The following is a 121,828-nucleotide window of genomic DNA, read 5'->3' on the forward strand; positions in this document are numbered from 1 at the left end:
CCAGGGGAGGAACTCAGCTCCAGGCGGCCGTGGGGGGTCTATTTCATTCAAGCTGCCTGGGCAGGGGACAGAGAGCAGCCTGGAGTCCCCAGATGCTCACGGATTCCTGGCTCTGCCTCTCGCTGGCTGCTGGTTAGTGCCTCCACATCGCCATGCCTCAGTTTTTCCATCAGCAAATTGGAAACCACCATTCTACTGGTCCAGGGCTTTAGGAGGACTCCACACAGTCTTGAATGAATTTTTTAAAAAAAGATCCAGGGCCTGGCACCGAATAAGCATTGAATAAATAGTCATCATTGCATTATTTCATTTTATTTTTAGTTTCTGAGGAGGTAACACATGCTGTGCGACAAATTCAAATAATACAAAAGACACAGTGATAAAAAAGTGCCCCCAAAGCCGTAGGTTGACATTGATTATGGACTCAACTAAAGCAGCATTAAAGGATTTATTTGGAAAAAATGGAGGAAATTGAATATGGACTGGGCATTAGCTGATTCTGAGGAAACTGCCAATTTTAAGGAATTATCATTAATGCTGATGTGATTGATAATAGCATTGGAGTTGAGCTGGAAATTTTCCTCTTATACAGACATAAACTCGAGCATTGGGGTACAAGATCATGATGTCGGTAGCTTACTTCATCACTTTTAGCTTTTTATGAGGGAAAATTGCCAGCATAACCAAAAATAAAGAGTTAAAGAAACCCCCTTGTTCACAATTAGCAACACCCACCCTCCTCCCACCCTCCCCCCAATCCCCTCCCCCCACACCCCCCACCGTGGGCTTTCGTTTTCTTTGGCTGGAGTATTTGAAAGCAAACACCAGGCAGCGTATCATTTCACCCAAAAAGATTTCCATAGGCTGTAATTTACTTTAAATACTTCATTCCCCCCAAAGAAAACAAAGCTAAAGCAAATATGGCAAAAAGTCAACGTTTGTGATGTCTGGTCAACGGGCCGAAGGGTGCTAATTGTGGCGTCCTTTCAACTTTTCTGCACGTTTGCAACTTTTCACAATCAAACCTCAAAAAGTCAAAAAGCAAAGGAAGTTCTCCCTCTGACTACCCCCCAGCCCCGCCGGAGATTTGAGGGGCAGCTTTGTAGCCAGTTCCCCCCACCCAGGTCCCCAGGGGCAACATCGTAGCCAATTTCCCCAGATCCTTCTAGAGTCTCCTGACTGTTGTTGCTGCGTCTTATTAATAGCGGGTTGTAGTAGTGTGGAAATGAGTGGAGCAGGCGGCAGGGCTGTGAGTCACTCAGACCTGGCCCAGGTCCCGCCGACACCTCCTCCCGCTCCGACCTTCTGTACGGCGATCGGTCTCTGGGAACCTCAGTTTCCTGCTCTGTAAACTGGGGATAAATCTCCACCCTTTTTAGGTGGCTGGGAGGATCCAGTGGAAAGCCTTCCCCACCTCCTGAGCAAAGTCAGCTCACAGCAGTGCTGAATACATGAAAGAAGCCTTTTTCCCCAGCGCATCTCTCCGCCATTAGAGATCCTGGGTCTGATGGAGAAGGGCTGGGGGCCTGGACTCCTGCATCTGAGGGAGGAGGGGCTGGGGGCCTAGACGCCTGCGACTGAGGGAGGAGGGGCTGGGGGTCTGGACACTCAGTGTTAAGGAGCAGGGCTTTGGGAATGGTCTCCCTATTCCTGGAGGCCAGCACTCCCAGCCCAAGGAGGAAGGTGGAATGAGCAGAGCTGTGGGTCTGCCATCCCAGGTAAGGTGTGTGAAGGGTCTTGTGCCCCCTTTTCCCACTGCCCTCAGGCCCAGCCCTTGGGGGTTCACAATATGTTTTGTCCCCTCTGTCCTGGGACCAGAGCCCAGAGTCCAAGCTAGTCTAAGTTTGGAAGGGGGAGGGAGGGGGGCAGCGGGTCAGAGGGGGTGAGGGAGGGGTGTGGGGGGGACAGGATGTCTCTGAGCTGTCACACACACCCCTGTCCTGGGCCCAGAGAAAGGGAGGGACAAAAGGCTCTGAGAGAGAGTCAGGAACAAAGACAAGAGGAGGGAGACGGAGAGACACTGGGGAGAAAGGCCAGAGCGAGGTGGGGGGGGGGCGGACAGAGAAATAGAGAAAGGGGGGAGGGTGAAGCAGAGTGCGGGATATCCTCAATGACAGACGGGCGACAACAGCGGGAACAGCGTGGGGATAAGAGAGAGAGACTGGGGACCAACAGGGACAGGACAGGAAGACCCACCCCAGAGAACCGAGAGCTAGAACAAGGACAAGACAGAGACAGGGAGGGTGGTGGAGAGAGACAGAGAGAGACAGAGAGAAAGATAATCGTACAGAAGAGACTGAGAGAAGTTACAGAGGGGAAGAAGGGGTCAGAGGGAGCAAACGAAATCAACCGGATAATACAGAGAGGGACACGGAGACCCGGAGGGTGAAAGAGAGGGGAGAGGAGTCGGGTGGAGAAAGTCAGGGAAATCTTTCAATTCAGACACAGAGGGAGAGTGAGGTAGACCCTTTCAGACGCGCTCCTAGACCTTGGCTCTGCTCAGCGAGGCCCTGTGTGGGGTGCAGTGGGGCTCAGGTGGGCTGGTCACTTTTGGGGGACCCCAGAAAAGGGGTGTTTGCCCAAGGGCCAGCCGACACCAGGTGATCCTGAGATGGAGCTCAGGGAGCCCGAGAACCACGAGGATGGGGACCCAGAGGTGAGAGATGGGAGACAAGGGAGCAAGAGAGAGAGCAAGAGACAGACAGACACAGAGAGACAGAGATGCAGAAAACTAGAGTCAGAGATAGAGGTGGAGAGGGGCAGGGAGCAGACACAGGGAGAAATAGAAGAGACAGGCAAACAGAGAAGCATCAGAGACCCAGAGTAACACAAACCCGAGGAGACACAGCAAGACCAAGGCCCCCCAGAGAAATGGACTCAGACACACAGGGCGGGAAACACAGGGAGAGAGGAGGGCAGAGAGAGAGAGACGAGCAGAGTGGGGGGTTGTGTGGGCTGAAGACACAGCCCCAGTTGGAGCTGGAGGCTTCTGGGGGCTCCCACAGATGGTGGTGGGCGGGCTCTCTGAGACAATCACCCCAAACCCCGCCAGGACACAAAAACAGGTGGCCCGAGGCCGGGTGAGTCATTGTGACTCATCCTCCTCTCTGGGGAGAGTGACCCCGTCCTCTGGCCCCCCATCTCCGCCCTGGGCTGGGCCTCCAATCTCCTGCGCTGCTCTCAGTGGGCCCAGACTCACCCCCTCCCCACTTCTGTCCCTCTCCTACAGGAGGACACAGCCACAGCCCTCCAACGGCTCGTGGAGCTGACAGCCACCAGGGTGACCCCAGTGAGGAATCTGCGTGTCCAGTATCGCCTCATCCGAAAGCTCGGCTCTGGCTCCTATGGCCGCGTGCTCCTTGCCCGGCCTCGCCAAGGGGGTGAGTTCAGCTGCCAAAGGCAAACTCCAGGACTTCTCCATAATAGGGTTCTCGGAAGCCACTGAGACAAGAAGCATCCGCAGGAGGAGTTGATGGGGATCCTTTTTGAAGGAGAATCTCAGAAAGTTAAGAGCTCTGTGATCCTCCAAGAAACACAGCTCACCCAGAGAGTGTAAGAGACTTGCCTGAGCTCACACAGCAAGGCAGGAGCACAACTTGGATTGGAATGCAGGTCACCATATCCCCTACTTTATGTGAGAGGAAACTGAGGCCCAGAGGGGGTAAGGCAGGTGTGCAAGGCCACACAGCAGAGCAGGAAGAGTCCTCAGGGAAGGTCACCTCCAACCCCCACTTCACACAACAAGAAACTGGAAGCACAGAGAGGTCAGACACTATGCCCTGCCCCTCTTGTTTTACACATGAGAAATCTGAAGCTCAGAGAGGTTAAACGGCTTGCCTAAGGCCCCACAGCAAGATCAGAGCGCCCTGAGTTCCCTTCTGTTCCCATCTCCCTGACAGGTCCTGCTGTGGCTCTGAAGCTCCTACCTCGGGACTCAGTCCTGAGAACCACCTTCCTGAGAGAGTTCTGTGTGGGCCGCTGCGTCTCATCACATCCAGGCCTGCTCCAGACCCTGGCGGGACCCCTGCAGACCCCCCGACACTTTGTCTTTGCCCAGGAGTATGCACCGTTTGGGGATCTCAGCGGGATGCTGCAGGAACGGGTGAGGCAGGGGGTGACAAAGGTTGGGACTGCTTCTGCCATGTCCAGCTCTCTCCCTAACCCCCTTTCTGTCTCAAATCCTGACCCCCAAATCAGTCCCCAAACTGCCTCCACCCTAAGCCCCCAAATGATCTCATTTCTAGTTCTCAATGCAGTTCCATGCCTAACTCTAACCCTAACCCTAATCCATCCAACCATCCAAACACAAGCTTGCATGGGCAGGGAGCTGGGGTTGGGGCTGAGAATGGGTCAGGCCTGATGAAGGGAGTGGAGATGAGATTGGGGTCGGGATGGAGACAGAGTTGAGATTTTAATTAGCACTGGGATTGGGAGTGTGAGCATGGGTGGAGTTGGGTGGGTTGAGCTTAAGGTTGAATATGGATTGGTAAGGGGTGTGGAGAAGAGCATGGATGGGTTTGCAGAGTGAGGCAGAGATGGTTGTGGATATGTATATAGATTGGGTTGGAGATGGGCTGTAATGAGGTTCCCTCTAGAAAAGAGACCAGGTAAGGCAGGTAACTGCATTGGAGGACTGAATCCATGAGATTCTGGGGGTACTTGAGTTTGAAGATTAGTGTGGGGCCATCTTTAGGAATAGATTTTGGATTTGAGATATGGTTGAGTGTAAACAGAAGGAAAGAAGGAAGGGAGGGAGGAAGGAAAATGGATGGATGGATGGATGGATGGATGGATGGATGGATGGATGGATGGAAGGGAGGATGGGTGGGTGGATAGATGGTTGGAAGGAAGGGCAGGTGGATGGATGGATGAGTGAATGGTTGGATGGATGGATGGATGGATGGATGGATGGATGGATGGATGGAAAGATGAGTAGATGGATGGATAGATGGGTGGTTGGATGGATGGAAGGGTGAGTGGAGGAAAGATGGTTGGATGGATGGATGGATGGAAGGAAGGAAGCAAGGAGGGATGAATGCATGGATGTTAGGTATTAAATAATTGAATAAATTATGGATTGCTGACTGGCTGGTGGAAGGGATGTTGAGTGGAAACACTGCTGTATAGACTGTTGGATGGATGACTGGTATGGTGGATGAATAGATTTATCAATCAAGTGATGAAGTAAACTGCGGGACTTTAGAACAAGGTCTGAGTTAGAGATGGGATCTAAATTAGTATGAGACTAAGATTAGAATTAAGTATGGGATTTGGGTTCTCACTGGAGATCTGGGTGGTCAGTTTAGAGGAGATAAGAAATGTAAGGAGTGGATGTGAGTATTAGGGATAGGAGAAAGTTTGACGGAAGCTAGAAGAGCTTCCAGTTAGGTTAGGGGTCCCTAGGTGAGGAGACTAGCTGAGAGTTGGTCTACAGGAGTACAGATGTGGGTGCAAGCTGTGGTTGAGGATGATCTGGAGAAGGTGTTGGGGGGACACTAGAGGTAGCCATTGGTCTAGGGTTCTGGGCTCTTGAACCCCAAGAAGCAAAGTAAAGAAGGAACCAAGGCACCTTGACCTTCAGCCTCTCTGCTTGACCCCAGGGCCTCCCAGAGCTGCTGGTGAAGCGGGTGATGGCCCAGCTGGCCGGAGCCCTGGACTTCCTCCACGGCCGAGGGCTGGTCCACGCAGACGTCAAGCCAGACAACGTGCTGGTCTTTGACCCTGTCTGCAGCCGTGTGGCCCTCGGTGACCTGGGTCTGACCCGGCCCGAGGGCAGTCCAACCCCTGCCCCCCCGGGGCCACTGCCCTCTGCTCCACCGGAGCTCTGCCTCCTGCTGCCACCTGATACGCTGCCCCTGCGACCAGCAGTGGACTCCTGGGGCCTGGGGGTGCTTCTCTTCTGTGCTGCCACGGCCTGCTTCCCTTGGGAAGTGGCACTGGCCCCTGACCCCGAGTTCGAGGCCTTTGCTGGCTGGATGACCACCAGGCCCCAGCCACCTCAACCACCACCCCCTTGGGACCAGTTTGCGCCCCCAGCTCTGGCATTGCTCCAGGGGCTTCTGGATCTGGATCCTGAGACTAGGAGCCCCCCACTGGCTGTCCTGGACTTCCTGGGGGACGACTGGGGGTTGGAGAGGAACAAAGAGGGACCTGGGGGCTTGGGGAGTATGTCCAGTGAGGATGGGGAGGAGGAGGAGGAGGGGGCAGCAAGCCTGGAAGAGTGGACAGAGGAGGAGGAGGAGGAGGAGGATGACAAAGGTGGCAGGAGGATGGGGACAGATGGGGGAGCTCCCTGACCAGGTGACTGAGACAGGTGGCCAGAGCCTGGTCCAAAGGCCCCTCCCCCAGCCCCCACGGCCACCTGGATGGAGAGACAGCTGTGCCCAAGAGGACAGAAATGGAACACATTGCATCTCTCCCTACTGAAGGCTGGACTGGGATGCACAATTCCCCTCCCAACTGAGGACCCAGGAGTTCAGGCCCCCAGCCCCTCCTCCACCAGACCCAGGACTCCAGACCCCCAGCCCCTCCTCCCTCAGACCCAGGAGTCCAGGCCCCCAGCCCCTCAGACAGAAGAGTCCAGAACCCTAGCCCCTCCTCCCTCAGACCCAGGGGTCCAGGCCCCCAGCCCCTCCTCCCTCAGACAGAGGAGTCCAGACCCCCAGCCCCTCCTCCCTCAGACCCAGGAGTCCAGACCCCCAGCCCCTCCTCCTTCAGACCCAGGGGTCCAGGCCCCCAGCCCCTCCTCCCACAGACCCAGGGGTCCTAGCGCCCTCCTCTCCCAAGGACCCTTCCTCTTCCTTCTGTTCTGAATGTGTCTTTTTGAGGGAAGGTGCTGTTTCCCCTACAGATGCATCTCCACACTGCGGGGACATGTTGAATGCTTATCATGGAGTTCTGATGGGTCACTCCTCTCCTCTAAGACCTTGGGTGACTCCCACTGTCCATGGCACCAAATCTGGTCTTTCAGGATCCAACACCGTGGACACCTCGCCCTCCACCTCTCCCAGTTCCCTGGGCTCTGGGTGACTTTAGGGGAGTCACTCATCCTTTCTGGACCTAAATTTACACACAAACACATGCACACAGGCACATGGACTCTCCTGCCTGCAGACGTTTGCACATCCTATGTCCTCCCCTGAGAAAGCCTCCCTTACAGCTCTGTGCCTCCAGAAAGTGCCCCCACCCAGTACCCTCTCCCCTCATGTTAGGGGCACGTATCCGAGTGATCTGTGTCTCCATCTTTTTCGGTCTCCCCTCAGGCTGTCCAGGGTGGACTTGGTCTTTTTTATTTCTACATCCTTTCAGACTTTGCTCCCACACGGTGGGCGCCCTGTGCCTGCTCCCTGAGAGCACGGAGCACGTGGTGGGTGATTGTCCTAGCTCCATGGGCCCCTCAAACCTGTCTGTGCTATGGGCCTCGGCTGCTGTGGGTGGATCCCGTACCGCCCTATGCCACCGCCATCACAGCACGTGTGCCCTGGCTTGTGAGGCCGCCTGCCTGCAGGGCAGGGGCTGCGTGGATCCCACACAGGGTCAGAAAGGGGACTGTGCTTCCTCCACAGAGATCTGCCCTGCATGCTTTCCAGAGGTAAAAAAGAGAGTCCACTAAGTGCAACCTGGTCTCCCGGGTTGGACACTGGGACAGAAAACGGCTGTTGCTGGGAGCACTGGTGAATCAGAAGAGTCCAGTGTTGGATGGTTAATTTCTTAGTTTGGACAAATGTCCCACTGGCTGCGTGAGACAGTAACTGTGGGGAGCTGGGTGAGGGGGAAGCGGGAGCTCTCAGCACGACCCTTTGCAGCCATTCTATAAACCTCAAATTATTCTGAAATAAAAAGTTTGTTTAAAAAGAGTTAAGTGAATTCACATCGGTCATCTCCCTATAAACCTGAGGGGTAAGTGTGGCCCTCCGGGCCCCCAGCCCCCCTCACTCAGCCCCAGGGGTCCCTGCCTAGCACCCTCCACTTGAAGTCTGCAGACCCGGAACTTGGGCCTCCCCTCCCCTCCCCTCTTCCCTCAAGCCCCTCTTCCCAGTTGCTCCACCACCTGCTTCCCCTCCGCCCCAAGTCTGAGATCATCTCTCACTGCATCATTCTGGAATCTCATTGTCTCATCCTTTCCCCAAAACAGGACCCCAGTGTCTCATCCCCTGGACATCCCTTGCGGAACACTTGCGTCTGACCTGTCAATGGGGCATTGATGGGGCAGCTGGGTGGGGTCAATGCAGGGGCCAGCTAGAAAATGATTTCATCCTGTACAGGGTGTCTGGACTCCCGGGTCTGAGGGAGGAGGGGCCTGGGGGTCCGGGCTTCTGGGTCTGAGGGAGGAGGGGCCTGGGGGTCTGGGCTTCTGAGTCTGAGGGAGGAGGGGCTGGGGGCCTGGACTCCTGGGTCTGAGGGAGGAGGGGCTTGGGGGTTCGGGCTTCTGGGTCCGAGGGAGGGGGCTGGGGGTCTGGGCTTCTGAGTCTGAGGGAGGAGGGGCTGGGGGTCTGGGCTTCTGGGTCTGAGGGAGGAGGGGCTGGGGGTCCGGAGTCCCGGGTCTGAGGGAGGAGGGGCTGGGGGTCCCGGCTTCTGGGTCTGAGGGAGGGGGCTTGCGTCCAGACTCCTGGGTCTGAGGAATGAGGGCCCGGGGGCCTGGACTTCTGGGTCTAAGGGAGGAGGGACTGAGCTCCTGGGACTGAGACATTTGTCTGTCCACAGCCAGTTCCGGGAGTCAACACACGATGTCGCTCTGCCCCGAGTGGGGTAGAAGGGGCGGGGCCAAGGGCGGGGCTTGCGACCCCTAGGTGGGGGCGGGGTCTTGCTCCTGGGCAGGCCTCTGCTGGCATGGGCTCTAAGTGCCGGGCACTGACCACAGCGGGCAGTGAAGGGTCAGGCAAGCCTTGGAGAAGGTGAGGTCTGGAGGTCGAAGCCCGGGTCAGGAGGAGACAAGGGTTAAACGGCCGGAGGTGGGCAGCACCTGAGAGTGAAGCCGGGCAGGTGGTCAGAGTCCTCGGTCCCTAAGGGGAGCAGGGGCTGGACCTTGAGGCTGTAGAGTGGTTGAGTGTTAGGGACACAGATTCTGGAGGTCCCAAGATGTGTGAGTTGTTTAAGGCTGCAGGAGAGGGGTGGGCTGGGGGCCTGGACTCCTGGGTCTGAGGGAGGAGGGGCTGGGGGCCTGGACCCCTGGGTCTGAGGGATGAGGGGCTGGGGGTCCGGACTCCTGGGTCTGAGGGAGGAGGGGCTGGGGGTCCGGACTCCTGGGTCTGAGGGAGGAGGGGCTGGGGGTCCGGACTCCTGGGTCTGAGGGAGGAGGGGCTGGAGGTCCGGACTCCTGGGTCTGAGGGAGGAGGGGCTGGGGGCCTGGACTTGCAGGTCTGAGGGAGGAGGGCGCCAAGTCTGTAAGAGTTGGACTCCAGGCCTCTCAAGGGCTTGTGACTGCTCCCAAGGGCTTGGCCCCATCCTGGACCCAGGCGTCCCCTCAGGCCTGGTGTGTGCAGCCCCGCCCTCTCCAGCCTCTGGGGGCAGAGAACACCTGTTTGCTCTGAGGAGACAGAGGCTACTCACCCACCCCCAGGGCCCAAGTCTGTTTGCTTTGGAAACAAGTTGGGGGGTGTCTCAAGTTATCTGGTTCATCTTTCACCCTTGGGCCATCGGTTGGCCGAGGGATGTGGGGGCAGGGGCAAGGGACATCTGTGACTTCACCCTAACCAGCGACTGACTAGTCTCTTCGCTCCTCAGATGCCTCTAATGAAGAGGGAAACTGAGTCACAATGGCAAGTGCCACTGAGCCCCCAGCCCCTCCTCCCTCAGACCTGGGAGTCCAATCCCCCAGCCCCTCCTCCCATGGGCCCTGGTCTGGTGGGCCCTGGGCCCTGGGTCACCCTCTCCCCTCTGTCCTTGCAGAGATGCCCGGCAAACAGTCGGTTGAGGAACAGGTGGTGGTGGGGACTGCGGAGAACGGAGCTGAGGAGGACCTGGGGGGCCTCACGATGGAGGAGCTCCGGCAGGGCCAGGAGGCGGCCCTGGGGCTGGAGGACATGATGACGCTGAGCACCCAGACCCTGGTCCGAGCTGAGGTGGACGAGCTCTACCAGCAAGTGCGACCCCTGGGCCAGGGCCGCTTCGGCCGGGTCCTGCTGGTCACCCACCGTCAGAAAGGTACCCGGGCCTAGGGACAGAGGCAGGGGTGCAGGGGCTGGTGGCATGGGCCCAGGAGGAAGCTTGTCAAGGCTGGGGGGTCTGCTGCAAACCTGAATCAAGTCGTGCCTCTGCCCCATCTGGCTGTGTGTTCTTGGGAAATCCCCTACCCTCTCTGATCCTACTTTGAAAATGTGGGTGACAATTCCTTCTCTGAAAGCACTGTGATTCTCTGAGTGTATGTCAATGGCTCTGGTTGCTGGGGATGACGGGGAGCAAGACAGAGTCCCCCCCTCGTGGCCCTCACGTGTGGCGGTTTAGTGGTCACCATGGGGGTGATTCAGGGCCATGCTGTCTGCCAGGCCCTTAGCAAGGCCAGTGCACAGTGGGTGTGCAGGACATGCTCCCCCAGCCCCAGTCTGGTACCCTCTGTCAAGCATGCACACACCCTCCGGCCTTCCCACAAAGTGAGGATACTGCAGATGGAACTCAGAGTCCACATCAGTTCAGAACACTCCTTCCAAGGCCGCCTGGGGGCTCAGCCCTGGCCTGGGGGATGCTGGGGACCCAGAGATGACTCTGAGTCAGCCCTGCCTTCAAGGAGGAGCTCCCAGCCTGAATGTGGAGAAAGAGTGTGTTAATTCGCTATGGCTGCCGTGACAAAGCCCACAGATCGGGTAGCTCAAACAACAGAAATGTATTCCCTCACAGTCCTGGAGGCTGGAAGTCCGAGATCAAGGTGTCCGCAGGGCTGGTTTCTCCTGAGGCCTCTCTCCTTGGCGTGTAGGTGGCTGCCTTCTCCCTGTGTCCTTCCAGGGTCTTCCCCATGCACATGTCTACGTCCAGATTTCCTCTTTTTATAAGGACACCAGTCATATTGGACTAAGGACCTCGTTTTTTTTTTGTTGTTTTTTTTTTTTAAAGATTTTATTTATTTATTTTCCCCCCAAAGCCCCAGTAGATAGTTGTGTGTCATAGCTGCACATCCTTCTAGTTGCTGTGTGTGGGACGCGGCCTCAGCATGGCCGGACAAGCAGCGCATCGGTGCGCGCCCGGGATCCGAACCCGGGTCGCCAGCAGTGGAGCGCGCGCACTTAACCGCCAAGCCACGGGGCCGGCCCAGGACCTCGTTTTACCTCTTTCAAGACCCTGTCTCCTTGGGCCGGCCCCGTGGCTTAGCGGTTAAGTGCACACGCTCCGCTGCTGGCGGCCCGGGTTCGGATCCCGAGTGTGCACCTACGCACCGCTTCTCTGGCCGTGCTGAGGCCGCGTCCCACATACAGCAACTAGAAGGATGTGCAGCTATGACACACAACTATCTACTGGGGCTTTGGGGGGAAAATAAATAAATAAATAAAATCTTTAAAAAAAAAAAAAAAAAAAGACCCTGTCTCCAAATACAGGCTTATTCTGTGACAGTGGTGGGGAGGACTTCAGCATATGAATTTGGGGAGACACAGTCCAGCCCAGGACAGATGAGAGGTGCAAAAGAGATCCAGGCCCGGGTCATCACAGAACTCGGAGGCAGAGCGATACTGGGGAGCAGAGGCATTGTCCAGGGGGCCACGTCCACTTGTGCTTCACTCAGCATGCATCTTGGGGCCTCCTGGACGCCCACCTCAGGGCTGGGCGGTGCTGGGGGCCTAAAGCTGTAGCTGAGCTCCAGAGGCTCATGGCACGGTGGGGAGCACAGAGGGACAGTGATCATCAAAGCAGAGGTGGCATGGGGGCTGGCCCCATGGTCTGGTGGTTAGGTTAAACGCATTCCGCTTTGGCGGCCCAAGTTTGTGGGGTCGGTTCCTGGGCACAGACCGACACCGCTCATCAGCCATGCTGTGGCGGCATCCCACACATAAAGTGGAGGAAGATTGGCACAGATGTTAGCCCAGGGCCAATCTTCCTCAGCAAAAAAAAAACAAAAACCAAAACCAAAACAAAAACAGGTGGCATGTGACCTGATGGCCAGAATCCAGGGCATTGTAGACGCTTAGAAGCCCTGCTGCATCCCACTGGGGTGCAAGGGGAATGGTCAGCATTTCAGGGAAGGAGGTGACCTCCGTCTGTCACACACGGCCTCCTGATGGGCGAGGGTGGGCCCTGGCCGCCGGTGACTAAAAAAATTGAAGAAACCAGAGTTCCTGCCTTCAGGGGGCTTCATTGCCACGTGTGACAAAATTCGTAACAATTCCTTAATTGGATCTAATACCCAGTGCAGGGCATCTTTTCCCCAGTTGCCTGGAACATGGCTTTTTGGCCTGGGTTTGCTGGAACAACAGGCCAAACTGGGTCACTGGAGGTTCTGAGTTCAGTTTTCATGGTATCCCCTCACTGGCTCCAAGACAGCAGCTTGTAAGGGAGCAGAGTAGAAACTCACCAAATGCTAGTGTTATTATTAATAATTATTATTACCCCCGGTGGTGTTTTGGTGGCCCTGCTGTTTTCAGGGTGGGCTTGTAGGGAGGCAGGAATGGGAGGAGGCGGAGGTGGCATATGGAAGATTCTGGGTTGAGGGGCCACAAGGGCGACCCGTGGCCCTCGCACTCCTCCCACACCCGCCCCTGCTGCCCCCAGGCACGCGCATGGCGCTGAAGCAGCTCCCAAAGGCCTCTACTTCCCTCCGGGGCTTCCTGTATGAGTTCTGCGTGGGGCTCTCGCTGGGCAGGCATCCGGCCATCGTAGCAGCCTATGGCATTGGCATCGAGTCAGCCAACTCCTACAGCTTCCTGACGGAGCCCGTCCTGCACGGGGACCTCATCGCCTTCATCCAGCCCAAGGTGAGCAGGCGGGTCACGAGCGGGCCTCCGAGAGCCTCACGCGGTCTCCCAGAGACGCCCTTGAGCAGCCTGGGCCTCAGGAATCACATCCGCTGCACTGGGCCCCACTGGGACTCACTGGGCACATAGGTCCCACAGAATTGTTAGTCCTCTCTGGGGTTCGCGGACACCAAACTACACCCTACAAGATTCACCAGCCCTCATGGGGTGACACCAGGCCCCATGGGGCTCGCAGGCCTCATCGAGTCACACTAGTCCGCACTGCGCCTCACTGGGGCCATCTATCTGAGGTCGTCATGCTCCTGGGCCTCCCTGGGCCTGCTCCCTGGGACTGAGGAGACGCTGTATCGCCCCAGACCCCTTCCGGCTGGCTGCGGAGGGGCAGTGGACCCTGACGCCTCTCCCCCACAGGTGGGCCTCCCCCAGCCAGCAGCCCAGCGCTGCGCAGCCCAGCTGGCCTCAGCCCTGGAGCACATCCACTCCCACGGCCTCGTGTATCGGGACCTCAAGCCGGAGAACGTGCTGGTGTGCGACCCGGCCTGCCGGCGGGTCAAGCTGACCGACTTCGGCCACACGCGGCCCCGCGGGACCCTGCTCCGCCTGGCCGGGCCGCCCATCCCCTACACAGCCCCTGAGCTCTGCAGCCCCCCACCGCTCCCCGAGGGCCTGCCCATCCAGCCCGCCCTGGACGCGTGGGCTCTGGGCGTCCTGCTCTTCTGCCTTCTCACCGGCTACTTCCCCTGGGACCAGCCCCTGGCCGAGGCCGACCCCTTCTACGAGGACTTTGTCATCTGGCAGGCCTCGGGCCAGCCCCAGGACCGGCCCCAGCCCTGGTTCGGCCTGACGCCCGTGGCAGATGCTCTGCTGTGGGGGCTGCTGGACCCTCAGCCCCGGAAGAGGAGCCCCGTGAGCTCCGTGCGGGGCTACCTGGGGCGCCCCTGGAGGCAGCGGGAGGGGGAAGCGGAAGAGGTGGACATGGGGGACGAGGAGGACAGAGAGTGAGAAGGGCCTGGGCCGCCCGGGAGACTCGGAAAGGGAGCCAGGTGCCACATCCTGAGGTCTCCTCCGCGTTCACATGGTGGGTTTCGGCTTCTTTCTGCCTATTTTCATCTCTATCCCATTATTGTCCCCTTTCTGTCCTCTGTGTCTCCCACTCAACAGACCGTCTCCCTCCCTTGGGCTGTGGGGCCACTGGGAGCTGTGTGGCTACCCCGCTGTCCCCGCTTCCCCTTTGCCTGTGGTCTCTTGGCTCCTTCCTCACCTCCTGCAGACGCCCCTCCTCAGGCTGCCCTACTGGCACCCCAACCCCCCAGTCTCTGCTCTCCTCGGGTCACTTGCTCTCTTCTAGCTGTGCAATTTATTCATTGTGGTTATTTTGTGGGTCCTGCCGGAATGTGAACTCCTGGAGGGCGGGGTCTCGGCCTGTCCTGTTTGCTGACGTGTCCTCCAGAGCTGGAGCCATCCTGGCCCTTAGTAGGTGGTCAGTAAATGCTTGCTCAGTAAACGAGCCCATCTGGTTTTGCACCGCCCCCCTCCACGTCCCTCTTCTCTTCTCTCTTGCTGGGTTCCACTCACTCCCTCTGCCCTTTTTCTTCCTCCCGCATGCTGGGCTGCCCCCCTCTCAATAACGTGCTTTCTCTTCTCTCACCCTGGCCGCTCTCTGCAAATAAAGTCCACCTGGCACTTAGGTCCCCGTGATGCTGTTGGTCTGTCAGCTTGGGAAAGAGAAGGACGGTGTGTACGTGCAGGTGCACAGGAGAGTGTGTTGTGGAGGAGAGACAGAGAAGGAGAGGGAAGAAGGAGAGACAGAGAGACGGAGGGAGACAGAGAGAGAGAGAGAGAAAGAATGGCAGAAACACAGCACCCCTGTGTGATGGTGTAAGGTGCTGGCTCTGGGTCTGCATTTGTGGGTGCGCCTGGGAGCTTGTGTCAGGATTGTTAGCGCCTATTTACCGTGCGTGTGTGTGTGTGAGGAGAGGGATTAAACATCAGAGCTTGAGAGTGTCCGGATGTTCGTGGATAGGAACTTGAGCTGAATTGGAGCCTGTGTTTCTGTGTGTTTGTGTGTCCGTGAGCGTCTGAGCCCAGATGTGTGTACCAGTGAAGGTGTGTATGTGCGTTGGGGGGAGACACAGTGAGGGTCTGAATGCGTCTCCCCCACACGGCTGACATGATTGTGTGTGTGTTGTGTATCTGTGAGCGTCTGAGGCCATGTGTGCTTACATAACTGTGAATGTGTGTGCGAGGGGCAGTTTGAGTGCCTCTCAGTCTGTGGACATCGGATCCATGTTTGTGTGTCTACGAGAGCGTGGGTGTCCGTGTGTGTGCAGCAGGGGGAGAGGTGGTGCAGGCATCGCTGCCCGTCACCAGCGGCCCCTCTCTGCTTCACACCTCCCCCCTCCCAGCCGGCCCTTTCTTGGCAGCCGCCTGTTTGCAAACACTCTCTCTTCCTCTCTGTGCCCTCCTTGGCCGCCAGCCCAGAGCAAGGCCACAACTCAGAGCTGGATCATGTGTCACTCTCTCCCTGGCCCCCGCACCACCCCCCAGTGCCTCTGCTGTGGCCACCGAGGTGTTGCCTGAGGTGGGGGGGACAGCGTGTGTGGAGTGACCCCAAGGACACTTTGAATCTAGGTTCCATCTAGAGAACTGGAGACTTGGGCCCCTGTCTTAGGCAATCCAGGTGTGCTGCCTGGAGGAGGGGGTCGTTGGAGAGAATAAGATGGGGCAGTACAGAAGGGGAAGCATAATCAGGACCTCCTGCCACCTTATCCATGATTCTGAAAGAGCCCCAGCAATTAGGCCAAGAATGTGTCCCCAAAAAGCTGGGGCGATAGTGGCGCTGGGAGAGAGGGGGTGGAGATGAGCAGGGTTCAGCGGGGAGGCTGCACAGGGTGTTAATTGGTGGCAGAAGCTGAGGATTAACTTCGAGGTGATAATGACCCAGGGATGGGCCCAGGGGCAGGGGAGGAGGACGAAATTCCCAGGGAGGGCCTGAGGGGGCAGGGGCAGTACTAATTAAGTACTAGTAACTCAATTCAGTAATACTTCATACTTACCATATTATTTAACACTAATGCAGCGGCTTGCTCCCCCAGCAGCTCCCCTAGCAGGCAGCATCTGCTCGTCCCCTCAGACCCTCCCCATTCCACGGCGGCCACGGCGCCCAGAGCAGCCGAGGTGCGGCCTGAGCTCACAGCACAGGGCAAGGCGGAGCTGGGAGTTGAACCCAGGTTGTCTCCTGCCCGGGGTCCATGCTCTGAACCTGCAGGGCAACCTGCTGCACCCTCACGAGGGTGAAGGGGCCTCGTGAGCAGGACAGGGAGTGTGGGAGAGCGTGTGTGGCCATGAGTGTGTGAGAGTGTGTGACAGTGTGAGTGTGTGAGAGAGTATGAGTGTGAGAGTGTGAATATGAAGGAGTGTGAGAATGAGTGTGCGTGTGTGACAATGTGAGTGTGTGTATGAGTGAGTGTGAGTAAGAGTATGAGTGAGTGTGAGAGACTGAGTTTGAGTGTGTGTGAGTGCGAGAGAGTAAGAGTGAGCCTGAGTGCGAGTATGTGTGACCTTGAGTGTGAGAGGCTGAGTGTGAATGTGTGAGCATGAGTGTGAGAAGGTGTGACAGTGTGAGTCAATGTGAGAGTGTGAGAGAATATGTGTGAGTGTGAATATGGAGTGTGAGAATGAGTGAGCATGTGTGAGAGTGAGAGTGTGAGAGTAAGTGTATGAGTGTGACTATGAAGAAGTGTGAGTGTGTGAATGTGTGAGAGTTTGAGTGTGTGGGTGTGTGGGAGTGAATGTGAGGGAGTGAGTGTGAATGTGTGAGAGTTTGTGGGAGTGTGCATGGGAATGTGAACGTAAGGGAGTATGAGTGTGAGAGAATGAGTGAATGTGAGTGTGAGTGAATTGTGAGCGGAGTGTGTGAGTGGTTGTGAATGTGTGCATGTGGGAGTGTGAGTGTAAGGGAGTCTGCGTGTTAAGTTTGAGGAAGCGTGTGTGGGTACATGTGTGGGAGTGCGTGCGGGAGACTGTAAGCGGAGGTGGGAGAGTTGTGTGAGTGTGTGTTTGTGTGTTGGTGAGGTGTCACCCCTCCCTTGGAGAGACTGGAGTTGGGCCCCTAATGAAGACAGAAAAGGGGGGTCGCAAAACCCTTCAGACCCATGGAACGGCTGTAATCAAAGGACGGATCCTACCCACTAGTGAAGGTAAAATGGGGCAGCCACTGTGGAAGACAGTCTGGCGGTTTCTCAGAATGTTAAAGGGTTTCCATATAGCCCAGCAATTCCGCTCCTAGGTATATACCCACGAGAAAGAAAAACATGCACCCACACAAATATCCATGCAACATTATTCACAATTGCCAAAAAGTGGAAACAACCCAAATGTCCATCCGCTGACGAACAGATAAAGGAAATGTGCTCCATCCATTCAATGGAATATTATTCAGTCATAAAAAGGAAGGTGGCATTGACACCTGCTGCATCTCAGATGAACCTCGAAAACATCATGCAAAGGGAAAGAAGCCAGACACAGAAGACAATCTACTGTAGGACTCCGCTTATATGAAATGTCCAGAATAGGCAAATCCACAGAGAAAGAAAGATTAGTGGTTGCCAGGGGTGGGGCCGTTGGGGAGAGATGGGGAGTGGGGGGTGGCAATGGTGGTGGAAACGTTCTAAAATTAGATTGTGGTGAGAGTTGCACAATTCTCTGAATATATCAAAAACCACTGAATTGTACATGCAAAAAGGGTGAATGTTATGGCATGTAAATTTCATCTCAATGAGGCTGCTTTAAAAAAAAACCCAGGCGTTTCCAAGCTCTCGCTCTGTGATCTTGATCAGGTTTCTTCCCTTCTCCGAGCCTCTGAATTCCCATTAAAAAGAAAAGGAAACAGAGGGGCCGGCCGGGCAGCATAGTAGTAAAGTTCGGGCGCTGCTCTTCGGCAGCCTGGGGTTCACAGGTTCGGATCCCGGGCGCGGACCGACACACCGCTCATCAAGCCACACTGTGGCAGCACCCCATATAAAGTAGAAGATGATGGGCACAGATGTTAGCCCAGGGCCAATCTTCCTCAGCAAAAAGAGGAGGCTTAGCAGCAGATGTTAGCTCAGGGCTAGTCTTCCTCATCAGGAAAAAAAAAAAAAAGAAAAAAAGAAAAGGAAAGAGAAACACTCCTTCTAAAGTTTCTGAATTCAGGACCTATTCATCATGAACTAAGTTCTTATACACAGGACCCACTCATTACTCCTCTGTCCATTTCACAGAACAGACCATTGAGGCCCCGATATGGAACCTACTTTCCAAGACCCTAAAGCCAAAAGGTGGCAGTCTGGATCCAAACCCAGCTCTCGCCTGATTCCAAAGTCTTTGTTCTTCATCCCCCACTCAGCACGCCTAAACTGTACCTGGGCAGGTGATCTCCAAGAGAGTTCTGGCTTCCCCCCGCTGGGGAACCCCAAGCAGGACCAGTTACAAAATTCGTGGGCGTCCAATGCAAAATGAAAACATGGGGTTTCTTGTCAAAAAAAAAAAAAAAAGAAAGAAAAGAAGCTTTTTGCAGGAATCCGGCCACCTGAACCCACCCCAGGAAGCCAGAGTTGGCATTCGCCAAGGCCCCAAGGGCTCGGAGCGTGCTTCATTGTCCCATCCACTTCACTTATAAAACACAAAGTCGACAATCACAAAGGTCAGGATGGCTCCACAGAGCATTAACCCTGTGCAAGTGCACCCAACCCACACGCTGCTGGTGGGAGAGAGTTGACCCCGGATCCAGAGGGGGGCCAGCCTTGCAAGGCCTCTCTGCACCACATCTTTTGCAATAGTAAACAGACATGCAAATGACTTGAGCAGGGCCTCACAGACTTGAAGAGCCACGCACGGATCACCTGCCCATCTTGTCCAAATGCACATTCTGATCCAGGGGGTCTGGGGGGAGCACCTGAGACTCCGCATTGCTAACCAATCTGTGTCTTCCTTTCCACCCTTTAGCTGATTAAGGAAGTCCCCTCTGCTCCTACTTTCCTAAGAGTACGTGTGCGCGTGCGTGTTTGTAAACCATAAATAGGTGCTGAATTTTGTCAAATGTTTTTTCTGCGTCAGGCAAGCTTCCTAGGCCTCTGCAGCTACTGTTCTGGGCTTGTTGCAAGCTGGCGGACACCGGATCGGGCTCAGATGTCCTGTGGGAGACGTCCAGGTTCAGGGCCAGCAGTAGGCGGGGCTGGCCTTGGGCCCAGGGGCCAGATGTTGGGGTTTAGCTGCCTGGCCAAGCAGGGATCGAGTGGCCGGATAATTAAGCACCCATTTCTTCGGGGCTGGAAGAAGGTGGCAGGGGGTGGAGGGACCTTGGGCCAGAGTGCCCGACAGCCCCCCCAACCCTGGCTAGCAGAGAGGGGCCAGGAACCCGAACCCCTAGCGGGGCCCTCTGGGGGGACCTGGAGCTGGGGTTCACCTGCTCCCACCTGGAAATGGGAAACGAGACCTTTTGCTACCAAGTTGGGGTGCCCTCCTCTGAGCCTTCGACTACCCAGGACGGTAAGGGGACTTTGGGCAGAACCTCCCTCACCCTCCCCAGGTTGCCAGTCAGCAGTTATTTAAGTCTCGGGGCTTAATAAGACCTGGGGGACAGAATTCTCCACGTGCTCCTTTGCCTGTTGGCAGGGGAAGACAGTCCATCTTTCAGGACCCCCAGACTGTATCCCTCCCCCGCCAGCAAGTAACTGGACCCTGCTGGCCTTTGCAGGACGGCGGGGGCGCCAGCTCCATGACCTTCCAGGACCTCTGAGCCAGGCTCCAGTGAGAGGAGGAGGAGGGAACAGTTTCCTGCCTGAGGCTGCAGGAGCCGGAATCCGAGTCGGGGTCTTCCAAGCCAGCCCCAGTTTACAAGCTGAGGCCCAGAGAGAGGAGGGGCCCACCCAAGGTCACTCAGAGGGGCCATCACGGAAGTCTTAACCTGCAACCCCAGACAAAGGTCGAGGCAGAGGAATTTGCATCTCGTTATTCTGAGTCTCAGCTCTGCTGTGTAGTCGTAGGCAAGGGGCTTGCCCTCTCTGAGCCCTGGTGCCCTTTCTAAACAGTGATCAAGTTCCTCCCTCAAAGGGCAGTGAGGACGGGATGTAGCGTATTAAGAGTCCACATTGTATCAGGCACAGGGGAGCACAGTTAGGAGTGGTCACATCACTCTTGTTAACTGAGCACACTCTGTGCCGGGCTCTGTCCTTACCGGCACTAACCCATCGAATCCTCACGACAACCCCAGGAGGCAGGTACTAGTGCTATCCCCATCATACAGGGGAAGAACAGGCTCAGACAAAGGAAATAAAACGCCAGGGTCCTACAGCTAGGACATGGCCTCAAACCCAGCATAGCCTGACATGAGCACGTCATATCTTATGAGCAAGGGCCCTGGGTCAGACAGGCCTGGGCTCGTGATCCAACCTCTCTGTGCCTCCAGGCCCCGATCTGTGAAATGGGCATAAGCACAATAATAACTATCACACCATGAGCGCTTATCAAGAGCCAGGGCTCAGCACGCTCGCACACGTATTAATTTATCAGTTAATCACCACGGCAACCCCATGAGGTCTATACTATTATTACCCCCCTTTCATCGTTGGAGAAACTCTGACCAAGAAGTTAAGTAACTGGCTCAGGTTCACACCCCTAGGACTCAAACTGAGGCATGCAGCCTCCAAAGCTCACTCCCCCTCTGCTGAACTGTGGTAACAGTACCCTCCTCAGTGGGTGTTTGTGAAGATAAAATGACATCATGCACGCAAAGCTCTTAAAACAGAGCCTGAACCATAGGAAGTGCCCAACAAATATTAGTCATTATTATTATTGTTATTATGCACTCAGTCATTCAAAAGATATTTATGGAGTGTGCACTCTGTGTCAGGCTCTGCTCTAAGAGCTGGGCATACGTCTGTGAACAAGACAAAGATTTCTGCCCTCATGGGGCTTCATCATTGCTGTCATCACTGCCATCACGATCATCATCACCATCACACCAGTATCACCACCATGATCATCTTCATCGCCATCATCATCTCCATCATCGCCATCATCATCTCCATCATCGCCATCATCATCACCATCACCACCCTTATCACCACCATGATCATCTTCATCACCATCATATCAACAGCACCATGATCATCTTCATCACCATGACCATCCTTACGATCACCATCATCATCACCATCATGACCATCACCACCATGATCTTCTTCACCATCATCTGCATTATCATCACCATCATGATCACTATCACCATCATCTTCATCACCATCATCACCATCATGATCACCACCATGATCAGCTTCCTCACCATCATCTCCATTACCATCACCATCAGGATCATCATCACTGTGATCTTTATCACCATCATCACCATCATCATCATCCTCACCATCATCATCTTCACCATCATAATCACCATCACCATCATGCTTATCACCATTATCACCATCTTCCTCACCATCATCCTCATCACCTTGCACTGTTCCTGTGGGATTCACAAATAGATCAATCTTGTGATTCCATCTCTCCAGGGTTCCCCTAGTCCCCCAGAAACGTCATTCACATCTTGTTTTTAATTAGATACTTTGGTTTTCCTTTTCTGTTGGGAGTGTCTTAAGCCCCTCAAAACCCAGATAGGGTCACACGTCTCCCCTCAGAGGCCTCTCTTCCTCCTCTGGGGTGGTGGTGGTTGTTGCAGCTGTGCTTGGGGGCCAGACCACCTCTGCCAGTCTCTTCACAACCTCACCCAGCTGCCCCAGACCCCGGGCAGCCTCCAAGAGCTGGTTCAGCCCCAGTCCCAGGGCCTGGCGCTCCTGCTGGTCCTGCTCCAGGGCCTGGGTCAGCCTCTGCAGCTGGCCACTCACGTCCCTCACAGCAGCCACTAGCTCTACTAGGGCAGGCGGCTCACAAGCCATGACCCTTACAGGTGGCACTGGGGCCACACATGGGCCAAGGGGGCCTGGGCTCTGACTAGGGGTTGGCCTGAGGGTGACGGGGTCAGAAGGAGGTTGATCCAAGGGGTGGGCCACGGGGGACAGGGGGAGGTCAGGGGTCATAGTGGGGTCTGAGGCTGAGTGTGGGGTCTGGCTAGGTGGAGGGGTTAGTTTGGGGCTCTGGCTTCTGGGTGATTTGAAGTCCTCAGTGGATGGTGTATCCATGCCTGGAGCTGGAGAGGACCTGAAGAGGCTGGACTCTGAGGCTGGAGAGGACTCTAGGTTCAACATCTGGGATGTGGAGGGGTGAGGGGCCCCCATGGAGGTCAACTGGGGGTGCAGGCTGGGTACTGTTGGTGCTGGAGTAGGAAAGGGAAGTTCTGTTCCCAAGGAAGTTAGAAGGGACTTGGTAGTGATCATAGGGGTTGAGGTGAGGTCAGGAGCCATGGTGGGCTGAGTAGTGATGGTGGAGTGAGGGGTCATGGCAGGGTAAGGGGTTGTGATGGGGTGAGGGGTTGTGGTGGGTTGAGCAGTGGTCGTGCGCTGAGAGGTCATGGTGGAGTAAGGGGTTGTGGCTGGGTGAGGGCTCGTGGTGGGGTGAGAGGTCATGGTGGAGTGAGGGGTCGTGGGAGAGTAAGGGGTTGTGATAGGGTGAGGGGTGGTGATAGGGTGAGGGGTGGTGGTGGGGTGAGGGGTGGTGGTGGGGGGAGGGGTCGTGGTGGGGAGAGGGATCGTGGTGGGGGGAGGGGTCGTGGGGGGGTGAGGGGTTGAGGGAGAATAAGGAGTGGTTGTGGGCTGAGGAGAGGTGGTGGGGTGAAGGGGTGTGGTGGAATAAGGGGTCGTGATGGGGTGAGAAGTCGTAGTGGGGTAAGAGATTATGGTGGAGTGAGGGGTTGTGGTGGGGAAGGGTGGTAGTAGAGTGAGAGATCGTGGTGGGGTGAGAGGTCACGGTGGAGTGAGGGGTCGTGGTGGAGTGAGAAGTCACAGTGGAGTGAGGGGTCGTGGTGGGGTGAGAGGTCATGGTGGAGTGAGGGGTCATGGTGGCGTGAAGGGTGGTAGTGGGGTGAGGACTTGTGGAGGCGTCTGGGGATCTGGAATGTTCTGGGACCGTGATGGGGTATGGAGTTGTGTCCCAGCCTGGGGTTGTGTCAGATTCTGGGGTCAGCTCTGAGGTAGGGGAAAGGTGAGTCACCACTGCTGGTGCAGAGGGATCAGAGGTCAGTTCTTTAGGCAAGGTGGGTGGTGTGGTGGCTGAGAGCTCAGGGGTCAGTGATGGAACCACGGTGGCCTCAGGGGCAGACAAAGTAAGGCCAGAGGTTGTCCGGGTGAGGTCAGAGTTCATCCAGGAGGCCGGGTCTGGGCTGGGTGGCAAAGTGTCAGGAGGGTGAGAGGTCACCTCCGGCGTTAACGCTGTGTCGGGGATGAGCAGTGGCGCCGAGTCGGAGGTCTGCGGCGGGCCCGGAGTCCCCGGCAGGGCGCGGGGAGCGGGGGAAGCGGCGGGGGCCGCTGTCCTGGGCGCCGTGGGCCGCAGCAGCCGGCGCTGGGGCCACAGCTTCCTCGCGGAACCTGGTGGAGGAAAGAGGGGCGGCGGCGGTCAGCTTGCCCCGCCCACCCCGCGGCCCGCCCCGCCCCCAGGGATGGGCTGACCAATGAGAAGGCGCAGAGCCTCGTGACGTCATGGTCGCCGGCAGACTTCACCCAGCCCTAGTGGAACCACCTCCCCGCCTCCTCCGATGTCTCCAGGCGCCACCTGGCGTCCTCCGCCGCGGGGGGATGCGAGGATGAGTGAACCCGGGAGAAGCGGGGATGTGGAGGGGTACCGGGGATGCGGGAGGGGGCCGAAACGTGGGGGCATGCAGGATGGTGGGGGCGGGGGAGGGTTTAGAGGGTGTGGAAGCGTCCGAGAGGATGCGGGTATGCGCGGAGGGGGATGTGCGCGCGCGGGGAGACGCAGGGATGAGGTGGGGTACCGGGGATGCGGGAGGGGGCGGATGGAGAGGGATGGGGGCGGATGCCGGAAGGTGCAGAAGCTGAGGGGGATGCAATAGGATGCGGAAGTGTGCGGGGTAGAGGGGAAGAGGGGGCGTGCTGGCGACTGCTGGAGGAAGCCCGGGCGCAGCGTGAGGATGCGGGAGGGTTCAGAAGAGGTATCTCTGTAATCTAGATAAATATTCTTATGCCATATTTTTAAACAATCAAAATTAATGCAAGATCCAAGATGAACAAAAAGTCAACATTTTAACCCAAAGTAGGATGGGGCAGAGCAAGAATTAGGGTGAGTCCAGAGAGGTGGGTCAGATCCTGCTTTTAGTTTAAATTTTGATATTTAGTTCATCGTGGATTTTTTTTGCATTACTTTTGATTTTCAGACGATTGCATTAAGATTTATCTACTTGATTACTGAGTGTTTTGGCGCTCCCTGAACTTTCGCGCCTGCATAGAGTGAGATGCCTCACCCTCTTGCTGGCTGTGCTTCCAGGTAAATGCGAATTTTAACCCCTTTTTATAAATGAGGGAAATCAGGCCAAGAGGGTAACTTGCCTGAGGTCACACAGACACAGTTCACACGTTGCGGGGCCAAGATTTGAACCCAAGTCCTTTGCATCCAGAGTCTAGGCCATTAAGTATCACTTTCTCAGTGATGGAAATGTTCTGGGCTGTCTAGCATGGTAGCCACTGGTCACATGTGGCTACTAAGCACTTGAAGTGTGGCTAGTTCAACTAAGGAACTGAATGTTTCCTTTTTAAAATTTTTGATTCATTTAAATTGAAATAGCCACCTGTGTTGGCAGCTACCATTTTGAATGGCACAGCTCTAGAGAATTCCACTTGTTCCTGGAGGGTCTTTGAGGCACATCCTGAAGAGCAGTTAAGTAAAGGGCTCCAGGCTGCCTGGCTTTAAATGCCAGCTCTGTCGCTTCCTAGCTGGGTGACCGTGGGCAAGCTACTTAGCTGCTTTGAATCTCAGTTTTTTTCCCCATCTACAAAGCATGGATGAACCACGACCTCCCTTGTGGAGTCGTCGTGAGGACTGGGGAGATCTTGTGTGTGCAGAGCACTTAGCACAATGCCTAGCATGTAATAAGCACTCTCATGGTTATTAATATTGTCATAATTGTTAACATCTGCCTCAATTTCTCTCATCTGTGAAATGGGCATAATTATAGCCCCTACATCAAAGAGCTCATGTAGAGTAATACATATAAAGTGCTTAGAATAGTGCCTGACACAGTATATTACTTGGAAAAGGTTAACTCTTTTTAGTTATTATTTCAAGAATCTCAGCTTAGTTAGCTATTGTAGGGGCTCAGATACCTACAGTGGTATTGATTTTTAACTTTTCAGATCCAAGGTTCAGAGAGCTAAGCTAATCATATTCCTCTGTAGGTTGTCATCAACAGTTCCTGCAATGTCTCCTCTTGTTTTATTTTAATTTTTCTCCTCTTTATCCCCAATCTGAATCCCCCTCATCCTCTCCCACAGGTATCACCACTAATGTATTTGACTTATGTCTTTAAGTATATGTGTGCCCTCAGACAATGTAGAATGCATATATGTGTATATGTTAGTATATAAGTGTATGTGTATTTTTGTCTTTGTGCTTTTAATTTTTGCAAATAACATTCTACTGGAAATCTCATTCTGTTTTTGATTTTTTCCCTCAACGTTATGTTGTTAATACCTATCCATGTTGCTGTGTAAACAGCTAGTCATTGCTTTAGCTACTGGAGAAAATTCCATCATGTGCACCCACTGCATTTCTCTTATTTGTTACCCTACTGTAGGACACTTAACTTGCCTCCAACTCCCTGATATTACAAGGTTCCAAAGAACATCCTCATATATGTTCCTTTATAAGCCTGTGCAAGGATTTCTCTGGAATATAGATCTAGGAGCAGGATGGTTGGGTCATAATTTATAATCATATTTAACTGCACTAAATACTGCTAGATTGTTTTTATCAAATTGCTATATCCAGTGGGGATGCCTATCGCCCCACATCCTCACCCACATTTGGTATTAGGTACCTTTCAAAATTTTTTTCATGCTTGTCATTGCTTTAACTTGAATTTTCTGATTCCTTATGAGTGTGAGCATTTCTTGTTGGCCATTTGGGCTTCCCCTTCTGTGAATCACCTGTTCATAACTTTTACCCATTCTCTTATAGGGTCTCCTGTTATTTTTGTATTGATTTGTCACAGTGACTTGCATGGTATAGGTTAGGGTTTCTCAACCTGGGCACTGTTGACATTTGGGGCTGGATGATTCTTTGTTGTGGGGGAGATATCCTGTCACACTATAGGATGTGTAACAACATCCCTGGCCTCTACCCATTAGGTGCCAGTAGACTCCCTGCTCCCAATCCTGACAATCCAAAACATCTTCAGATATTGCCAGTAGCCCCCAGTTGATGACCACTGGTGAAGATAATAACCCCTTGTTTTAGGATATATTTCTGTTGGGTCTTTCTAGGGTGAAAGTTGGGTCACCACTGGGAAATTTGGAGTCCATCTCTCTACCCACCACACAAACATCTTAGTCCCCTCATCCCAGCCAGGTGCCTCACCTGTGTCCCCACGGAGCCTTGGAGCTGGAGAGGGATGGCCTGGGCTCCTGGTGGTGCCAGTGGTGAGAGTGGGTCCAGGTGTGCCTGCAGTGGGGGTCTCCCTGGCCAGGGCCCCTCCTGAAAGCATGTCCCACGTCCGGGAAGGCTCACGATCATCCTTGTCACCTTGAGAGATACGGGAAGAACCGAGTCTCACTTCCCGTTGAATCTGACCCTCTGCTCCCACTGGGCCCCAGCTCGGGCCTTATCCTGTCACAGCTGGAGCATCACCCCATCTCCTCCCCGACCTCGCAGCTGCCTTGCCGATACAGTTGGGATGTTCTCAGCCACCAATACCAGAAACTAGGACTACACTAACTTATAAAATAAGGACGGTTATTATTTCAATTTCCTGAGGTCCCTGCCCCTGCTCATCCTTTATTTTTCCCCGGAAAAAAAAAAACCTATAATATCTTTATTACCGAACTACCTGGAACATTTCTATACTATTATTTTTCCTATGTTTTTTGACTGAATACACTTGGATAATCTCTACATGACAACAATTTTATATAACATATAAATTTATAATATACAATATGTATATATCACTTTATCTAAGGAGAAGAGAAAGACAAAGTCTTCAAGCTTGGTTGATCAAAAAACTTATTTTAACAATAGCTTTGTTGAGATATAATTCACATACCTTAAATTCACCTACTTAAAGCGTACAGTTCAGTGGTTGTTAGTCTAGTCACAAGGTTGTGAGACCCTCACCACAATCAAAGTTGAGAAGGTTTTCATCACTGCAACAAGAAAGCCTGTACCCATTACCCTGTCATTCTTACTCACCGGAATCGTCTCCCCAACTTCCTCTGTGACTGTGTCCCCCACGCTGACCCTAGAGGCCTCTTTCTTACACAGAGACCTGCCCCTGCCCGTGCCTGCCCTCCACCTCTCCACGGGTCCCCACTGCCTGCAGCACAAAGTCCACGTCCCTCATCTTCCATCATAACCTGCCCCTGCCCGCCTCTCCAGCCCCACCTGACCACGTCTGCTTCCACATAACCCGCTGCTCCCGTCGGACCCCTCACCTTGAGGCGTTCCCATCCAGCCCCTGCACACCTTGGAGCCTTTGCCCATGCTGTTACCCCCGCTGGGAATTCCCTGCCCTTCCATTTGCCATGCACGTGAGCCCGCTAAGACATTTCCCCACTCCGCACACAAAACTAGGCAGAAGGACGGTGTCCCAGCCACCAGGCATGTTTGACACGGTCACTTTGAGCTCTGTAGCTAGCCGTCCCAACTGCAGAAATTCCTTGCCCCGTCACCTGCTAACATATTACCTGCTAAGTGAACAAGGCTCAGTTTTCGCCCTGACGCCTGGCACTGCGGACACCCCGGTGGGCGCCTTCATATACTAACCGTTCTTAATTTAATACCTTTCCCATGCCTGTTAAATCCCTTAACAGGATAACTATGAAATCTCACCCAATGGCCATATTCTTTAGGAATTTAAAAACCATTAGCAGCACTATTAATTAAAAAATAAAAAAAGGAAAAAAGCCTAGAGGAAAAAGCCCATTAGCGGTGAATCACTCAAGATTTCTTTCCCAGACGCCGGGTTTTAGGAGGACTCCGTCAAGAACCCAAATCGAAGCTGTCTTCCTGTTAAGATGCCAGCCCACCGACTGCGGGCACACTCCTGGGGTCTGTGTGTGCTCCAGATGGGCTCTGGGATATGGCCACATGCTCGTGGTCCAGTGGTGTGGGATCGATTCGATTTTTGCACTAAAATATACATTTTTTAAAAAGAGAAGCAGCAGCGCAGAGTTACAGCCCCTGTGAGGTCCAATCACATCCCTTCTCTTCGTCAGCGGGAGCGGCTGCCTGAAATTCAGCTTATCATTCCCAAGCGTGTTTCACACCTTAACTACACAGTAGGTAGGGCTCCCTGGCGCCATGCTGTATCCCCACGCGTGGCTCGCTACACCTAGTTTAAGACCGTGTGCGTGGACGTATACACCACATACATCCTTTCACAGCGTGCTCTTTGGCTGTCCCTTCCTAGCTGGGTGAGCAAGTCACGTTTAACTTCCCCATGACTCAGTTTCCTCACCTGTAAAATGGGTATCATGATGGCATCTACTCTATGGGGTCGCAGGGCCTGGCACATGATAAGCTACTCTTTGAATTAAAGACATACAACTCTAGTTCCTTCTTTTTGACCTCCGTATAATATTCTACCATTGGAATATACAACCGTTCATTTATCTATGCCCCTGTTGACAGGTGGTTAGCCTGTTGCCAATGTTTTGCTGTACAAATACGGCAGTAGTGAATTCCTTGTACCTGTGTCCTCAGGCTCCTGAGCAAGAATCACTCAACACCTAACGCGTGGAACTGCTGTGTGGAAGGCAGCCGCATCTCCCTAGATGTTGTCAAGCTGCCCTCCTAAGTGGGTGCAGAGTCTCACGCCCACGTTTATCCTTGGTGCTGTCAGGCAGTTTAATTTGTGGCATTCTCTTGGGGAGACAGTGGGTGGAGAAGCTGCACTTGCACTACAGAGGAATAAACTGAAGCCCAGAGAGGGCAAGGAGCTTTCCCAAGATCACACAGCTAAGGGGCAGCATTAGGCTTCAGACCCAGGCAGGTCTACCTGGTTCTAAATGGGTCCAGATCTCCCGAATCCGACCCCACTCCTTCCCTGGTGGGCCTTTAGGATTTGATTCAAAGGCCATTCCCATCTCCCCCTCAATGAGGTCATGCCCTGCTCTCTGCCTCCTGGGTTTTTCAGAGCTAACTCTGTCATATGCTCCTTCCCAGTCTCCGTGGCAGGAGTGGTTAAAAGTGTGAATCCTGGGCCGGCCCCGTGGCTTAGCGGTTAAGTGCACGCACTCCGCTGCTGGCAGCCTGGGTTCGGATCCCGGGCGCGCACGGACGCACCACTTCTCCAGCCATGCTGAGGCCGCGTCCCACATACAGCAACTAGAAGGATGTGAAACTATGATGTACAACTATCTACTGGGGCTTTGGGGGAAAATAAATAAATAAAATCATTGAAAAAAAAAAAAAGTGTGAATCCTGGAGTCTGAATCCAAGCTCTGCCCTTTGCCATCCTGACCTCTCTGTGCCTCGATTTCCTTATCTGTAAGATGGGGGTAAGGAGAGAGCTCATCTCATGAGATTCCGTGGGGAGAAGTGAGTTAAACCCTGCGACGCACTCAGACGGCGCCTGGCACACGGAGAGTCTTCAATGAATAGTAGCGATTATCATTGTCATTATTGTCATCCAACCTCTCGATTTAATTTTCCCTTTAATCTTGGATCCCCTCCCCCCCGCGTGACCTCATGCAGCCATCACAGACAGCGATATCCCAGCTCCATGAGTCATCCGCCTTCCCCGCGGGGGCAGGAACTCCATTAGACACGGCTATCTCTCTGCACAGCCTCAGCCATTCCCACAGCTTCCGATTCCACCCCGTCCATTTATAGCTCAGCCCGGGAGCCCCTTGGAGCTCCAGGATCGAATAGCTAATGTCTGCGCCTGGGTGTGTCAAACGCGGCACCAACGGAGCTGTTACTATTTCCCCTCTGAATCCTGTGCGCCCCCCCCCCGCAGTGTTCCCCGATCCAGTAAAAGGCAGGTCCCCATCCCCTACCTCCCTCTCCTCACCCCTCATCCAACCCATCCCTCGACCCCATCAGCTCAACCCCCAGAATATAGGTTGAAGACATCTACTTCTCTCAGTCTACACTGCCACCCTGGTGGAGGCCACTGTCACCTCTCCATGCACCTCCAGGTCTCCCTGCCTGCACTCTTGCTCCTATATTTGTACCCCATGCAACAGCCTGATGGACTGCTTTGAAAATGCACACGTAGGGGCCATCCCAGTGGCATAGTGGTTAAGTGCGCGTGCTCCACTGCGGCGGCCCGGGGTTTGGATCCCAGGCGCGCACCGACGCACCGCCTGTCAGGCCATGCTGTAGTGGTGTCCCATATAAAGTGGAGGAAGAAGGGCATAGATGTTAGCCAAGGGCCAGTCTTCCTCAGCAAAAAAAAAAAAAAAAAAAAGATGAGCATTGGTGACAGATGTTAGCTCAGGGCTGATCTTCCTCACACACACAAAAAAAATGCACATGTGAGCATGTCCTCCCTTGCTTAAAATGCTCCACCCAGAGCCTCTCACTGCATGTAGAATAAAACTCAAACTCTGGCTTCACCTCCCAGGACTCTCCCCTGCCTGGCTCACTCCACTGCAGCCCCACGGGTATCCCTGCCATTCTCCCAATGTCCCACCACAGGGCCTTTGCACGTGCTGCTGACCCTCTGCCTGGACTGCTCCTTTAGCTCCCTCCAGGCTCCCCATCACAGCAGACATCTTTACAACAGACCACAGATCTCAGCCCCTGCCACCATTCCCATCAACCACTCCACTTCAGCCCCACTCACCTCGCTGCTGTTTCTTGAACCAGCTAAGCACATTCCCATTTCAGGGCCTTTCCATAGGCTGTTCCCTCTGTATGGAACACTCTCCAACCAGACATTTGCATGGCTTTCTCCCTCTCTCCTCCTTGGGGTCATCACTTAAATGGCACTTTCTTAGGAAGGTGTCTCTTGACCATCCTGTTTTAAATTGCAACTCTCAGTCTCCTTTTCCCCCTCCCTTGCTCTGCTCATCACCGCTATGCTCCTGGGGGTTAGTACTCATGCCTGCCACACAGCAGGCATTTGACAAACAAATTAATGTCTGTGACTCCAAATTCTATCATCTGGGCAACCTCAAATGTTGCTTCAATGAACTGGAAAGTGAAAATGCAGACTTCAAAAGCCTCCAGCTTCATCTCCTTTACTCTCTCTCTAGACTTACTCTGGCCTCTCACTCATTCATTCATTCATTCATCCAACAAATGTGTAAAAAGTCTCTACTGAGCCTCAACAACACAGATCCTGTGGTAGACAGAATAATGCTACCCCAATGATGTCCATGCCCTAAACCCCAGAACCTGTAAATATGCTGCCTTATGTGGCAAAAGGGATTTTGCAGATGTGATTAAGCGTCCAGACTTTGAGGTGAAGCGATTATCCTGTATTAATCCAAGTGGGCCCAATCTAATCACACAAATCCTTAAAATTAGAGAACTTTTCCCAGCTGTAGTGACAGAGAAAGATGTGAAGACAGAAGAAAGGTCAGAGAGACGCAATGTTGCTGGCTTTGAAGATGGAGGAAGGGGCCATGAGCCAAGGAATGTGGGAGCCTCTAGGAGCTGGAAAAGGTAGGGGAACGGATTTTCCCCGAAAGCCTCCAGAAGGAACACAGCCCTGCAGACACCTTGATTTTAGCCCAGCGAGACCCCTGTCAGACTTCTGACCTACAGAACTGCAAAATAGTAAGTCTGTGTTGTTTAAGCCACTACTCACATGGCGATGTGTTACGGCAGCAATAGAGACTGATATAGCTAAACAAATGATAGAGCTAAAAGGCTAGCGGAGATGACAATGCCCTAGACTGGCAATGCAATTTTCTCAACTCCACCTCCGCTCCTGTGAGAATCCCCTTCCTCCTGTTGTCTGCTGGTGAAATAATACCGTCTCCTCTGTGAGTTTTTTCCTGATTGCTCTACTAGAAATAATCACTCCCTCCCTGGGATTCTGCAGCTGTTGTTCATTTACGGTAAATAACTCTAACAACCAATGTTTTGCGGTTTTAAACAATTTCACACATGTTTTCCTCAGTGGATTGGGACCTGAGGTCACCCAGCTAGTTCTAATCCCGGTGGAGCCACGACTGGAACCCAGCGAACTCGACGCCAGAACACACACTTGTAATTACTTCAGTAATTCAATCATCTTTCCCAATCCACTGAGCAAAACTGAGCTAAAGCTGAACTTCTCTGAGCCTCATTCTTCCCCCACCTGAAGCAAGGGCGTAACGATAGGACCCATGTCACCCAGTTGTTGGAATCCTGCGTGCCTAGCAGAGAGTGAGCTCACCTTGACTCATTCCGGGAACCCTGGAGCTCTGTTTTTTCCAGAGGAAGAAACTGAGGCTCAAAGAGGTGGAGTCATTTTTTCAAGGTCACCTAGCTAGTGAGGATAGGAAGTCACGTCTGTCATTCTCCCACTCCCCTCCCCGCCCCACCCCCGCCCGTCCTCCCAGTCCTCCCGTTATTGAGGTTGTATATGTGACTGTCCCGAGATTTCCCTCGCTCGGTTTGTAGCTGTGCGCTTATCTGTGCTCCTGTACTGCCTTGTCCCCTCACCAGGAAGGGACTCCCCGAGAGCGGGGCCCGGCTGCCCTCAGAGCTGCCCGTGCCCAGCATCTGACGGTCTCCGCCACGAGGGGGCGCTACGGGATAGGGAGGCAGCGCCGGGTTGCGAGAACAAAGGCTCTGGAATGCTGGCTACACTGCACCGAGCAGCATCACCTCTGCAAACTGGGTCGGATGAGCCCTAACTCACAGTTTGGGTCCCCCACCCCAGCCAAAATCGCGGCGCCTCCAGGGCCTCTCCCCACCCTCCCGTTCCCACGGCGGGAGTGCAAGCCCCGGGACAGGAAGCCGTGCGCGCTTCTCCCGGCTTTCATTGCTACGGGCGTGGGCCAGCCGGCCAATCAGGAGGCGCAGCGCGCTGTGACGTCACAAAGCGCGAGGCCGATTGACGCCTGCCCCTCCCGCCCCTCCATCCTCCACCCCGCCCCCTCCCCCGAGGCCGCGGAGTGCGCATGCGTGCTGAGCCTGAGCGCGCAAAAAAGGCGGGAAAGGGCGCGAGGGGCGGGCTGGTGCTGAGGGGGCACGGAGGGGGCGCGCCTCTCTGGAGGGGATGGGCACAGGGGCATGGGGTGACAGCACACCCCGGACATGCGGGGGGTAGAGGGAAACACGGAGACTGGAGGGAGAGGGCCGGGAGAGGCACAGCGGGTGCGACAGGCGGAGAGGGAGCAGAACTGGCGACGCCTGCGGGAGGGAGCGGGTGGGACGTGAGAGGAAGGGCCGGGGCCACCCTGCGAGACGGGGGCGGGGAAGGAGGGCGCGAGGGGGCCGGGAGAGCGCAGGGCGGGCTGGGGGCTCCGAGAAGGGCAGTGGCAGAGAGAAGGGGAGAGGGAGAGCGGCTGTGAGGGTGGCGTGGGGAGGAGAGAAGGGAGACGAGGAGTGAAGGAAACAGGAGGGGGCAGAGACAGGCCACGATGACAGACAGCGACCGTGGGAGAGCCGGCTCCAGGGGGAGAGGAAAACGAGAAGGACGGAGAGAAAGGCTGACCGTGCATCTACGGAGTGCCAGGGGTGGGGAGGGCGAGACAGCAACAGTGAGAGGAAAAAGAAAAAGACACTCAGAGGGGAAAGAGAGAGAGTGACCATGAAACGTCAACATGGAGTGAGGAATAGAGACCAGGAGGGTGGGCAAAGGGCAGTGACGGAGAGAAAGAGTGAGCCACGGCGTGAGGAAGAGGGCAGAGGAGGACGGAGAGACGTGAGCCTCGGTGCAGGAGGGGACGGGATGACACACAAACACACACACAGATAGACACACACACAGAGACACACAGACGCGCACACAGACACACATAGACTGACTCATAGATACACACAAAGAGGCACAGACACACACACACAGACACATAGACAGACACAGAGACACACACAGACTCATAGACACACACAGAGACAGACACACACATAGACACACACAGATACAGAGACATACACACACAGAGACACAAACACAGACACACACATAGACAGACTCATAGATACACCCAAAGACACACATAGACAGAGACACAGACACACACATAGACACACAGACACAGAGACACACACACAGACATAGACACACACATAGACACACACAGACTCATAGATACACACAGAGACAGACACACACATAGACACATACAGAGACACACACACTCAGACACACACAGAGACACAAACACAGACACACACACATAGACTCATAGATACACACAGAGACAGACACACACATAGACACACACATACAGAGACACACACACTCATAGACACACACAGAGAGAGACACAAACACAGACACACACACATAGACAGACTCATAGATACACACAGAGATAGACACACACATAGACACACACATACAGAGACACACACACTCATAGACACAGACAGAGACACAAACACAGACACACACACATAGACAGACTCATAGATACACCCAAAGACAGACACACATAGACAGAGAGACACACATAGACACACAGACACAGAGACACACACAGACACACACATAGACAGACACATAGACACACAGAGACACAGAGAACACACAGACACGCGGGCGCACAGGCACTTGAAGAAGGCAGGGCAGAGAAACTGGCAAGAGAACGCTCAGGCAGCAACAACATGGGGCTGAGGCGGGCAAGGCCCCGGGGGGGGCGGCAGAGATGGAAGGAGAGAGGTGACAGCAAGACAGGGGCCACGGAGCAGAGGGGGACAGAGCCGTGGGGCTGGAAGCTGCCCTGCTGGCCAGGGGAAGGGGGTCAGGCTGGGGACAGGCAGGAAACAGATGGGTTAGGGAGAGAACCCTCAATCCATGGGTCCCCACCCCACCTCTGAGCTGTAGCCCAACGCAGACCAGAGCATGCGCTGTGAAAACCGGTTTGAAGGAGCTCGGGTGGGGTGACCACATAGTGACAGGGTGGACCTCAGCCCGGGGGGTAGGGGGATTTCCTCTGGATCGAGGGGCACAGGCTCGTGTATCACGGCCGATTCCTGGAGGCCCCACTGGGTTTGTGGGAGGACCGTGGGCTCAGGCTTTGTGGAGCCTGGTCTGATTCTCAGAGATGCACAGGGGTCTCCTCTAGGATCTGGAGGAGAGTGTTGCAGTAGAGCCCAAGGAAGGAACGTTTTTAGGGTCTCTGGAGCCGAGGAAAACCTGTCCAGGTCTCTGAGACCCAGGCTGGCTCATTTAGGAGGGTCTTTCCGGAAGCCCTGCAGGGAACCCCTCCCCACCCTAGCCACACGCCTCACCTGTGCCCGGAAGGCACCTGGTTGCTGGGGAGGAGGCCCCTGGCCTCCCGGTGCTGCCCGAGGAGAGAGCGTGTCCAGGTGGCCCTGCAGCGGTGGTCCCCTTGGCCAGGTCCTCTCCCGAGGTGGGGTCCCAGGTCCAGGCGGGATAATCCTCCTCGTCTGCGTAGCCTTGGGAGAAGTTGGGGGAGGGTTGAGCCCCATGCCCCCGTTTCTGTCCCCTCTCAGAGGTCCTTGCTGCTACTCCCAGCTCCCCTTCCAGAACCTCTGGAGCGACTCTGGGTCCCCCCACCGCCCAACTCCATGCCCCTGCCCACCAGCCCCGGCTGTCCCAGGTACCAGTGCAGGTGAGCCCCACGTCCTCCTCGTGGTCACAGTTGTGCTGTCCCCATGCCTTGGCAGGGCAGTCACTCAGTGAGGTCTCGCTTCCCTTGCAGCCCACGTCATCCAGCCAGATGGGCCCGGTCCCGGGGCCGTAGTGGGTTTTGCCCACTCGGGGCCGGACCCTTCCACAGCCCAGCTCCCAGCAGGCCACGGTGCTGTCCCGCAGGTCCCAGTTGTCATCACACACTGTTCCCCAGCGTCCAGCATGCCACACCTCCAGCCGGCCGGCACACTGGTTGGGCCCATCGGCCAGACGAACCCGGAACGGGCCTGCAGCGGAAGGAAGGTCCCAGGTCAGGAGGGGTCAGCAGGGGTCGGCCTCGCCCCTTCACGTTCGGTCCACTCACCGGATCCCCCAGCCGTGCTCCCAGTGGGGGAGGGGGCTGGCTCTTTGGATGACTCTGGAGAACCTTCCGCTGGGATCTCGGCTGATGGCTCCATGGAGGCCTGAGGGATTCGCTTGATGACGGCCTCAGAGGTCGTTTCTCGGGGGCTTTGAGTGGTTGGCGTGGCCACGGTCTTAGAGGTCCGTTCTCGGGGGGTCCGGGGAGTCCGCGTGGCAGTAGTGTGTGAGGTCGGCCTGTGGGGGGCCTCAGTGGTGAGCCTTGTGGTGAACTCGGAGGGTGGTCTTCGGGAGGCCTCAGCGGTCAGGGTTGTGGTGGTCCGTGAGGTCTGGTCGGGGGGCATCTGGGTGCCCAGGGCCCTGGCGTATTTAGTGGTTGGCATCACAGGGGGCTGAGTGGTGGGTCTCTTTGCAGTTTTGGTCACCCACTTCTTCGTGCTCTTGGGCACTTTCCCAGGGGCCTTGGTGGCGGTCTTCTCGGGGACACTGGGGGTCAGCCTCGCGGAGGGCTTGGTGGCCAGCTCCCCTGGGGGCCAGGCATCCGGGTCTCTACCCAGGCCAGGGATCCAGCTCCAACTGAAGGGGTCTGAAATGGAGTCCAGGCCGGGGGTCCCTGGAAGGTGAGAGAGGAGGACAGGGAAGATGGCAGACACCGTGATGCCAGGCTCGTCCATCCAGGCCCCACCTCTCTCATGGCCCCTCCACAGTCAGTCATCAAGTTCCCATTCGTTCATTCGTCATTCATTCATTCATGTCACTAACATTTATGGAGCATCTCCTGTGAGCCAGGCGCTGTGGCAGACTCGGGATACTGTGGTCCACCCAACCAGACACTGTCCCCTGCCTTCTGGTCACTTACAATCGTGATGGGACCGACCCCCTTCGCCCCTGTCACACCCAACCTGTCCTCTCAGTCTCCCCCGCTGCGGCCTCGCTTCCTGTACCTTCTGACGGGTCTCCCTTCCTCCCCGTCCAGCTCTCACCCACCACCAGAGTGGTACGAGGTCACTCCCCAGCTTAAAACCCTTCTGTGGCTCCCATGGCCCTCGGAGGAGAGGGAAAGGGGGGAGGGCCTCAGCTTCAGGCAGAATGGACGACTCCATCCTTCACGCCACCACTGTCCAGCTCACAGCTGTCTGATGAGCACACGTGTGCAGGAAAGGGTTAACCTTGCCCAAAGAAAGGCTTGGCCCTTTGCCCCTGGCTCCTGGGGGTAACCTCGAAGCCCTTGGAATGTCCTGCTCGATAAGAGCGTTTTTTCCCTGGGGCCCCAGGGCCACCCAGGCAGTCTGTGCTCACGATGTGATTTATGGACAGCCACGAGGCAGGCAGCCACGTCTCATGACAGACCGAACTCCTATAAAATCTGGACACCAACGCTGGCAGGGCTTCCCTGGCTGGCAACACAGCCTGTGTGTCCTCACGTGTCGCGGCTGGCAGAATTAAGTGCCGTCTGCGCGACTCCCTGGGAGAGGACGGCTGGAAGCTCCAGGCGGGTCTCCTGGCCCTGCCCCTGTGCCTCTCCCCTGGGCCGATTGTAATCTGTGTCCTTTTGCTGCCATAAACCATAATCCTGAGTATGACAGCTTTTGTGATTTTTGTGAGGCCTTCTAGGACATTATGGAACCTGAGGGTGGTTGTGGGGACCTCCCAAATTATAAAGTGTCCCGCGGGCTTGCAACAATTTGTGGGTGCGTCCCTTTCCCTCGGAAGCTGTGGGCTTCCCAAAGGCCAGGGCCCGGTGCATTAAATTCTGAGGACCCAGCACCTAGCTCAGTGGCTGGTATTCGGTCAATGTTGGCAAATGAACGGCAAACGCAATGCCTGGGTTTTTTGCCGCTGGCCCTCACTTTGGCTTCTCTCCATCTCCCGGTGCCGCTACAGCTATTTCCTTTCATCTTGGGGAGGACCAAGCTCCTTTCTGTGTGGGAGACTTGCTTGATTCTTGGGAGGAGGGGGACGAGAAAGAATCCCAGCTCTGCCACGTAGTTGCTGTGTGACCTTGGGCAAGTTACCTAACCTCTCTGTGTCTCAGCGTCTCCATCCGTAAAAGAGGCATAACATCCACCAAACTGGACTTATTGTGAGGAGTGAATGTGGTCACATGTATGAAAACACACAGCCCAGGGCAGGGGCTGAGGAGGCGGGCACTCAGTAGACATTAGGGCAGACGTTAGCTCCCTCCAGGAAGCCCTCCCGGGGCCAGCGGGTGGTGAGGGCCTCCTTACCTGTGCAGGCAACTCCAACATCCTCATTGTGAGCGCAGTTGTGCTTCCCCCAGGGAGCGGCGGGGCACTGGAAGAGCGAAGCCTCGGTGCCCACACACCCCACGTCGTCCAGCCAGATGGGGCCGGCACCCCAGCCGAAGCGGCCAGCCGTGGGGTCTGGCTGCCGAGGTCCACCGCAGCCCAGCTCCCGGCAGACCACGGCCGAGTCCCGCAGGTCCCAGCTGTCGTCACACACCGTCCCCCAGCGCCCGCCATGCCACACCTCCAGCCGGCCTGAGCACCTGCTGGGCCCGGCCACCAGGCGCAGCTGGGGGGACCCTGCGGGTGGAGAGACCCAGAGAATTAGAGAGTCGAGGAGGCTGCTCTGAGACTTCCTCCACCTTCCCTCCTCCTCCTTCGACTCATTCACCCATTGGTCCATCTGGGCTGTCCCCATTCATCCATCCTTCCTTCCCAGCAGCATTCATTGAGGCCTGCACCGCACCATCGTGTGCCTGAGGCACAGGGATAAAGAGAATGAGCACATGATCCAGAAATTCCACTCCAGGGATATACCCCAAATAACGTGAAAACAAGTATCCAAACAGATACTTCACAGCAAACGTTCACAGCAGCACTATTCACAGTAGGCAAAGGGCAGAAACGGCCTGACTGTCCACCGACAGATGACAGGATAAGCAAAAGGTGGTGTGCACGTACAATGGAATATTATTCAGCCTTGAAAAAGGAAGGAGATTCTGACACATGCCACAACATGGATGAACCTGGAGGACGTTATGCTCAGTGAAATAAGCTAGACACAAAAAGACCAATACTGGATGATTCTACTTCTACGAGGCACTAGAGGAGTCAGATTCACAGAGACGGACAGCAGAAGGGCGGGTGCCAGGGGCTGGGGAGTGGGGGTGGGAGTGTTTAATGGGTCTGGGGATCTGTTTGGGACAATGAAAAAGTTTTGGAGAAGGATGGTGGTGACGGCTGCATAACAACGTGCATGTACTTAATACCACTGAACTGTACACTTAAAATGGTTAAAATGATCGACTTTATGTTATTATATTTTACCACAATAAAAAAAAAAATAATGTGGGCTCTGGAACAAATTGCCTTCGCTTGAGTCCTGGCTTTTCCATTTTGTGGCTGTGGGGCCTCATTTGTAACATGGAGCCCAGACAGCCCCTGTGGGTAAGCGGAGGGAGAGGTACCCAAAGAGGACATGTTTGGGGGCTTGGAACAGCACCGCTCACATGCGGCCAGTGAGTGCTGCGCAAATGGCAGTCGTTGCTGTTATTACTATTATTACGATTCAGGAAAAGGGGGAAAAGGCCTCAGGAACCGTGATCGAGCTCCTACTTTTTTCAGCTTTTTCCAACCTTGAGGAGCCAGCTGTCTTAATGACGCCTTTTTATTTTCCGTATTTCTGAGGCTTTGACATCTGGGGGCCCTGCTGACTCTGCAGGGACTGCCCCTCCCAGAGTTCGCTAATTCCTAGAGATGGGGACTCCTGGAGTGTGCCTTCCGTCTGCAAACCAGCCAATCCAGATCCCACTGAAATGATTCAAACTAGCCCATCCCAAACCAGCCGATCCCAAGCCTGCCCACCGGGCCTCGCCGGTTCCTCCCACAGAAGCCACAATCAAGGCTCCTGCCCACGCTTTCCCCTCACTCCCTCTGCCTCCTGATCGGCCCTGGTGCCTCCCCAAGTGGCCGTGCGTCGGGTGGCGTGCTGTGCCCCCTCCTCTCGGGGACTGCAAGAAACCAACTATCTTTCCAACGACAGTCGTCTCCTGATCTGCTGGTCTCACCACACCTGAACAATAATAAAGCCTGTATTTTAAAACAACAGCCATCATCCATCCAGTCCTTTCGGTATCTGACAAGAGGAGGCAGCCTTCAAAATTATTCTTCATTTCAAGACGGTGACAGCAGAGCATTAAACCAAGCACGGCCCTTCTGAGCTTGGGGCTCTGTGCTCATGTCTTCACCCTTCTCTGCCCCCGATGAGAAAGAGCACCTGGGAGCCGACTGGGGGGAGGAAACAGGAGCTAAGACCCCATTTTCTTGGGAGCAGAATGGACTCACCAGCTTCAGGCCCAGGCTCCTGAGGGGCAGTAGGGGAGACTGGGGGCGGTAAAATGCCTGCTGTCCATGGGGCCTGGCTCACTGTGGGAGGCGGAGGCCCAGATGCCACCTTCCTGGGCGTCGAGCTGTTGCTGTCCACTGCGGGGGCCGTGGGAGGGACGTATCCCAGAGGCATACCTGTGGCAGGGGAAGAGGTGATCACCACGCACCACCGGACTGCCGGGCGGCTCGTGAACCCTACATCCCAGGATCCCGATGAAGGAGGAGGCTTCACGGAGGAGGAGAAGACGGGGCAAGTGGGCAGTTGGGTTGGAGAGAGGGCGAGGCACGTGGGATATATGTCCGGAAAATACACAGCCTCCACTTCTTGTGACTCCCCTCCAGGCTCCCCTCCGCCCCTCCCCCTCCCCCGTGTCCCCCTCACCGTCACACACGGCCCCAGCGTCCTCTCGGTGATGGCAGTCGTGCTGGCCCCAGGGCCGCGAGGGGCAGAATCGCAAGGCCGTCTCGTTTCCCCGACACCGAAGATCGTCCAGGAGGATGGGTCCAGCCCCCTCCCCAAAGAAGGCGCCTCCGGGGGCAGCCAGCGCACCCCCGCAGCCCAGCTCCCTGCAGGCCACGGCGGCATCGCGCAGGTCCCAGGCGTCATCACACACAGACCCCCAGCGCCCGCCGTGCCACACCTCCAGGCGGCCAGCACACCCGTGGGGGCCATCGGCCAGGCGCAGCCGGGGGGCCGGGCCTGGACAGGGGGAGAGGAAGGAGGAGAGACAGACAGGAAACTGCGATGGATGAGCAGGTATAAGCCGTACGCACAGGAAACCATGACGGAGGAGCAGGTATAAGCTATATGTAGGGGCGTGCTTTACTCACAGATGATACCGGAAAGCAGATATTCCGTCTTCAGTTTGCAAACGAGGAAAAGGCTCTGAGCTGGGGAGCCGCTCACCAAGAGTCCAACAGGCTTATCCAGCCCACCATGTCCCTGCCTCCCAGGGGCGAGCCTGGGAACCCTGGCCCTGATCCCTCCATCCACCTGCCGGGCCTGGCTCCCCAGCTGGGCTTCCCACTCCAGCTGCCTTCTCCAGTCCTGCGAAGCAGGGCTTCTCAACCTCAGCACTGCTGGCATCTCGGGACACATGACTCTTTGCTGGGGGGACGGTCCTGTCACTGTACCATGTCCAGCAGGATCCCTGGGCTCCACCCCAGATGCCAGGGGCACCCACAGTTGTGACAACCCAAAATGTCTCAAGGCGTTGCCCAATGTCCCCTGGGGTCCGGGGGGTGGGAAAATCACCCCCCAGTGAGAACCACTAGTCTAGATATTTGGTTTTAGGGTACATTTCTGCTAGGTCTTTCTGGGGTAACAGTTGGTTCATCATTGTGGAGTCCATCTGTCTATCCCTCCAGTGTAGGGTGGGCAAGATCGCCCCCATCACTGCCCTGGAGAAATGATCAGACCAGAGAGGGGCCCACACCAGGCATCCTCAGACACCTCAATGGGGCTCACTTCTCCCCAAGACTTAACCCTCTCCAGAGCCTCGACTCACCTCCCATGAGCTGGGCTCCACCTGCTTCCACCCCACAGCACACGGAGGGGCCCCCTCACTGCCCCCGGTCCACCGCTCTGTGCCCCAACCTGCGTCCTGTTGGTCTCCATCCCCCCAGGCCCCATGCTTCAGAGGCCCAGGAGGCCCTGCAGATCTGTGTGTGCAGTGGACGGGCCCAGCAGGGCAGGTTCTGGATCTGAGCTGCTAGCCCAATGACCTCGGGTCATCTGCTTTACCTCTCTGGGCCTCGTCTCTGCTTTTGTGAAGAGAAGGGCCGAGATCACCACCCCACAAGGTCGTCCAGGCGAGCGTGAGGCTCATAGATCGCCCAGCCCGGGGGAAGCAGCCAGCACGCGGCTTAGCACAGAGTAGGGACACAGGTGGACACCGTCTTCCTCTCCCCGCTTCCCATCCACTGACTGAAGCATTTCCTGCCCCTGCCAGGAACCGGGGGTGGGAGGCCTCCTGTCTGCCTGCAGCTCCTGTACTCCCCCACCCACACCTGGGGGCCACCCCTGCAGCCGCCCTGGGCCGGCTGTGTCTGGCAGCACAGCAACAGGATGTTCACGAGACCGAGAACTGGGTCTCTCAGCGGTGTCCTGCCAGACAGGGATGGTGCTTAAGAAATGTTCGAATGTTCGTGAAAGGACGGAGGGAAACAGGGAAGGAGGAAAGGAGGGAAGTAAGGTAGGATGTAGGGGGGGAGGAAGGAAGGGAGGAAGGAGGAAGGAAGGAAGGAAGAAGGAGGGTGGAAGGAGGGAAGAAGGAGGGAGGAAGGAGGGAGGAAGGAAGGAGATGGGGAAGGAAGGAAGGAAGAAGGAGGGAAGAAGGAAGGAGGAAGGAGGGAGGAAGGAGGAAGGAAGGAGGGAAGAAGGAGGGTGGAAGGAAGGAAGAAGGAGGGAGGAAGAAGGGAGGAAGGAGGGAGGAAGGAGGGAGGAAGGAGGGAGGAAGGAGGGAAGAAGGAGGGTGGAAGGAGGCAGGAAGGAGGGAGGAAGGAGGGAGAGGGGGGAAGGGGGGAAAGAAGCAAGGAGGGAGGAAGGGGGACTAGAGAGCTCTGGGAAGCCGCGTGGTGACCAGCGAGTGGCGAGGGCAGACCTGGGCCGAGCCCTGCGCAGCTCCCGGGGGGGCGTCTGGGAAGGCAGGAGGACATACCGGTGCAGACCAGCCCTGCATCCTCGCTGTGGTCACAGTTGCTCCGGCCCCAGGGGCTTCGGGGACAGTCCCGCAGGGCCTGCTCTCCGCCTGCGCATCCTAAGTCATCCATCCACACGGGCCCGGAGCCTGGGCCGAATCTGGCCCCTCCAGGGGCAGCCAGCGCCCCGCCACAGCCCAGCTCCCGGCAGGCCACGGCGGCGTCGCGCAGGTCCCATCCGTCGTCGCACACGGTCCCCCAGCGCCCGCCGTGCCACACCTCCAGCCGGCCCGAGCACCCGTGGGGGCCGGAGACCACGCGCAGCCGCTCTGGGGGGACGGGCAGGGAGGGAGAGGGACAGCGAGAGGCCTGGTGACGGCAGCTGGGGATAAGTGGATGCAAATACCCCTCATTTGCCATCTGGGGAAACTGAGGCCTCGAGGGGGCAGTGGCCAGAGATCCGCCTGCCAGCCCGGTCGTTAACGGGAGAGGCTGGAACTGAGCAAGGCAGGGTGCCTGGGTCCCGGGAGAGGAGAACTGGGTCTCCTGACCTGGTGGGATGGGAAGAGAAGCCCGGGGGCCTGGGCCTGACTTTCTGACTCCCTGAGGAATTACATGCTCATTGAAGCCCTACCAGGGCCACAGGTTAAGAAGAGGGCACCCAGGGGGCCCCCCGGGTTGGGCCAGACTGGGCCTAGAGTCTCACCCTGTGCTGACGTGCAGAGACGAGGCCTGCAGGGGACTTACCCTGGCGGGGGGCTCCAGCAGTCAGCAAAGGGGCCCTGGTGGACTTGGCCTGCTTGGGCCGGGGGCTTTTCTTCCGGGAGCTGGTCTGGGGGCTCCCAGCTGGGCGAGGGGCTGGGAGAGGAGACAAAGGGGAGGGAGGTTGGGAGCCGCTCATCCTTCCTCCCACCGGGGCGGCCGGGCTGTGCTTCCCAAGGGAGCTGTGATGGGGACCCTCGGGGCTGCGGAGGAGAAGGAGCGTCTGTCTGTCCCCTGGGAGATCTCAGCGAAGACGGCCCCTCCCCCCACGGCTGAAACAAGGGAGAGGGCCCCGGGCAGGGTGGGCTCACCGTGGGTCACGGGGGGCTCCTCAGAGCTGGGGCTCAGCTCGCCAGCCAGCCCCAGCCAGGAGTCCCCATCCAGGATCGAAGGTGGATCGTCCCTGTCCCTCCAGGTGGCCACACGCTGACCTGGGGGAGAGTGCAGAGTGATGGAGGGGGCGGGCCCCAGGAGAGAGGCAGGGGCTGGGACCCCTGGCAACGGTAACTCAGGGGTCCTGGAAGGAGACGCCTGGCTTTCGGGGGTGTCAGGGATTGGGAGTACCAGGACCCTCAGAGATCCTGAGCTGAGGACGAGGGGTCCCTGGGCTGTCTCTGAAGGAGTGCCCCTCACCTGCGCAGACGACGCCGGCGTCCTCCTCATGGGAGCAGATGTGGGCCTTCCAGCCCCGGTGGGGGCAGAGACCCAGCTGCCCCTCGCTACCCCGGCAGGCCAGCTCACTCAGCCACACAGGCCCCGCGCCCTCCCCGAAGAAGGCGCCTCCGGGGGCAGCCAGCGCCCCCCCGCAGCCCAGCTCCCTGCAGGCCACGGCGGCGTCGCGCAGGTCCCATCCGTCGTCACACACGGTCCCCCAGCGCCCGCCGTGCCACACCTCCAGGCGGCCAGCGCACCCGTGGGGACCGTCGGCCAGACGCAGCCGCTCTAAGGGGATGGAGGAAAGGCTGTGACATCCCAGAGGCCGGGGGGGGGGGGTGGTGGCCAGGGGGAAGGCAGGGGTGGGGGGCTGTCCTGCACGGTACGACTGGGAGGCCAGCCGTCCTGGCCACTGGTGGGGACCTCAAGTTCTGGGTGCCCAGGAGAGCAGCGGTGAGAGACACTGGCCCCAGTAGGAAGCAGGAGATTGGCCGCCCAGTGGTTCTGGGAGGAGCAGCACCCGAGGTCATAGCCGGACAGGGGGTGGCCAGAGTCCCAGCAGAGGGCGAGGCCGGGCTTGGGATGGGCTTGGAGTGGGGCAAGGCCAAACAGAAGTAGTGTTCGGGGCCACTTACCAACAGCCTGGATCCCCATCAGAGCCGCTGGAAGGGAGGTTGGAGGGGTGGGACAGAGTGAGGGGCAGGCCCAAGGGGGTCCTTTCTCCAGGGCAGGCCCCTTGTCTTGAATACCCCGACACACACACACACACCACAGAATCCTCACATCTCTGAACCAGAAACCCCACCGCTGGGAAGCAGGACTCTGGGCCAAGGGCCAGGCAATATTCACGTCCTTGAGATGGTCAGATGCCCCAGGGCAGGACTGGGGGCTGGGCCCTTGGTGCCCAGGAGCCTGGCTAAAGGTCAAATGGTGGGTGACTCTCCACAGGTTCAGGGCTGGTGAGGGGGGCGGGGCGGGTCCTGGGGCTCTTAAAAGGGTGGGACTGGGCATGCAGAAGGCTGGCTCCCTGGGGAACCAGGCAGGCAGGGCCAGATGTCCCATATCCAAGCACCAGTGATGGGGCCCCGGAAGTCTGAGTCCCTGGAGTGGATGAGCTCAGGGGTCAGAGAGCAGGGCCCAGGCCCCTGAGTCCCCAAGAAGGGGTCACTCACCGAGGAGGCAGGCCAAGACCCTCATGTCTGCAGAGCCGGGGCAGGGATGGGGTGAAAGGGGACAGGAGCAGGAGAGGGGAGGAGGCAGCGGCCACCGGAGGAGGGAGGGAGGGTGGGAGGGAAGCGCCTTCCCGAGGCGCCCTGGACCCGGGGAGGAGCAGGCAGGGGCTGGATGCTTTGCCAGAAGGGAGAGAGGCTGCTGAGGAGGCAGCAGGGGACAGGAGGGGGCGGGGAGGGGGCTGGCCGGCGGCTGAGGCCTGGGGAGGAGGGGGGTGGCGGGCAGGAGGGAGGGTGTCCAACTGCAACCACCCACACGAGAGCCGGCCAGGCGCGCCGCTGCGCTTAAGAGATGCTCAGGGGACGGCAGGCTGCAGAGAAATGACCGGACACGGGTGCAAGTGAGGAGACAGCAAGGACCGGGTGCCCTCCCATCTGCTTCCTGTCTTGTCCAGGCAGGGAAGCGTGGTGGGACCAAGGTAGAGCGGATCCAGCATGGATTCAAATCAGCTGCTGGGGTTGGGGACCTGACACATCGGGCTAACGGTGCAGCAAGAGAGCTTGCAGCCAGACACCAGGAAGGACTTCCCAGATTGGGGCTTGAGACTGAGAAACCCCTCTCTCCATTCTCCCTAGTGGATTTGCATGCAGTCCCCAGACCCCCATCTGAGGGAGCAGTGGTTGAACTTACGTGTCCCCCCGGGAGGTGGGAGGACCAAGGATTGAGGCTTAGGTGGGGGAAGGGGGACTACACACACACACACACACACACACACACACACACACAGTCACTCTCTGCACCAGGCAGCTGTGAGGCGGAAAAAATTCGGTAATGGGGAGCGTGAGTCAGAGGGCTGGCAGGGAGCGGGGCGCCTGCCGTGAGCTCATCGCCTCCCTTCTCCCCGTCCAGCACCCCCACCGACAATTAATGTCAACTCGGGGAAACAAGGAGCCAGACAGAAGGGGGGTTCTGAGGTGGACTGGAAAAGGCATCAGAGAGAGTGAGACCAGTGCACAGCAGTTCCAGGCTTTATTAACAAACGAGTGTAAAAACCCAGATGGGCCTGGCCGGCCCTCTCGGCTCTCACGGCTCTCACCTTCCCCGGGAAGGGCCAGCGGGCCAGGCAGCCCTGAGCTCATCCCCTCCTCCCCGGGGGCTCTCCCTCGGCAGACAACCCTCCCCTGCAAAGGCTCAGCTAGCTCATCCCCTCCAAGCACAGGAATCAAACTCCAGCCCATTCCCAAGAGGCCTTGTCCCTATTCTCCGCGTCCCCACCCCAAGTCCTAACCCTTGGGGGGACAGCTGTGCTCAGCCTCCTCTCCACCCCACATCCCTCTCCCAGGCCCATAGCACAAACAGCGCAGACTTTGCAGACAGACAGACCGAGATTTCTCAGTGCAGACAGAATCTGAGGCAGGGGATTAGACAGATTGACCTCTCTGAAAAGTTCAAACACTACAGACAGCCATCAGGCTGCGGTGGGGTCCCTTGCCTTCTGCAGACCTGTTTCTGGGCCCTGGGTGGGCTGGGGATTCACGGAGGGAGGGCATGAATGCGCCTGCACACAGTAGGTACTGCCTAAGTGTTGGTGTTCCTCCCTCCCTGTCTGGGTCTGGAGTCACAGGTCTTTGCTGAACTCTCTCACCAGCGTGTAGCCCATGCAGCCCCAGCTCCCGTCGGCCTGGTACCCACAGCCCTCCAGCATCCCCGCCACGCCCCAAGCTGCCACGGCCACCGGAACCACGAGCCGGGCCCGGGGCTCCCCCATGCCCCCCGCCCAGGCTCGAGCCCGGGATTCGGCAAAGGCCAGCAGGCGCCTGCCCACGCCTCGGCGCCGGTGCCAACGGGAAACGGAGAGGCGGGTGACCCGGGCCCCATCCCCGGCGCTGCAGCCCGGGGCCAGGGCCAGGACCCCGCACACGTCCCCCGAGCCGCGCACTGCCACCCAGGGCCCCCCCAGACCGCCTGGTGGAGGCAACGAGCCCCACCGGGCCCGCAGGCCCAGCTTCACAGCCGCCACAGCCAGGAACACAGGCAGGAGGAGGGCCAGGGCGAAGGAGGCCAGGACGAAGCGCAGGCCACTGCTGGCCGCCGCCAGGAGGAGCAGGGCTGGCGGCCGCGTCAGGGCATGCAGGGCCACGCGGTTCTCGGTGTCCTTCACACCAGCCTGTGGGCAAGAGAGGTAGTCAGGGCGGGGAGGCTTGGCCCTCCGTCACGATAGGGCCCCCGTGGGCACCAGGGACTAGGAGAGAGAACGGGACCTGCCAGGGAGGGATCCAGGGTGGGGGCTCCCGAAGGAGAAGGGAAGGAGTTGATGCGTGGTCAGCTCCACAGCCCTCCAGCTGTTAACACCCCGCCTGACCCCCAGGCGTGAGAGAGGGCGCTAGAGAAAGGAGGAGTCTTGCCAGGACGTGGCTTAGGAGGAAATGATGGCTCCCCAGGGATCCCGGCTGGCTCAGGCACGTGACCGAAGCTACTCACACTGGGGTCCCCGCCCCCCCAGGCTCATGGTGCCCCCAGGTGCCCCCTCCCTGCCACCCCCAGGCTCATGGTGCCTCCAGGTGCCCCCTCCCCCCCCCCACAGGCTCATGGTGCCCCCAGGTGCCCCCTCCCCGCCCCCAGGCTCATGGTGTCCCCAGGTGCCCCCTCCCCGCCCCCCCAGGCTCATGATGCCCCTGCTGGCTCTCACCTTCAGCATCTCCAGCACCAGCGGTTTCTCATCTTCCCTCATCTCCCGCACAGACAGGTGGCTGGGGGCCATGGCAGCCCCCAGGCTCCCGCTCCCCCAAAAGGGAGCAGGCGTGCGCCTGGTGAAAGCAAGCAGTGAGCGTCAGGAGGGCACCTCTCGTCCCCAAAGCGCCCCAGGGGTGGGGACCAGCAGCAGCACGTCCCAGATCAGGACACTGCAGACGCTTGGGGTCCCCAAGCAAGGAACGAGACAGCATAGGCCTCCCTCCACCCAGCGACCTTTCTCAAGTCTCCAGGGGTCCCCCCTCCCGCCCGCCCCGTGGTGTTCAGCGATCTACCCCTAAACGCCCTGTGAACGCCAACACCTTGCAACCCGAGGCTCCCGCCCAGGATCCGGGGCTGCCCCGGGGAAGGGGGTGGTCAGCGAAACTCCCCCCACAGCCGGGGAATGGGCCGCGCTCCCCAACCCCGGCGCCCGGCGCCCCTTCCCCCCACAGTCGCAGAAGCAAGGACACGCAAGCACCTCTGCAGGTCGCTTCGATCCTTCGACAAGGTGTGGGGGCAGCAGGGTCGGGAAGGGGTCGCCGGCGGAAGTGACGTCACACCGCGCACGGAGGGGGGCGGGGCGGTGCCTGCACTCGGCCTTAGCAACTGTTGCCAAGCTCCCGGCGGGGGCTCGGGGGAGTCCGGGCGTGGACTGGGAGGGACCGGGCAGGGAGCGGCGCCCCTGCCGGGGGTGGGGCGGGGAGAAGGAGCCATGGAGAAGGGGGCCTCTGGGAAGACGGGAGCAGACGCTGGCGGGGGAGGGGCCGGCAGGGAGGGGATGGGGGCGGTGGGACCCGGCGGGGTGGGGCGGGGAGCGGTACTCACCCGGCTCGCGGAGGGTGAGCTCAAGCTCGCTGCCCGACGTTCCCTGGTTGCTAAGCAACCGGAGCGCTGAGAGGGGGCGGCGATGCGAGCAGATCAATTCTCATTGGCTCCGGGGCCTTCGTGGGAGGGGCCGTGCCAGCATCCCGAGCCCACTAGCTCCCAAACTCCCCCACCCCAGGAACCTCCACGCCAACCCACCTGGGCTCTCAGTGACCTTCAGATAAGCATTCCCATCCGCCTATCTTTCAGATGACAGGAGGGGTGGGGTGAGTTACAGCGAACAAGTGGCTGAATCCGGATTCTGGATTCCAACGCCTCCCCACTACAGTGACCACTGCATCCCTTTTTTAAGCATAAACCGAGCCCCACATAGAAGTGGCTGACCCCAAGACGCAAAGCAAGTCACCTGCGAGCCAGGAAGCAAGAGATAAGACTCCAAGCTCCCAAGCGGTGGTTATGGCCATGACATTTCCCTCCGCGCCCCTCCCCACCAAAACAAAACACAGAAGAGGAGGTTCTGGTCTTTATTAGCAAGCCCGGCCTGCAGCACCCCTGCCCACAACCCAACCCAGGCAGACAGAAAGTCGGGGTCTCCGTGTGGGGCGGGAAGAGGTACCAGTGGTTCTACTCAAAACGTGTGCACCAGCTGGACTGCGGGCAGAGTCTGGACAATCTGGATGGAGGGCAGGCCCTGTGGGGTCATGCCCCCAGGCACAGCTCCTGCGGGGACCACTTGTACCATCTGGGAAGTGGGCGCCGCAGGGATGCCCGCGGGGATAGAGGCTGGGCCAGGTGGCGGTGGGGCCAGCAGCTGCAGCGTGGCGGCGCCTCCCCCAATGCTGCTGTTCTCCAGCAGCTCGGTGGTCGGAGCGCTGCGGATGATAAGCAGTTTCTGTCCCGGGGGGCCGGGGGCAGGCGGCTCAGCCAGCCCCGGGGGGAGGGTCTCTACCTCCTGCACACACAGCTGAGTCTGCTCCCCATCGGCCCCGCTCAGCACCAGGACGCTCTGCAATCCCTCATCGGTCTGCAGCGTCTCAAAGAGCACGTCCTGGACCACGCCAGCGCTGGCCTCACCGTCACCCGGCTCCCCGGGGCTGGGGCCCGCCAGCAGTTCCTCTGCTGCTCCACTCTGAACCACCAGCAGATTGGGGGCCTCAGTGGTCACCGCTCCCGCACTAGGATTGGACAGCTGGCCCGCCACAGGCTGGAGCTGGACCGTGGTCACTTCCTGGGCTGGCTGGAGCTGGACCGTGGTCACCTCCTGTGCCGGCTGGAGCTGGACCGTGGTCACTTCCTGTGCCGGCTGGAGCTGGACAGTGGTCACTTCCGGGCCTGGCCGGAGGGGCTGCAGCTGGACCCCACTCATTTCCTGTGGCCCTGCCTCCCCAGCCCCGACATTCTGCAGAACGATGAGGCTCTGCCCTCCCCCGCTGGCCCCGGCGTTGCCCCCTCCCTGTACCCCCAGCCCCCCAGGGCCGGGCAGCCAGACTACTCCAGTCCCCGGTCCAGCTTTCCCCACTGCCCGGGGGCCCTGTCTTGCGCGGCTGCCCCCACCACCAGTACTGGAGGAAGGCAGCAGGATAAGCTTGGGGGGTGCGGGTGGGGGCGGGGGCGTAGGGGGCTGCACGCTGCTGGGGATGAGCTGCAGGCCTTGGGCGGTCTGCACCAGGAGGAACGTCTGGGAGTTGGGGGCTGCCGGGCCTGGGGGCGGGGCCTGGGCCGGGCCCCCTGCCACCTCGAGGGAGAGCGTGGCCTGGAGGTGGGGGAGGACATGGACATCTTGGGTGGCAGAAGGGGCTGGAGCGGCAGCCAGCGGGGCAGGGGGCTGGGGGCCGGCGGCGGCGGGGGCTGCGGGGCCGGCAGCCGCGCTGGCCGGGGCGTGCGTCCTCAGGTGCCGCTGCAGATACGCGGCCATGACGAAGCTGCGGCCGCAGATGGGGCAGGCAAAGGGGCGCTCGGCCGAGTGGGTGCGCTGGTGCAGCAGCAGGTTGGACGAGTGCGTGAAGGTCTTGGGGCAGAGCGGGCAGCGGAAGGGCCGCTCGCCCGTGTGCACGCGCTGGTGCTGCCGCAGGTTGGAGGTCTGCGCGAAGCTCTTGCCGCACACGCCGCAGGCGTGGGGCCGCTCGCCAGTGTGCACGTGCCGGTGGCGCCGCAGGCACGACGTGTTGCGGAAGGCCTTGCCGCACTCGCCGCAGGCGTAGGGCCGCTCGCCCGAGTGCAGCCGCAGGTGGTACTGGTAGTGCGAGGACCACTTGAAGGTGAGGCCGCACTGGCCGCAGGTGAAGGCCCGCAGGCCCGTGTGCACGCGCTGGTGGATGGCCAGCAGCGACGAGCGCTTGAAGGCCTTGCCGCACTCGCCGCACTGGTAGGGCCGCTCGCCCGTGTGGTCCCGCAGGTGGTAGCGCAGCCCCGACGAGCCCTTGAAGGCCTTGCCGCACTCGGCGCACTTGTAGGGCCGCTCCGCAGAGGCCGGGGCGGGCGCGGGCGGCGGCGGGGCGGGGGCGGCGGAGGCCAGCGGCTCCTGGGGACAGGTGACCTCGGCGGCCTCGGCCTGCGGGGGCGGGCGCCCGGCCGCCGCCTCCTCCACGTGGCACTGCTGGTGCGCCAGGAGGCTGGCCAGCTGCGGGAAGGCGCCGTCGCAGCTGCCGCAGCGGAAGGCCTGCCCGGCGGCCGCCCCGTGGCTGTGCTGGTGGCGCGAGAGGCCGGCCACCGTGCGGAAGGACTTCCCGCAGGGGAGGCAGGCGAAGCCCGGGGCGGCGGCGGCAGGAGGGGGCTGCGGCAGCGGGGACGGCGGGGACAGCGAGGGCGGCGGGGCCGGGGCAGCCTTGGGCGGCTCAGGGGGCCCGTCCTGGGGCGCGGGCGCCACCTCGGGCCCCGGGCAGGGCTGGTGCTCCAGGAGCAGCTCCTCGCTGCCGAAGCCCAGCTCGCAGCCGTCGCAGCGGTACACCAGCTCCACCGTGGTCTCGGCGGCAGCCAGGAAGAGCTCGGGCACCACGGGCGGGGGCGCGGGCGGCGGGGGCGCGGGCGGGCTGGGGGCCGGGAGGTGCCGCGGCAGGAAGGCGGCCGAGCCCAGGGCCTTGGCGCCCGGCTCGCGCGGCGCGGGGGCGGCGGGGGCGGCGGCGCCGTGGGTGCGCTGGTGCAGCAGCAGGTTGGACGAGTGCGTGAAGGTCTTGGGGCAGAGCGGGCAGCGGAAGGGCCGCTCGCCCGTGTGCACGCGCTGGTGCTGCCGCAGGTTGGTGCTCTGCGTGAAGCTCTTGCCGCACACGCCACAGGTGTAGGGCCGCTCGCCAGTGTGCACGTGCCGGTGGCGCCGCAGGCTGGACGAGTTCTTGAAGGCCTTGGGGCAGTCGGGGCAGGGGTAGGGCCGCTCGCCCGAGTGCTGCCGCAGGTGGTACTGGTAGTGCGAGGACCACTTGAAGGCCAGGCCGCACTGGCCGCAGGTGAAGGCCCGCAGGCCCGTGTGCACGCTGCGGTGGATCTGCAGCAGCGACGAGCGCTTGAAGGCCTTGGGGCAGTCGGGGCACTGGTAGGGCCGCTCCCCGGTGTGGCCCCGCTGGTGGTACAGCAGCGCAGACGAGCCCTTGAAGGCCTTGGGGCAGTCGGGGCACTTGTAGGGCCGCTCGCCCGTGTGCGTGCGCTGGTGGTGCAAGAGCCGCGACGACCACCGGAACGACTTGCCGCACTCCCCGCACTCGTACTGGGCCGCCGGCGCGGGGGCTGCGGGGCCCGGCTTCTCCGCGGTGCCCTCGGCGGTCGCGGCCGGCGCCATGTCCGCGTGGGAGCCGACCATCACACCTGGTGGGGATTCCAGGTCAGGGGAGGGCAGGCGCTCCCCCCTCCACGCACACACCGCACAGTCTCAACCCCACCCCCACCCCCACACGCCGGCCCCTTAGGAGGCAGGGGCCCCTCAACGCCCACCCACGCTGCAGGGAACCTCCCTCAGGACTAGGGCTTCCAGTGGTCCAGGTTTGCCCCGGAATGAGAGACTGCCAGGTGCTAAAATGGAAACTTCCAGGCGAACTGGGAGGAGCTGGTCACCTGCCTTAGGAAGTTGGCCATCTCCTCCAGGAGGATGGACAGGCCTGAGGCCAGGCACTGCCTTTAGGGCTCTGCTCATTCCCTCCAAAGATGGGCAGTGTCCCTGAAGAAGGCTGGGGGCTCTCCAGCACCCCGGCTTCCAGTCGTTAACCCCTCTCCCTCTAAAGACCTCATCCTCCACCCTGCCTCAACACCCACTCCCACTGCCGTCCCCTAAACCCTTCCACTCCAACTAAAGCCCCCGTGAGCATCTCTCCACCACCACCCATGGTGCTTGCCCACTCCCTCTTGGCACCCTAACCAAAAATCCCCAGACTCCAGATCTAGGATCCTGCCGGCTCTGCACCCTCCGTCCCCTATCCGGTCCTGACTTCCCCTCGGTCTCCCCTTGCATTCATGCCCGTGGATCTCCAAGCTCCCTCCCGGTCGCTCTGCACTGCTCTCGCTGCGTTTCTCTGGTCCATTCACTCCCCAGGTGATTCTTGGCATGTTTCTTTTCTCCCCAAACCTCTGTCCTGTCCCCTCCTGCTCTTAGCAGGTGACCCTGCCACTGATCTCGTCACTGAGAGAATGAAAGCAATCAGAAGAGAACTGCGTTGCCACCACCACACCAGTGGCTCTCAACGGAGCAACCAAGGCCCCCGACCACAGGGCCCCGGGCCAGGCACACCTGGCAACGCCTGGAGACTGTTCCGGTTGTCTGGTTGTCGATCGGAGGGGCGCGTGCTCCTGGCATCTGGTGGGTATAGGCCAGGGACGCTGTTCAACATCCTACAATGCACAGGACAGCCCCCTACACCAAAGAATGATCCGGTCCCAAACGCCGAGGGGCTGAGGCCGAGAATCCTGCACTGCCCCTTCCCACCGGCCTGCTCCTGGCCCGGGGACTCTGACTTCCCACCTACAGCAATTTTCCTCCTCTCCTGGACCATTCCCACCAGCGCACCCGCACAAGCTATGTCCCCCATCTTTAAAACAACAAAAAGCCTTCACCCCACCTCCCCCTCTGACTACGGCTTCATTTCTCTCTCTGCTGCAAAGCAGCTCACAAGTGCCATCAATACATGCTCTTTCCCATCTCAAACCCTGTCAATCAGATCCCCCCACTCCCTGAAGTCTCTGCTCCGCCTGCAGTGGGTCCCTCCCTCCTTAAACCCCTCCCCTTGGCCTCTGAGGCACCACTCTCCTCACTTGCCACCTCATCTCAGTTCCCGGTGCTGGTTCCTTCTCATCTCCCTCACTTGTGGATGAGCGGAGCCCAGGGCTGTCAACCCCTGGTCCTCTTCCTCGTCCACGCTCTCTCTCTGGGGGCCCTCACCCACTCTCACAACCTATAAATGGGATGACTCCAAAACTGACCTCTACTTGACACCTCTCCTTTGAACTCCAAACCCCTGCTAGACGTTTGGATGCCTAATGACACCTCCAACTAAACACGCCCAAAATCTAACTCACTTCTTTTGCTCTCCCTCTGCCCCCACCAACCCTCCTTCACCCATAGTCTTCTCCATCCCTGAAGACAGCTCTATTCTTCCTCGGCCAAAGCCTCGGGGCCTCCTCACCTCCTCTCTCTCTCTCTCACTCTCTGTGAACAATCCCTTGGCCGACTGCTCTGTTCCAGCAGGAGCATACTTGGAGTCTGGCGACTTCTCACCAGGTGCCCCACTACGACCTCTGTCCAGGACACCAACATCTCCCTCCTGGGCAGCTGCAGCAGCCTCCTAACAGATCTCCGTATTTCCACCGCCAGTCTGTTCCCAGCACGGAGGCTGAAGGGAACCTGCCAAAGCCTTCCACAGCTCCCGTTTCAGAGGAGAAGACAAACCCCGTACAGGAGCCTCCAGACCTCCCCAGGGCCCATGGCCTCCTCCCCTGCCTGTCCCTCCTCCTGTGAGCCTCTCCGACCCTCACACCACTCTAGTCACCCAGCCTGGCCAGGCACACCTGCTCCCACCTGGGGCCCTCGCACAGCCCCTGCCTGGTACCCCCTTCCCTCCCATGTCCACAGAGCTCCCTCCCTCACCTCCAAGTCTTTGCTGAAGTGTCACCTCAGGGAGGCATTTCCTGACCTCCCAGCCTACTTAAATCTGCAACCCCTGCCAACATTCCTCCATCTTTTTCTCTGGCTTATTTTTCCCTCCACAGCGTTTATCACTTTCTAACCTACTTGATAATCAGGGTTTCCCAGCCTCAGCCCTGTTGAGATCTGGGGCTGGACCAGTGTCCAGGGGGCTGTCCGTGCACTGTAGGGTGTTGAGCAGCATCTCTGGCCTCTACCCGCCAGATGCTAGTGGCATCTTATTCACTGTTGCCTCCCGGCGCCTAGAATGACGCCTGGCACAGCGAGTGCTCAGTGAACGCATCTAGAATGACCGAAGGCTGGGCATCCCCTTTGGACAGGCTATAAAGACTCCCTTTAAAAAGGTGAGCATCTCCTTTAAGATGTAAGCGGGTCCTTCTAAGAGACTAATGATCCCAGGAAGCTGCAGGAGCCTTTCAGAAGGCCGGGCATGCCTTAAACAAGAGACTTCCGTGCGGTAGAGCAGCCGGGGCCCATCTTATCCAGTGAAGCGCACCCCCTTCAAAAGGCGGGACCACACCCTTCCATCAGGCGCGACTTCCCCTTTAAGAGGGTGCTCCCACTGCACACCCATCTCCACCTTTGTCGAGCTAAACTGGGGACTGGTTTGAAGCCCCCAGGAATCAGAAGCTTTCCCTTCAATATGTGGGACACTATCACCTGCCTTTAAAGAGATAACCCGTTCTTAGGTGGCGGAAAGCGGGAAGCTCTATGTAAACTGCAGAACCTGCCCCGCCCCTCTAAAGACAGCCGCTAGCCCTTTAAAAGGGCGGAGCCGGTCCAGCGGGCAAAAGTCGGAGGTGAAGCAGCGCCCTTCCCTTTAAGGCATCCCTTCCGGTTTCACGCTCGCCGTTTCCCCAACGTCTCCGCCCTCCGGTCCCTCCCCCCACCCCCACCCCTCCGGTCTCTCACCTGCGGCCCCGACCGGGGTAACGAGCCGGGGAGACCCAGGGCCGTCCCGCGGGGGCCGACGGGAAGGCGGGGCCCCGGCAGCAGCGGGGCAGGAGTGGGGGCCGGGGAGGGGGGCGGGGCGCGCTCCCTCCCAACGGCCCCCGGCGCGAGGCACCCAACCTTTATCGGTGGCCTCTCGCGCACACAAACCCCGACGTCGCCGTCGGCACGTCACCACGCCACTTGCGCCGAGGCTCCGCCTCGCCCCTCCCATTGGCCCCCGGCTGGCGCGGCGCTGACGGCGCGAGGCATCCTGGGAATTGTAGTTCTCCCCGGATGCCGGGCACCTGGTCCTTGCGGCGGCCGCAGGGGTCAGCCCGAGGCCCGGGAAGGCCAGTTCGAGACGCAGGGTAGCACATTCCGCTTTATTAGTGTCGATTCCTTCTCGTCTGTAATAGACACCCTCTCGGGCTGCGCGTTTACCGACCAGGGGCGTGGTCACTAGTGGCCTGACCCCCATGCCCAGCCCCTCCGGGGTCCCATTTCCCCGATGGGAAAACCGAAGCCCGCAGTGCTCCCTGCCCCCCAGAGGTCCCAAGTGCTCGCAGTTCCCGGGCGTGTGCTGCGTGCCCACGTGTGCGGTTGTGCGGGAACCTGAGCCCTGCTGTGCGGGGGCTGCCCAGGGCACCGGGGACCCCCGAGCCTCATTCGTGGCCTGGGGGCTTCGAGGAAGACGAAGCTGTCCCAGATTCCCTGTTTCTCCTTTCCATGCTCAGCTCCCGCCAGCCTCCGCCTCGGAGCCATACTGACTTTTCTGCGGGTCATCCAACACAGGGTTTCTCCACCGCGGCACTAGTGGCATTTGGGCCGGTTCATTGTTGTTGTGGGGGCTGTCCTGTGCATTGGAGGGTGGTCAGCAGCATCCCTGGCCTCCACCCACTAGAGGCCAACAGCACTCCCTCTCCACCCGCTGCCTTCCCCCACACCTATGACAGCTGTCTCCAGACATCACCGCGTGTCCCCTGGTTGAGAACCATTGCCCCAAGGCAGTCCCCCTCAGCCTGAGGGCCACTTCACATGCTGTTTCTCAGACCAGAAGGCTCTCCTACCCCATACCTGCTCAACTCCGGGAAAGCCCCCTATGCTAGGTAGGGTCCCATTCCATGCTCAGCGGCACTCACAGCAGGGACAGGGCCTGCCTTTGCTACCCAAGTGTCCTCAACAAGCAGCAAGGGGCCTGATCAGAAGCAGGTGGTGCTCTGTTGAATGAGTGAATTTTTACCACCTCCCATACGGTTTCCCAAGGCCCCGAGGCAGGCTGGAACTCAGGCGTGATCTGAGCCGATCTGGACCTGTTCCTGCGCTGCAGGGTCTTTGTGAAGTCTCCGGCGAATTCACGCATGTAAAACCCTTGGCTTCCAGCTCAGCCCAAACGTTCCTTTCACTTCAGCTTTTACCTCCCTGGCCAGAAAGCAGGCTGCCCAAGGCACTGGGAGGGACAGCTGAGCAGAGCTCTGAGCTATGGAGGAGTAAAGAGGGGGAGACAAGGATGAGGGGAGGGTTGCAGCCGTCAGAGGTGGAGTTGGGAGGCCCTGCCCCCTGGGGTCCGTCCCGGCCTGCATGCAGAGCTCTTCAATGCTCCAGGCCCCGCCCCTAACGTTGGCTCCGGATGGAAGGAGGATCCCACGCTGGGTGGGGGTGTGGATGTGGAATGTGCTGCCCAGCTGGCTACCTGTCAGCGCCCAGCTCACTCAGCTCATCTCAGGCCATTTTGGTCCCTGAAGTAGTGAAAGGAGTTCTCTGTGCAGCCAGAGCCCCAGCCAGCTCCATTTACCTGCCTGCTGGGAGGTGTAATAAGGAAGGTGGGAGCGGCAGAGCCCTAGCCCCGGCCCTTGTTAGCTGTCTCCTACTTTGCAACCAGGAAGCAAGCAAAGGTTTTGAAGTTAATGACCTCCGGCAACTGGCTCCCACTCTCTGAGCCTGGCTCCTCTTTGGCAAAAAAAAAAAAAAGGTAGTGCAGACTTGACAGGCTCATTTTCAAAAGAGAAGTAACAGCGCTGTGGGGCAAGCAATGGGACACCAACTCTGAGGCCAGCCCTGTGGCTGGCTCTCCAGGCCAGGGAGGAATCTCAGGGACACAAATGGGGGGAGGGCTTGTTCCCCGAGTCCATCCCTGAGATGGACCCCTCATGGAACCCTTGTGTGTAGAATCCTCTGCATAGCCCTGCAAGGGACACCATGGGCCCCCATACAGACAAGCAAACTGACACAGATAAGATTACAGGAAATTACCAGAGACGCCCAGGCCAGGCCCTGTGGTCCGGACCCAGGCCCCTCCCCAGGCCTTGCTCTAGAAGCTGGGGACACAGCAATAGGGAGCAGAGGAGGACAAGAAAAGTCCTGTCCCAGTGAGTTTACAAAACTACAGGGGTTAAGGGGGTAATAAATGAGATGCCCTACGCTATGTGCTGCTGAGTGCCTCGGACAAAAGAGGAGCAGGAGAGGTGGACCCAGCGTGTCCAGGGCTGCACGCGGTTAGTGACGGCCTCCTGGGGTTCAACTGTGGAACCAAACAAACATCTGGACATATGCCTCTCCAGGCCCCAGGCATTCTTGTTTCTGGCCAACACCACCCCACCCCAGGTGCCTTTTGGGGGAACTGACCCCCTCTAACTAGACTGGCCATCTCACCCAGCCCCAGTCCCTCAGAGCCCCCACCCTGCCAGCCAGGTGAATCATGCTTCCGGGGGGGAGGAGGCTGAGAGTTCGGACTGCAGTCTTTGAGGGTGACTAAGACCCACCCAACCCTTCCTGGGGACCTAGGCTGTCACTCATGCGCCACAGGCCCTGGGTGCATGCGGGAGCGTCCCTCTCCATCTACCCCCATCCCAGAGCTGTCAGCCAACATAGGATGGGCAAAGGTCTGCCCCCCATCCCGAGGAAGGCAGCCCCACCACACTGGTAGCTGAGGGAGAGAAAACCCTGGAGAAGGAGCTGGGGAACCTGGCCCTTGTCCTCTTCCCCCACACTCCCCCCAGCCCTGCCAGCCACACTACAGGCAGTAGGGGATGTCTCCTGGGCTTCTGGGACCGTCCGGCTCCAAGGAGGCCTGGCCAGGGCTAGAGTCCAGGCCCTGCCCACATTAATCACAGAGTGGGGAGGGGGCTCAAGTTCCACTTACTGTGCCTCCACCAATGCTCCCAGCTCTCAGATGCCCGAATACTCCAACCCACCTCCCTGCCCTCTAGAAGGACGGGGGTCTGTGGTGTTTCGCTGCATGGACATTTGATTCTGATTTTGGTCACTCAATCCATCACCTTGGTGGTGGCACAGCCTGTGCTCACTAGAGCAGAGAGGATTAGGGGCTGGGGCAGGAGGTGTGCCTGGAGCACCTGCCCCCCACCCCCAATATGCACACACTCCGGGGAGGTATCTGGAGTAGAGACAGGACTCCCGGGGCCGGAGACTAAGAATAAAATCCTTTTTCACACACCTGGAGTAAAGAGAAGAGTGATGCACTTTAACCAAGGGTGGGGGGCGGGGGCAGGCAAGAGGAATCGCCTGGGTCACGGCTGTTGGCTGGTTCCCAGGGGAAGGGAGCCAAGGGGGCCGGCCTGCTCCTCCCACAGACTAAGGATGCTCCTTTCTGACATATCTTGGGGCTCCCGTGAGGTGCCCCAGCCTGCCCTGTCCTGACGAGTCTCCCCACATGGAGGGGGTGTCGTCCTCAGTTCACTGGGGGGTAAATAAAGGCCCTCTGAAGTCTCTTGGCCAGGCACAGAGCCAGGAGTTAAAGTAATTTCCCATAACTAGGAAGTGATTCCTGTAACCTGGAAGTGAGTCCTGTAACCAGGAAGTGATTCCTATAACCTGGAAATGATTTACCTGGGAGTGTATCCAACCCTAGAGTCAACCCCCATCCAAGGCTTATCTAGCGGGTCTCACATGTGTGCTCAGGAGCCCATGGAGGCTTCCTGGAGCATGGGAGCCAGAGGAGACTCCTCACCCACCCTGGAGGAGCCGGGGCAGACTCCCTGGAGGAGGACACAGGGTCCCATCTGTACAGGGAAAACAGACCCTTCTGTTTGAAGTACAAAACTGTGGAGAAGGAGAGATACACACCGAATCCCCTCCCCAAGAGTGGCCACTGCCCTCTGTGATGATCCACAATGAACCATGCCTTGGATAACAAGCGCTTTCTCTTCAGGTGGCGGGGCCTGTGGATATGAGGGGCATCCATCCCATTATACGGCAAAGGTGCAGGATCCTGACAGGCGCAGTCAAGATCCCAACTGGTTGACCTTGAGTTAATCAGAAGGAAATGCGGTGGTTAATTTTATGTGTCACCTTGACCAGGCCACAGGACGCCCAGATATCTGGTTCAACACTGTTTCTGGGTATGTCCCTGAGGGTGTTTCCAGAAGAGACAGCACTAGAATCAGTAGACTGACAAAGCCAATGGCCCTCGCTGATACGAGTGGGCATCAGCCAACCCACTGAGGCCTGAATAGCACAAAAAGACAGAGGAAGGGTGAATTTGTTCTCTGCCTGACTGCTTGATCTGGGACATTGGTCTTCGCTCGCCGTCGGCACTGCTCGTTCTCAGACTTCAGACCCAGGCTGGAACCTACACCAGCTCTCTGCTTCTCAGGCCTTTGAGCTACACCACTGGCTTTCCTGGGTCTCCAGCTCACAGACAGCAGACAGCAGACCATGGGCTTCTCAGCCTCCATAATCACATGAGCCAATATCTTATAATAGATCTCTTTATATATATATGATATATATATGTATATATATGATAATAATATAATATGTGTAATCTCTCTGTCTGTCTCTCTCCATATATACATGTATATCTCCTTGGCTTGTAGACGGCCGCTTTCTCCCTGCGTCCTCGCCTGATCTCCCTCCACACCTGTCTGTGTCCAAATTTCCTCTTCTTATATGCACACCAGTCATATTGGATTAGAGCTCACTCTAATGACCTCATTTTAATGTCATTACCTCTTTAATGACCCTGTCTCCAAATACAGTCACATTCTGAGCTACAGGGGGTTAGAATTTCAACATATGAATCTGGGGGGACACAATTTAGCCTATAACATTCCTCTTCTCAGAAGAAAAGATATGAAGCAAATATGACTCCTCTGAGTTCTAGGCTGGGGACACCGGGAAATGTCCCTCTGTAAATTTTTACAATAAGTTTTAAGGGAAACAAAGTCCCTCTGGGACTGAGTGAGAGAGAGAAGCAGATGAGCAGGGTAGAAGCAGGGAGGGACAAGCCTTGTCTGGGCTCTTGGCCTGGCACTGACACCTAGTGTCCCCCTTCTCCAGATTGGAGGGAAATTTAGGGGCAGGGTCTCCACATCCCAGGTGCAGTGAGGCCTGCAAAGGAGGTTGGGGCATAGCCTTGAGGTCTGGGCACTACCTCTGCCCCAAACCGTCCACAGCTTCCCATCACTCTTGCCCTCGTAACCCAACTCCTACCTGGCCTACAAAGCCCTGTGGGTCTGGCCCCTGTCCACTTCTCTGACTTCACCTCCTCCCATCGCTCCTTCTCTCTCACTCCACTCCAGCTTGCTCCTGCCTCAGGGCCTTTGTACCTGCTGTGCCCTCTGCCTGGGAAGCTCCTGGCTGCCACCTCTCCTAGTCAGGTTGCAGGACAATTGTCTCCTTCTCAGAGAGGACTTCTCTATCTGAAGGGGCACCGTTCCCCCATCCAGCCTCCAACTTACTGCCTCCTCTTAACACCTTCACGGCACATCTGAAGCTGGTATTTTCTTGTTTACAAGTGTCTCCCTCCCAAACTCCTACACCGACAGACTGGGCTTGTCTTGCTCACCACTGCACTCTCAGTCTCTGCACAAGTAGGCGCTCGATAAATGTTTGTCAAGTGACTAAACGTCCCTCCCCAATTGCCAGGGCTGGGATAGGGGAAAGGAGCCTGGGGAATATCTTCTACTACCTGGAAGGGTCTCAACAAAGATGAGACAAAGCCAGCCCCCAGCTGTGGGTGATTCTTATCAATGACGGAGACAGGAGGAGAAGGGCCCAAAAGTCCCAGCCACACACCCTGTGCCCGGCTCCAGCACCAGCCTGGGATGTTGGTGCCCCCTGGTGGAGCATCCCAGGTCAGAGCCTGCAGGGTCGGTGGCCCTGAGTGTGTTCTAGGCCCTGCCTGGCCAGCGGATGTTGCCCTTGGCTCCTGGTGGCGTGGGTGCGAGCCAGCTCCTGGAGCTGAGCTAGCAGAGGTCATGCCCCAGCCATATGGTGGCGGCCCCGTGCCTGTCTTTGGGGCCTGGACCCTGACTTCCAATCCTCCAGACACCTGGGGGTCCACTCTTCCCCCCCCCTTGCCGAGGGACCCTGGACCCTCACCCCTGGGCCTGAGAGCAACAGGAGGGAAACCCTCTGGGCCATTCCCCAACACACACACACACACACACGGGACCTGCCCTGGTCAAGACAGAAATTGAAAAAGTGAGGCCAAGAGACACACCACGCCCCCCACGCCTGTGCCCACGCTGCCTGGTCCCCCACTGTGGCATGGCACACCATGGTAGTGGGTGTGGGAGGGGCAGCAGTCAGTGAGTATGACTCTGGGCATCTGGTCGACCTACTGCTCCTGCTGGCCTCACTGGTTGCTGCCCATGACATGCTCACGAGTAACTGGACCTCTGCCAGCCACTGGCACCAGATACCTTCACCATGCAGGCCGCCACACTCAGTGCCCGTGGCTACCATGCCGCGGCCTGCCTGGTGGCCCCCGCCCTGAGTCCTGGGCCTGGCCGGGCCTCTGCCCCGTCCTCTGGGCTGCCACCGCTGTGCCGGCTCTGCCTGTGGTGCGCCGGCCAGTGCACTGGCCTGGCGAGCAGAGGCACCATCTGGGGGCAGAAGCCGACTCCAGTTCAAATCCCATCTTTGCCACTTACTTGCCACCTGAGCTTGGACGAGACCCTGAGCCTCAGTCACCCCCTCACCACCCAGGCTGCCTTCTTATCCCAATTTTACCACCAAGGGAATTGAGGCTTAATCGGGACACAGAATCTCCCAATGGAGGCCCTGGGATTTATATTCTTTTTTGTATTCTAGAACTTTAACTTCATCGTGTGGTTAAAGCATATTCATTTCAGAAGGAATCCTGCGCATGGTCTCTCCCTCCAGCCAGGGGTGGTCTTCTGCCATAGCCTTTTATAATATGTTGCTGCTAATTTTATCAGGGTGTCATTTGGGAAAAAAAAAGAATATTTATAATAAAGACACTTAGAAAGAATAGACTTTAATATTTAATGACTATGAGAGCTTTTAGAAAGTTCTCAGTGTCCTTCCTATTTCTCCCCTCGGGGGTTCGAGCCCAGCTCTGCCGCTGTGACTCTGGCTGAGCGGGCCCCCTGACCTCAGTTTCTCCTTCAGGAAATAGGGACAGTAGTCCCTGCCTGTCGGTGCCCAAGGGAGAGGGCTCAGCGAGTTGCAGCAAGTCAGGCTGAGGGTCTGGGTACCGGGGCCGGGAAACGTCCCCACTGTTCCGTCGTGTCTCTCTCTGTCCAGATGCTGGGCGCCAGGGCAGCCCCAGGCCCAGCCTCAGCAGCTGCAACCACTGGCCCAGGAATGTGGGTTTGAGGGGAGCCCGGAAGGAGGCATCACGGACGCCCCTTCCCCTGCTGTGGCCGGCGGAACAATGGCCCCCCAGGAACGCCGACGTCCTGATCCGCAGAGCCTGTGAACATACACCTTACAGGGCAAAAGGAACTGTGCAGATATGATTGAGTTAAGGATCTTGAGAGGCGGAGATGATCTCCGTTATCTGGGGGCCCTAAATATAATCCTTATAAGACGGAGGCAGGAGGGTCAGAGTCAGAGAAGGGGCTGTGATGACAGAAGCGGCGCTGGAGGGAGGGCCCTGCAGACGGGGGAAGGGGCCTCGAGAAGCAGGAAGAGGCACAGGAACAGATCCTCCCCTGGAGCCTCCAGGAGGACCACCTTGATTTCAGCCCAGGGGACCCGTCTTGGACTGCTCAAGGAGAATAAATGTGCGTGCTTTTAAGGTATTAATAAATGTTTGTGGTGTTGTGTTACAGCAGCCATCGGACCCTCATACGCCTCCCAATGTAGACCCCAAGGGTGGAGGTCAGAGCCAACACTGAGGCACCCCCTCCCGCCAGCCAAGACCAGGGTCCCTGCACTCAGGCCAATGCCCGCCCAGAGACAAGAGGACCCCACCGCCAGCCCTGGGAGCCAGCCCCTCCACTCTGCCTCCCCCAAACTCCAGGCCCCCCGAGTCCCTCAGTAAAAGGCCTTGGGGGAAATCATGCTCATGTTTTCTCCCCCTCCCGCCACAGCCAGGCTGCACAGCCCCTCACGTCCCCCACCCGAGCAACCCAGCCTGCAGGTGTCCCCCTCGCCTCCTCCCTGCTCACTCCGCTGCTCCGGCATGAAACGCAGGGTTTGGGGGCCAACCACCCCCCACCCGGGAGCCAATCCCTTCTGCTGGCTGGCGCCCTTGGGCATGAGCGAGCCACTCTCTGAGCCTCAGTTTCCCCAGGATGCTGCGCCTTGAGCAGAGGGAGGCAGGGAGACACAGGCAGGGGTGTCTGGAGGTGGGTGGGCAGGTGTGGGGTGTCTGCCCCACAGCTCGAGGCTCCTGTGCCACCTCCTCTTCCCTCCCAGGCTGCACCCGAGCCTCCCACCGCCCCCTCCCCTCCTCCAATTAAGGGTCCTCAACGCTAATCGGCAGCGGTTGACTCGGCTTCTAGCCTCGCCTCCCTAACGAGGCCTTTGTCCCCTTAATTGGCCATCTCCAGGCACTTGTCTCTGCCCCCCACCTACGCGGCCCTGCACCATATCCCAGGTCCAACTATGTGCTAATTGGGCCCTGGGGGGCGCACAGAAAGCCCCCTCCCCTCCCTGCCCTCTCGCCTCCCTATATCAGCCCCCCACCTACGGGTCCCTCAAACCTCAGGGTCCAGCTCCTGGGAGGTAGGGACAGGGAGGGCACAGGAGAGAGGCTTTGTCCTAATCCCCAGGGTGGCCTCCCCGACCCGGGCAGTGCCCACCCTCCAGAGTCCACCTCTCCTCCCGTTCCCCTCCCCAGCCCTGAGCACCCAGCCCTGGCTGCCCCCTTCTCTCCTCTTGGGGGCTGCTTTCTGACCAGCAGGAATATTGTGGGGAGTTACCCCAGATCACTCCAGCCATGCACCCCGGCGCCCCCGCAGCCCCTGGAATCTCCGAGCCCGGCCCCCAGGAGCTGTGTGCCTTCGTGAGTGGGGCAGCCGCCCACATGCTGCGCGCCCTGCACCCCCGGCGGACCCGGCCCCCCAAGAGGAGGCCCAACCACAGGAGGTTCCTGCACAACCAGATCTGCAGGTGAGGGGGGATGGATGGGGGTGGGCAGAGGGGGCGGGGAGGGTCCAGAGCCCTCGGTTTGGGGGAGACCAGGCCCAGACAGGACAGAGAGAGGTGGACCCCAGGGCTAGATGCAGTCAACATTCGACATTCATTTATTGAGCGCTTACTGTGTGCCAGGCCCCAGAGACCCATCAGTGCAAAGCAGACAAAATTCCCTGCCTTCATGGAGCCTGTGTTCCAGTGGGGGAGGCAGCTGATGAGGGACCACCAAAATAAAGTAAATGATGCGGTCTGATGCTGCAACATGGATGGACCGTGAAAACATGATGCTCAGTGAGAGAAGCCAGACACAAAAGGCCACATATTGTGTGATTCATTTGTATGAAATGTCCACAATAGGCAAGTCCACAGAGCCAGAGGCAGATTAGTGGGTGCCAGGGCCTGGAGGGAGGGGGAGTGGGGAGTGATTGTTAATAGGTAAGGGGTTAACTTTTGGGGTGATGGAAAGTTCTGGAACTAATTAGAGGGGGTGGTTACACAACATTGTGAATGCACTACTGTCACTGAATTGCACACCTTAAAATGGTTCATTTTACATTATGTGAATTTTACCTCAATTTAAGAAAGTTGTATGGTACGTTAGAAGGTGATAGGTGCTATGGAGGGTCTGCTGGGGGAGGGGTGACATTTTAGGTAAGGTGTCATGGAAGGCCTCACTGAGAAGTGACATTTGAGCAGAGACCTGGGGAGGAGAGGGAAGGAGTCCTGTGGATGGCTGAGGGATGAGCATGCCAGGCAGGGGGCAGCAGGTGCAAAGGCCGTGAGGCAGAAACATCCCTGGCGTGTTTCAGGACCAGTAAGAAGGCAGATGTGGCTGGAGCGGAGTGAAAGGGGAAGGGAATTAGGTTCAAAAGAATTAGGGGCCTGATCGTGGAGACCCCGTGGGCCTCTGGAGGGACTGGGCTCTGAGCTGGGATGTGGTGGGATCTGAAAGGATCCCTCTGGCTGCTGAGTGGAGCACAGACTGTGTAGGGGGCGAGGGTGGAAGTGAGAGACGAGGGAGGAGCCTACGTGGTCCACGCGAGGGATGGTGGTGGCTCAGACCGGAGTAGGGGCTGGGGGTGTGGAGATAGGGTCCGACTCTGGGGATTTTTGAAGGCAGAGCCAGCACTGGCTGCTTCCAGACAGGCCCCTCTCCTGCTCAAGTACTTCCCATGGCTTCCCATCACCTCAGGACAAAGGCTCTGTCCCATCCCCTGTTCCCTTGCCAGCCTCAGCTCCCATCTAGCACTTCACCATTTAGCCTCTGGGCCTTGGCACATGCTGTTTCCTTTGCCAGACAATACCCTTCCCTGTCTCTGGGAATGCAGATGGGGATCTACACTCCTTCATGTCTCTGCTCAAGCCTGTCCTCCCTCTCACACCCCACCCAGCCCCAACCCACCTTGCCTTGTGCTCTCCCCTCACCCTGTGACAGTAACCATTTTTTTGTGTGTGTGTGTGTGAGGACGATTGGCCCTGAGCTAACATCTGTTGCCAATCTTCTTCTTTTTTTGCTAAGGATGATTGGCTCTGAGCTAACATCTGTGCCCGCCTTCCTCTATTTTGTATGTGGGACGCTGCCACGGCATGGCTTGATGAGCAGCACGTTGGTCCATGCCTGGCATTCAAACCTGCAAACCCTGGGCTGCCAAAGCAGAGTGCGCGAACTTAACCACTACGCCACCGGGCCAGCCCCTGACAGTAACCATTTGTTGAGCACTTGCCGTGTGCCAGGTACACTGTACTAAGGCCTCGACATACGATGTCACTTAATGCTCCCAACAAACCTGGACCGTAGGTTCTATCTTTGTCACTATATTACAGACAAGGAGGCTCAGAGACTTGCCCAAGACTACACAGCTAGAGAGTGGATAGAGCCCCAGGCAGTCTGAGTCCAGAGCCCATGCTCTGTACTGCTTTGCAATCCTGCCTGGACACAGCATCTCAGGGTCTTGATGATGACGGTGATAGTGATGGTGATGGAGATGGTGATGGTGGTGGTGATGATGGTGATGATGGTGGTGATGGTGGTGATGATGGTAGTGATGATGATGATGATGGTGGTGGTGACGATGATGATGGTGACGATGATGATGGTGTTGATGGCGATGGTGGTGATGATGGCGATGGTGGTGGTGATGGCGATGGTGGTGGTGATGGCGATGGTGGTGATGGTGGTGGTGATGGTGATGGTGGTGATGATGTTGATGGTGGTGGTGATGATGATGATGGTGGTGATGATGATGGTGGTGATGATGGCGATGATGGTGGTGATGATGGCGGTGATGATGGCAATGATGGTGGTGATGATGGCGATGATGGTGGTGATGGTGGTGATGGTGGTGGTGATGATGGTGATGGTGGTGATGGTGGTGATGGTGGTGATGGTGGTGGTGATGACAATGATGGTGGTGATGGCGATGTTGGTGGTGATGATGGTGGTGATGACGATGATGGTGGTGATGATGATGATGGTGGTGATGATGGTGATGGTGGTGATGATGGTGATGGTGGTGATGATGGTGGTGGTGATGACGATGGTGGTGGTGATGACGATGGTGGTGGTGATGACGATGGTGGTGATGATGGTGATGATGGTGATGGTGGTGATGATGGTGGTGGCAGTGATGATGGTGGTGGCGGTGATGATGACGGTGATGATAATGGTGATGATGATGATAATGATGGCGATGATGGTAGCTAACACTTATCTGACACTGAATATGTGCCAGGCACTGTTCCAAGCACTTTAGTATTACCTCCTACACTTAGAATGAGTATAAACGCGTTAATCCCCCACAATAACCCTAGAAGGTAGATGCTATTACCATCCTCTATTGTCAGATGAGGAAACTGAGGCATGGAGAGGTACAGTGACCTGCCCCAGGACCTGCGTTTCTGTAAGTAGGCTGCTCCTCCCAGCCAGCCCAGGACCTTGACCCAGGAGGTCTTGGAACCAAATCTCAGTAAATGGGAGCCTGGTCCAGCCTGACCCCTGCCCCCACACCACAAACCACCTTCCACCAGGATGCCCAGCCCTGGCCACGTCCAAAATGCTTACTACCACCACCCCACACACCCACCACTGAAGGGTAAAACATGCATCTCCCCAAACAGGGCCCAGCCCTGTGTTCCAGAGCCAGCCTTCTAACTCCTCTTCGCCCCCCTCATCAACTGCTCCAGGACCCCTTTCCACCTTCAGTCCCCATCTGGGTTCCCTGCCGATGCCCAGTCTGGGCCCTGTGCTAATGCCAGCCCCTCACTTCCCAGGTTCCCCCTCCATCCTCCTCCACTCAGGCCACTATTGTCCCCAGGGCCAGCTTCCCTGCCGTACACCCCAGACACCCCCACCCCCTATGCCTGGCTCTGCCACATGGTCCCCAGAGACCCAGGCCGCCCACCAGTGGCCCCGAGGGCTGCCCGGGCTGCTCCGGAACACATTCCCTTGGGCACCCAGGCTCAGCCTAAGAAAATCCAGGTCAGAGGCAAGCTCTCCTCAGCATCTTCCCACCCACGTCCTCCTCCTCCTCCCTCTAGGTCCCCTCCAGCCCTGCCCCCCCAGGAGCCCCCACCCACCCATGCATATGGATTTTTGACTTTTTATTGAGGAAAACTTCCAACCTACAAAAAAGTCAAGACAGCTGTCGGATGCAGTAGTTCTCAAGACATGGTCCCCAGACCAGCAGCATCTGTGCCTCAGTGTCACCTGTGAATGCATTAGAAATGCAAATTCTCCAACCCCACCCCAGACCTGCAGAACCAGAAGCCCAGGGGCCCAGGAGCCTGTGTTTTTACCAGCCCTCCAGGTGTTCTGTTGTGTGCCGGCCTAATGACCACTACGTACCATCCTTTAGATTTTACTGTCTGTAACATCTTAGCGTAGTTCCTTTATCTATGTCATAAAAATAGTTTAATTTTCAAAGGTCATGACTCTTCAGCCCTCACGTCATTATATTCAGTTTGTTCAAGTCGGGGACCACAATTTGCATGTGGTTGTCATGAACTCAGTCTCTCTGTCTCTGTCTCTGTCTGGCTCTCATCCTAAATCTCTCTCTCTCTCTCTCTCTTTCTAACCTGACCGCCCACATCTGAAAGTTTCCCCTGGGGCACTCAGAGCATAACTATCCTCCTTGGCATCAAAAACGGTGTCGCACTCACTGCTCTCACTACTTTATTTAAGAGCCAGATATATATTTTTTTTGTGGCATAATACACATAACACAAAATTCACCATTTTGACCATCTTAAAGTGTACAATCCAGTGGCATTTCATATATTCATAGTGTTTTGCAACCATCCCCCCGCCTCGTTCCAGAACATTCTCACCACCCACAAAGGAGACCTTGTACCCATTAGTAGTCACTCCCCATCCCCCTCCCCCCAGCTTCCGGCAACTGCCAATCTCCAGGGATTTGCCTATTCTGGACATTTCCGGTAAGCAGAATCATACGATATTAGAAACACTTTTAAATAAACCTTTTTATGGAAGTTTAACACACATATAAAATGAGGCACACGTTGTCAGTGCAGAGACGGATGGATTCTCCCACAGGGAACCAGCTAATGGAAGCAGCACTCAGACCCAGGAACAGGCCCTTGTAGTGCCTCCTTCCCAGAAGCTGCTGTCGTGGTTTCTCTCACCGTCAACCCGTCAGCCTGTTTTTGGACTTGACTTAAATGGAGTTAAGCAGCACTAATTGTGAGTCTTGCTGCTTTTGCTCAATGTCACGTGTGTGCGTGCAGTTGCTAGAACTGCCATAATCGAACGCCACAGGCCGGGCGGCTCAGACAACAGAAATCTACTTTCTCGAGATTCTGGAGGCCGGAGTCTGAGATCAAGGTGTTGGCAGGGTTGGTTCCTTCTGAGGCGTCCCTCCTGGCTTGTCAATGGGGGTCTTCTCCCTGTGTCCCCACAGGGTCGTCCCTCTGCGTGTGTCCTAATCTCCTCTTATTGGATTAGAGACCATCCTAATGACGTCATTTTAACCTAAAGACTCTACCTCCAAATACGACTACATTCTGAGGTCCTGAGGGTTAGGACTTCAACATATGAATTTTAGGGGACACATTCAGCCCATAACAGCTTGTGAGATCTGTCCATCTTGTTACTAATGGGCAGGAACGCTGGGAGAGCCCAGTGCAGTGGCTACTGCAGTCATCCGTGTGGGAGATGCTAGAGACTCCAACCAGGGGTGGTGGGGATGCTGAGAGATGGCCCAATTCAAGAGCTGTTGGCAGTCGGTTCCACAGGGAGTCAATGTTATAGACGCACCGCTAGCCCATAGCACATCTTTATGTGAAATTTCCCTTTAAAGGCACCCTTTCCTTAAGACAGTTTTTATGTTCATATATTGGAATATGGTCATAATAAATCTAAATGTCAAAAAAGTGCTTAGTGCTGGATTAGATGTGCTGCCTTGTGCAGTGCACAACCCCCACAGCTGTTCAGAGTTTCCCCTACACATGGAGTCAGAAAGATTGAATTGTCAGACTCAAGAAAATGGACCCAGGGGCAGGGAGATTAGCAAAGAAAAGAAAAACAGGGAGAGAGAGAAAGGACAAACCACTCCTGGATGGCAGACAAGAGGGGACTCCTTCGTGGTCACCCAGCTAATGCCCGTCTCTCTGCAGGCAGTTTGCCAAGATCGAGGCTGCCACCCAGCGCCTGGCCCTAACTATCCTGTCCCAGGAGGCACCTCCCCAGAGACGGCCGCCCCAAAGACCACCCCCACCGCCTCCATCCCCCTTCCTGGGGGTGGCCTGCGCTGTGGCCCCTACCGAGGTGCCCCGTGCTGGCCCCAGCCTGAGCCTGGCTGTCCTGGATGCCTCCACCCTCGACCTCTTCGACAACATTGTGCTCACCCCAGAGTGTCCGTCAGTGCCATCTGACCTGTCCCATCCTGCTCCGGGCCAGCTAGACCTGAGGCACGCCCCACGTTTCTATGATCCCTTGCCTCCTACCTCGCATGACTTGGGGGGAGGGAACCAGCTCCCCTTGGCTCCTGAGGGGGGTCGGGTGGGCAGGTGGGAGGTGCCTTGTGCCTGGGATTCCCAGGGGATCCTTGAGGGCTGGGGAATCTTCTCCCCATGATGCCCAATCTCAACCCAGCCCAGGCCCTGGACAAACCAGAGACCCCCCATGACAGCTCTCCGGCCACCCCCAGGAGACCCCTCTCCCGTCCACTCCGCTCCTGGCAGCCCTTGGGAAAATAAACCAAACCCAGACTCCCACCTCCAACCACGGCCTCACGGGTCTTCTGCAAGGTCCAGCGCCCCACCTCTGCCTCTTCCGGGGACCCCCTCACTCTCTCCACCCCCCACCTTCTCCCTTCTTTCTTTACAGCCCCATCTCCGCGGCGTCTGTGGCTCCAGCTTCCTTTCACTCTGGCTCACCTCTGCCTGATGTCTGGTCTTGTCTCATTTATTCCCAAGGATTTACTGAGCACCTGCTGTGTGCCAGGCCCAGGCCTTGGGGGCGTGGGGAGGTGGAGAACTGACAATAAATGAGGACGTGGATACATTATACACTTTTAAAATGCAAGATGAATTTCCAATTTCAGATTGGAATTAGTGCTGTGAGGAAAATTAAACAGCGACCTGATGGAGTGGCTATTTGACGTCAGGTGGTCAGGGATGGCCTTGAATGGTAGGAAGCTCTGGGGTGCAGGCACAGGAACAGCACGTGCAAAGGCCCTGAGGTGGGACATTGGGGGAACAGCAAGGGAGCCAGCGTGGCTGGAGTGGACAGGGGGAGAGTGGTAAGAGGTGCGGCCCCAGGGGCTGACAAAGGCAGACCACGAATGGGGAGTAGTTTGGAATTTATTCCAAGACTGATGGGAAATCCTCCCTCCGTCTCTTTCTCTCAACCCCCTTCCCAAGCACAGAGTCTAAACAGCACAAGCCGCACCCTTCGAGGCAGGTGCTGCACAGATGGGGAAACTGCGGCTGCACAGACCACAGACTGAGCCGGGTGGATGGGGACTGAGGTTCCTGCAAGGTGCCTGGGTCTCTTTGTAAGTTTCCGTCTCCGGACAGAAGGGACAGGGTTCAAACTTCAGACCTGCCCCTGCCCTGGGCACGGCCTCCCTCCCTTTCTTTCCGCCTCAGCGGTCTGGTCTGTACAACCCGGCGGGCCGCGACCCACCTCCGCAGCTGGACACCGCGTTCTCTGCCCCAGCATCGCGGCTCCGCCCCGGGCCCGCCCCTCACGCTCTCCGCGGCTCCCCATTGGTCGGACGCGCTGCCTTTCTGGTTCGCACAGCCCCTCCGAGGAGGGCGAAGCAGAGGCGATTGCGATTGGCCGAGAGCAGGGGCGGGGCCGAGCTAGGGCGAGCGCCGATTGGGCGGCTCGGTCTCGGTGGGCGGGACGTGGACGGCGCTGGGATGGCCCGGCGGGCCGAGCGCCGGGACCGGGAGAAGCGGTGACCCGACTCGGGAACTCGGTTGTGGGACCTGAGAGGTGGAAGTCCGCGCTCCGAGAGGTGAGTGTCTCCCAGGCCCCACCTGCGGAGGGCCAGGCCGGCTCGAACCCGGCGCCCTCCGGGCCAGCCTCCCTCGCCGCCCGCCAGCGCTGCGGGGACCCGACCTTCCCGCCTGAGGCTCGGCCGGGACGTCCCGGGCCGAGGTCGCCCGGCCGGGGGGAGGACTGCGCCCCGGCCCTGGGGAGTCGGCTGCCAGGGACGCGCCCGCCGCCTCTGCTCCCCGGGCCAAGTTTCGCATCATCCCTGCGGGGTGGGTGGGTGTGACCTCCACTTCTCCGAGGAGGAAACTGAGGCTCAGACACCGTGCGACTTGTCCCGGTCACACAGCCGGGGAGTCCGGGCTGCAGGGCTGGGCCCCCCGAGACCACGAGACCACGTGGGGATCTCAGCAGCCCCACCGCCTCCCAGGTTGACGCCCACCTCAGGCCGCTCCTCCTCCGAGCGCCGTCTTGGACTTGCTCATCACTCTCCACGACGCCCCCAAATCTGTCTTCAACCCAGGTTCCCTCCCCACATTCACACTCACACACTCCCCCCCCACCACCAAATTTTTCATCTTCTCCCAAAATCATTCCCTTCCCCAGGTCCCCGGCTAGTCCCTGAGACCTGCCACCCACCAGATGGAAACCTAGGGGTCTTCCTGCCTCCCCAAACCAGTCCCACCTGCCCCCTGAATCTCTCCATCCTGCCCCTTCCTCTCTGTCCCCTCTGCCTGAACAGGAGCCCAGGCCTCACCCTTGCCCCCCTGGACCCTAGCCCCAGCTTTCTCCCTGTCCAACCTCCAGTCCAGCCCCACAGTGGCCAGTGAGGCCTCCTCATTTTATTTCATTTTGAAAACTTTTTATGGAAGCATACTACATATGCAGGAAAACCTACAAATCACAAATACACACAGCTCAAATAAATTTTCACAAAGCCAATGCTTGGTGGAAACAGCATCCAAATCCAGAAGTCGAACATCTCCCACACCCTAGAATTCCCCCTTGTCCCCCCTTCACCGTCCCCCAAGGATAACCATTATCGTAACTTCAAGGCCACTAGTTTTGCTGGTTCTCCATTTATGTAGCTATTTTACAGTATTGTAGCTATTCCTGGTTATGTAACCTGTTACACATTGTCCACAGTTCAGAAGGAGAAGGGTAGACACGAGTCAAATCTCCTTCAGACTCTGTCCTCAGGGACCGCTTCTGCCCCCTGAACTACTTTTTCCTTGTGTGCCTGGGGGAGGGAGGCAGCAGATGTGGACATAAGCAGTACACACATCTTTTTTTTTTTTTTTGGCATAAATGGGACCACTGCCATCCACACTGTTTGGCATTTTTCCCACACTGTTAACATCTCTTGGACGCCTTTCCATATTGCTACTTAAAGAGCTTCCTTGTCATTTTTCCTGGCTGCAAGGAATTCCGTAGTTTCGGAAGGTTTCGGATATACCGAAACCTCCGTCACCAGTACTCCCACCGTGGACATGTAGATTTATTTCTGCTCCTGAAGAGTCCCACAGTGAATAACCTTGCGTCGTTTCACACGGACGTCTGCAGGATAAATACTTAGCAGCGAGTTTTCTGGGTCAGAAGGTTCGTGTATCTATAATTTGGAGAAATGTGGCCACATGGTCTCCCTCGGGGCTCTGCATAGGTCTCCTACCAGCCCAAGGGGCTGCAGACATCTGTCCTAGGCTTTCGGACGTTCCGGGCCCCGCCTGACCCTCCCTCGCGGCTCCTGAAGCGTTAACAGGTGGGTGGGAGCGAGAGGAGCTCTCCAGGTGGAGGGGCTGCACCGGCAGAAGCCCTGAGGTGGGGCGGGGCCGGCCTGGCTGGAGCGTCCCCGGCGCCTTGCAGGAGGCATTACCCCTTACTCCTGAGGCCAGTGGGAAGGCATGGGCGGGGGGGGGGGGGTTGGGGGCGAGTCAGGGGAGTAGCGGATTGGCTGGGGCAGAGCGGGGGGAGCGCCGATTGGGCGGCTCGGTCTGGGTGGGCGGGACGTCAGATCTGTGCTTTCAAGAAGACTGTTTTCTCTCTGTCTTCGCTTCCTCGGGGAGAAGTTTGCTGACTCTGCCGAGACACATCAGATTCCCTAGAAATCCCCCCGTGATCACAGTTGTAATTATGTGCTTAATTAACTTAGTGTGGTTTTGTTTTTGAGGGAATTTCCATTCCATTTTTTCAATTGGGATAAAATTCACATAACATAAAATTCACCATTTCCAACCATCCACTAGTTTTTAAATTTCAGCTATGTCGCATATAGGAAACATTTTCTGTTGTAGATGTGTTCGGCTGGAAGAAGGATCATAAACGCCTGTGTGTGCTCTCCACCCAGCTGTAAAACTTTACCCCTGACTGTTAGCCGTCTTGCCCTCCACAGGGTGGGTCCCCAGGGTGTCCTCTGTCCCAAATAAATTAACAGATAAGTGAGTGAGCACGCAGAGCAGGAGGGAGCTGCAGACAAAAGCTGGGCTGGAACCACCAGCAGTGCAGCACTCAGGGAGCCAGAGACACAAGCCCCCCGGGGGCACAGGTGGGGACCTACTGAGACTCGAGACTCAGACACTGGGAGGCGGAGCCACTCTGACGTGGAGGCAGGCATGCCTCTAGTCGCCGGACCTTGGGCAAGTCCTGGCCCCGAGGCCTCATTGTCCTCTCCTGTAAGGGCCCCCCTAGCCCCGCCTGTTCTTGTTCTTTTTCTTTTTTCAAAATTGTGGTAAAATATACATAACATAAAATTTACCATTTTAAAGTACACAATTAAGTGGCATTTAAGTGCATACATGATGTTGTGCAACCACCACTACTTTTTTTTTTTTTCCAGTGAGGAAGATTCGCCCTGGGCTAACATCTGTTGCCAGTCTTCTTTCTGCTTGAGGAAGATTGTCGCTGAGCTAACATCTGTGCCAATCTTCCTCTATTTCTGTTTGTGGAACGCCACCACAGCATAGCTTGATGAGCTGTGTGTAGGTTGGCGCCTGGGATCCAAACCAGAGAACCCCTGGCTGCCAAAGCAGAGCCCGTGAACTTAACCACTATGCCACTGGGCCGGCCCACACCACTCCTTTCTAGTTCCAGAACGTTTTCATCTCCTCAAACAGAAACTCAGCACCCATTAGGCAGTCCCTCCTCATTACCCTGCCCCTAGTCCCCAGCAACTGCCAGTTCGCTTCCTGTCTCTGTGGGTTTGACCATTGTGGACATGTCATCTAAATGCAGTCAGGCGATGTGCGGCCTTGAGTGACTGGCCTCTCTCACTGAGCATAATGCTTTTGAGGTTCATCCGTGATGTAGCGTGTATCAGCGCTTCATTCCTTCTAAGGCTGAATAATACTCCTCTGCACAGGTACCCCAGCCTTTCCTTCTAAGACCTGGGGGAGCGTTCAGCCAGCGTGATTTATACATGAGTAGACTGAGTTTCAGAGGCCAAGTAGGGGAGTCAAACTTGAAATATCCAGAATACTGCCACCCCACCCCGGCCGCGGAGGCAGGCGGTGCAGCCCAGGAGGATGCAGCTCTTTTTCCCTCAGGAATCACATCCCGCTCCCAACCCCATCCCCGCCAGTGGGCCCTTGGGCAGGTCACTCCTCTGCTCCAGCCTCGGGTTCCTCCTGGGGGCGGGTGAGGATCACAGTTGGAGCTTGTGATGTGGCAGGGAGGCTGGTAATGTTGACACTGAGACGTCTCCAGGAAGGAGAAGGCTTCCTGGGGCTCCGGGAGAGCGGGGCTGGGAGCACGGGGGTGGACAAGGTCCGAGAAGGCTTCCCAGGGAAGTGACCTCCTGGCTAAATAGGACACATTGAGAAAGAAGTACCTCCTGGCCCAGGAAACAGCAGATGCACAGGCCTGCAGGAAGGAAGGAAGAAGTTTGTGAAGCACCTTGCGGGCCATCAAGGGTCTAAGTGCATGGACCCTGGACATGCAGAGGGGCCCTCTCCCTGCCTGACCTCGCCCCTCTGCCCATCCCCAGGACATGGCGGCTCTGAAGCCCAGCGTGGGCCGACTCCTCCCTGGATCATCCATCCTTTTCCTGTGCGACATGCAGGAGAAGTTCCGCTATGTCGCGTACTTCCCCCAGATTGTCTCTGTGGCCGCCCGCATGCTCAAGGTACGGGTCCCTTCTCCCTCAGACCAGGCCCCTGAGCCCCCAGGCCCCTCTCTGGGGCTCAGGCGCTCGTTCCCCTTCCCTGGCACAGGTAGCCCGGATGCTGGAGGTGCCAGCCGTGCTGACGGAGCAGTACCCAAAAGGCCTGGGTGCCACGGTGCCCGAGCTGGGGGCTGAGGGCCTGCGGCCATTCCCCAAAACCAGCCTCAGCATGGTGCCCGTGGTGCGGCAGGAGCTGGACTCGAGGCCCCAGCTGCGCTCTGTGCTCCTCTGTGGCATCGAGGCACAGGCCTGCATCATGGTGAGACCCTCACTGCCTCTCAGGAGCCCCCATTCTCACCTGGGACCCTCCCATCCTAAAATGATCCTTTCCTGACCAAGAACCCTCTATCCTCCTGGCAAGACCCTTTTCCTGACCCCTGACCCCCCTCCTGACCTGGGCCCTTCATCCTCACTCAGGACCCCTCTCCTTAGCTGAGGTGCCCATCCTGCCTAGCGTCCTGCTGTAACCTGGGGGCCTCCTGCCCGGATCCACGCCTCCCTCATCCCCATCCCAGCTCCCCAGTACCTCACCAGGGACCCCTGTTCTTGTCTGGGGTTGACCCTAATCTCTCTCTGCTCCCAGAACACAGCCCTGGACCTCCTGGACCGGGGGCTGCAGGTCCACGTGGTGGTGGATGCCTGCTCCGCCCGCAAGTAAGAGGGTCCCGCGAGGGGTGGGTGCATGTGAGGTGCGGGTGGGGCGCCCAGGAAGAACCAGGGGGCAGGATCTCTGCCGAGTTTGCCAGAGTCTGGATGTCCAGGCCACAGCAGCGACATTCTCTCCCCCTGTAGCCAGGTGGAGCGGCTGTTGGCACTGGCCCGGATGCGGCAGAGCGGCGCCTTCCTCTCCACCAGTGAAGGGCTCATTCTGCAGCTTCTGGGTGATGCCACCCACCCCCGTTTCAAGGAGGTACTGGCCCCTGACCTCCCCCGCCTCCCCTCCAAATGGCAGATATCTCTTCAGCACACACCATGTATTCGCAGAATACACCCGGGAACATGGCAGGCTGCCACGTCCAGGGGGACTAAGTTTAGGGGGGGAGAGCCCATCAACACCATAAATCCATGACAGGAGACGCTGTCGGGTGGCCATGAGGACTGTGGAGAGAGAGAAAGCAGGGGAGGGGATTGGATGTCAGGGGGAAAGGAGGGGTTGCACAGTGGTCCAGAGGCCTCCTGGGAGAAGGTGATTTAGAGTGAAATGAGGATGGGAGCAAGCCAGGCAGACATAGGGAAGAACAGTCCATCAGAGGCCCTGTAGATGGGAGCCCCTTGACCCCCTCCCCCCTTCCCCTCCATCCCCTCCTCCCATCTCTGGCACTCAGGTCCAGCCTCCACACCCACCACCCAAGTGACCTTCCTGGTACCCAGGTCTGAACAGGTAGCCCCCGCTGCTTCACACCTTGGCCCTCAGGATAATGTGACATGCTCGAACTTGACGTTCCTGGCCCTCCTTGTTCAGTTCTGTGGAACATTCATTGAGCACCTACTGTGTGCCAGCCACTGTGGCAGGCCCAGTCTATTCAATTACACACTCTGGCCTGGAGCTGGGAAGGGAATGTGCAGAGTATGTGAGAGAAATAGGGTGGGGGCGGCCAGGAGTGGGGAGGCCCCTCCTGGGGGTGGCCTTGAAGCAGAGATTTGAAGGCATCCAAAAGTGTTCCTGGCACAGGGAACAGCTAGGGCAAAGGCCTGGAGGTGGGACTGCACCTGCCTTATTCAAGGGACCCTAGCAGCACATGGCGAGCACCGGCTGACTGTGGGAGGAGGGGAGGAGCCCAAGGGAGTCGTCCCAAAGATTTGGGATTTTAGAAGATTCGGGATTTTAGCGATGGATGGGCAGCCACGGAGGTTTAGCGCAGGGGAGCTGGCCACGGTCAGATCTGCAGTTTGGTGCTGGGTGGCCAATGATGCAGGCCGGTAGCAGGAAGGAGGAAGACCAGAGAGGAGGCAGTGGGGATGCCGGCTTTGCTTACTTGTATTTTTCACTTTCTGGAGGTATGCATGCTGGCTTGCTGATGGCTCCGATGTAGGAGATGGCAGCCCGCGAGAGCCGCCAGGTTTTCAGCTCCCGCAGCTATGCTCTGCCCTCTACTGACTAGGCGAGGATGGCGAGTTTGAGAGGTCAAGTGACAACCGATATCTAAGAGGCAGTTGGATAAAAGACTCTGGAGTTGAGGGGCAAGGCGGCCTGGATTTGGGAATTGACGGATGGGAGAGGTGAGATTACTTAAGAAGAAGCCCCAGGACAGAGCTGTCATCCTTAGTGGTCCAAGCCAGCAAAGTTGACCAAGATGGCAGGTGGTCAGGAGCTAAGCCAGGCAGTTATGGTGAAAGGGAGGCCCCAGGAAAAGTTTTGAGAAGCGGGAATGTTTGGTCTGGCCGGTTGCTGCCTAGAGGACAAGGGAGATGAAAATGGAGAAGTGTCCCTTGGATCTGTCATGGAGACAGGGGCCCTGCACTCTTCCTGACTTCCCCTCTTCCCCCACAGATCCAGGAGATCATCAAGAAGCCTGTCCCGGACACCGGGCTGCTGGGCCTCTTCCAAGGCCAGAACCACCTCTTCCAGTGAACACCGACCCTGCCTCCAGGGGAGCCCACCCTCTTGTCACCGGGATGGGGAAAGCGCTTTCCCCCCATCCTTGGATCCCAAGAGTGGTGCGATCCACCAGGAGTACCGCCCTCTTGGGAAGGGAGGCAGGTACTGCCTTGCCATTGGGCGACAGCTCCAGGAAATGCAAATGGACCTCCTGGAAGCTGGGCGGGAGTTGGCCGAGGGGAGCTGGAGGCGGGGCTCGGCCCCGGGCCACTTCACGGGGCGGGGAGGGGAGGGGGAGTCACAGACTGTGTGGGACCCGGACTCGCAGAATAAACATTGATGTGGCTGTGGACCGAACCATTCTTGGGTTTGGGGGGTATCCTGGGGGCGACTGGGGGCCGCGGGCGGAAGGAAGAGGGGTCCCCAGCAGGTGGGGAGGGGGAGGTGCCTTTTCTCAGCTCCAAGCCGGCGCAAGGCAAAGGCGAGCACTGGCCACTGTCACATCTGCACGAAAGCCGGCGCGCATCTGCTTGGAAAGGAGCTGCCGGCCTGGGTCGCCCCACACGCTGCCGGCCGCCCCCCCACCAGCGCGCGCGCACACGCCCAGCCCGGCTGGCTCGCAGACACGCGCTCGCTCTGCCTCCCCCGGCCGGCCCCCCACGCCGCCGCCACCCCCGACCCCCCAAGGGTCCCGCATCCGGAAAGTGAGGTGAGCGCGACCGTACCCCGGTGCGGAGGGGGAAACTGAGGCACGGGGGACCTGGGGACGGGGAGGAAGGAAGAGACAGGCATGCGGATGCATGGATGAATGGATGGGAAGAAGGACAAACAGCTTCATCTAAGTGGTCCCTGCTCCCCTAAGACGCAGAAGTCTGGGGATCCACATGGGGGCTCCCTGAATTCTGCAGCCCCCTTGGAAATCTGGGAGTCGGGACTGTACGGACCCCCAGTCAGGACTCCTGTGCCCCTTGAGGTTCGCAGTCCTTGCACCTCCCCCCCAACCTTGGGGACCTAAGAAGGCAACCTCTGAGTCCCCCAGGGACTCAGAGCTCTCAGCTAGCCCGTCCCCCACCGGGGAATCAGAGCCCCCCCAACCCTGGATCCCAGACCCCTCACAGAAGGCCAGGTCCCTGAGACCCCGGCGTCCGAGCGCCCAGCACCCCTCTCCCCAGGGACCCGGGAGTCCCAGCCTCCCCCTTCCTCCAGGACCCCGTGGGACCCGGCGTCGGCGCCCCCGGCCCCCGCCTTCCGGATCCAGGTGTCCCCCCTCCTCACCCCCCAGCCTGAAGCTTCGCGTCTCGGAGGCCGCGCTCGCGTCGCCATGGCAACAGGAGTCTATTTTGCGCTGGGAACACACAGCTCCCGCCGCAGCGCCCCCCCCCCTCGCCCCTCCACCTGGGCCTGAGTGAGAGTGGGGGGCCCGGGGAGGGAGGTGGGGGTCCGAGGGTGGGGGGAGACACAGAGACACTCAGAGGGACAGAGATTTGTAGACAGCAAACCTGGAGAGAGACACAGATGGAGACACGGAGTCAGAGAGGTAGAGAGAGACGGGGATGAGGAGACGGGGCGGGAGGGGGGCCGCACCGAGACGGGATGTGAAGACAGAGACGGAGACTGGGCAGAGGGACGAAGGAAATAAGTGCTGGCCCAGAAAATTGAGGCTCAGAGAAGGGGACAGCAAGAGACAGACGCTGGGACAGAGACGCAGAGACACGATGAAACACGTAGAGAGAGACCCAGGCTAAGAGAGACCGTGACCCGGGGCAGATCCCGTTCGAGACCAGAGACCCGCCGTTGGGCCCAGGGAGGGGCGGTGGAGGAGGGTCCCGGCGGGACACATGGACCGGGAGACGCAGAGACGCCCAGAGACAGAGAGACACACGAGACAGGAGGGCCTAGGGACCTGGGCGGGGCGCAGGGACCGGGCTGGGCCGGCTGCGGGAGCGCGTCGGCAGGGTCCGCGTCTCTCCCTCCGTCCCGCCTCCCTGGCGGCGAGCCGGGGGCGGCGCCGGATCCCCCACCCCACCGCCCCCCATCCGGACCCCTCCCCTTCTCCCTCCGCTTTCCCACCTGCGGTCCGCCTCCTCTTGAACCAACTCCCGCCTCCTCCTGTCTGTTTTCCACATCCGCACCCGGAGCTGACCCTCACCCAGATATTCCTAGAAGCCCCTCCCTTTGCACTTGGACCCCGTGCGACCCCCGCCCCCTCCGCCCCCACCCGCGGAGCCCCCACAGTCCCCAACCCCCGGGAAAGGGCCTCTGACTCTTTTTCTGGGTCTTTGCCCGCCCCCCGCCCGTCTCTGTCCCCCTCATTCTCTCTGCGTCCCTGTCCCCCCCTCTGGTTCCCTGTCCCCCTCTCTCTGGTTCCCTGTCCCCTCTCCCTCTGGTTCCCTATCCCCTCTCTCTCTGGGCCCCTGTCCCCTCTCTCTCTACGCCCCTGTCCCCCCCCGGGTCCCTGTTCCTCCTTCTCTCTGGGTCCCTGTCCCCCTCTCTCTGGGCCCCTGTCCCCCTCTCTCTCTGGGCCGCTGTCCCCTCTTCTCTCTGGGTCCCTGTCCCCCTCTCTCTGGGCCCCTGTCCCCCTCTCTCTCTGGATCCCAGTCCCCTCTCTCTCTCTGGGTCCCTGTCCCTCTCTCTCTCTGGATCCCAGTCCCCTCTCTCTCTGGGCCCCTGTCCCCCCGGGTCCCTGTCCCCACTCCTCTCTGGGCCCCTGTCCTCCCCCTCTCTGGGCCCCTGTCCCCTCCTCTGGGCCCCTGTCCCCCCCGGCCCCTGTCTCCCCCTCTCTCTGGGCCCCTGTCCCCCTCTGAGCCCCTGTCCCCGCCTCTGGGCCCCTGTGCCCCTCTCTTTCTGGGTCCCTGTCCCCCTCTCTCTGAGCCCCTGTCCCCCCGGGCTCCTGTCCCCTCTCTCTCTGGGCCCCTGTCCCCCCCTCTCTGGGCCCCTGTCCCCCTCTCTCTCTGGATCCCTGTCCTCTCTCTCTGGGTCTCTGCCCCCCATCAAGGCTCTCTCCCTGTCCTTCTCCCCAAGGCCTGCTCCATCTCATTCTCCACTTCTCGGCTTCTCAGGAGGCAACTCACCTGGCCCCATCCAGCCCACCCAGCCCTGGCCCCCACCCTAGCTGTCGAGATGGAGGGGTTGGGGGTGGGGCACAGTGCTGTGCAGGGAGCAGGTGGGGAGACAGGGGTTCTCCAGGAGCCCAGGGACCCAGGGGCCTGCTCTGGGACCCCTCCTCAAGCTGGTTCCCTGATCTCTGTCCCCACATCTGTGTCTCTCAGGTCCTGGGCTGGGGCAAAGGGCACAACCAGACCTCTGGCTCTGAGCTGCTGGGCATGGGAGGTGCAGGAGGGGTGAGATTGGGGCTCCTTCCTCTCCAGCTGTGGAGGAGGAAGTGCCTTTGTGTGTGTGAGAGCAGGGTGGGGCTGTGGGGGGTGTCACATGCCTGCTTCCAGACTCTCCACCACTGCGGGAGGGTGTGTTTGCACACGTGTGTGCACCCACGAAGTTGCATGAGTGTGGGCTGTCATGTGTGTGGTTGTGTGTCCATGTGTAGCTGGTTTGGGCAGGTAGGTCCCTAGCCATCTTCCTGGGCCGTATTGGTCCCAGTGTGTCACAATGCCTGAGATGGTGTCTGGGCCTAGGCGCTGTGGGCTGAGCCATGCACAGAAATGCATGGCTGTGCTCATGTGGAGCTGTGCGTATGTGTGTTGGGACCAGGTGTGCCACCAGGATGACACTGGGTGTCCTTGTGTGTTGTGTCTGGCACACTGTGTGTATATAAGGTCTGTTGTGTGTGAGATAAGGGAGGAACTGGTCCCCCTGGACCCTTGGTCTGGATAGGCCACTGTGTCTGTAGGTGTGTGTCCCCGCCCCACCTGTAGGTTCTGCCCAGCAGTGGGGCATGTGAGCAGGGGTAGGAGGCTGCGGGGCCTCCATCGGGAGAGGGGTCGTGTGTGCATGTGTGCTGTGTCTGGGCTTGAGGAGATGATGACACTGTTCCCACCCCTGAGTTGTCAATAGCCTGGAGTTGTGTCTCCCTGGGTGTGTGCAGTCGGAGGAGACGATGGGACTGTTAGTAGAGGGAGCCTAGTGGAGGCTTGGCCCAGAATGGGGACTGAGCGGGCACACTGCTAGCCCACACGGCAGTCTTAGTGCAGATGCGACAAAGGTGCCCCCTGGCAGCTCCCCAGCGTCTATGGTTGGGCACCCTTGTGTGAGTCTGGAAAGGGTGCCCCTTCCCGCAGATGGATGCAGCCCCACCAGCATGCCTTAGGGAGGAGAGCCCAGCTGGATTCCAGCCAGACCCCCCTGTGCAGTGCACAACCTGCCCAACCGTATGTGGCAGCCCTCAATGAACGAAGGAATCCACATCGCCACGTGCATGAGTCACTGTTGGAAGGGGTGTGACTGTGTGCATCTCAACCCACATTTCTCTGCATGGGATAAAGGCATCCATGTTCTATGGGTGGGGGTACCCAGAGCCTCGAGTTCAATGCCTAGCTCCACTGCTCAGGCACTATGGAGCTCAAGCAAATGATGGGACCTCCTAGAACCTTGGTGTCCTCATCTGAAACGCGTATGAGAAAGAGAGAGGGAGGCAGAGAGAGAACATTCATCCCTGCAATAATATTTATTGAACACCTACTATGTGTGCTGTGGATACAACAGGGAACAAGACAGACAAAAACATCAGCCTTCGTGGGGTTTGTAGTCTAGTGGGGGAAACAGACCCTACGTCCGTACACAGACCATGCGGCAAGGAGAGAGGAGCTGCGAGAGATCGAGAGTCTGGGGGCGCTGTTTCAGACAGGACGGGGAAGCCTCGCTGAGAGGACGGGTGAGGGGCAGTTGAAGAAAGGAAGGGGCAAGCCAGACCTGCAGGAAGAGGGTCCCTGGCGGAGGGGACAAAAGGTAGGTGGGGACCCCTCAGGCATGGGACCTGGAAAGGTGTGGAGAAGGGAAGGATGGGAGAAGAGTCTGGATTTTATTCTAGGTGTGAGGGGGAGCCAGTGGGTGGTTTGAACAGGGGAATGGGTGATGTCATCTGACCTATGTTGGTCATTTTTCATTTGTTTTTTTAAAATTATGGTAAAAATACACATAAACTGTGTATTTCAAAATTAGTTAACACGGTTAACTAATTTTAAGTGTACAGTTCAATGGCATTTAGTATATTCATAATATTGTGCAACCATCAGCGCTATCTAGTTCCAGAACATTTTCATCACCTCAAATAGCAGTCACTCCCCATTCCCCCCTCCCCCTAGCTCCAGGGAACCACCAACCGGCTTCCTGTCTGTGGATTTGACTACTGTGGACATTTCATACAAATGGACTCATACGATACGTGGCCTTTGGTGTCTGGCTTCTCTCACTGAGCGTCACGTTTCTGAGGTCCATTCATGTATCAGTGCTTCATTCATTTTCAGGGCTGAATCATATTCCACTGTGTGGACAGACCACACTGTGTTTATCCACTCATCCGTTGGTGGACATTCAGGTGGTCTCCACTCTGGGGACATCATGAATAGTGCTGCTCTGAACATTTGTGTGTAAGTTTTGTGTGAACGTATTTTCAGTTCTTTGGGGCACATCCCTAGGAGTGGAATTGCTGGGTCATATGACAACTCTATGTTTAACTTTTGAGGAACTGCCAAACTGCTTTCCACAGTGTGGGCCAAGCCACTTCTCAGATGCCCGTTAAACACCAAGTACAGGCGTTAAGTAGGCGGTGGAGTGGGGTGTTCTAGCCGGGAGTTCGGGGGAGGGGCCAAGTGGAGTTAAATAGGAAAGCTGGATCCCCATGTGGGCCCGGGGACCTGGCTGAGTGAGGCTTGGGGAGCCTCAGCCCCCCATAACCCTCTCCCCATCCCCACCCCCAGCAGTTTTGTTGATAACAGTGTGGTCCCCAGAAGCACATGCACTCAATGGAAAGGAACAATTGATGCAAATAATACCTAACGATATTTACTAAAGGAGTCCCACCTACCCACCGTCCCCCCTTCCTCTTACTGCGTCATTTCTTCACGGCTTCCTTCATAACTTTTTAATATTTCTTCATAATAATTTCCAACATGTATCACACTGATTCGTGTCTGTGGACTGGCTCTCTCCCCTCACTAGAAGGTAAACTCCATGAAGGCAGGGACCCTCATGGGTTTATTCACCTCTGCATCTTCAGTGCTCAGTTCTATGGTTGCCATAGAAACAGCCAGGAAGACCCGCCTCACCTGGCCCCTGACTCCCACTATCTTCTCCATCGCCCTTCTCATCCCGGGTCTCCTCCTGAAATAACCGCAGCAAATCCTTCCATACCCATGTGGCACCTGCACGAGGCCAGGCACCTACTGAGCTCTTCACACACACTCACTCAGTTCGCCCTTCCAACCGCCAGGTGATCGCCATCCTAATGCACATTTTACAGATGAGGAAACTGAGGCACGGGGGGACTTAGGTAATGAGGCATTGCTACCCTGCCTCTCTGGCTGTGCCTGGAGAGGTGTTAGACCTGAAACTGGAAGAGTGTGGTGTGTGTGTGTGTGTATGTGTGTGAGAGAGAGAGAGAGACAGAGAGACAGAGAGACAAATAAGCACTTGGGGGGACTGAAGACCATGTGGGTCTAAACCAGCGGTTCTCAACCTGGGGGGGGAGCAATTGTGCCCCCCCCGGGTGACTTCTGGCCATGCCTGGGGGCATCTTATTGTCACGACGCGATAGGCCCCCACAACAAAGCACGATCCGCCCCCCGCGTCAGGAGTGCCCAGACTGTGGCCATTTCATAGAAGCGTTGAGAAGCCCCGCGCTGCCTCTTCCCACCCGCCTGCTCTATGAACTCACATTCTCAACTCCGTCTCTCTCTCTCTCCCTCCTCCCCCCACCCACACCTCTCTCTCTCCCCTTCCCCATCTCCGGACTCCTCCCATCCCGCCCCCCCACGTCTGTCTCCCTTCATTCCCTCCCCTGTCCCCCACTGACCCGTCCCCGCCTCCTCTCCGCGTGGCGCCACCCCCGCCCCGCCCACCTCTCCATCTCCCCCGTCCGCGCTCTCCCACCGCACCCCGTCTCCTACTCTCTCCCTCACCCGCCTGCACGGTCTCGTCTCCCTCCGTCACGTCTTTCCCCTGGTTTCTGTCCACCTCTCTCCGGTCTGCGCACCCACCCGTCTGATGGCTCCGTCGACCTTCCCGGTCTTTTCTCCCCCATTCATCACTCACTTCGCTCCTCTCTCTCTCTGCCCGTTATCATTTCTATTCACCTCGGGCCGTGTCTGGGCATATTTCCATTGCTCCTCTATCCCCGTCCACCGCCCCGTGGGACCGCCAACTCGGAGCCCCTGCATCTCCGCTCCATCCATCCTTTCTGTCTCCTGGTGCGTGTTTCTCTCCTTCCTTCCACCTTCCTCGGCCTGCCCTCCCCATCCTCTCCCCCATCCATCTCCACATTTCTCCACCTCTGGCCATCTCTCTTCTGCCCTTTGCTCCAGCCTTGGTCCTCCCCGCAGCCTGGCGGCCTCGTCCGACCTCCTGCACGCCCCATGCCGGCCCTCCTGCTCCTCGGGACCCTCCTGCTGCTGGCCTCGACCGCCGGCCAGGCCGGGGCGCGCCCGTCCAACGGCACGAGCGCCGAGCCCCCGGGCCCGCTGCCCGCCCTGCTGGCGCACCTGCGGCGCCTGACCGGGGCGCTGACGGGCGGCGGGGGCGCAGCGGGCCCGGGCGCCAACAGCACGAGGCCCAGCACCGCGAGCGGGGCGGGCGCGGCGGCGCGGGCGCCTCCTCCCGCCGAGCTCTGCCACGGCTACTACGATGTCATGGGCCAGTACGACGCCACCTTCAACTGCAGCACCGGCTCCTACCGCTTCTGCTGCGGCACCTGCCACTACCGCTTCTGCTGCGAGCACCGCCACATGCGCCTGGCGCAGGCCTCCTGCTCCAACTACGACACGCCGCGCTGGGCCACCACGCCGCCGCCCCTGGCCGGGGGCGCCGGGGGCGCCGGGGGTGCGGGCGGGGGGCTCGGGCCCGGCCAGGCCGGGTGGCTGGAAGGGGGCCGGGCGGGGGGTGCCGGGGTGCGTGGGGGCGAGGGGCCGGGGGGCAGCACGGCCTACGTCGTGTGCGGGGTCATCAGCTTCGCCCTGGCCGTGGGCGTCGGTGCTAAAGTGGCCTTCAGCAAGGCGTCCCGTGCGCCCAGGGCGCACCGGGAGATCAACGTGCCCAGGTGTGTGCGCGCTGGGACCCAAGGGTACGGAGCCTGGGGCGGGGCCTGGGCGATGGGAGAGGGAGCCATCTGGGGGCGGGGCTACAGGGATGGGACGTGGCCTGAGATCTAGGGGACAGCCACCGCGAGGGCGGCAGCAAATGCCTAGGGAGATGGGCAGGGCCTGAGAATAGAGGAGCCAGAACGGGCCTGGCTGTTGAGTGACAGAGGAGACTCAGACTTTCATTCATTCAACAAATATTTCTTGAGCACTTTCTGTGGGCCAGGAGCTGGGGATACAGCAGTGAGTAAAATAAGGTTCCTGCCCAGGCGGGTAAACCTGGCTTCCCCCAGGTCTGCTGCCTGCGGGCTGTGTGACCCTGGGCAAGTTGCTTCACCCCTCTGTGCCTCAGTTTCCTCGTCTGTACAATGGGGCTAATAATTGTTCCCCACCCATTTGTACTGCAATGAAGATGAACTGAGTTGATGCATCTCGAGTCCTGGCACATGGTAAGCCCTCAACAAATGTTGGCTACCCATATCACTGAATGTGAGCGGTGGAGGCAGTAAGCAAGCCAATACAGATGCAATGTAATCTTAGATATTGATAACTGCTGTGAAGGAAATAAAGCAGCATCGCGAGGTGAGAGTGGTAGGGGGGAGAATGCTGTTTTACATGAAGTGGTCAGGAAAGGCCCCTCTGAGCAGAGACTTGAAGGACAGGACCAAGCCAGGCAGACATCTGAGGGAAAGGCATTCCGGGCAGAGGGAACAGTAAGGGGAGTGTCTGCAAGACAGCCAAGGGGCCCTTGCAGCTGGAGTGCAGTGGGCGAGGAGGAGGCCTATTCTAAGTGTGATGGGCGAGCCACTGGAGGGTCCTGACAGATGACGCCGTCCGAGTCCTCGGGCTGTGCATGGAAGACCAGACTGCAGAGGACGAGGGCGGAGCGGGGAGCCCAGTCAGGAGACTTGTAGCAATGACCCCGGGGAGTGATTTGGGATATATCTTGGAGGTCAAATCTGCAGGATTGCTCAGGGGCAGGAAGGAAAGAAAAAGAGCCGTCCAGGGTGATTCTAAGGTTTGGGGTCCGCATAACTGGGCGAATGGGGAAGGCTGCAAAGGAACAGCAGTGAGGGCCCAGGTTCAGAGTGGGAGGGACCACAGAAGGGGTAAGGTCCAAATGAATTGGGGAAGGGGCGCTTCAAGCAGGAAGTATGGTCCGAGGGGCCTTGGGGCTAGCGGTGCTCAGGTTGACATCAGAAGGGGCGTGGGCAAAGGCGGGAAGCAGAGCCGAGCTGACCTTCTGCCAATGGTGAGAACAGGGAGGGGAAACAGGCCTGGGCCCTCCCTCTCCCCGCCCCCGCCCCCCGTCCCCAGGCCGCTGACCAACCTTCTGCCACCTCTAGGGCTCTGGTGGACATTCTGAGGCATCAGGCGGGGCCTGGGACCCGCCCAGACCGCGCACGGAGCAGCTCCCTGACCGCGGGGGTCGGGGGTCCCGACAGCATGCCCCCGAGGACGCCCAAGAACCTCTACAACCCGGTGAAGCCCTCCAACCTCGGTGAGTGAGACGCGGGAGCTGCGGCCGCCGCCTCTGCCCCGACCACGCCCCCAGCCCTGGAGCTCCGCCCTCCAGGTGGCCCCGCCTCCCATCGCCCAGGCCCCCCCCCAGCCCTGGAGCTCCGCCCTCCAGATGGCCCCGCCTCCCGCCTCTGCCTTCCCTGAGCCACTGAGGCTGGGACCTGCTCTGGCCAATGCTGGAGGGACTCCCGGGGAGTCCGACCCCCTCCTTGCCCCCTAGTGGGGCGCCATGGCCGCCACGTGGTTTAGACTTAGACGTTCTCAGCCCGTACACTCGAGAAACTCCTATCAGACCACCCAACAGCGAACCACATACAAGGACGCTCTTAACTATTGAATCAGAATTTGCCAGGAGCCAGACCGCCTGGATTCGAATCCTGGCTCTGCCACTGTGACCTGGGGCAAGTGACTTCAGCTCTCTTGGCCTCAGTTTCCCCATCCATGAAGTGAGAAGCCTAAGAGTACTCACCTCATAGGGGTTGTGAAGATCAAATGAACCAATGAGTAAAGTCCTTAGAGCAATGCCTGGCACAGAAAAAGTGCTATATGAATGTGAGCTATTATTGTTATTCTTATATTCTATATTACGATGAGTGCATCAGTGGAGAAGTCAGGGAGCTGTTGAGAGGCTGAAAAGGGTCTCATGTGGTGTGAGGGGAGGAGGGCTTTCCCCAGGAAGTGATGTTGGAGTGGTGGCCTGGAGGGTGAGGGCAGTTACTTGGGCCAGGGGAGCTCTGGACAGCTAAGGCAGTCAGAGCTGAGGCTGGGGAGAGGGTGGGCAGACGCCTCGGGAAGGGCCTTGAGTGCCAGGCTGAGCTGAGGAGCTCTCCTTTATCCTGAGGGCGATGGGGAGCCTTGGAGGAGGTTAGAGCAGGGGAGCAGCAAAGTCAGAAGTGAGTGGAAGAACTCTTTCTCTGGAACCCACGTGAAGGGGGCAGAGATGAGAGGAAGAAGGCTCAGGAGGAGGCTGGGATGATGATCCAGGCAGTAAAGGCGAAGGCCTGAGCTGGGGTCAGGAATGGAGAGGAGGAGATGGGTTTAAATAATAGTAATAAGGAAGAGACATTTGAGCTGGATCTTGAGGGATGAGTAGGAGTTCTTCAGGCAAAGAAGGGGAGGAAGGGATTCAAGGCAGAGAGAACACATAGCAGCATGTGCAAAGGCCCTGTGGCAGGACCGAGCTGGACTCCTTCCAGCATGAGAGAGAAGTGTGGCTTGAGGGGAGAGAGGAGAGATAAGGCTGCAGACTGTCAGGTGGGGCCAAGTCATATGCAGGCCTCAAATGCCATTCCTGATTTAGACTGTGTCCCGTGGGTGACAGCCAGACATGGGAAGAGTTTCAAGCAGCCAAGGGGCAGGGGCAGGTGTGAGTGTCAGGAGCACTGCAGTGGGGCTGATCTTGGAGCCGAGCTGGCTGGCTGGCCAGAAGACTGGTGTGATGATCCAGGAGGGAGAGGCAGGGCAGGGCAGAGATGCAGAAGGCAGAAGGGACCAGGGCTGGGGACCGAGTGGACGTGAGTGGGGATCCTTCCACGAGACCAGGTCAGCAGCACCAGCTGGGGGCGAGTGACGGCAGTGACGCCACCTCCCTTCTCGGTCCCCACAGATAATTTGCACCACCACTACCTGCACCTCAACGTCAACAGCCCCAAGCAGCATGCGGACACGCTGGGTACGGACCAGGCCGGGCTGGGGGAGGACAGGGCTCCTTCCGCTCCCCCTCCCACCCTGACTGGGCCCAAGCGGGGGCCCAGACAGAGCAGGTGTGCGGCCTGTGAGCCTGCCCTCACAGTCCAGCCAGGCAACCAGCGAGGCTGGTTCCTCGTTTGAACAGGAAGGGGTCATCTCTCCCTGACCCGGGTTGGTGGGAGGATGTATGGAGCGCACCCCCCAGCCTGGGGCCCGGCACACAGCGGGTATGGAGCAAGTGCCCGTTGCCCCTCCTCCTGTGACATGTCCTCCTTCCCCAGCAGTGAGCCTGTCTCCTGGGGGGGGTTAGCATGGGGAGCCTTCACTGCCTGAGCTTTGAGGGGCCGGAACCCCAGATATCTCACTCCCTCAGGGGCTGGGCCTGAACGCTGGGTCTGAGGGAGGAGGTGCTGGACTGACCCCAGCCCTGCCCCTCTGCCCTAGACTGGCGGGCCGCTCCGCCGCCCAGCCCCTCCTTGCACTACTCCACGCTGTCTTACTCTCGCTCCTTCCACAACCTCTCGCATCTGCCCCCGTCCTACGAGGCCGCTGTGAAATCTGAACTCAACCGCTACTCCTCCCTCAAGAGGCTGGGTGAGTCCCGGGGTGGGGCGCTGGGGCGATGGGGCAGTCAGGGCCAGGACCTGGATTCAGGACCGTGGACAGTGGCCCAATAGCCTAAAGGTTTAGATCTTCTCTGAGGTTTTTCTTCAAATTTGTTCCAGAATTACTGGTAATTTTGTATCAGAATTACTTGGGATGCTTTTTAAAAATGCAAATGCTTGGTACCCCCTCCCAAGATCTATTATATTCATCAGAACTTGTATTTGCAATGAATAGAAATACAACTTAAGCAAAAGAAAAAAGGTAACTATGTTGGCTTGATAATGGAAAGTCTGAGTCATGAGCTTCAGGAGTGGCTAGATCCAGGTGCCCAAAGCTGTCTCCAGGATTCTATATCCCTCAGCTCTGCTAAACAGTGGGCTGACTTCATTTTCTGACAGAATCTCCCCTCCTGGTGGCAAAGATTGCCATCAGAATTTTCAGGCTGCCATTCTACCAGCAGAAAAGAGGCTCTCCAAATGATTCTAGCAAAAATCCCAGGCCTGGATCCCACTGGCCCAAACTGGGTCACATTCTTGTCCCTGAACCAATCAGTGTGACTCTGATTGGACATTTCTGGGTCAGTGGCCATCCCTGGCAGTGGAGTAGCCTCAAACATTGAAACTGAGAGCCACAGTAAGAAATGCTTTTTACATTATGACCCATGAGACACACACATATATGTATATTTTTTAATTACAGGAAAGCTTTGAAACTTGTTATTATGGACATTTTCAAACACACTCAAAAGCAGAGGAAATTATAAAATGAACCCTCACATTCCCATCACCCAGTTTTAGCAATAAGCAACATTTTGTTAATCTCTCTTCCCTCCACCCCATCTTTTGGTGAATTATTTTAAAACAAATCCCAGATATTATGTCACTTCATCCATTAATATTTCAATAACACACATATAACTGAAATAAAAATTTTATGAACAGTACTCACCCTTATTCCCTTATTATGTGGACACCTGATAATTTTCTATTTCATTTTTCAAAATCCTGGTCACTGCCCACAAAATTGACTTCACAACCCACCAATGGGTCACATCCCCAAGTTTGACAAGCACTTGCTACAGGATGAAAGGGATGGAAAAGGGGTTCCTCAAAAGCAAGAGTTGGATTCTACTCTCCAAGAAAAGGAAGCCCCCCTCATCTACCCGCCCAGTGTTGCAGGCAGGGCCTGGGAATCTGCATGTTGGCCCCGCAGCCAGCTTGACCGTTCTGATTAAAACTGTGCCCGTGCCCAGGCTAATGACCAGGGCGTTCTGAGTGGTGCCTGGGCTCCTCGTGGCGGTGCGGGTCCAGCGCGGGGGTGGGGTGTTCGGAAGCCCAGGGAGGGGGAAGGCTCCGGGCTGGCTGGGGACCCACCCCTGTGGCTTTTTCCCTTCTCCCCCAGCCGAGAAGGACCTGGACGAGGCCTACCTGAAGCGCCGGCCCCTGACGGAGACGCCCCGCGGGACGCTGCCCCTGCACGCGCTGCGGCGGCCGGGCACCGGGGGCGGCTACCGCACGGACGCCTGGGGCGGCGCCGAGGAGCTGGGCCTGGCGCCCGCGCCCAACCCGCGGCGCGTCATGTCCCAGGAGCACCTGCTGGGCGACGGCGGCCGCGCGCGCTACGAGTTCACGCTGCCGCGCGCGCGCCTCGTGTCGCGGGAGCACCTGCTCCTGTCGTCGCCCGAGGCCCTGCGCCAGAGCCGCGAGCACCTGCTGTCGCCCCCGCGCAGCCCCGCGCTGCCCCCCGACCCGGCTTCCCGCGCCGGCCTGACCGCCTCGCACTCCACCCTGCTGCTGGGGCCCGGGGGGCCGCCCACGCCGCTGCACGGGCTGCCCCCGCCCGGCCTGCACGCGCACCACCACCTCGGCCTGCACGGCTCGCCGCAGCCCGCCTGGATGTCGGACGCGGGCGGCGGCGGGGGCACGCTGGCCCGCAGGCCGCCCTTCCAGCGCCAGGGCACGCTGGAGCAGCTGCAGTTCATCCCCGGCCACCACCTGCCCCAGCACCTGCGCACCGCCAGCAAGAACGAGGTGACTGTCTGAGGCCGGGCCGGGGCTCCGGGGCTGCGGCCTCGCGCGCCCCCAGCCCAGCCTGGATCCCCCAGCGCACTCCAGGGGCCTGGGACCCAGATCGGCCAGTGGCCGGGGGGCTGCCTGGAGGACACCGCTTTGGATGGAATCGTCACCGGAGACAAAGCCGCCTTCTGGGATGTCACGGCGGATAAGACCCCTCCTCCTACGTCACTGTTTGAGGCAAGGCCTCCTTCCCATGACGTCATCACAGAGGAAGAGGCCTGCCTGTGAGGTCATCACTAGCGAAAACGTCTGTATTCTGTGATGTCATCACAGGGACATAACCTCCTTCCCATGAGGTTCATCACGGAGGAACAGACCCACCCCTGAGGTCATCATTAAAGGCCATATCTATGTTCCATCATGTCATCACAATGACTTCCTTCCTGTGATGTCATAGTAGAGACAATGCCTTGTCCTATGACATCTTCCCTAGAGACAGAGATCCTTCCTGTGACATCACTGCAGAGACAAGGCTCACTCTCATGATGTCATCTCTGGCACCAAAAGGCTTCTTTTGACATTATCATCACCAGAAAAATATCTCTAATGTTGTCGCCACAGACAAAGCCATCTTCCTGGGACACATCGCAGGGGAAAAGGTCTCACCAATCGTGTCCTCACTAGATATAAGGCCTCCTTTCCACATCGTCACAGGGACTCTGCCCCCTTCCTGTGATGCCATCACCAGAGAAGGTGCCTTGCCCTATGACATCATCAGAGGGACTATGCCTCTTCCCATGATGTCATTACCAGAGATGACAGCCCACTCTGGGACATCTCCAGGATGAGGCCCCTTCTTCGATGTCACCAACAGACTCTGCCTACTCTGAGATGACGCCATGAGACACCTCCACTGCTACTGCCACGTCACGAGAAGGCAGGGCATGCCCAGAGCCCATGACCAACCTGGGGTCACCAGAGAAAGTGCCCTGTCTGAGAGACATCATCACTGGGGAGACTGCCCCATCTGGAGAGGTCTCCGCCAGAGAGGACAGTCTGTCTGTAGGCTATTGGCAGTGGGCCCCCACCCCCGTCTGAGGCTCTGCCTCAATGCTGTGATGTCATCACCAGAGACACTGCCTGCTCTGGAGGGCCACCACTTGTGATGGCGTCACCAGGGTTTCTGCCTTGTTCCTCCACGACTTAGCCTGGTTGCTCCTTCCCCTGACCCCAGGGACATGCCCTGCAGGATCTTCACCAGACCCTCTCTCTAAAGAGAGGTTGGGCCTTGGGTCCCACCCCTGTGTAGTGATGTCACCTCTTGTGTGACTCCTGGAGGACAGCACTCCCAGACTGGCTTCTGCTCCCAAGGAGGCCACTCTGGCCCACCAGGCTCCTGGAGGACAGGGACTCGTAGGTGGCCCAAAGGCTGGTGTCACTTCTCTCTGCCATAACTAGAGATATCATCGTGTCTGTCAACAAAGTCCTGGCCTCCTGTTGGGGGGTGGGGGGAGGTTGGGGTATGCCTGCTATTGATCTTGCTGATGACATCATCAGCACCACAAGACTTCCACCACTCATGATGGCATTGCACCTGGGTCAAATGCTAGCCATGCCTGATGATGACATCATTTCCCAGGACTCCCTATGACGTATGGGGTCTTCATCTCCCAGCATTCACCACAACTATGGTATCATCCTCTTCCAGGATTTACCATGACTATAGGGTCACCTTCTCCCAAGGTTCCCCATAGCCAATGGTGTCCCATCTTCCATGATTCTCCACAACCAAAGTGTTATCATCTCCCGGGATCTGCCACAACCACTGTATTATCATCTCCCAGAATCCACCATGGCTGATGATGTCATCATCTCCTAGAATCCACCATGACCAATGATGTCATTACCTTCCAGAATCCACTATGGCTGATGCTAACATCCTCTACCAGGATCCACTAGGACTGATGATGCCACCATTTCCCATAGTCCCCCAGAATTGGGGTGTCATCATTCCCACTCCAACCATGGTATCATCAGAGATCCATGAGAGCCAATGGTGTCATCACTCCCCAGGACCCACTTTAACCATGGTGTCATCACCTCCCAGGATCCACCTCAACCATGATGTCTTCATGCCCCAGGATCCACTACAGCCATGGTGTCATCACCTTCCAGGATCCACTTCAACCATAATGTCACCACCTCCCAGGATCCACTTTAACCATGGTGTCATCACCTCCCAGATTTCAATTCAGCCATGGTGTCACCACCTCTTAGGATCCACTCAACCACGATGTCTTCATGCCCCAGGATCCACCATAGCCACGGTGTCATCACCTCCCAGATTTCAATTCAGCCATGGTGTCACCACCTCCCAGAATCCACTTTAACCATGATGTCTTCATGCCCCAGGATCCACCACAGCCATGGTGTCATCACCTCCCAGGATTCAATTCAGCCATGGTGTAACCACCTCCCAGCATCCATGAGAATCAATGGTGTCCCAGGACCCATGACACCCAATAGAGTCATCATCTCCCAGGATCCATTTCAACCACAGCATCATCATCTACCAGGATCCACCATAACCAAGGCACCATCATCTCCCAGCATCCAGGACACCCAGTGGTGTCATCATTTACCAGGATCCACTTCAACCATGTATCGTCATCTTCCAGGATCCATCCTCTTGGGAGCCAAGTACTACAACAGCTGTATTTCAATTATCTTCTGGGGTCACGTGGCACCTACATTTGTTCCCTTAAGGGGAACCAGCACAGTACACACCATTTCCCCATTGCCTCAAAAATGGAGTAGGGTGGGGCTCCCTCTGATGACATCATCCCTACTCTGGCCCTTCTTGATGATGTCACTGCCTGGCTCCTGACTTAGGCTGATGCCTGCATCAACCCCACCACACACTTGGCCTTGGCCAGCCCCCCATCACCCCCTGGTGAGGGCATCCAGGCCCCTCCTGATAACTCATTGCCCTTCACCCAACCATCTGATCGGTGACAGGGTCAACACAGAGGCCTCTTATCATCACCAGAGGGGGTGCTTTCCAGCCCTTGGGTGACATCACTGCTTCTTGCCCAATCCCTGTTACCTGGACCCCCAGGCCGAGCAGCACTCCATTGGCTTGGGCCAAACTCTCCTCAGAGACCCTTGTGGGCTGGGCCAACAGCTGACGACCTCCCTGGGGCCTTCAATCATGTCCTCTGCTGGCCTGGTCCTGGAGCAGGCACACCTGGAGAGCCACAGCCACTGCCAGCGCCATCTCTGGGGGCAGGATGGGGGGTGCTCTGCATCATCCCAAGATGGCAGAGAAGCAGCACTCTCTCCTTCATCTCCCCCTCACACACCGGGGAGCCTTCAGGGGTTTTGGGGATTCCTCAACACCCAACGCACAATTTGCCCCCAATACTCTGTACATAGCCATGTTGCGGGGGGCGGCCATTCCCCCACTCTTAAAGGGCTACATGCCCCCTCCCCCAGCCCCCAGGGCGAGGTGGGGGGGCCTCTTCTCCCTCCTCTGGGCCGTTCCCCTCCCTCTCCTGTCTCCCCTCAAATACTGGCACCTCAGCTCATCCCTTCTTGTCAGGAGCCTGGAGCAGATAACTGGCCCTCAGCTCCCACCACAACAAGGGAACTAGGGGGCTACCCCCAATTTACCTGGGCCCCAATGCCAGTTTTTCAACTCCATGCTTACAGCTGCTCCTATGGGTTCCCCCAATCCCTTTTAGGGCCTCCCCATGCCCAGTGCCCCTTGGGCAGACTGTGACTTCCCCAGAAAGGAGCCAGCTTGAGCACCTGCCCCTCCCAGATGCCCTCCCCTCTGCTCACTGCCCCCATGGAGCACTCAGCTTTCTCCAGCCCCCGGAATTGGGGGGGTCGGGCCTTTCAGCTTTTGTATGCCCCCCTCGACTTGCTCTCTCCCGACCTGGATTCAAGGCATCTCGCCTCCCTCCCCCAACGGCACAGGCTGCCTAGCCCTGGGGTCTTGACCTCTTATCTCAAATAAGCCATAGTGGGGAGAGGTCTCGAGGGGGTGAGGAAGCAGGCCTGTCCCACCAGATCCCCCTCGATGCTTCCAGAGCTGGGATCTCACCATCTGAGTCTTCCCTTCACCCCCATAAACGCACACACAGGCTCATGTGCGTGCACACTCATCCCCCCTTCTGGCCGGGGGGCAGTAGGGGGCAGCGCACAGAGAAGATTGACAGTTCTGGACCAGGGGACCCTCCACAGCCTCCTTATCCCCCAACATCGGACCCTCCCACAGTTTCTTGGTGAGAAAGCTGGCACAGCAGCAACTTGGTATTTTTTGGAATAAAGAGATGTTTTCCTGACCCCTGGTCTCAAGGTTTACCATCAGAAGGGATGGGTTTCCACTTCCGCATTTACAGGTCATTGGGGAGCCCCCCGCTGCTGGCCGAGGGAGGTGGGCAGCCCCCCTACTTCCGTCACCAGTGAGGAGTCAGGCATGGCAGGTGCGTGGAAGGTGTCTTTAAGTCCTCGGTTTCTTCCTAAGAAAGCCCCTTCCTTGTGAGCACTTCAGCATTTGTTTGAAGATTCTATTTGTTTGCACCTCCTTGTATTGGAATTCTTTGGCTGAATATCATTGAAGTGGGAGGCTGTATTAGTTTGCTGGGGCTGCCGTAGCAAAGTACCCCAAACTGGGCGTGGGGTACTTAAGCAACAGAAATGTCCTGTCTCCCAGCTCTGGAGGCTGAAGTCCAAGAGCAAAATGTGGCAGGGCTGGTTCCTTCCAAGGCTGTACGGTGAACCTGTCCTGCGCCTCTCTCCCGGCTTCTGGTGGTTTTCTGGCAACAGCTGGCTTTCCTCTATGCATCATCTTCCCTCTGGATGCCTCTGTCTCTGTGTCCGAATTTCCCCGTTTTATAAGGACACCAGTCACGTTGGATTAGGGCCCAGCCCCGATGATTTCATTTTAACTCGATCATCTGCAAAGACCCTATTTCCACATTCACAGGTCCTGGAGGATAAGACTGCAACATCTATTTGGAGGAACACAATTCAGCCCATAACAGGCAGTGTGACAGGGTACAGTCCATTTAAGTGCCAGTTTTTATGACAAACAGGAAGCATTTTCCCACCTCTCTCCTCCCACCCAGTGCATTAAAATATTTTTATGACGACTAGAGTTGCCCGGCTCAGAGGAGCCTCTAAGGCTTGGTTTTCTGAACTTCAGGACAGCCCTCCCCTAGGGGCCTCTAAGTGTTTGTTGACCAAGTGCAGACCTTCACCTTGCATCCAAGGGCTCTCTGCACATCCCTCTAGGTGTGGGCTGTGTGTGCAGTTCATTTCAGCATTGATTTTATCCCTAAGAAACCCCCAGCCCTCTGGCACATTTAAGTGTTTGCTTCCCAAATATTAGACTTTACTCCATATCAGTCAGGGTTCTCCAGAGAAACAGAACCAACAGGGTGCGTGTGTGTGTGTGTGTGTGTAGATTCATTTTAAGGAACTGGCTCATGCGATTGTGGGGGCTGGCAAATCCGAAGTCTGTAAGACAGGCCGGAAACTCAGACAGGCTTTCTATGCTGCAATCTTAAGACAGAATTTCTTCTTTTCTGGGAAACCTCAGTTTTTGCTCTTAAGGCCTTCAATTGATTGGATGAGGCCCACCACATGATCTAGGATAATCTCCTTTACTCGAAGTCAATGGATTGTAGATGTTAATCAGGTCTACAAAATACCTTCACAGCAACACCTAGACTGGTGTTTGACCCAACAATTGGGCACTGTAGCCTGACCAAGTGGACACATGAAATCTAACCATCACATGCTCCTTACAAGGAAGTGCTCACTGGAGGGAAGATGGCAATCTGTGTTTGAGAAAGCCTCCTCCCCTTCAGTGCAGTTCAGTGCTCACCGCTGGCTAGTTGCCACCTGCTCAGGTTCATCTGTTTGGCTGTAGAGTAACAGGGTGGGAGGAGGTGTGTCTGGTGCGTTCAAGTATTGCTGTTATGATCACTTGTAAAATGCCCCACCTGGTGCATATGAGGGTTGTTGGCACATTCTTAGAAATCGCCTCTCTGCATTGGCATCTTTGTCCGTAGACAACTGAGGTGGGTGGGGAGGGAGGCCATGCAGTGCCTCTAAGCACGGGTTCTCTGAGCACTGAGAGATGCTCCTCCTGGGCACAAAGTAGGGATGCACTTCCCTGCCCCCTAGAGGTTAGATGTGCCTCAAGTGTGAGCAGAAGTCCCTTCCAGGTGGAAGCTTCTGAGAGCCAGTGTGAGAGCGCCATGCTCTTCCTCGCCCCCCTCCCATGGTCACTGGCAGTATTTCAGGCAAGGGTCCCAGAAAAATTAGCTGGGGCCCAGAATAAGGATGATGCAAATAGAAGCCTCAGCCAAGCCTGGATGCACATACAGCGAGACAGAAAAACAAACGCTGTTGCTGTAACAACCAGGGCTTCAGGGCTGCTTGTTTCCACAGCCCAGTGTGGCCTCTCTGGCTGATGTGATTGCCTGTGGTGAGGGGACCTGGATGGCGGGGGCCGGTCACTGTATACCCTTTTGCTCTTCTGAATTTTCGCGAAGTGCATTACCTATTTTTTTACAAGAAAGTTTAAATTTAGAGGTAAAGGGCGCGGCCTGTGGCTGCCATTGCCCTTACTGAGCATATGCCCAGGAGCGAGCGAGAGATGGGAGACAGAGTTGCGTTCCTCTGTGAGCTGCACGCCAGGGCTCACACGTATGTCTTTTTCATTCAATATGGCCCGTCCATGCCAGGCAACGACTTCATTTGTGTTCCACCAGGAAGAGAGCAATCTGAGCCACATACACCGGGCTTCGGTAGGGCAAGTCAAGGATAAGGTTTGATGTAAGCATTTCTGCCCTTGTAACCTAACACTTGCTCAATTTGCAACTCCTCCGTGTTGATAAATACAGCCTCTGTGCAGCTATTCTGTTGTTGTTGTTGTTGTTGCCAATCCTCCTTTTTGCTGAGGAAGATTGGCCCTGGGCTAACATCCGTGCCCATCTTCCTCTACTTTATATGTGAGACGCCTGCCACAGCATGGCTTCTTTGATAAGTGATGCATAGGTCTGCACCCGGGATCCAAATCTGTGAACCCCAGGCCACTGAGGCAGAGCGCGAGAACTTAACCACTACACCAATGGCCCCTGTGCAGCTATTCTTAACGTGCATTTGATGGCGCGGCTTGCAAACTTCTGAAATCTACACCAGATGTTGTGTGCACATGCTTTTTTTTTTTTTCTTCACTTTTTTACTTTATATTTTGAAATCATTTCAAACTTGCAGAACAGTTACAAGAACAAGTCAAAGAACTCCTGGTGGGTGGGGAGGGATCCCTTTTGCAATTCGCCAGTGGTTAACATTCCACCACACTGCTTTATGGCTTTCTTTCTGTATAAATATTCTTTGTTTATTTTTTAGAGGCATTTGAGCGTAAGTTGCATACCTCATCACCCTTTACCCCTAAGGGACATTTCTGAAGAACGAGGACATGCTTTTACACAGCCACAGTAGAATTACCAAAATCAAGAACTTAACACTGACCAAGCTCATGTTCAGGTTTCACCACCTGTCCCAATACCGTCCTTGGGAGCAGTTTTTGTGTCAGTCCCTGCTACCCCGGGATTAAGTGCTACATCTGGTCATCGTGTCTTTCGAGGCTCCTCCAACTTGAAGAGTTCCTCGATCTTTATCTGGACGCTGACGGTTTTGGAGTCCGGGCAGGCCATTTTGTAGCATGTCCCTGCACCTGGAACTGATGTGTCCTGTGATTAGATCCGGGCTACGTGTGTTTGGCGGGAGCAGTGCAGAAACGATGCTGACTTCTTGGCGCATCAGCATCAGGAGGCCCGTCCTCTCGACCAGCACCAGGACTGGGGATATCAGCCCTGACCCCTTGGCCAGGGCACCGGGAAGGTGCTATTCCCCCACCGTGTAAACAAGAAGTACCTTGCCGGCAGACAGGTTGACACTTCGTAGATATCTTGTTCCTCCTCAAACTTTCAGCTTCCACGGGTGATTCTCTCGCCTGAATCACTGATTATCATGGTGCTTGCCCAATGATAATTTTTTTTTATAATTTTATTTATTTATTTTTTCCCCCAAAGCCCCAGTAGATAGTTGTATGTCATAGTTGCACATCCTTCTAGTTGCTGTATGTGGGACGCGGCCTCAGCATGGCCGGAGAAGCGGTGCGTCCGTGCGCCCAGGATCCGAACCCGGGGCCGCCAGTAGCGGAGCGCGTGCACTTAACCGCTAAGCCACAGGGCCGGCCCCAATGATAATTATCTAACTTCACCATCCCTCTGGCATTTATTAGTTAGCATTTTCATGTGCTTTTTTGGGAGAAGAGGATCCAGTACCTTCATCGTATTCTTTGAGACACCAATGATTCCAACAACAAATTCACCATAATTTTCAACAGCAATGGTGTATTCTATACTCTTCAGATGCATGGAGGCAGCATGATTTTCATTCCAGTCCCTACCAGCACGCATTTGGGATTTTCCCATTTTTCACTACTATAAACAATACTTTGAGGAACATCTTTTTGCATGCCACTTGGTGCACTCACTCACTTACTTTTCCCTAGGATGAGCTCCCAGGGTGTGAATGTCTGGGTCAGGGGGCTAGTGTGTTTTGAAGACTTTTGCTACACAACGCCAAGCTGCAATCCTGAAAATCTTGCCAAGTCCACGTGTGTGAGAACGTCCGCGTGCTCCCACCCTCACCAGCACTGGGCATGATTCTGTTTAATCTTGGTGTGCGTCAGAGAGGTCAGTTTACAGTCATGAAAAGCAGCCCCCAGGGCACTCAAGTGTGTTTTTATACAACATGAAGTCTGCCCTGCTTTCCAGGGTTTGTGGGGCAGGGAAAGAGACAGGCGATGCGTTTGGTTACTAGTGTGTCTGTCACTAGAGGGAGCATCTGACCCATTGAGGGCATATTTACCCATCACTGAGGCCCCGTCCCACCCAGCAGAGCTCTAACTTCTGCTCCGGGGCACAAAAGAAGGCAGCTCTTGTTAATTACCTCCCTCAGCACATGCGGAGGACATGCTTAGAAACAGTAAGGCCACTGAGGGGCAGAGGACCTGCTAGCAACCACAGATGGTGGACTCTGAAATGAAGATGGAGGCATTTACCCACGAAAAGATGCTCGGCCTCGCTGGGAAGAAAGAAAACGCAAATGAAAGGCAAGGTCCCTTTGTTTGCCCAGGACTGGCATCTATTCTGAAGATGGCTCATATTCAGGCTTATTCCTGCATCAGGACACTGACATAGGCTCCTTCCTCTGCCTGGAACGGTCTTCTCCTCTGGATTTCCACAAAACTGGCTCCCTCAATTCCTTTAAATCTTGATTCAAATGTCGTCTTCTTGATGAAGTTCTGTCTACCCTGACCACCCATCTAAAATTCCCTCCCCGCCGTGTTCTGGAACCTCCCCACTTGCTCTAATTCTTATAGTAATTAATATCATTGGACACTACCAACTTCTCTTACCTATTAGCCCAGGGCTGTCCCGGCATTAGCACTGCGTCCTGCATCTGGTCCAACCAGGATGGCTGGCCGTGCTGGTTGTGGTGTATGGGGTTTATTACCTGTCTCCCCACCAGAACCGAAGCCCCAGGAAGGCAACGTTTTGCTTCTTGTCAGTTACTGATGTATCATGCACCTAGAACAGCGCCTGGCAAACAGCTGGTGCTACATAAACGCTTGTTGAATGAACGGGTGAGATCCTGATGGTGGGAATCCAAATGACTAGAACCTGCCAAGGGCCAGTTGGCATGTACTGTTTGATCTTGCCACTCCACTTCTAGGAAGTTCTCCTTCAGAATAGCTCACAGTTGGGGCCGGCCAGTGGCACAAGCGGTTAAGTGCGTGCACTCCGTCGCGGCGGCCCGGGGTTCGCCGGTTCGGATCCCGGGCACGCACCGCTTGTTAAAGCCATGCTGTGGCGGTGTCCCATATAAAGTGGAGGAAGATGGGCACGGATGTTAGCCCAGGGCCGGTCTTCCTCAGCAAAAAAAGAGGAGGATTGGCATTGGATGTTAGCTCAGGGCTGGTCCTCCTCACAAAAAAAAAAAAAAAACAGAATAGCTCACAGCTGTGCCCAAACATAAATGCTCGAGGATGCTCACTGCAGCTTCTAGACACAGGCTGGACCTGGCGTCAAGGCCCTTCAGTCGGAGAATACTGGAAACTCTGGTGTGTTCCTATCAAGGAACGCGGCACAGCAGCTGACCACGCGCACTGCCGAGGCGGGATGTGTGGGGATGTGACGAGTACGTGTCCGTGGGGGATACCTGAGGGGATGTGAACATGAGGGAAGAGAGGGCTAGAGCCGCACCTCTGCTGTTAGCACTTCGGCAACCACATGAATTTCCCTCCAAGCATGTATTTCTTTCATAATTTAATACAAATGAACAGGAGAAATGAAGATTAATTTCTGAAGCTAGAATTCAAGCTGAAAGGACAATTTGGGTTCATTGTACCAAAAGAAGTTCCTAGGTCATCAGTATTTAGCAAAGGAAGCCCCCCACTCCGTCCCCACCTCTCCCCACCGCCCGTGCCCCGCTGATTCCACTCTCCTAAACTGACTCAGAAGGCCCATTGCTAGGCCACCTCCTGATGAGTTCTCAGATCCGTCCCCTTCTCTCCAACAGCCATGGCCACCACCCTCGCCCAAGCCACACCAACTCGGTGCTGGATTTGCTGCTTCTGCTCAGGGCCTCCAGGCCAGTCTCTACCCAGCAGCCCCGAGCTAGAGTCTCAATGTAAGTACCAAATCCACTCACACCTCCTGACCAATGTCCTCACTGGCTCCCTAGGGCTCTGCCCACCGCTCCAGCTCAGCTCGGAACATTCTTCTCTCTCTCTCTCCCTCCTCATCTCTGGCCTTCATTCAGTTCCTCCCATAACGGCTTTATTGAGATGTAACTCACATACCGTACATACAACTCACCAATGTAAAGTGTACGATTCAATGGTTTTTAGTATATTCAGAGAGTTGTGCACCATCATCACAATTTTAGAGTATTTTCATCACCCCCAAAAGAAAATCCGTACCCATTAGCGATCACCTCGCTATCCCCCACTCCACCCCCCCAGCCCTAGGCAATTACTAATCTACTTTCTATCCACATGGATACGCCTCTTCTGGACATTTCATATAAATGGAATCATACAGTATGTGGTCCTTTGTGGCCTCTTTCCCTCAGCATCATGTTTTTGAGGTTCATCCATGTTGTAACATGTAAAAGTAATTCATTCCTTGCTATGGCCATATAATATTCCATGGTTTACCCACTCGTCAGTTGGTTTACCCACTCGTCAGTTGATGAACATTTGGGCTACTGTGAATAACGCTGTTATGAACATTTGTGTATGAGTCTGTGTGTGGACATACATTTTCATTTCTCTGGGGTACATACCTTGGAGTGGGATTGCACGGTCTTATGGTGACTCTATGTTTAACCATTTGGGGAACTGCCAGACTGGTTTCCAAAGCAGCTGCACCATTTTTCATTCCCATGGGCTTTGTGTGAGGATTCTGACTTCTCCACACCCTCCCCAACGCTTGTTATTATCTTTGATTATAGCCACCCTGATAGCGTGAAGTGGGATCTCATCGTGGTTTTGATTTGCATTTTCCTGACGGCTAATGATGTTGAGCATCTTATTGATGTTGATCTTGAGCAGCACCTTGAAGGCCCTGCGTGATACCCCCTCCCCAACCCCAGACCACACACACCTCTCTGACCTCACTCCCCCATACCCGCCCACTCGCTCCTTCTGTTCCAGCCACAGTGGCCTCCCTGCAGTTCCTCGAGTGTGCTAGGCCCTGCTCCAGCTCTTCCCACTGCCAGGAATGCTCTTCCTCTGATAAGCACATAGCTCATTTCCTCCCTTCCTTCAAACTTGGGTTCAAATGACATCTGTTCAGAGAGGCCTACCCTGGCCACCCGGATTAAAATTCACCATGGCATCGGCACAACCTGGCACCCGAGCCCCTCCCCTGCTCTGCTTTTCTCTTTTCCACAGCACTCGGTCCCTTCTGACATATCATGTATTTTATTTATTTTTTATATTTTGTTTTTATGTCTGCCTTCCCCCACCACAGTAAGCCCCACAAGGGCAAAGACCTCTCTCTGTTCTCTGATGTACCCCAAGCGCCAGAATGGTGCCTAACACATAGTAGGTGGTCAAGAAACACTTACTGAATGAATGAACACCCTTGATCTGTCAGGCAGCCTGCTGGGGCCGAGGACAGAGTCCCCGCTCTCCTGGGGCTGATCTAGTCAGGGGAGACAGAGACACGTAAGCAAGCAAGTAATCACAAATTCTGATGGACCAGGAAGATCAAAGACGGTCAAGGGAACAAGCGAGGGCGTGGAGGCAAGGGAGCCGCCCTGAGATGCGACAATTTAAGGTGAGCCCAGCCAGTGAGGAGGACAGAAGAAGGGGTAGGAAGCTCTCCAGGCACAGGGGACTCCCGCCCACACATCCTCAGGTGAGATAGAGCTTGGCTTATACGGGACAGATGGAAAGGCCAGGGGGGCTCAAGGAGAGTGTGCTTATGGACCTCATGGGAATGTGGGGTTTACTCAAAATGTAGCGGGGAGGAGGGCTCCTGAAAGGTTTCTAGCAAGAGTGGGGCATGTCAGGATTCCAGGGGTCAGTAAACGGCCTCCCTGAGGGCCATCTCTGGCCACTGCCTGTTTTTGTAGACGAAGTCTGACTGGAACACAGCCACCCCCCTTCGTCGGCAAATATCATGCAGGCTGCCCCTGGGGCAGAGCAGCAGAACTGAGCCGGCTGGGACAGAGACCGGTGGCCCCCAAAGTTGGAAACTTTTACTGAAAAAGTGTGCCAACGCCAATTTTTAGGCGACTGTTCAGTGAGTAGGCGATCCCTTCCCTCTCCCTCACACCAAGTCCTGTTGATTTCACCAAACCCCATCACTCTCCCCCGCTCACTGCCACCAACCTGCTCGGAGCCGCCATCATCCCCACCCGGACAGCTGCAGTCACCTCCTCACGGGCCACTCTGTTCCTGCCCTAAGTCAGATGGAGTCACGTCCTGTTCAAAGCCTCCAGCGGCTCCCCCTCGATGGAAGAAAAGAACACACTGCTCATCACGGCCTGGGTGTGTGATATAACCACCGCTCCCCCTTCCCTCTCTGACCTCAGTGCCTTCCACGTGCCCGGCTCACTCTGACCCAGCCTTGCTGGCTTCCTGGTGGTGCCTGACACACACCACGCACGATCTCCTCCCCAGGCCTTTGCACCTGCTGTTCGCTTTTCTCAGAATGCTTTTCCCATAGACATGAGCCTTCCCAGAGAGGCCTTCCCTGCCCAGCCAAGGTCCAACAGCAGCCACCACTGCTCCCTTTCTCTCTCTCTGGCCCTAATTTACTGTTCTTCAACGTCTTTATCACTGGCCAACATGACAGTATATACTTACTTCCTGACTGTCTGGCTCCCCCAAAGGATGTAAGCTCCATGAGAGCAGTTTTCTCCCTTTTACTCTTTGCCGTATCCCCACAGCATCCTCCTGCCACATGGTAGGTGCTCAAAACCCAAAAATGTCATTGAATGAACGCAGGCGTCCAGAGGGGAGTCCTAACAACATCCACCTGACAGGGCTGTTGCAAGGACTAAGCGAGATCAAGCACGCAAAGGAACTAGAACAGTGCCTGGCACACAGCAGGCACCTAATAAATAATAACCATCATTATCATCTTTATGTCTGTCGGGTGGGTTTGGAGATAGAACTTGACTACCACGTCTGCCTTGTCCCGGTGGGGGGACCCTGGGCAAGCCACCAGACCCGCCGCTTCCTTCAGTGTCCTTGTCCCTTAAATGGGCTGGAATCATCTGCCCCCAGCGGGCTAAGGTTCATGGTCTGGTGTGAGAGCTGCCCGCACCGCCAATGCTCCACAAACTCTCGTTATTACTAGACTGCAAGGCTGTGGGTACCTTTTACACCTTCCTGCCTCCTGTTCCAGCAGCTGAGGCCCCAGGAGGGGACGCTGGTAGCCATCGGTCTTTTCAGGACACTGTGGCCAAGCTGGACCGGACTTGGCTGAGCTGAGAGGGGCCCAGAGGAGCCCATGAGGCCACTTCCGCTTCCGGTCCTCCTCCGCTCCCGCTGCCAGTCCGCCTCCTCCCCGCTTCCGGTCCGCCTCCTCTCTTGGCATCTACTCAGGGCCGGCCCAGGGAGCTCCGACTCGTTTAGGGGAAAAGCCGGGCCCAGTTTACTAACTGAAGCCTGAGACCACTGTGTGTCCACTTCCCAGACAGGGAAAGTGAGTGCCAGTGAGGGCCTGGCCAGCCGGAGGCCGCGGGTCAATCACAGGCAGGGCCGTGCCCTGACGAAGGCCTGGGGACTGTTCCTTCTTCCTTCTCGGTCATCACGAGGGATCCCAGCGCCCACTTCCCACAGGAGGAAACTGAGGCCCGGCGTCGTGACTGAGGCCTGGCCGGGGTCAGAGGTCACACATTTGAAGGCCAGGGGTCCACGCCTTCGAGGCCGTGCTGACTGGTCTTTGAACTTCTGCAATCCAGGACGCAGGTCACAGGTCATACCCAGCACAAAATGGCGCCTCGTAGAAAATTTAGATCGATTCTCAGCGCCCACCTCCCCGCCACCGGCTGAGGAGGGGGCGCGGGAGGCAGTGTATACCTTATTTGCATATACAAAAACCAACGAATTTCGTTGGCTGCGATCTGCTTGGCCCGCTCTAAGCAGGGCCCCCATTGGTCGCTCTCCATTGCTCCCGCCCCGTCACCCTTCTCTGGCAAGGATTGGCCCGTGCGAGTCTCGTTACGCCATTCCACGATTGCGCATCCCTATTGGCCAGAGTGCCTTCCATCATCCGTTTAAACCCCCCGAGTCCCGCCTCCTCTCGCCCCGCCCAGGCTCCCAGGCCGACCGTTAGTCGCGTGCGCGACTTCCTGAGCATCAGGGCGCGCGCGCGTACCGGGCCGTGGCGGCGTCTCATTCAAACAGCCCAATCAGCGGTCGCGTCACCTCTCCCATCCCTTTCCTCTCTACTGCCCCTTCTCAGCCCCTCCATTCTCCGGGGGCCCCTCTCCGACCCCCGCGCGCCCCCATTGGCCGACCCGCCGCGCGCCCCCTCCCCAACTTTTCCCGCTCCTGCCCATAGCTTGCAGAAAGGGAGCGAGCGCGTCGATAGCCCAGGACCTTGCGCGCTGACGTCACGGGTCGAGGCGCGGCGCTCTGGGGCCGCAGCGGGGCGTGGCCTGCGGGTGGCTATAAAGAGGTGTCAGTGGGCGCGCGGCCGGCTCAGTGCGGCCGAACACCTGGGGCGGGTAGTTTTCTGAGCGCGGTGCCCTGCGGGCGTCGGAGGCAGCGGGGAGCGGAGCGGGGCCGCCGGGGCCTCGCTAGGGCCGCAGCGGCAGTAGTTGGGCCCCCCGCCCCGGCCGGCGGCCCGGAGAGCACAGGAAGGGGGCCGGGGGGACCCGCCCCCGACCGGCCGCAGTCATGGTGAGCGCGGCAGCCAGGCCCGGGAGGGGCCGTCGGGGGCGCTCCTGGAGAAGGAGGCGGGGTCTCAGGAGCCTCGCGCGGGCGGCCTGGGGGTTTGGAGGGCCCGCATGGGGGTCCTGGGCTGGGGATGGACCCAAGGGCCTTCCTGGAGGCGGTGCGGGAGGGGAAGGCCCGGCTGAGCTCCGGGGAGGGCTCCGGGCTTTGTGGCCCGCCTGTGGGTTTTCCGGGAGTAAGGACGCTCCGCCGCCATCTCCAGGCCCCAGCTGGGGTTTCCAGGATGGTTTTGTCAAGGTTAGTTAGGTGGGGAAGGGGACCACGCCAGGCGTCTGTATACCCAGAATCATCGGTGGCCCATGCGGTGCTACGAGCGGGCTTTGGGGGCTTCTAGGAAGGTGGAGCTATCTGCAAGCTCCCTCAGATGTGCCCCCATTTCTGGTGGGAGATCAGCCTGGCAGGGCCACCTGAAGCGTCCTGAGTGGGGGGTCTGGGAACACAGGCATGATTGACAGCCTGGGACTGCAGAGTCAAGACTAGGGCGGCCACCGCATCCTGGATCCTGCCAGAGGCCTGGGCTCTGCTAGCGGCTCACTCCCTTCTCTCCTGCGCCCAGAACTCCAACGTGGAGAACCTGCCTCCCCACATCATCCGCTTGGTGTACAAGGAGGTGACGACGCTGACCGCTGACCCGCCTGATGGCATCAAGGTCTTTCCCAACGAGGAGGACCTCACGGACCTGCAGGTCACCATCGAGGGCCCTGGTGAGTGTGGGAACCAAACAGGAAGAGGTGCGCTTCCTAGATTCCGTGTCATCCTTAGAGCAAGAAGAGGAAGCCCCCATTATAAGCCGGACTCTGCCAGGGGCTGGGGACGCAGTGGTGGACAGGACAGTGCACCTCTTACTCCCGTGGTGCTTGAGTCTGCAGTGCAGGACGCTACAAATGACGAGTAATTGTGTCTACTTTTCCTGTAAATGTGAGAGAATCCTGGTTGCCCAGAAATCATATGAAGGGGGCCTTACCTGGGTTTGGGGGGAGGCTGTCATTTACACGTTCCCTCAGGTTGGAATTAAATGGGAGTGGGAAGAGGGTGCTGGATGGGAACAGCGTCAGCAAAGGCTTGGAGGATGGGCCACACTGTCTCAGACTCCGTCTTGCTGTTGGCGTCGGGGACATAGCAAACAAGCCAGATGCAGCCTGCGGAGAGATGACAATAATCAAATATTAGACTGGAGAGCATTTAATCATGCAGCGATTTAGTGTGTTGTTCCACATGCACTATGTTTTTGCTATTCATTGAATTTCTACAAAGTAAGTAAAGTTGTAACAAGAAGGGCCTAGTCTGGAGTGGGGTCAGGCACGGGGGTGGGGTGGGTCAGGGAAGGCTTCCTGAGATGGTGACAGTTATGGTGATTTACACCCTGATGGGGTGGGGTGGTGGGGATCCTGACAGGCCCTTGGCAGGTGCAGTACGAGCAGAAAGATAAAAAGACCGGTGAAGGCTTTAGGAAGCAGGTATTTGTGCGCTTGTAGGTCTCTCTCCAAGGAGTTTGCGAAGGGAGCCGTTGGTAGGTTTACAGCAGGTGTGATAGGTCGCTTCGGAGTTCCTTTGACTTCAGTGGGGTGAAGGGAGGGTGGAAGCTGGAGGCTGGTGGGGAAGCCGTCCACCACTGCTGGCATCTGGTTCAGCTGGACTTGGAGGTGGGCTCAGATTCGGGAGCGGCCGTGGAGGTCGGCTGCCCAGGCTACTGATGGGTTGGATGTGGGGCCTGGGGCATGAGGGACAGCCATGGGTCTGGAACAGCTCCACAGTACCTTGACCTGAGCAAGTGGGTGAATGAGAGCACTGCTTACTGTGGCAGGGAAGACCATGGAGTTGACAGAACTGTCCCCTCATTTGCCCACGAGGCTTCCAGGTAGATGTTTTGCCGGGAAGATAAGTGGGTGCGAATGTCTGTGCCTCTTGGGAAGGGGACGCAACTGGGGCCTTCATGTGGGAGAGAAGAGGCATCCAGGGGTGGAGAACAGGGCTTGGTGGTGACACAAGTCAGGGGGTTAACTCTGTGATGGTGGGGGGGTGTTCCTGCAGTCCCCTGGGAGCCTAGCCCTGTCCTACTCTCAAGAATCCCCCAGGGGGCCATCCCCGTGGCGTAGCGCTCTGCTTCGGTGGCCTGGGGTTTGCAGGTTCAGATCCTGGGCGCGGACCTACGCACTGCTCATCAAACCATGCTGTGGCAGTGTCCCACATACAAAATAGAGGAAGATTGGCATAGGGACCGTCTTCCTCACCAAAAAAAAGAAAAAAGGAATCCACCAGTCTGATGGAGGAGGCAGCAGGGCACTTGCCTCATAGACCGGCCTTTGGGGTTTTGCAGGATACCTAGGAGTCCTGGACCTCCTGACTCAATCCCCCCTCTCTGCTTTCCAGAGGGTACTCCATACGCCGGAGGCCTCTTCCGCATGAAACTCCTGCTGGGGAAGGACTTTCCTGCCTCCCCACCCAAGGGCTACTTCTTGACCAAGATCTTCCACCCCAACGTGGGCGCCAACGGTGAGATCTGCGTCAACGTGCTCAAGAGGGACTGGACAGCTGAGCTGGGCATCCGGCACGTGCTGCTGGTGAGTTCGGGGTGGGCCCGGGCCGCCTCCCCCCAGGCATCCCAGTGATGTCCGAGCCGCAGTGCGTTCTTTCTTTGTTAAAATCAACTCTGAAGTGACTGGGGGCTACCATGTAAAAATCCAGGCTTCTGGCTCTTTTGGAAAATCCTGGAAGGATTGGCCGTGCAGGGCCTGGGCACCTGTGCCGTGGAACAGGTGATGGGTTTATATAGCGGGGTGGGGGGTGATTTTCTGACAGCTACAGGTCGAGCAGCTGGTGAGGAGCTTTTAAGGTACAATTTATGGTATCAGGATTTGCCGTTCTAAAGTGAACAGGTCATTGGTTAATCAGCAGTCACAAAGCTTCCACAACCAGCCCCACTGTCATTCCAGAGTATTTTCATAAGCCATTGTTTCTCAACTAGGTGTGATTTTTTTGTCCCACTGGGGACGCTTTTAATTATCACAGCTGGGGGTGCTGCCATCGTCTGGTGGGTGGAGCCCCGGGATGCTGCTCGGCATCCTGCAGTGCCAGGACAGCCCCACAGAAAGTGATGTGGGCCCAATGGCAGTCGAGCCGAGGTGGAGACGGCCTGGACTATGCCAGTGCCCCAAGGTCCCCACGCGCCACTTAGGGCATTTAGGTCACCTGCTCCCTCGCCACTCCTCTCACAAGTTAAAAAAATTTTTTATTTTTTAAAACTGAATTTCTAATGAGCCCCTGGGGCAGATGGTAGGGAGGACGGAGACTTGGGGTTTCCTGCAGGGCACAGGGAAGGACTGAGCTCCACGGTAAACAGACCCCAAACCTCTCCCTCCTCTCCCTGGAGTGATGGTGGTGCCAGGGCACATGGGAGACGAGCTCACAGAGTAACCCCGAGTGGCCCCAATGGTCCCCAGGGCCCGTGGTGCAGGGCCTGTGTCAGGCTCGGCCATGAGGGAGCTGCGGGAAGGGCAGCCAGGCCTCCTGTTGTGGGGAGCAGTGGTCAGAATTAGGGAGCCATCCGGGTCCCTGATCATCATCAGTGATGTCTGCTGGGCAGGTGCTCTGCATGTGTCACAACAGCCCCAGTTTACAGGCGAGAGGGTGTGTCACCTGCTCAAGGCTGGCCACATTCTGGGGTGTTCTGGGTTCCCTTGTAGAATGAAAGTGCAGATGGGGAGGGGCCGGCCCTGTGGCTTAGTGGTTAAGTGCGTGCGCTCTGCTGCTGGTGGCCTGGGTTTGGATCCCGGGCGCGCACCAACGCACCACTTCTCCGGCCATGCTAAAGCCGAGTCCCACATACCGCAACTAGAAGGATGTGCAACTATGACATACAACTATCTACTGGAGCTTTGGGGGGAAAAATAAATAAATAAAAAATTAAAAAAAAAAAAAAAAGAAAGTGCAGACAGGGCAGACGTGGCTTAGGGCCCACTGCTGGTTTGTGCAGGCCCACCTCAGGATCCCCCTGGGGCTGCTGGTCGCACCTCTGAGATACGGAATTCATGCCTTCTTGGCCTCAGTTTACCCCTCAGTTAAATCTGGCTCATGAAGGGGTGTTGAGGACTCGCTCCCTTCCTAGACTGCCCTATGGATGTCCCTCAGGCGCCAGTCCCTCTTTATCCCTGTCCTGGAGCCTTTCTCTTGGGTGTGGCCCACCCAGCCAGAGTCTGGCTCTGCAGTTGGATTCCTGTTAAACCAGGGTTGGCTCCAGGTTTGTGCGTCTTACTGTCACATCCTGGGGAGACGGAGCTTTGGAGCCCAGCCGGCCCGGGTGTGAGTTCCTAAGCTGTCCCCTCACTTCTTGAGTGACCTTGGGCAAGTCGGTCCCTCCCCAGTCCAGGTCTGGTCTCGGGTGCCGTGGGCCTGCGCAGTGACACAGCACAGGTGAAGGATGTGGGTGTGGGCTGGGCCAGCGTCCCGTCTGGGGGCCCGTGGGAGGCCTGGCCGCCTGACCTGGGCCCTCTCCCCGCAGACCATCAAGTGCCTGCTGATCCACCCCAACCCCGAGTCTGCCCTCAACGAGGAGGCGGGCCGCCTGCTCCTGGAGAACTACGAGGAGTACGCCGCGCGCGCCCGCCTGCTCACCGAGATCCACGGCGGCGCCGGCGGGCCCAGCGGCCGGAGGGCTGAGGCCGGCCGGGCCCTGGCCAGCGCGGCTGCGGCCTCCTCCCCTGACCCTGTGGCCCCCGGGGGCCCGGGAGGGGCTGAGGGGCCCATGGCCAAGAAGCACGCGGGCGAGCGCGATAAGAAGCTGGCGGCCAAGAGAAAGACGGACAAGAAGCGGGCGCTGCGGCGGCTGTAGCGGGCTCTTCTCCCTCCCCACCCGACCCGACTCTGTCTCTAAGTTATTTAAATTATGGCTGGGGTGGGGGAGGACGTGGGGCACTGGGACCTGGATGTGTTTTTCTAAATAAAGTTGGAAAAGCAGCTGCTGTGCCTTGCAGACGCCCCAGGACCCCCTGCCACGCTGCACCCCCCCGCCCCTGTCCACGTGCCGGCTGCAGTGCTGCTCTGTCCTCCCGGTTGAGGGCTGGGCACCCCTGTCTGAGCTGTGCGGTGGGGGAGTCTGGAGTCATTCCCAGTCTGAAATGGGGGCGGGCGGGGCCTGGGGCCTGCTCCTGATGGCTCCTGCCCTTGTTCTCTCCTGAAACAAGTGTGGCTTGGCAGTGTCCCTTCTGCCCAGAATGGCCAGGTGACGGTGTGAGGACCCTGCTCTTGGCCTGTCTGTCTGTCCTGGGCAGTTGAGGTTCTGTGCCTTCATGGCACCCAGTCCAGCTCCGGCCTCAAGATTGGTCTTTCCCTCTGGGCTTGTTCCCTGTGTATTTCTGCGTTACATCACAAACCCCAGGGCTAAAACGACTCCCGTCTCACAGCTTCTGTTGTTGGGCCATGTGGGCATGGTGAGCTGGTGACTTTGCTCAGGTTTCACAGTGGAAGTTGAGGTACCTGCTGGGCCGTGTTCCTCTTGGTATTCTCTTCAAGCTCATGGAGGACTGCAGTTCTTAGAGTTGTAGGGCCTGGGGGCTGTTCTCAGCTCTTGGAAGCTGCTGGGATTCTTGCCCTGTGGCCCCCTTCTCCCCCTCTCAAGCCTCAAATGTCCAACTTAAGGGCCCAGTCCTTCTGAAGGGCTCAGCTGACTAGATGAGGCTGCCCATCTGCTCCAATTAACCCCAGGCAGTAATGAATCCTGCATGTTGACAGATTCTGCCCCCACTCCAGGCCTGGGGCAGGTTAGCTCCCTGCACACATTGGGGCTGCCCTGGGGCAGGGCCCTTCTCCCTGCCCAGCTTCTCATCTGCAGGACAGCAGACCGCGGTCATTGTACATCTTGAACTGCTATGCAGGGTCCAGGGTAAGGGCCGCAAAGCCTCAGCTGGTGTCAGGGTTCTCCGGTGATGGTGGGGACACCGTGGGGGGACTCAGCAGAAACAGGGAGGCCAGAGAAGTCTGGCCAGCCAGCTTGGACTCCGATTCTTGTCATGAACGGAATTTTATTGCCCTCTGCCAGCACTGTGCTGGGCCCTGAGGACACCATGTCAAAAATGATCTTAAACAAAATGAAAAGAAAGAAAAACGTGTCTACACAGACCTGTATGTGAATTTTCATAGTTGCTTCCTTTGTAATGGGCAAAACTGGACACAGCCCAAATGTTCACCAACAGGTGAATGGGTCAAGATATTGTGAATTCATACAGTGGAATAGGACTCAGCAAAATATTGGTAGACAAAACAACATGAGTGAAGCTCAAACAAAAGTATATGCTGAGTGAAGCCATTTACAGAAGTGTACAAAATATTGGACTCCATTTACATGAAATTCTAGAACGGGCTAAATTAATCACTAGTGGACAAAAGCAAATCATTGGCTGACTGGGATCAGGGACGATCATATGGTCAAGGGCATGGGGAACATTTTGGGGGGATGAGCATATTCCAGATCTTGATTATGGTGGTGGTTGCACCAGTGCATAAATTTATCAAAACTTATATACTTAAAATAGATGCATTTTACTTAGTGTAAAGTATCTCTCAATGAAGTTGATTTAAAAATTTTCTAATCAAGGACTGTTTGTCTAAAGTAAAGTGAAAGACAAGTCAGTGGGACAGAAGATAATTTGCAAGACATATAACCTGACAAGACTAATCCAAACAATATGTAAAGAGCTCCTACAAATCAATAAGGAAAAGACAGAACAAAAGAGAAGTTGGCAGAAGCACTTCACAAAAATTAAAGAAGCACTTCCCAGTGACTAGCAAACACGAAAAGATACTCATCCTCATTAGTAATTGGGAAAATTCAGTAAGGCAAAGTGGATGCCACTCCACTGCCCTGAAACTGGCAACAGTTACAAAGTCAACAAGACCCAGCACTGGCCAGGTTGTAGAGCCGCAGATGCTCATACGCTCCTGGTGGGGGAGAGATGTGGAAGGCCTGGGGGCACTCGCAGTGAGGTGAAATCACACACACCTTGTTACTCGGCATTCTTGCACATGGGCGACAGCCTTGGACCAACCTTTGTCCTAATTGCAAACATAAACATGGTTGTATATTCAGGAAACAATACTACACAACACAAAAACAACCATCCGTCACTACTTCCAGCAGTGTGGAAGGATCAGAAACGTCACATCAGCCAAATGAGTCACAAAAGGTACCGACAGTTTGAATGCCTTCGTCCACGATCTCAGAACGAGCAGTAACAAGTTGTCCTGCTACATATCCAGACCTCGGGGGTAAAACTATACAAGCGAGAAGAATGTCTCATAAAGCTCGGGCTTCTGGTTACTTCTGGCCAGCAAGGAGCCCAGGAGGGCTTTTTGGGGCTGCTGGTCTTCCGTGTCTTTACTTGGTGTTGGTTACACGGGTGCTGCTTGCTTTATAATTATGTGTTTAAGTGTATGAATATGTTTTATGCACTTTTTTGTATGTCTGCTGTATTTCAGAATTTTTAAAACATGAAGAAACTCATTCTGTACGGATATGGACCAATCTCCAAAATACATTAAATGAAGAAAAGCAACATGCTAATGGTGTACGTGATATGCTACCATTTCTGTTAATTTTTTTTTATAAATTTTATTTTATTTATTTGTGAGGAAGACCAGCCCTGAGTTAACATCTGATGCCAATCCTCCTCTTTTTGCTGAGGAAGACTGGCCCTGGGCTAACATCCGTGCCCATCTTCCCCCACTTCATATGGGACGCCGCCACAGCACAGCTTGACAAGCGGTGTGTCGGTGCGCGCCGGGATCCGAACTGGCGAACCCCGGGCCGCCGAGGTGCAGCGCACACGCTTAACCGCTACGGCACCGGGCCGGCCCCCTATAAATTTTATTTTAAACAGGATGCATGTGTATTGGCTTGCATGTGCATTGACTGCCCCTGGAAGGTCACATTAGAACCTGCAACCGCTGTCTCAAGGAGAGCTCGGAATACCTTGTGAATGCTCCCCATGCAAAAAGCAAAGCCTTGATTTTTTTTTTAATTTTAAAGACAACAAAAGTTTCGACAAAGAAACGGATCCCTGTGATTGCTGTCTCCCCAACACCCGGTTCCCTTAATCAGGGACAACCAGTGTTACCAGGTTCTTGTGTGTTTTTCTGAGGAAATTCTACACAAATGCAAGCAAATTTAAACTTGTATTCTCTGAAGCCCGCCCCCTTTATTTTCACACGCTGGCAGTGTCCGGTACACAGCGTGTCGCATCTTGCTTTTGCCACCTGACAGCAAGTCTTGGAAGGCAGTCCATGAGCAGTGACAGTCCTTCCCTGCTCTAGGCTGCCTCAAACGCCATCGTGGAGACTTGCCATCAGGTGTGTCACACGTCCTGGACAGAGTGACCGACGTTGTGGAGTGAATGATCATCGTGTGTGAGTCCCTGGCAGACAAGGGAGTATATCTGTAGGGTAAATCTCATAAGCGACATTACCGTGCCAAAGGTACATTCGTTTGCAATTTTGTCCTGATATTGCCGAATTCTTCCCCATGGGGTTTGTACCAGTTTACACTCTGTCGGCAATGGATGTCTGTGCCTGTGCCCCCACCCTCTCCATTGCTTTATCTAACATTTGGATTTTTCTCAATCTAAGAGGTGAATGATATCTTAGTATGTTTTTAATAGATTTTTTTTTAGCAGTTTTAGATTTACAGAAAAATTGCAAAGACGGTACAGTGTCCCCTATCTTTGCATCTCTTCCCTAAATACTAAACTTAGATACTAAAACAAATACACTGAGTTTGCAGTAAGAGAGCCCAGGCCAAGGCCAGGGCGGGGGCTGCACCGTGGGGGTGAACTCTGCAGGCCCCGCACAGGGGTATTTGCAAACAGTGTCTATGCAAGAGGTTGGGGGTCGGATTGGGGGCTGGGATGCTGGGGTCCTTTCCCCCTGGCGACTCCTTCCATCTGCATGTCTCCAAAATACAGGCACATGTTACTTTCATATTGAAAGACTTTAAAAGAATAGATGATTTTATTCCAGAAACTGACTAAAGAGGAACAAGGGGAAATTTTAAAAATTCCTGGCCAGGGTAGAAACAGCCTGGATGGGAGAGAAATTCAGCAGAGAATGCGATGATGTTCACAACACACGGAAGGCGGGGCTGCCACGCCAACACGGAACCACGGGGCATCAGCGTGCGTGGATTTGGCACACCTTCACAGTGCTCTGAAAAACACAAGCATCGTTTTGTGTGCAAACTAATAGTTATAGACATGGGAACACATTTGTGATCGTTTGAGTCCATCTGGTCAAAACAAGTTATAATAATAAACGTTCATTAATTCATTCATGCAAGGAAGATTTGCGGGCTTGTCTTGGCAGGCTGCATCCTAAGCTTTTGGCACATTTAATCTCCTCAACAGCCTTAGGAAGTAAGGTCTATTGATATGCACGTGTCACAGATGACGGAACAAAGGCACAGAAAGGTTGAGGAATATGCCCGAAGTTGCACAGCCAAGGAGTGCTGGAACCCCAGTGTATCTGATGCATCCGTGCAGATGGAAACAAATCAAGGCCAGTCCCTCTCGTGAACAGAGCATGTCTCAGCCCTGAGTCTCCGCTGCTGTGAGGAGCCTGGAGTCCCTGGTGCTCTGAGTGACCTTGTGCGTGGCGGCTGCCAGGGGCGTGCCCTACACTCATTCTGCAAACACTCCCTGGGCTAGCACTGGAGACACAGCAAACAAAACCACAGTCTCTGCTTTGTGGAGCCCTGAAGAAGCAGGCACTTGCATGGACCTCCTTCCACATCTGGGGAAACTGAGGCACGGAGAGACTAGGAGACCTGCCCAAGTGCCCGCGGCTAGGCACCGGCAGACCTGGAGTTTGAACCGAGGCAGGCTGGCCCCCCGCTGCTCCGAACCAGTGGTCAGGAGGGGGCTCGTCGACAGGCACCACGGCGGGGGCTAGGATGGTGGCACCTCAGCCCCGAGGGTCATCCCACTGCCGCCGGGCCCACTGTTGCTGAGGCCGGGTGTCAATCTTACCGCAGTCCCCTTGCATGAGTCATTTTTCTCTTGCTGCTTTCCACATTTCCCCTTTGTCTTTGGCTTTCACATTTTTACTGTGCGTGTCTGGGTGTTTAGGGGGTTTTTTCAATCTCATTTTTACTTTTCCTGTTTGTCCCTGCTTTCTAATTTCCATGCCAACACACATCACTTGTGAGAAAAGTTTGACTAGATGGCGCCATACAGGTCACCCCTCCGCCAAGCCCTCTCCCTTCCCGGGAGGAGGGGAGGCTGAGGCCTCGAGACAGTGTCGGCATTCAGCAGCCCTGGGGGCTCCAGCAGCAGACTCAGGGCTGAGACCTGCTCCCTCCGTCCAGCCCTCTCCCGGCTGCACCCCACCCCCAGTGGCATCCAGACCCCCACCCCCGCCCCACCCCCCATGAGGGGGAGGTGGGCCAGGGGCCTGCCTTTCAGGTGGAGTGGGATGGGAACTGTGGTAGGCTTTTGAGCAGGTGTTAAGCCACCCAACTTAGTTCCAACAGAATGCCACCCCACCCGGGTTGACAACGGACCCAAGTGGGGCAAGGGTGGAGGCTGTTGTAATAGTCCAGGCGAGGCCGGGGTTGGCCAGAAGGGGGCAGGTTCACATCTGCTGACAGGTGGGACATGGAGGTCAGGTGGGTCTGGGCGTGTGGGGTCAGCCCCTCGAGGCGGGGCAGCTGCCCGACCCCAGCAGGGAGCCTCAGGAAGGGGGGCCCTTTGCTCTTGGCCACTGCTATAGAGTGGGGGCAGGGAGCTGGGTTCTCATCTCTAGACTGGGTCCCCAGGACGGCAGGGACCCGGGACCCCTCGATGCTGCATCCTTGGTCCCTGGCATAGTGGCTGGCACACAGTAGGTACGCAGGAAGCAGGCATACGTAGGTGTCAGGAGCAGTGTCACGGGTGACCTTTCCCCCATCCAAGCCTGTTTCTATGTCTGTAAAGTGGGGTGACATCTGCTTTGTGGGGTGTCTGGGTACTTAGAGGTCTAGTTACTTGCCCCAGGCCACACAGCTAGTGGCCAAGCTGGGTGTAGGACCTAGGCAGCCGGTGTCCAGCGCCTGTGCCCATAAACACCGCGAGGCAAGCAGACAACAAGTCAAAGGGCAAGAGGGCAGGGCACCTGGAGAGCCCACCCTACACCCAGTGCTGCAGGAGGGCCTCTTCCGGGAGAGAGCCGTGCCCAGAACAAGAGGCAGCCTCGGGAGACATGGGGAGGGCAGTCGAGGCAAAGGGGAGTCAAGTGTGGGAAGACGAGCGGGGACTCGAGGAGCAGGAGGGACAGAGGATGCAGGATGGGGTGTGCACACTCCCAGTCTAGCAGGAGGTAGACACAGTTGGTGCCCATGTTCTTAGCCAATAAGCTTTTGTGTGTGTGTGTGTGAGGAAGATCAGCCCTGAACTAACATCCATGCCAATCCTCCTTTTTGCTGAGGAAGACCGGCTCTGAGCTAAAATCTATTGCCAATCCTCCACTTTCTCCCCAAAGCCCCAGGAGATTAACTGTATGTCACAGTTGCACATCCTTCTAGTTGCTGTATGTGGGACGCGGCCTCAGCATGGCTGGACAAGCCGTGTGTCGGTGCACGCCCGAGATCCGAACCCGGGCCGCCAGTAGCGGAGCGCATACAGTTAACCGCTAAGCCACGGGGCTGGCTCCCGGATAAGCTATTTAATGATGCCAGCAGATGGTGGAAGCCTGGGGCTGCCCCCTCCTGCTGAGTGGCTTGTGTGGGCCTGTCCTTCTCTTAAGATGAGCAGTGCCCCAGAGGGCTGTGAGGATTCAGGAGCCGCATCCGTGCCCTCGACCATCACCTGTCTACCTCGTTTCAGATGGAGCGACGGGCACTCTCGGCCCAGAACCAATGACCATGGCATGATAGGGCCCCAAGGGCTCTGTCCAGGCCTCCTGGATACTCCTCACTTGCTCCTGTGCCCTCCCTGCAGGGGCTGCGAGCTGTCCTAGGACCCACAGCAGGGAGGGTCAGCCTATGCCCTTCAGGCTGGAGAAGGGCCAGCTCTTGCCCCAAGAGCGAGTCTTCAGGCCTAGAGAACCCAGAGTAAATACTTCCATCTACGCATGCCATGCCCCAAACACGGCTGTAACAGAGGCGTAGACCACATGACGTTACAGAAACAGGACCACAAGCCAGTGTGCTGACCCTTCCTTGGTCTAGAGCCCCCCAATTAGGAGCTTTACTCTAAATGTTAAGAGATTAAAAATCATCACTTAGGGGCCGCACCAGTGGCGTAGTGGTTAAGTTCACACGCTCTGCTTCGGCGGCCCGGAATTTGCTGGTTTGGATCCTGGGCGTGGACCTACACATTGCTCATCAAGCCATGCTGAGGGGGCGTCCC

At 57.2% G+C, this 121,828-nt stretch overlaps 9 protein-coding genes and 1 long non-coding RNA gene across 15 annotated transcripts; 6 read left to right on the top strand and 4 right to left on the bottom strand.

The window, feature by feature from the left end:
• Positions 1–2,611: 2,611 nt before the first annotated feature.
• On the top strand, positions 2,612–6,463 carry SBK3 (SH3 domain binding kinase family member 3). The gene is given in 6 exon segments (XM_004439087.3): positions 2,612–2,656; positions 3,230–3,380; positions 3,900–4,102; positions 5,601–6,281; positions 6,283–6,348; positions 6,350–6,463. Coding segments are annotated over 6 exon segments (1,260 nt in total).
• A 2,398-nt stretch (positions 6,464–8,861) lies between these two features.
• SBK2 (SH3 domain binding kinase family member 2) lies at positions 8,862–14,666 on the top strand. The gene is made up of 4 exons (XM_014794448.2): positions 8,862–8,894; positions 9,889–10,143; positions 12,694–12,896; positions 13,308–14,666. Exons 2-4 carry the CDS (start codon positions 9,891–9,893, stop codon positions 13,896–13,898), a joined length of 1,047 nt encoding a protein of 348 aa, XP_014649934.1. The 5' UTR covers positions 8,862–8,894; positions 9,889–9,890; the 3' UTR covers positions 13,899–14,666.
• Positions 14,667–20,934: 6,268 nt separating this feature from the next.
• Positions 20,935–45,943, bottom strand: SSC5D (scavenger receptor cysteine rich family member with 5 domains). The gene is given in 15 exon segments (XM_004439199.3): positions 20,935–22,751; positions 22,753–23,410; positions 26,412–26,576; positions 35,397–35,564; positions 35,733–36,047; positions 36,125–36,733; positions 38,349–38,666; positions 40,431–40,607; positions 40,855–41,172; positions 43,133–43,441; positions 43,860–43,970; positions 44,186–44,305; positions 44,508–44,816; positions 45,164–45,190; positions 45,701–45,943. Coding segments are annotated over 15 exon segments (4,830 nt in total). The 5' UTR covers positions 45,726–45,943; the 3' UTR covers positions 20,935–21,550.
• Positions 45,944–46,703: 760 nt separating this feature from the next.
• Positions 46,704–49,074, bottom strand: NAT14 (N-acetyltransferase 14 (putative)). Its single transcript, XM_014794425.2, has 3 exons — positions 48,910–49,074; positions 48,388–48,505; positions 46,704–47,865 (listed from the first exon to the last, which is right to left on the bottom strand). Exons 2-3 carry the CDS (start codon positions 48,457–48,459, stop codon positions 47,317–47,319), a joined length of 621 nt encoding a protein of 206 aa, XP_014649911.1. The 5' UTR covers positions 48,460–48,505; positions 48,910–49,074; the 3' UTR covers positions 46,704–47,316.
• A 128-nt stretch (positions 49,075–49,202) lies between these two features.
• On the bottom strand, positions 49,203–56,416 carry ZNF628 (zinc finger protein 628). The gene is made up of 2 exons (XM_087421086.1): positions 56,290–56,416; positions 49,203–53,051 (listed from the first exon to the last, which is right to left on the bottom strand). Exon 2 carries the CDS (start codon positions 53,044–53,046, stop codon positions 49,885–49,887), a length of 3,162 nt encoding a protein of 1,053 aa, XP_087277212.1. The 5' UTR covers positions 53,047–53,051; positions 56,290–56,416; the 3' UTR covers positions 49,203–49,884.
• A 9,045-nt stretch (positions 56,417–65,461) lies between these two features.
• Positions 65,462–71,749, top strand: C33H19orf85 (chromosome 33 C19orf85 homolog). The gene is made up of 2 exons (XM_087422264.1): positions 65,462–65,634; positions 71,290–71,749. Exons 1-2 carry the CDS (start codon positions 65,462–65,464, stop codon positions 71,747–71,749), a joined length of 633 nt encoding a protein of 210 aa, XP_087278390.1.
• A 1,283-nt stretch (positions 71,750–73,032) lies between these two features.
• On the top strand, positions 73,033–80,167 carry ISOC2 (isochorismatase domain containing 2). 2 transcript variants are annotated; one of them, XM_004439084.3, is made up of 6 exons: positions 73,033–73,139; positions 77,097–77,234; positions 77,323–77,532; positions 77,857–77,927; positions 78,066–78,183; positions 79,765–79,996. In XM_004439084.3, the coding sequence occupies exons 2-6, from the start codon at positions 77,100–77,102 to the stop codon at positions 79,843–79,845; spliced, it is 615 nt and encodes a 204-aa protein (XP_004439141.1). In that variant the 5' UTR covers positions 73,033–73,139; positions 77,097–77,099; the 3' UTR covers positions 79,846–79,996. The 2 variants fall into 2 exon arrangements, with proteins under 2 accessions (XP_004439141.1, XP_087277213.1); XM_087421087.1 differs by lacking the exons at positions 73,033–73,139; positions 78,066–78,183 and having other exon boundaries at positions 79,765–80,167.
• Positions 80,168–86,861: 6,694 nt separating this feature from the next.
• On the top strand, positions 86,862–98,238 carry SHISA7 (shisa family member 7). Of its 4 annotated transcripts, none has more exons than XM_087421088.1 (5): positions 86,864–88,042; positions 89,405–89,559; positions 91,186–91,251; positions 91,713–91,862; positions 93,276–98,238. In XM_087421088.1, the coding sequence occupies exons 1-5, from the start codon at positions 87,339–87,341 to the stop codon at positions 93,914–93,916; spliced, it is 1,716 nt and encodes a 571-aa protein (XP_087277214.1). In that variant the 5' UTR covers positions 86,864–87,338; the 3' UTR covers positions 93,917–98,238. The 4 variants fall into 4 exon arrangements, with proteins under 4 accessions (XP_087277216.1, XP_087277217.1, XP_087277214.1 ...); XM_087421089.1 differs by having other exon boundaries at positions 86,864–88,018; XM_087421090.1 differs by lacking the exon at positions 91,186–91,251 and having other exon boundaries at positions 86,862–88,042.
• On the bottom strand, positions 98,161–108,566 carry LOC147912711 (uncharacterized). Of its 2 annotated transcripts, none has more exons than XR_015549414.1 (4): positions 107,876–108,566; positions 106,884–107,002; positions 106,115–106,191; positions 98,161–104,200 (listed from the first exon to the last, which is right to left on the bottom strand). It is a non-coding gene; the product is annotated as an uncharacterized LOC147912711 (long non-coding RNA). The 2 variants fall into 2 exon arrangements; XR_015549415.1 differs by having other exon boundaries at positions 107,361–108,566.
• A 648-nt stretch (positions 108,567–109,214) lies between these two features.
• Positions 109,215–114,413, top strand: UBE2S (ubiquitin conjugating enzyme E2 S). Its single transcript, XM_004439083.2, has 4 exons — positions 109,215–109,406; positions 110,017–110,164; positions 111,831–112,021; positions 113,959–114,413. Exons 1-4 carry the CDS (start codon positions 109,404–109,406, stop codon positions 114,286–114,288), a joined length of 672 nt encoding a protein of 223 aa, XP_004439140.1. The 5' UTR covers positions 109,215–109,403; the 3' UTR covers positions 114,289–114,413.
• The last annotated feature ends 7,415 nt before the right edge of the window (positions 114,414–121,828 follow it).

The sequence above is a fragment of the Ceratotherium simum genome, chromosome 33, assembly GCF_057802395.1.
Source record: "Ceratotherium simum simum isolate JZ-2026a chromosome 33, ASM5780239v1, whole genome shotgun sequence".
NCBI lineage: Eukaryota > Metazoa > Chordata > Mammalia > Perissodactyla > Rhinocerotidae > Ceratotherium > Ceratotherium simum.

Coding starts and splice junctions, on each gene's coding strand:
- ZNF628 (XM_087421086.1), bottom strand. CDS start 53,046: ATGGTCGGCTCCCACGCGGACATGGCGCCGGCCGCGACCGCCGAGGGC.
- SBK2 (XM_014794448.2), top strand. CDS start 9,891: ATGCCCGGCAAACAGTCGGTTGAGGAACAGGTGGTGGTGGGGACTGCG. Junction 10,144..12,693: donor GGTCACCCACCGTCAGAAAG/GTACCCGGGCCT, acceptor TGCTGCCCCCAG/GCACGCGCATGGCGCTGAAG. Junction 12,897..13,307: donor TCGCCTTCATCCAGCCCAAG/GTGAGCAGGCGG, acceptor TCTCCCCCACAG/GTGGGCCTCCCCCAGCCAGC.
- SHISA7 (XM_087421088.1), top strand. CDS start 87,339: ATGCCGGCCCTCCTGCTCCTCGGGACCCTCCTGCTGCTGGCCTCGACC. Junction 89,560..91,185: donor GGTGAAGCCCTCCAACCTCG/GTGAGTGAGACG, acceptor CGGTCCCCACAG/ATAATTTGCACCACCACTAC. Junction 91,863..93,275: donor CTCCTCCCTCAAGAGGCTGG/GTGAGTCCCGGG, acceptor CTTCTCCCCCAG/CCGAGAAGGACCTGGACGAG.
- ISOC2 (XM_087421087.1), top strand. CDS start 77,100: ATGGCGGCTCTGAAGCCCAGCGTGGGCCGACTCCTCCCTGGATCATCC. Junction 77,235..77,322: donor TGGCCGCCCGCATGCTCAAG/GTACGGGTCCCT, acceptor TCCCTGGCACAG/GTAGCCCGGATGCTGGAGGT. Junction 77,533..77,856: donor AGGCACAGGCCTGCATCATG/GTGAGACCCTCA, acceptor CTCTGCTCCCAG/AACACAGCCCTGGACCTCCT.
- NAT14 (XM_014794425.2), bottom strand. CDS start 48,459: ATGGCCCCCAGCCACCTGTCTGTGCGGGAGATGAGGGAAGATGAGAAA. Junction 47,866..48,387: donor TGGTGCTGGAGATGCTGAAG/GTGAGAGCCAGC, acceptor TCTTGCCCACAG/GCTGGTGTGAAGGACACCGA.
- UBE2S (XM_004439083.2), top strand. Junction 110,165..111,830: donor GGTCACCATCGAGGGCCCTG/GTGAGTGTGGGA, acceptor TCTGCTTTCCAG/AGGGTACTCCATACGCCGGA. Junction 112,022..113,958: donor GCATCCGGCACGTGCTGCTG/GTGAGTTCGGGG, acceptor CTCTCCCCGCAG/ACCATCAAGTGCCTGCTGAT.
- C33H19orf85 (XM_087422264.1), top strand. CDS start 65,462: ATGCACCCCGGCGCCCCCGCAGCCCCTGGAATCTCCGAGCCCGGCCCC. Junction 65,635..71,289: donor CTGCACAACCAGATCTGCAG/GTGAGGGGGGAT, acceptor GTCTCTCTGCAG/GCAGTTTGCCAAGATCGAGG.